We start from the raw sequence: 144,179 nt of genomic DNA, 5'->3' as shown, positions 1-144,179 counted from the left end.
TGACCTGGGATGAAACCCTGGCCTATGGGCTATGAAAGCACTGAGTCCTAACCACTGGGCTGCCAGGGAATTCTCAGTTTATGTAAATGTAGTTCTTAGCCATTCTTATAAAGAGGAAACGAGATTTAGGAAAAGAAAACTGGAGATTTATGTCAGTTTTGGATGCAACCTTAAACATGAGAAATAAAACAGAGGCAAAGAACTCTACTCCTGTTTCTGTTAAAGGGATGGCACTGAGATGAAGAGAAAAAACTTGGACCAGAAGGACTCCTGTATTAAATTATAATAGGAGGTCTATGTTAGAGAAGAGCTTGAGAAATATTTAGTTTTGTTTATCTAATAGATTAAAGTTTGCACAGTGTTTTTAATATCAAGTATATATTTTCCATATCTGGGACTGGGAATGAAGGGGTTCAAGAGATGGGATTAACTGAGAATCCTAAAACTTGGAAAATATGAAACTTTTGGAATGAGGGTAGGTTTCTTTTTTATTAATTGCCTTCTTTATATGTCTATTATCTAACAAAGTAAAAATAAATTTGCAAGCATCTTATGGAAACTGAGAATAAGAGATCCTGAAAAGTTTCTAGAAAGCAAGGAATGGTAAACCATATTTATTACTAATTAAAAATATAAATATCACTTTTTATTTAGTACAACCATCATTTTAGTTAGCATTAAAACTGACTTCTGGGTGCAGCCCCCACCCCAACCTAGATCCCCCACCCACCTCATCCCAATCTCTCCCACTCCAGGCCTGTCAAAGTGTGCCCCACTCCTGGGCAGCCCCACACCCCCTGCTCAGGAGCACCACGCTCTCCTCTGTGCAGACCTCCTCCCCACCCTCCATAGGATTGGGTGCTACCTCCAGGCCATACCCCCTCACCTCCTGTGCCCCCTTGTCCCTCTGGTTGAGTTTCCCCGACTCCCAGGAACATGCGCGTTGACCAACCCACCTCTGGTGACCCCATTTCCCTGGCCTGTCTTCTCAAGTCCTTGGGCTCTTTGTGCCCTTTGGTACATGGGGTCCCCTCTTCTCACCCAACCCATCCTACATATTCACAGCCCCTCCTAGGGCAGCCCCCAGACCCTTGCTTGCCAGTGGCTGAGCCTGGCTCTGGCCAGGCAGATTCACCAGCCAGAAGGAAGGGCAGGTGCTGGGCCTCATCAGAGGGCCTGGCTGCTGGGGCTGGGGTGCCAATCCACCTTCCCCATGTCACAGATCCTAGAAAAACATTAATCTAAGAACCCCTTGAGTATGATGACAATTGGGTTGGAAACCCATATGCCCAGGTTCTGAGAGTCTTTATTTCTGTGTGATATCCTCAGCAGAGGGCGGCAGGTGTGTGTGTGCGTGTGTGTTCATTTTTGTCTGTCTCTTCAGAAACTTTGGGTGGGGTCGTTTCTGTTTCCTTCAGCAAGTTCCTGTTTTGTGGTGTTTATGGGGAGAAAAGTCTGGAACTATCCAGAGGTTCCTGTTTGAGAGGTTGTTAAAAACACAAGGTCAGTTACAAACCGTAGGGTGGCCAGCAGGTGCCCAGGTGTGACCCACACAGCCAGGGTCAGTCTCTGCCTTTGCATCTGTATTGAAAGTGTGTATGTGTGTACACGCACATTTCCTGTTTTTGTGTGTGTGTGTTTCCTCTTTGTGTGTGTGGCTGTGTGATTCCTCTTTACCTTATTTAGATTTTCTGATTTTTCTATAATGAACTTGCTTTGCATTTGGTGAGGGTGGGGCAGAACTAGGGGTAAGGAAGCATAAACTACAATAGAAAGGAACACCAGTATTTTCAAGTTTGGATTTTAAAGTCTCAAATCCAAGAAAAGAAAAATGAAAAAGAAAAATCTGACATCTTAGGGTTCTGCCTAAAGCTTTTTTTTGTTTTCTTTTTCATAACAACTTAAAATTTCTCAGCTAATTGTTTTCCTACCAAATGCTTTCAGAAATGTAACCCTCTCAACTGGGGAAATTGTATTTCACTCTAGCTTTTACAAATTACACTCCCTCACTTATTAAAGCAAACATGAACATTGGCATAGCCCACTTCAGAGTAGTAATTATACAATAGGACTAGTTAAACATTTTATGTCTTCTTTTCCCCAAAAATATTTGACTCATAATTCTTGAAGGAAATTTTTCAGAAGGTAGAAGTGGAACCCTTAACTGATAATGGGTCCTTGGTGGTGGTGGTGGTGGTTTAGTCACTAAGTTATGTCTGACTCTTTGTGACCCCATGGACTGTACCCCACCAGCCTTCTGTTGTCCAAGGGATTTCCCAGGCAAAAATACTGGAGTGGGTTGCCATTTCCTTCTCCAGGGGATCTTCCCCCACCCAGGGATTGAACTCCAGTCTCCTGAATTGCAGGTGGTTTCTTTACACACTGTGCCACCAGAGAAGCCCAGAGGGCCTTGAGTGCTGTGCTTAGTTGCTCAGTCATGTCTGACTCTTTGTGACCCCATGGACTGTAGACTGCCAGGGTCCTCTGTCCATGGGGATTCTCTAGGCAAGAATACTGGACTGGGTTGCCATGCCCTCCTTCAGGGGATCTTCCCAACCCAGGAATTGAATCCAGGTCTCCCACATTGCAGGCAGATTCTTTACTGTCTGGGCCACCAGGGAAGCCCAAGAATACTGGAATGAGTAACCTATCATCCCTTTTCTAGGGGAACTTCCCAACCCAGGAATTAAACTAGGGTCTCCTGCATTGCAGGCAGATTCTTTACCAGCTGAGCTACCAGACCTTAGTATTATTTAAAAATTAGTTGCTTGTTGGCAGAGTTCCCTCACCTGTCTGCTTGCATCTCTTACAAGCATCCTATATTAATTAATCTATTTCTTGCCTACTACTTTGCCTCTTGCTAAATTCCTTCTGTGCTGAGACACAAAGAACTTGAGGGTTAGTAAGTCCAGACAGCAGACCTGAAGATCATTCCACAGGCAGAACAACTCATTGACCTGTTTGATTTGGCCCTAGGCATGCTTGGTACAGAGATTTCCTCTTCTGAAGAATTCTGACATAACTCATTGGGGGAAAATATGCATTTTAATTGGCAAACACTAGAATCACTGAAATCTGTTACTACTAAATTACAATTCATTAAAATCTGGAAGGATTTCAGAAAAAATTTAGTTATGGCTTATATAAGTTTATTCTCATTATCCTTGAAGAAGGTAAGTGGGGTTTATTTTAGGAATGCAAGACTGATTTAGTATTTGTAATTTCTCCAATATGGCATTGTTCTCACCTCCTTTGTGTTGTTCTTGGCAAATATTCTACAAATATACCACATTTTTATATGTTATGGTTGATACATTACATACTCGTTTTATACAATTGCTTCCTAAATCAGTTAAAGAAAGGAGAAGAAAAATGATCTGCATTGTCTTTTATAATTACATAATTATAATTACATATTACCTCATCCAGGGCTCTTTGTTTGTTCATGTGGATTTGAATTACTCTCTGAGGCCACTTGCTTTCAGCCTTAAGATCTTCTGTTAGTGTTTCTTATAATGTGGGTCCACTGTCAACAAATTCTCTCAGTTTTGATTTACCTGGGAATGTCTTTATTTTGCCTTCATTTTTGAAAGGCAAATCCTGAATACAGGATTCTTGGTTGACAGATTTTTTTTCTTTGAGCAATTTTGATATCTTATCCCACTGCCTCTGGTCTCCCTTATTTCCAGTTATAAGTAAACTGATTTTATTGGGGTTCCTTCATAAATGGTGACAACAAGTAGTTAGTCTCTTGCATTCAAGATTTTCTCCTTGTCATTGACCATCAGCATTTTTACTATGATGTCTATAGATCTCCATGCTTATCCTATGTGGAGTTTGTTGACTTTCATGGCTATATAGACTAATATTTTTCAATAACTTTGAGAAGTTTCCAGTCATTATTAAAAAAATTTTTTTTCTTCTTTTTTCTCTCTCTCTCCTCCTTTTGGTACTCCAGTATTGCATGAAAGTGAAAGTGAAGTTACTCAGTTGTGTCAGACTCTTTATGACCCCATGGACTATAGCCTACCAGGTTCCTCTGTCCATGGGATTTTCCAGGCAAGAATACTGGAGTGAGTTGCCATTTCCTTCTCCAGGAGATCTTTCCAACCCAGGGATTGAACTCGGGTCTCCCACATTGTAGGCAGATGCTTTACCGTCTGAGCCACCAGCAAAGTCCACCATGAATTTAATGGTGTTCCACATTTCCTGAGGCTCTGCTCATTTTCCTTCATTCTTTTTTCTGTCTATTCTTTCTTCATTCTCTCTATTCTATTAATTATATCTTTATCAATCTATCGTCAAGTTTGCTAATTTTTTTCCTCCTGCCAGTTCAAATCTACTGTTGAGCCCCTCTAGTGAATTATTTCAGTTATTGTCATTTTAGCTCTAGAGTTCCCATTTGTTTGTTTTTCATAAGTTTTCTGTATTGACATTCTCTATTTGATGAGACATGATCATCGTATCTTCTATAATTAATCATAGTTTTCTTTTGTTCTTTGAAACTATTTATAATGGCTGCTTTGAAATTTTTGTCTGTTAAACCCAACATCTGGTTGCTTCACATGCAGTTCTTATGCCTTCTTACTTTCTGATGGAGGGGTCATACATTGTTTGTACGTTTTGTTATTTATTTTTCGAAATTAAGCATTTTCAGGCAACTCTAGGTACTGGTCCCCACTTTCTTTTTGGACTTGTTATTTATATGTTTGCAGGCTTCCCACGTGGCTCGATGGTAAAGAATCTACCTGCAATGCAGAAGGTGCGGTTTGGTCCCAGGTTGAGAAGATCCTTTGGAGAAGGAAATGGCAACCCCCTCCAGTATTCTTGCCTGGAAAATACCATGGACATGGACAGAGGCGCCTGGTGGGCTACAGTCCATGGGGTTGCAAAAGAATCATACGTGGCTTAGCAACTAAACAACAATATTTACATGTTTAGAGACTGGCTGAATAGTGAAGTTTATTTTCCCTTGTGATGGAAAGCCTCTGTTATTGCTCTTCAGAGGATGCAGACTTGAGTATGCTCAGTCACCCCGGGTTGACAGTGGTTTTAGTACGGCTTTCTTTGTCTCCCTGACCACACCCTGCGGTTACATTGCTGACTGACACAACACCCTTGGGCCATAAAGTGCTCCACAAACTGATCCAATCAAATTCCTTTGAAAGAACAGTACTGAAATCTTGTTTGAAATTTGTTCTGATCCCAGGAGTCTTCCTCTCACTTGTCTCTTTTCTCTCTCAGGCAAACTAATGATGGCAGGTAGGAACAATATTGCCAGTCTTTCTGAGTGACACCCCAGCTTTCGGAGATGAGTGCTTCTGAGGTGGGGACAATTTGAGAGTGACACCAGATCTCAGCTCGTCTCTCCCAGCGTGGAAACTCTGCCAATCAGTGTAATGGCACTGAAGGCTCCAGGCTTCTCAGCTGTGCCACTCCCAAGGTAGAGCCTTCATCCTAATTCGAGAGTAGAAGAAGCAATCCCTCAACTCTCCCTTGTGTGTGTATGTTAAGTCACTTCAGTCGTGTCTAACTCTTTGCGACCCCTATGGACTGTAGCCCTCCAGGCTCCTCTGTCCTTGGAGATTCTCCAGGCAAGAATACTGGAGTGGCTTGCCATGCCCTCCTCCAGGGGATCTTCCCAACCAGGGATTGAACCCATGTCTCCTGCATTTTCTGCATTGCAGGCAGATTCTTTACCACTGAGCGACCAGGGAAGCCCCCAACTCTCCCTTGCACGCACTCAGAACTTAGCCTCAGCAACAGATAACAGGACAATATGAGAAATACTTGCATCCTGACTTCCTAGAAGATAATCTTCTGACTGGCTTATAATTTCTCCCATTGGAGAAACAGGGTTCTCTTGGCTGTGGTGGTCTGGAGTGGAATTTCCATCTCACTGAGTTGGAAGAGGGAGGGGTAGTGTGGTTCTTGGTTCAAATACCAGATTCTCACTATTCTTATAAAATTGTAGTGGCTTTCCTTGAATAAATGTTTCTTTCTTTATGTGCTATAGGCCATTAGAACAATTTCCAGAGACTTTAAATAGTTGTTTTTAAAAATAATTTTCACCAGTCTCATTGGGGAGTGGATCTGTGGAGCAGATCATTACTGTCTCATACCAGAACCACATAAGTTTTAAATCCTAATAGATTTAAAAAAGCTTCTTATAAGGGTGATTGGTAGTTGCTTATAATATATTTTAGTTGTTTGTATTAGTGCAATTTTTAAGATGCCTAAGCTAGTAATGATATATTTTAACAAGTGTCTTTGGAGAAAGACTATGAATGTGCCTTTATTCTTTTTTTTAATGAGTAATTTTTTGTTTACTTCTGAAGTATAGGCTGAAATAAACTGCATAATAATATAGCACTAGAGGGTGGTCTATTTAAAATATGATCTACTAATGAAGGAAAACAAAACATTGGTGGGAAGAATACTATTAGGCATCAGGTTTTACTAATAACCAACATTTGTGACCTTGGGCAGGTGGTTTAACTTCTCTGCTTTAGGTGTCCTCATTGATAAAATAAAAGGTTTAAAAAAAAAAAAAAGGTTTAGTAAAACAATCTCTAATATTGTATTTCTAAGAAGGAAAATTATGGAGTGATGACTTCAAATTTTTCTTTTCAAATTATTTTTTGCAGCAGGTCAAATTTTTAAAATTAGGGTATGATGCTATCTATAGTGTATCTATAGAAAAAGACTGGAACGACTTCCGTAGTGGTCCAGCAGTTAACATTCCATGCTCCCAATGCAGGGGGCCCAAGTTCAATCCCTGATCAGGGAACTAGATCCCACATGCTGCAACGAAAGACCCCATGTGCTGCAACAAAGACTGAAGATCCTGCATGCCACAACTAAGACCCGGCATAGCCAAATAGATAAATATAAATTTAGAAAAGGAAGAAAAAAGACTGCAGAAAAAGAAATCAGAATGTATAACAGTGAAGACTTTGAGATGGTGAGATTAAGGATAACTGTTGCCTTCATTTTAATTTTTCAATTTAAAACATTTTCTTCAAGGAGCACGTGCTACATTTATAGTCAGAGAGTTGTTTTATAATGACCTGTGTTTAAAATCACATGGCATTAAGTAAAGAGAGGACAAATGTCTTTAGAGGTTGATTTGCTTGTCCAGAGTCACACAGCCAGTATTCATTCAACAACATTTTGACTGGTACCTGCTCAGATGTCAGGAGCTGAGGGAAGGAGCAGTGGACACAGACAGCTAGACTACAATGCCAGCCTCCCTTACAACTAGGTGTGGTTACCGAAGTCTCCTCCAGGAAATGTGAGCAGTGTGCTATCTTTTAGTGCACACAGAATCTAGCTTGTTTTTCTTCCCAAGTCAAGAATTAGAACACTGGAGACTTCCCTGGTGGTCCAGTGGTTAAGACTCTGTGCTTCCACTGTAGCAGGTGTGGGTTCAATCTCTGCTCAGGGAACTAAGATCCCATATACCAGCAAGGCAAAAAAATTATTAGAACATTTCTAGGACCCCAAAGCACCCTGTGTACCCTTTCCAGCACTAACCTCTTCTCTCCCTTACAGGTGACCAGTGACCTGATTTTACAGTAATCTTTTTCTGGCTTTTGGTATACTTTCTTCTGTATTCCTAATAATATATTTGGTTTGTATGTTTTTCAGTGTTCCGTGGTGAGATTCATATTTCCTTTTATGTTTTGCTGTTGCTTAACATGTCTTTGCGGAGAAGGTGATGGCACCTCACTCCAGTACTGTTGCCTGGAAAATCCCATGGATAGAGGAGCCTGGTGGGCTGCCGTCTATGGGGTCGCAGACTGAAGTGACTTAGCAGCAGTAGCAGCAGCAACATGTCTTTGAGATTTATCTGTTTCGTTTCCTGGAACTGGAGTTCATTTTTATTGCAGGATACTATTCCACTGTATAAGCACACACCACGTACCAAAGATGGATATTTGGGTTGTCTTTGGGTCTTGCTTACCATGTACAACACTGCTGAGAAAATTCTTGTCCGTTGATTGCCCTCAGCACACACGTGCAGAAATTTCTTTAGGGTAAATACCCTGAAGAGAAAAGACATATCTTAGGATGTGTCCAAGTTCACATGATAATTTCTGTTCTCCAAAGTAGTTAAAATCATATTGTCAGAGCTCTTATAAACTGGATGTAAAAACAGCATCTCATCCTGTTCTTCTTTTGCATTTCCTTGACTACCGATGAGTGAGCAGCTTCTCACCTGCTTACTGCTCAGTGGTGTTCTCTCTTTGGTGAAATGAAATGACTGTCCCTGACTTTTTCATTTTTTATTGGGTTATTTCTGTTTTCTTATTGTAGTTCTGTATATTCTGTATATTAATTGAAAAGTGAAAGTGAAGTTGCTCAGTCGTGTCCGACTCTTTGCGACCCCATGGACTGTAGCCTACCAGGCTCCTCCATCCGTGGGATTCTCCAGACAAGAGTACTGGAGTGGGTTGCCATTTCCTTCTCCAGGAGATCTTCCCAACCCAGGGATCGAACCCAGGTCTCCTACATTGCGGGCAGACGCTTTACCATCTGAGCCACCAGGGAAGCTCATTGATTAAATGTGTTTGCAAATATGTCTTTCAAGGTTGTGGTTTGTCTTCTGGGTTTTCTTCATGGCATTATTTGGTGAATAGAAACTATTAATTTTTAATGTAATCTGGTTTCTCAATCACTTCTTGTATAATCTGGACTTTCTGTGTCTTCAGAAATCTTTACCTATCTTGAAGTCCAAAAAATCTTATTAATATATTTTTAAAAAATGTTTTCAATGTTTTAAAAATATTAATCTACCTAGAAGTACTTTTTCTGTATGGTATGAGGCAGGCCTCCAGTTTCATTATTTCCACCTGAATATTCCTTGCTGGCTCATACAGTAAAGAATTTGCCTGCAAAGACGGATCTCCAGGAAGATCCCCTGGAGAAGGGAATGGCTACCCTCTCCAGTATTCTTGCCTAGAGAATCCCAGGGACAGAGGAGCCTGGACTAACACGTTTACTTTTCACTTTCAATCAGTGGTCACAGTATCATTTATTCAACAGACCATCCTTACCTTGGTTGATCAGCAGTGCCGCCTTGGGTATTTCATCTTCTGGAAAACCAGGAATCTAGGAGCAAACACTGTGGTGGTTCCATCAGATTTCAGCTCTGGGTTCAGGCATCAGGGAACTTGAGCTGGAGGAAGGGAGAGAAGGAAGGAGGAGGCGGGCAGGGAGAGCAGCCGGAAGGAGGCTGCAGGACGGGGGCATCCAGTGAGTACTGTGTCTGAGCCCCAGCTCACTCTGAGCTGGAGCACATGCTTACCTTTTTTGAAAAAAATTCAAACTCATGATTTATAAGGAGTTTATTTTTCACATATTGTTGTTTCCAAATTCTCTAAATTTTATTTTTATTTATTTATTTTTAAAAATTTTTATTAGAACATATTGTTTTCATTTAAAAATTTTCAAAGTATCAAAATAAAATTCATTTATCATTTTATTTAAAAAAGCCATTTAGTTATTAGACAAGTCTTTACTGAGTATGTGGTATGTACATCACTGTTGAAGAAGTGAACGATACAGTCCCATCACTAAAGACCTTATGTTCTAATCATGGAAGCCAAAAATAAAAACGTTTAAAAATAATATATTTTTTGGATGATGATAAGCATTAAGGAAAAAAAAAAGTTGGATAGAAACTGACTGGTAAAGAAAGAACAGTGCAGCCAAAGAATGCCTCTTTGTGAAGAGTGACATTTGTACTCAGACCTCAGTGACGCAAAGGGGGCAGCTGTCCAAGACCTGGTAGGAGAGCATTTAAGGAAAAAGGAATAGCAATTATAAAAGTCCTGAAAAACAGGAACCTTTACTGAAAAGAAGAAAAATACATTTAAGATTTACAATCTAATTTTCAAACAGTGCTGATATAATGTTTCCTAATTCATACCCAAGAGGCAGAAGATAATATTAAAAAAAGAAAATGGAACTAGAAAATGTCAAGGTGTTGACCTCTGATCCTGGCTTTCAGGCTATAGAGACTCAATCAAATTTCTTTTCAGGCTTGTTTTGCCTATTTGTAAATGGAGAATATTTATTTCTTCCTAATAGAATAAGATAATATATAAAGAATACTAGCTATGGACAGTTCAGTTCAGTTCAGTCACTCAGTCGTTTCCAACTCTTTGCGACCCCATGAATCGCAGCACGCCAGGCCTCCCTGTCCATCACCAACTCCTGGAGTTCACTGAGACTCATGTCCATCGAGTCAGTGATGCCATCCAGCCATCTCATCCTCTGTTGTCCCCTTCTCCTCCTGCCCCCAATCCCTCCCAGCATCAGAGTCTTTTCCAATGAACTATGGACAGGATGATATTAAAAGAAAAGTTTACCAATACATTTTAAATTACAGTAAGTTAAAAATTTACATTTGGCTGAAGTTTTTCAAATGAAGAATTTAAAGGACATATGGTTCTATAGCTCTTAGGCTGCTGATTCATATATAAGAGATAATATTCCTGCACATTTTTGGAATTTTAAATTCTTACCTTTTGAAAATAAAAATAAAAGTACAGAAAACATTTACAATCAAAAGTTTTAAAAAACATAATATTTTATGGTAGAAGCAATTTATTTTGTAGTCTTGGTTTCAACCTTTCTATACCAACTGACCTTACATTATTTCTCCCCATTAAGTCTTTTCAAAGAATTTTTTCTGCTGAAGAGACTATATTTATTAATAAAGATAATTTAATATATCAAACAATGTACCTGCATATCAGCTACTGATAAACAGAGCGTAAACAACTAGAAAAAAAGACCTTGATGTTTAAAAATTATTCTCAGTTATCTGTTTGAGGATGTGTGAGTCCTCAATCAAGGTCCATGAATCAAGGCAAATTGGAAGTGGTCAAAGAGGAGATGGCAAGAGTGAACATCAACATTTTAGGAATCAGTGAACTAAAATGGACTGGAATGGGTGAATTTAATTCAGATGACCATTATATCTACTACTGTGGGCAAGAATCCCTTAGAAGAAATGGAGTAGTCATCATAGTCACACAAAAGAGTCTGAAATGAAGTACTTGGATACAATCTCAAAAACAACAGAATAATCTCTGTTGGTTTCCAAGGCAAAGCATTCAATATCACAGTAATCCAAGTTTATGCCCGAACCAATAATGCTGAAGAAGCTGAAGTTGAATGGTTCTGTGAAGACCTACAAGACCTTCTAGAACTAACACCCCTAAAAGATGTCCTTTTCATTATAGGGGACTGGAATGCAAAAGTAGGAAGTCAAGAGATACCTGGAGTAACAGGCAAATTTGGCCTTGGAGTACAAAATGAAGCAGGTCAAAGACTAACAGAGTTTTGCCAAGAGAATGCACTAGTCATAGCAAGCCCTCTTCCAACATCACAAGAGAAGACTCTACACAAGGACATCATCAGATGGTCAATACCAAAATCAGATTGATTATATTCTTTGCAGCCAAAGATGGAGAGGCTCTATACAGTCAGCAAAAACAAGAGCAGGAGCTGACTGTGGCTCAGATCATGAACTCCTTATTGCTAAATTCAGACTTAAATTGAAGAAAGTAGGGAAAACCACTAGACCATTCAGGTATGACCTAAACCAAATCCGTTATGATTATACAGTGGAAGTGACAAATAGATTCAAGGGATTAGATCTGATGGGCAGAATGCCTGGAGAACTATGGATGGAGGTTCATGACAGTGATCATGAGAAGAGGTTCATGACAATAGGCAGTGATCAAGACCATCCCCAAGAAAAAGAAATGCAAAAAGGCAAAATGGTTGTCTGAGGAGGCCTTACAAATAGCTGAGTAAAGAAGAGAAGCAAAAGGCAAAGGAAGAAAGGAAAGATATACCCATTTGAATGCAGAGTTCCAAAGAATAGCAAGGAAAGGTAAGAAAGCCTTCCTCAGGGATCAATGCAAGGAAATAGAGGAAAACAATAGACTGGAAAGACTAGAGATCTCTTCAAGAAAATTAGAGCTACCAAGGGAACATTTCATGCAAATATGTGCACAATAAAGGCGAGCCATGATACGGACCTAACAGAAGCAGAAGATATTAAGAAGAAGTGGCAAGAATACACAGAAGAACTACACAAAAAAGATCTTCATGACCCAGATAACCATGATGGGGTGATCACTCACCTACAGCCAGACATCCTGGAATGTGAAGTCAAGTGGGCCTTAGGAAGCATCACTACAAACAAAGCTAGTGGAAGTGATGGAATTCCAGTTGTGCTATTTTAAATCCTAAAAGATGATGCTGTGAAAGTGCTGCACTCAATATGCCAGCAAATTTGGAAAACGCAGCAGTGGCCACAGGACTGGAAAAGGTCAGTTTTCATTCCAATTCCAAAGAAAGGCAATGTCAAAGAATGCTCAAACTACCACGCAATTGCATTCATCTCACATGCTAGCAAAGTAATGCTCAAAATTCTCCAAGCCAGGCTTCAACAGTACATGAACTGTGAACTTCCAGATGTTCAAATTGGATTTAGAAAAGGCAGAGGAACCAGAGGTCAAATTGCCAACATCCATTGGATCATCAAAAAAGCAAGAGTGTTCCAGAAAAACGTCTACTTCTTCTTTATTGACTACACCGAAGCCTTTGACTGTGTGGATCACAACAAACTGTGGAAAATTCTTAAAGAGATGGGAATACAAGACCACATGACCTGCCGCCTGAGAAATATGTATGCAAGTCAAGAAGCAACAGTTAGAACTGGACATGGAACAACAGACTGGTTCCAAACCGGGAAAGGAGTATGTCAAGGCTGTATATTTTCATCCTGTATATTTTAACTTATATGCAGAGTACATCATATGAAATGCTGGGCTGGATGAAGCACAAGCTGGAATCAAGATTGCCAGGAGAAATATCAATTACCCCAGATATGCAGATGACACCACTCTTATGGCAGAAATTGAAGAGGAACTAAAGAGCCTCTTGATGAAAGTGAAACAGCAGAGTGAAAAAGCTGGCTTAAAACTCAATATTCAAAAAATAAGATCATGGCATCTGGTCCAATCACTTCATGGCAAATAGATGGGGAAACAGTGGCAGACTTTGTTTTCTTGGGCTCCAAAATCAGTGCAGATGGTGATTGCGGTCATGAAATTAAAAGACACTTGCTCCTGGGAAGAAAAGCTATGACCAACCTAGACAGCACATTAAAAAGCAGAGACATTACTTTGCCAACAATGGTCCGTCTAGTCAAGCCTATGTTTTTTCTAGTAGTCATGTATGGATGTGAGAGTTGGAGCATACAGAAAACTGAGTGCTGAAGAAATGATGCTTTTGAACTGTAGTGTTGAAGACTCTTGAGAGTCTCTTGGACTGCAAGGAGATCCAACCAGTCCATCCTAAAGGAAATCATTGAATATTCTGAATCATTGAATATTCATTGAAATCACTGAATATTCATTGGAAGGATTGATGCTGAATCTGAAGCTCCGGTACTTTGGCCACCTGATGGGAAGAACTGACTCATTGGAAAAGACCCTGATGCTGGGAAAGATCGCAAGCAGGAGGAGAAGGGGACTACAGAGGATGAGATTATTAGATGGACATCACCGACTCGATGGACATTGGTTTGAGTAACCTCCGGGAGTTGTTGATGGACAGGGAAGCCTGGTTTGCTGCAGTCCATGGGGTCACAAAGAGTTGGACATGGCAGCAACTGAACTGAACTGAAGACTATCCAGGAGAATGTGGCCTAAGTAGATACCAGGGCATTTTTCTCTCCGTGCAAAGTGGACAATCAAATGAGCAGCCTAAATTTCTGCACACTGAGGGGATTTCCCTTCAAGAAGTGTTTCAGGGCCACCCAAAGTGGAATGTCATGCAATAGCTTTCCATTTCTGGCTGATGCCAGCAATACTGTGCAGATTCAGGCTTGTGTTTTTCCTAACTAGTCTTTACTTGGCCCCAGTATCACCATATCGTTTCTGTTTAATAAAATGTGTGTGTGCATGCTCAGTCTTGAAGTCATGTCTGACTGTTTGTAACCCATGGACTGTAGCACACCAAGTTCCTCTGTCCATGGGATTCTTCAGGCAAGAATATTGGAGTAAACTGCCATTTCCTTCTCCAGGGGATATTCCCAATCCAGGGATCAAACCCACATCTCCTGCCTGGCAGGTGGATTCTTTACTACTGAGCCACTAGGGAAGCCAAAAATTGAACTATATTACCTTAAATGATGGAAATTATATTATACTGATTATTAGTTTTCAGATAAAATTATAGTTTTAAAGCTTTCTGGGTAAGTTCAGTATTCTAATTTTAATTATCAAGCATGGCAAAATATTTCTGGATAACATTTACTACTATAATTTTTCCAGTAAGACCAAGGAACAGTATGAAAAATATTTGGGCATGTTTGAGAACTCATTATTTGCATGTATTTCAAATTAAAAATGGAACAGTTGGGGACAATTATCTCGTCACCACTAATGACTATCAGGTGCTTACAATCTGTTACCTTTTCCCCCAGCAAATGGATAGTAGATCAACCTCAGATTTCATATTTTTGACATATAACTGCTCCAGAATTTTTACTCTTACATGAGATAATTTTTCCTAAGAAAAAATACTTTTTTTGCCTTTGCTATGTCTTGACATGCTCACATTCAAAGGTTACTTAGTTATTATTTTCATTAAAAATATTTGTTACTCTAAACAGTCTTTGCTCTAAATACTATTTTGGGTTCCGTATAAAGGAAATTATTTGGCCAACTCTGAAGAGTCATCAAGGGCTTACATGCCAACTAATTACTATTTTCAGTTTTGAATATAGTTCTTGAATGATTAAAATATGTGACTTCTGAGACTTTCTAAATCCTACACAGCTTTTTAATATTTATATTAGTATAGAAGGACTTATGTTAATTTAGTTTACTGTTCACATTATTTTTGTTTCTTTACTCTTTTATTTACCGTAACCTTGGAGATGCAGAGTAAGTTGGATTCCAAACCAGAGGATTTTCTCTAAGTGTCCATGGATGAGATGATGCATGTAATATAGTGGACACTATGCCAGGCACGCAGTGGGTGCTCAGTGAAAATCTACTTATTATTAACTTTATTCATCCCACTATATTATTTTGTCTTCTTTTCTTCTTCCCACTTTCCAGTTCTCAATTTCCAATTATTCCTACAAGGATTTAATCTGGATTTCAGCTAAATAAGGGTTATTTCTGTGCCTACTTGTCATCTTCAGTTGTTCATTGTTGCCATGCAACTATAAAACACACTATCTTTAGTTCCAGGGAAAACTGCATATGGTTTAACAAATCCTGTGTTTATTTTCTCCCAAGTACTTGCTTATTGGATACATATATAACTGGGGTCGGGGAAGGGAAGGGTGCTGAGGAGGTTGGGTAGTGTGTGTTTTGGTGGGCAGTGTGTATTTCTTCACAATTCCTAATGTTACATGTAATTAGAGGTTATGTTTCCTGGGAAAAACAAAAACAAGTTAGTAAATCTGTCTTATGATTCATCTGATGACTACACCTTTTCTTTCAAACAAGGTAATATTATTGCTTTTGGTGGACGTGTAAGTTTATATTAATTTAATCCTAGAATTTTTTTTTGTGACTCACTCATACTTAGGCTAGAAACATGAAATGCTACTGAGTGGAAATACAGATTAATAACCTAAGTTGAAGTGTAAGCCTAGATATAAAGCAAAGACAATGTTTTTGATTAGTTGTAGTTAATCATTTATCTTAGGTAGGAAGAAACAAAGATCAGTTTATTATAGCCAGTCATATTTACTGATATATATTACATATACACGGAGAAGGCGATGGCACCCCACTCCAGTACTCTTGCCTGGAAAATCCCATGGATGGAGGAACCTGGTGGGCTGCAGTCCATGGGGTCGCTAAGAGTTGGACTCGACTGAGTGACTTCACTTTCACTTTTCACTTTCCTGCACTGGAGAAGGAAATGGCAACCCACTCCAGTGTTCTTGCCTGGAGAATCCCAGGGACGGGGAGCCTGGTAGGCTGCCATCTATGGGGTCGCACAGAGTCGGACACGATTGAAGCGACTTAGCAGCAGCAGCAGCAGCATTACATATACAACTCTACATGAAAATCTGGAGAGGATACCAAAACGGAATGTGAAACGTGTTTTCTACCCTCAAGAAACTATGTGGTTAGGTAGACAATTTCCCATACAAGAAAAAAGTGAGCATATATGCAAGTTCAAAACTGAAGAGTCATCAAGGGCTTATATGCCAACTAATTAATATTTTCAGTTTTGAATACAGTTCTTGAGTGATTAAAATATGTGACTTTGGATAGAACTATTTCTGGTACAATAGATGGGGTTAAGTGGGCTGGTATTCCAGCCTCTCTAGACCCAACTTTCATTTTTTCCAATTTTTCCTGGAGACATCTGCAGTGTCGACAATATTAGCAAAGACTTTCTTTCTCCTCTGGCATCTGGTTTGGTTCATGGTAGAGTTTGGTCCCGGAGAAGGCAATGGCAGCCCACTCCAGTACTTTTGCCTGGAAAATCCCATGGGCGGAGGAGCCTGGTAGGCTGCAGTCCACGGGGTCGCTAAGAGTCGGACCTGACTGAGTGACTTCACCTTCACTTTTCACTTTCATGCATTGGAGAAGGAAATGGCAACCCACTCCAGTGTTCTTGCCTGGAGAATCCCAGGGACGGGGGAGCCTGGTGGGCTGCCGTCTATGGGGTTGCACGGTCAAACACAACTGAAGTGACTTAGCAGCAGCAGCAGAGTTTGGTCCAGTGACCTGGGGAGGAAAATGAGGTCAGGGCAGGCATATATGTGGGACATGGACACCCAGATACCATATCCTAACTACTGAAAAATAATTGCTTAAAACAAACTGTCAAATAATGTATGTTCTAGCTTCCTATGTGACCAATACATTTTAATAATGATCTAAAAGGTCAGGTTCAATATTTGAGGTTCCCAGTTACATAGAGGAGTGTAGCGGGACATGGGGAGAAACAGGTCTATGCCTGAAGACTACCCCATTCTATTCCTCTGAAGCTCTGCTCTGTGCTCCTCCCCTTTCCCCACCTCATACTGTGCAAAGAGTGGCTCCTGGGCCACCGCCCCCCACCCCCCACCCCACCCAGGCATACTTTTGTGCACATCAGGTGTGGGCCTGCCTTGACCCTGGGAAAAAACTATGCAGTTTTTGGAACCAGACTTGGGCCCACCTGGGCCGGGAAATCCAGGATCCTGGGTATCCAGAGCATGTTCTAGAAGGGAGGGCATGAGTTCCGGGTGACCATATCCCTTGAACCTATGGAGTCCATATCTTTTCCTCAGGTCTAAGGGTAATATTGGGCTTTTCCAGGTGGTGCTAGTGGTAAAGAACCCTCCTGCCAATGGAGGAGACATAAGAGATGTGGGTTTGATCCCTGGGTTGGGAAGATGCCCTGGAGGAGGGCATGGCAACCTACTCCAGTATTCTTGCCTGGAGAGTCCCATGGACAGGGGAGCCTGTGGGCTACAGTCCATGGGGTTGCAAAGGGTTGGACATGACTGAATATGTATGCACACATGAACCTCAATCTGAAAAACAGAAAATTTCAGGCCTGAATTGATCCAAGAGGTTAGGGAAAAGGAAAAAGCTTGGTATGATGACTCAAATATGTCTGGTTTGGGCCACAGAGTATGTGATCATGATTAGTGAAATCAGGAGAAACAAAGATATTTTCAGGAGAAAGGATGAGTTTGTATAATCTCAATTTTAGTCTCCTACAGTGCATTCTCTTTCTGGTAGATTGAACTGCAGATACAAATTTGGAGGTCAACAACATCTGCTGAAACTGGAAGACTAGAAGTGGTCAATCAGGTAGAGTATGTAGGGTAGGAAGACAAGATGGCCAAGAAAAAATGCCTCACAGAACACAGTTCCTCGAGAGTAGCACTTAGCAAAGACAGGAGAGGTACCCCAACTAGTGAAGGTTGATCACCATTCGGCTCTACAAGAATTGAGTTATTAGTCACTGCAGCTGCTAACTTTTAACACATCCTGACAGGAGGTCAGGGTGAGGTACTCTGTGCTTTGGCACATATTGGCAGAACAAGCTTTCAGACAGTTAAATATTTTCAGGAGAATTTTCTATGAACCTGGATTCTTGCATCTTCCCACAATTGAACAAGCACCAAAACCATTAATGAAGATATCTGATCCTCATGACTAGCAGCAACCTTCTACTGAGATGTGTGCCTGCTTGTATGTACTCCCTTTGCCAAAATCACATATACACTGACCTCCCCCCTTACCTCTTTTGAGCAGTTCCTCAGAGCCCTCCGAGAGGCTGTCTCCTGGTTTATAGTCCTATGTCTCTCAATAAAACGGAAACTCAGAGCTCTCACATTCAGTGTTTTTATTTCAGTTGATAGTTTTGGTGACCACTAAGGGAACCAGGGGCTTCCCAGGTGGAGCTAGTGGTAAAGAACCTGCCTGCCAATGCAGGAGATGTAAGAGACGCAGGTTTGAACCCTGGGTGGGTGCAGAGAGGGTAAGATCCCCTGGAGGAAGGCATGGCAACCCACTGTAGTATTCTTGCCTGAAAAATTCCACAGACAGACGAGCCTGGCGGGCTACAGTCCATAGGGTCACAAAGAGTCAGACACGACTGAAGCGACTTGGCACGAACACTAGGGACCTAGAGTAGACTTCTCTCCTTTACCTGAATTCTATGTGGAGCTGGAGCCTTGGTACCAGCAGGGCCCCTAGTGAGTGTCTACCTCCTTGGTGTGTCCAGACAAACTGGAGTAAGCTCTTCTGGTTCTTAGATCTTCCAATTATTGGTTGATGAACCAAAGTTTTGTTTAGTGGTATAGAACAGGCTCTCCATTTGAAAGATACTGGAGTTTTCTCAGAAAGACACTGAGTGGTCTGGTTGACTAGGTGGGAGGCTGGCCTAACATTTTTCCTAAATGAGGGTTGTCAGAAAGCCAGCCTCCCACCAACACTCAAGTCAGGTTATACAAAACTTATATTTACAAGTACCAACTTAATTGAGAATTAAAGGAAATTTTGTCCCCTCAACTGGTCAAAATGGGCTCTTTTATTGCTTATGCAGTTAAGTTAAAAAAAGCCAGCTTGATGAAATGTCTTTTCACAATCCTGATCCTAAGAGAACAAGTCCTTCTAGGAGAAACTTGCATTTCTCTTTTTGTGTCTTGAGATGTGTATATTCTACCAGGGCTCTTAGGAACTCATCTCTTATCCTAGACCATCTCCAACTCCTGAGACTGAGGAAAAAAAGAAGGGACAGGCCTTTTTAAATTCAGGTGAGTAAACTTAATGTATTCCAATTGTTGTTTATAAACTAGTGAGTTTTATATTGTAATACTTGATTCATGGCTAAGTTTTAAAATCAAATTGTGAGATCTCTGTGTCTACATGGATATATATGTCTGTGTGTATGTTAGAGATACGATATGTCTCTACCTCCAGATGGTTTAACCAAAATTAATTTGGAAATGAGTTCTATTTAGTTGATTTAACAAAAATTAAGTGCTTACATAAATTCTGAGAAATATAAAAGAAACCAACCCAAATGAATTTCAGGTTCATATGAACTGGGAAATATTCAGTATTAAATTAATATTTATTATTAAAGTTAGTTTAAGTTTGTTGGTTTAATACAGACATATCTTTAGAGCTATCAACATTAAGTATAATAGTATGATTGTACCTAGGTTCACTAGAAGTCAAATAAGACCTTATTATATCCGGCGCAAAATTTATAAGGAAGAAAAATCACTTGGTATGATAACATTGTTTATAAGTAAATTAAATGTAAATAAGATAAGAATATTTAGGTAAACTCTTTAGGAATAATTATGTTTTAGGCATATCTACTTAAAAATAGCTTCTCAGATTTTAGAAACTTAAAATTTTAGAGTTTTACTAAATTAAGTTAATGATGAAAGTTTATTGACTAGGTCATTCTCAAATAAAATAAGATACTGAAACATTAATTACTGAACATTGGGTTTCTTTTACAGAGAAACTAAAGATATTTAGGACTATTAATAAGTATGTTTGCTGCAACACTGGGACATTTTCTATAAGAAAGCACATGTTTTTAAACATTATGAATAATATTTAAAATTTTGCCCATGTATAGGATGATAATGTAAAAGTTCTTAAGTGCTTACTTCTTATTTTTCACTAGAAATTGATTTTCAAGAGTTGAGAATTCTAATTAAAATATGTATTAAAGCTACTAGAAATAATAATGGAAACATTTCAGTATGCAAGAGAAGTATAAGTTGTATTTTCAATAAAAGATATGAGGAGTGAAAATGTGTTTTGTTAAGGGAAAAGAAGTGGCTTCCCAGTTGGCTCAGTGGTAAAGAATCTGCCTGCCAATGCAGGAGACATGGGTTTGATCCCTGGGTGGGGAAGATCCCCTGGAGAAGGAATGACAACCCACTCCAGTATTCTTGCCTGGAAAATCCCATGGACAGAGGAGTCTGGCAGGCTACAGACCATGAGGTCACAAAGAATCAGATAGGACTTAAGGACTACAACAAAAAACAATCCTTGTAAGCAGAATTGAAACATTTGTCTTTTCTCTCTACCTGATTCCTCCAGAAATTGGAAACTTTTAGGTTCCCAGCAGCCTATCATGTGAATAATGAAGGACACCTCCTGACAAGTGCAGGGATTTCAAGATATCTTAGCGATTTCAAGAAGAGAGGAGTTCATACCAATTTGTAGATATCACAACTGGAATTGAGTTATTAGCCACTGCAGCTGCTGACCTTTAACACACCCTGAAAGGACATCAGGACACAGATTAAGAGCAAGGCTTTGGGAACACTGGTAGAACAGGCTTCAGATAGTCAAATATTTTGAGAGGAAATTTTTTTATAAACCTGGGTTCTTGCATCTTCCCACACTTAGAAAAGCACTAAAACCATTAATGAAGGTTCCACACGTCTAGCAGCAACCTTCTACTGAGATGTGTGCTTGCTTGCATGTACCTACCCCCTTTGCCAAAATCACATACACACTGATCTCCCCCCTCATCTGAGCAGTTTTTCAGGCTATCTAAGGGGCTGTCTCTTGGGCTATGTTGTTGTTCAGTCACCAACTCATGTCTGACTCTTTGTGACCCCATGGATTGCAGCACACCAGGCTCCTCTATCTTCCATTATCTCCCAGAGTTTGCTCAAATTCATATCCATTGAGTCAGTGATGCTATCTAACTACCTCATTCTCTGCTGCCCTCTTCTCCTTTTGCCTTTAACTTTTCCTAGCACCAGGGTCTTTTCCAATGAGTCAACTCTTGCATCAAGTTACCAAAGTACTGGAGCTTCAGCTTCAGCATAAGCTCTTCCAAGGAGTATTCAGGGTTGATTTCCCTTAGGATTCACTGGTTTGACCTCCTTGCAGTCCAAGGGATTCTCAAGAGTCTTCTCCACTGTTGGAAGGCATCAGTTCTTCTGCACTCAGTCTTGTTTATGGTTCAACTTTCACATTGCACGCACTGGGCTATTGTTGTTGCTCGGTCACTAAGTCGTGTCTGACATTTCATCACCACATGAACTGCAGCATGACAGGCTTCCCTGTCCTTCACTATCCTCCGGAGTTTACTCAAACTCCTGTCCATTAAGTCGATGATGCCATCCAACCAGCTCATCCTCTGTCACCTGTTTCTCTTCTTGCCCTCAAACTTCCCTGGATCAGGGTCTTTTACAATGAGTCAGCCACATCAAAGTATTGAAAAGTATTGAAGTGGTCAAAGTATTGAAGTTTCAGTTTCAGCATCAGTCCTTGCAATGAATATTCAGGGTTTATTTCCTTTAGGATTAACTGGTTAGATCTCCTTGCTGTCCAACTGAGCTCTTGAGAATTTTCTCCAGGACCACAGTTTGAAAGCATCAATTCTTCGGCGCTCTTCAGTCCTTAGTAAATCTCCAAATAAAACAGAAACTCAGAACTCCCATATTGTACATTTTTATTTCAGTAGACAGAATCCAAAACAGAGGCATGATTTAAGAATAAAGGTGGTCAATGCAGTCAGATACTCCAAAAGTTGAAGTAAGATAAAGACCAAAAAGTGTTTATCGTATCTGATGACTAAATGCTTTCCATAGTAAGAGCAATTTCAGTGACACTTGGGGGTAAAGTCTGATCACAGTGAGTCTAAGAGCAAAGAGGAATTGAGGAAATGCAGCTAATAATTTAAGGCTGTTTTGCTTGGTTGTGAAAATGTAGAGGTGACTGCAGGGGTGGAGGTGTGGAGGACTTGAAAACAATGTAAAATATTTGGACTTTTGACCATCAGTGCGTGGCACTGAGTGGGGAGGAGAAACAAGAGTCAGCTGGTAGCTTAAGCATAGAGACCCTTGAGGAATGAAGAGATCAGAACAAGGGTCAAGTAAAAAGAAGAGATTTCTTCAGAGTTTGGAGAAAGGAGGTGAGTGGAGTTACAGACAAGGGGTTGGGAATTGAGGAAGTTCAGGAGTCACACTGAATGGCCTCAGTTTCCTCTGTAGAATGAAACAGGGTTTTCTGCAGAGACCAAGGAGGGCAGAGGTGGAGAAATCACTTAGGTAGAGTGCTGAACATTTGGGAGAGAAAGTGAAAGTGAAGTCACTCAGTCATGTCCAACTCTTTGCAACCCCATGGACTGTAGCCTACCAGGCTCCTCCATCCATGGAATTTTCCAGGCAACAGTACTCAAATGGGTTGCCATTTCCTTCTCCAGGGGATCTTCCTGACCCAGGGATCAAAGCCGGGTCTCGCACATTGCAGGCAGACGCTTCACCATCTGAGCCACCAGGGAAACTGGTGAGAGAAAGGTACCCAGGAAAAAGTAACAAGGATTACTGAGAGTTGTTGAGGGGTCAGCTGAGGGTATGTGACTATAAATCTAATGTGGTACTAATCTCAAAACTTTTCCTTCCAATTCTGCCTTGCAGGGTATATGCTGCTGCTGCTGCTGCTAAGTTGCGTCAGTGCGACCCCATAGACGGCAGCCCACCAGTCTCCTCTGTCCCTGGGATTCTCCAGGCAAGAACGCTGGGGTGGGTTGCCATTTCCTTCTCCAATGCACGAAAGTGAAAAGTGAAAGTGAAGTCGCTCAAGTGTCTGACTCTTTGCGACCCCATGGACTGTAGCCTAGCAGGTTCCTCCGTCCATGGGATTTTCCAGGCAAGAGTACTAGAGTGAGTTGCCGTTGCCTTCTCCAATGGTACAGAGAAAAAAGATGGAGATTGTCTTCCACTTAAATTCTTATCCTCTGTGTACAGACATGAAAGCATGTGGCCTGGCCACAAACATGTGAGCCCCTACCACACGTTTATGACTGTCACCAGAAGGGCCATCATGTTGTATCCTAAGATGTGGTGCTCTGTAGAATCAGCATCCTAAGGCTTTTATAGAAATTGAGCCAACTTTTTTTATTTTTTAAAGAGGGAAAAGAAGCTAGGAAATGCGATGAGGGAGTGGGTTATCAACTGAAGAACATGCACAACCTGAAAGTTTCGAGTTAAGTTTCACTTGAGGACCTTACTCTAGCTGAGTAGACAGCCTCTCAGATAGCTCTGAGAAACTGCTTAGAAGAGGTAAGGGAGGAGCCACGATATATGAGTGTTTCTGTTGGATAAAAACATGTACTGGAATATCAAAAGATTACTGCTAATCACAAAGAACAGACATTTCAAATTAATGACTGTAGAATTTTCCTATGTAAGAGAAGATGAAAGAGTCTGGGTTCACTGAAATTATTCCTTAAGATATGCATCTTAACTATCTAGGGACACTCTCCAAAGCACAGAATGCTTCCTTGTTTCCGCATCCTGAATTCCCCTCAGGGCGCGGGGTAGGGGTAGGGTCAGCAGCAGAGGCTGATGGTTTGATCTTTGTAGAACGGGAAAGGCAGGCAACATTCCCTATCCTGAGGTCCAACTTTTCTTCTCGCAGATCCCAGAGGGCTGGTGGCCCCTCCGCCTGCAGGTGCAGCTCCTCCCAGTGGAGGAGGGGGCCCTGACCAGACGGGGCCCGGCCGAAGGCCCTCTGCTATTGGCCCAGCCCAGGCTGCACCTGCCTCGAGCGGGCGGGCCGCTGGGCACAAAGTCCAGGGGGCCGGCCAAGGAGGCAGCAGCCCGCTGGCAGCGCAGGTGGGCCGCCGCCCTCGGCCAGGCAAGATGCCCCTGGGGCTGCGGAGAAAAAAGAAATTCAACACCAAGGAGACCTCCCGACTGGTGGAGGGCGAGCATACGGATGCGGCTGTCCGCAGCCTGCCCAGCCCTCCGGCGCCCGCCCGCAGGCTGGTTTTCCACACGCAGCTGGCCCACGGAAGCGCCACGGGCAGAGTGGAGAATTTCTCCAGTATCCAGGAGCTCTACGCCAAGATCGCGGGCGTGTTTGAGATCCCTCCGTCGGAGGTAAGGGCCAGGCGCTGGGGCTCAGCATCTCCCACCCCCGCTGCGCAGGCTTAAATTGGCTCCGGCTGCGCTTCCCCGATTCCGAGGTCGAAAGAGGGACGGGGTCCCTCGTGAGCGCCCCAGGGGCAGCCAGATTGTTTTACTGTGAAGGGAAAACGGCAGTCCCAGGACCGGAGAGAGTCACGTTCTCCAGGCTCAATCTGGCTTCTGGGAAACGCGGGACGACCTTTCTTCCTCATGCAAATGAATAGACTCTAGTAGCCCCAGATTCAGCAGCTTCAGCGGCTTTCCAGCGTCGAGATCTGGTTGGTAAATTAACACCCTTCACTTTATCTGGACCTTGCCCTCCTGTTTCCTCTGCCGGGGTGAGATGGCCACGCTGAGAATCTCCAGGATTGAGGGGCTAGGTGATGCCAAACTGAGCCCCACTTTGTCCCTCATATGTCATGTCCAGCACCAACACTTTGGTGTTTCCAAGAAGATTATTATTCCAAGGGTGGATAACTAAGTAAGTTATACTGAACTGCAGGGGACTAGTTGACAGAAATTTCAGAGGGGCTAGCTCTACATTTGACACCGTATCCTTGAAAGGGGACTGAAATTTGCCTTAATTAGATTGATGGCATGTGTGCCAGCAACTGGAGTTTGTTATAGCTAGTTTCAGGAGACATTTATGTGACTTTTTATACTTAACAAGCTAACTGCAAATGCAGGTGTGAGGAGTTAGTCCAAGAAAGTATTTTGTCCACATTTCAAGGAGAAGCACAAGGTCTTGAGGCCTTGAAGACCTCCCTGGTAGCTTAGGGGGTAAAAAATCTACCTGCAATGCAGGAGATCTGGGTTCATCCCTGGGTGGCAAAGATCCCCAGGAGAAGGGAATGGCTACTCACTCCAGTATTCTTGCCTGGAGAATTCCATGGACAGAGGAGCCTGACGGGCTACGGTCCATGGGGTCGCAAAGAGTCAGACACAAACTGACCGACTAACACTTTGTTGCCCTGAACTCTTGGGAGTACATAGAACTGTCTTTGGCTGTCTGTCCTTTAATGTTGTTTATCAGATCGGCTCAAGTGAAATTGAGGTAAAGACAAAATTCCAAGATGAGATGAAAGAGATTGAAGCTAGCCTTTCAGGTTTCCCAGGCACTGAGGGGTAGGCAAATCACAAGCCCATTCTGTGATGTTTCAGTTCACAAAGTACTCTTGCAGGAGTAATGTTCTTTGATTTTCCCTAGGAGAGTTAGGTCATTTGGGTAGTTAAGTACAGGATTTGGAGACTGATAAACCAGGCTGTGGATCCAGGTTCTACCAGTTACTAGCTGGGTGGCTTTGAACAAATTTAATTTCTCTCAATTTCAGCCATTTGTAAAATAGAGGTAAGAGCCTCTAGCTTGAAGGGTTATTGTGAAGACTGGAGCACATAGATAAACATCAGATTGCGTTGGCATATGGTCAGTGCTTTATATATAGTAACTATTAATAATGTCATTAATACTTAACAATTAAATGAGGGGGCTGAGGTAAAATGTGACTGGCCTTTGGCCATGGTCACATAACTAGTAACAAAAAGGCTGGGCCATTATTTAAACTTGGATCTTCCGGGTTCTAAGCTAAGTGAGCCTGTTAGCATTCTTAATTGAGAACTTTAAACTTCTCTGCTGTAACTAGGGACTCCAGATTTATTTACTTTGCATTAAGTCTTTGTCATCATAATGTGTTATTATTTTGAGCTCAAGATGCATGACTTTACTCAATCCACTTAATACCTGAGAAGTATTATTATTAGCTCTGCTTCATAGATAGAAAATTAATGCTTTGAGGTTTAGAAAATTTTCAAAATTTGTGTTTCATTTGTGTTTCAAATTACATGTGTTTGTGAGGTTGTTTTTTTGGCTGCCCTTCAAGGCATGTAGGATCTTAGTTTCCTGATCAGGGATTGAACCCATGCCTCCTGCAGCAGAAGCGTGAAATCAACCACTGGACCTCCAGGGAAGTCTCTAAAATCAGGGTTTTTCCTGGCTCCAAATTCCATGAGGTTATATTGCTATATTGCTTCCCACGTTTTCCAGGGTGTCTCAGTAATAGCTTGACAACCATGTTCAGCATTTTTGGTTTCCAATGCGCTGACTTGCATTAGAATTTCAAGACAAACAGTGGGTATTATGATGTGTTTTATCAAAGTTCATAAATTTTTGTAACCCTAGGCATATATCTTAGTATGTTGTTGTTGTCTTGTCATTAAGTCGTGTCCGACTCTTTGTGACCCCATGGGCTATAGCTTGCTAGGCTCCTCTGTCCATGGAATGTCCCAGGCAAGAATACTGGAGTGGGTTGCCATTTCCTTCTCCAGAGGACCTTCCTGACCCAGGGATTGAAACCAGGTCTCCTGCCTTGCATCTGAGCTACCAGGGAAGCCCCATGTGTTAGTATTTATGTATATAAACAACGTTTATATGCAGGTTTTCCATTTGGATTAAAAAGAGTTAAGTATATTCAGGATAAAGTATATATGCATCATCATAGTATATGTCAAAGTATTTCGATAGTTACTTTTTAAAATAGTTAATTTTTGGCTGTGCTGGGTCTTCATCGCTGCATATGACTTTATCTAGTTGTGGTGAGCGGGGGCTACTCTCTAGCTGTGGTGCATGGGCTTCTCATCGTGGCGGCTTCTCTTGTTGCAGGGCATGGGCTCAAGCTGTGGGCTTCAGTAGTTGCAGTGCATGGGCTCAATAATTGCAGCACATGAGTTTAGTTGCCCCATGGCATGTGGGATCTTTCTGGAACAGTGATGGAATTCATGTCTCCTGCATTGGCAGGTGAATTCTTAACCACTGGACCATCAGGAAAGTCCTCAATAGTTACTTTTGAAACAAGTAATTTATTAAAATAAAATGCACACCAGTGAGATCCATTTGTCATCCCATCCTCCCAGCAAGAGGAATAGTGGTATAAACTTGAGATGTCAGTGGGGAGGAAACCCCCCAAACAAAAAATTTCTCCCTTTTATATGATTATCTCAGAAGTCCTGCCTTTTCTCTAGAGAGGTGGCTCTAAGGATACAAATGGCACTGTCTGAAGAGCTGTACTTTCTCTGCTAAGGAAGAAAGGGAAGGCTTTGGCCTGACCTGATGGCAGGTGTAGCAGATCCAGGTGGATTTACTGGCAGTCTATAATGTGCCCCTGGCTGTGCCAGGCATGTAAGTCTACATGGTGGTCATCCCATCCTTGCCATTGCACTGAGGCAAGATTCTTTTCATTTTGCCATTGAGCTAAGTGAGGCTCTGAGAAGCCAAGCAGCTTGCCTAGAGTCACGGGACTGGCGTGGGGTGGAGCTGGGATTCGAAGTGTTTCCTGGTTCCAAGTTCACTACGTAGCAGCCATGGGATTCTCAGTAACTTCATTTGAATTCCAAATACAAACCAGCAAAACTTCTTTTTTAAACAAATGATCTTTTCAAGAAAAGCCTCAGACTCAACCACAAAAATACTTACTGCCTCAGAAAGAGGCTGTTGTGAATCTGATAATTATGGATTTCACCTATTTCCTGGTTCCTGAAGGAGGAAGCTAACGAAAGCTATGGGTTGCTTGCAGGGTGCAGTCTGTAATCATTACCTTGAAACAGATGGCCAATTATGCAAAAAAAACTCTTACAGCTGATATCATTTTTCTAAACAGCTAAACGAGCAATTCAGTAAAGGGAAAAAAAATCTCATCTAAAAGAACAGTTAACTCATAAATATGGGGACACTCTTACAAAAAGTTTAACACCATCTTTTAAAATATTGAGGATTCATTTGAGTTGGTCACTACACTCTTGAGCTGTGGTCATAAAACTTGTTGAAGGGCATTTTGATTATCTGAACCACTGTAATTGTTTGACAAGCAGTTTGTGTCTTGATGTGTTTTCTTAATTCTCTATTATGTGGAAAGATTGCAGGAAAAGAGTGAATTTGAAAGCTATTAAGAAATAAATTTTGTTAGATACTTTACATATCCAGAAACTGAAACCTCTAAAGATTTCTGAAATGATTAACTTTGATTTAGTTATATTAGTTTGTATGTGATGTAACTACTAAATAATTTGTTGATTGAATGGGTCAAGCAAATACGGCCCCTTGTCTCTCAATACTTAAAGCAGTCAAATACAAGGTACTTGGGAAGCAGAAAAGGCAAAAAGTGTGATTTTTAATTTCAAGCTGTATATTCAACATGCAATCATGCTATTTGTCTTAAAAAAATGAAACAAACTTTTTCTTGTCACCTGCTCCCATCCCTCCACACTATTACCCCATTTCTCCTTTATAACAAACTCAAAAGTTGCCATCTCCAGTGAGATAACATTTCATATCTCATTTCTCTGTTCAAGACTGATAGCTCCTCATCTTACTTAGAGCAAAAGTCAACATCCATTGATGGTTACAGGCCCTGGGGCCACTCAGTCATCTCTGTTCTTTATGCTCCACCCAGTATGGCCTCCTGGCTAGTCCTTGAACTCTAGAGCCTTAGGGCTTTTGCATCTTTCCCAGAAGCTATCCCTCTTTAGCAGAATGCTCTTCTTTTTTTGTTTTTGTTTTTTTTTTTGGCCAGATACAACCCAGTTTGAGGGATCCTAGTTCCTTGACCAAGGATCAAACCTGCACCCTCAGCAGTGAAGCTCAGAGTCCTAACCAGTGGACCACCAGAGAATTCTCAGAATGCTCTTCCTTAAGTCGGCTCTAACATCGCCTTCTCACTGAGACTGGTACCGATCACTCCATTTAAAATTACAGTACCCCTAAAAAAAGAGGGAACAAAACTCCTAAGTTATAGCACCTCCTGTTCCCTTCAGCACTTAATTTCCTCCATTGATACTAGCATCCTGTATATATTTAACTTGTCTTTTTCCTCTCCCATATACTAGGGTATAAGTTCCACAAAGAATTTTGTCTATTTTGTTTTCTGATGCAGCCCACAAGGGCCTAGAATTGTACCTGAAACATAGTTGGAGTTCAAAATATGTTGAGTAAAAGATTCTTCATGAAAATATGGTATTTAAAAGCCTGAATCTTTAGCATAAAGCTTTAGTACTGATTACAATACTGGTATCTTATGTATGTGTTAATTTTTTTTTTTTAATACTATAGTGTGAGGAAAGAAACTAGTCTTTGAGGGGGTTAGGCATGAGGAGCATCACTCATATCTTCACTGGGGAGTAGTAAGAGGGTGAAGTATGAAGACTGAGAAGCTAAGTAAAAATGACTTGGATCCAATGTTTACGTGTCCACAAATTCCAGAAATTGCAAAGCTGGAATCTCTGTAAGTAGAATGCTTCCTAAGTAAGTTAAGTGTATGGGGTGCTGTCTCGTGAAACCTTCCAGAAACTAAAACTGCTTGCTTTTCTCAACTTGCTGACGCCAGCCCTGAGCCCCTGTGGAAGTCAGTATTCTGTCATCGTGGCACTTTCTGGAGACTGTGAACAGTGATGCAAACTTGATCATTTCCCAGCAATGGCAGATAACTGGCAAGTTGAACAGTGTCTTTCTGGTTCCCATATGAGAAATATAGGAAGATAGAACAAAATGGGGCTCATTGACTTGTATGCTGCTCTCCTAGGAAAAAGAGTAAAAACACAGGTAAATGAAGGAGTTGGGAGTTTGGTGTGCACTTTATCATTGAGATCCGAGGATTATGAAGCAAGCCCAATAACACTGAGCAAAAAGAGTGTGAGAAAGAGAAAGTCAGTTCCTGACATCTGGGAGCTGACCTGATGCTCACAGGCAGGTCATGATGGTTTCATGTTGGACATGATAATTTCATAGAACATCAGCATCAGAAGGGACCATTCTGTGACTGTGATGGGTCAGACAGAAATAAGACTACTCTGTAATCATGTCTGAACAGACAAAAATGCAAACATTGTCCGTACCACAAAAATAATCAGACATCCCCTTGCCTTGACTAATATAATTGACTGAAGCTCCTTTTACCAACCACAGCTTTACTTTTGACATTTTTTCCCACCTTTTAATAAGTTTACTAGGATATTGAGTCATAGATTTGGCCCCACTTCCTGACAGCAAGTCCAAGCTTCCCTAACATCACCTGCCACAAGCCCAAATCTTGTCTAATACCCTCCTACTCAGACTCTCCCCACAGTTCTCCATGGTGTGCTGTCTCCTTTGTTGCAAGGGACAGTAAACTAGAAATGAGAATTCCTGGTGGCTTTTGACTGGAAGGCATTGACAGTGGTCTATTACAACACAGATTCTAAAGGGGCACCCTGAATATGATTTCCCTGATTCCACCCATCCTTTATTTTTTTTCTTTTAAAAGTTTTTTTGGTCGTGCCACACAGTATGTAGGATCTTAGTTCCCTGACCAGGGACTGAACCTTGCCCTTGCATTGGAAGTGGGGGTCTTAACCATTGGACTGCCAGGAACTGTCCCATACCCATCCTCTATTTTAATATTGATGCTCTGATTATACCAGTCTCAAAAAACTACAGGGCTCCCAGTTACTGTCTTATTCCTTTCAGGCTGCTATAAAACAGTAACACCAACTGGGTAGCTTATTAAAAAACAAAAACTTATTACTCACAATTCTGCAGGCTGGGAATCAAGGTGCTGGCATGGTTACCCCTGAAGGCTCAGTTTCCTAGTTCATCACCAGCACCTTCTTTCTGTGTCTTCACTTGGTGAAAAGGGCTAAGGATCTCTCTGGAGCCTCTGTGATCAGGCACTAATCACATTTATGAGAGCTCCACCCTCAAAATTTGAGCAACACCCAAAAACCCCACCCATTGACACTAGGATTTCAACATTTGAATTTTAGGGGAGGGAAGATAAGCATTCAGACCATGGCACTTACAAATAACCCCCACCAGCCAAATGTTTTCTAGTCTGGCCTGCCTGTCTAGAGTCCTGCCTCGTGTGTGCTTAAGTCTCATGTCCTAACCACCTTTTAAATCCAGAATGTTTAACTGTTTAAGTCCTCTGTGCCTTTTCTCTTGATGTTCTCACTTTTTTGTTCTGATAGCTCCTACTCACCTCTCGAGTCTCAACTGTCACCTCCTCTAAGAAGCCTTCTTTGTGAATCTGTCAACCTAGCCATGTTTAATACCCACAACTGCATATTTTAACATAGCATTAGCACATTTAGTTACTTCCCTATCTCTTACTGAGGGCTGGGAGGATATTTTTCCTTAAAATCTCATTTTCAGAGTTGCTAGATGGTTTAGATGCTCCATTAAAGTTTAATAAATAAAAGTAGATGATGGAAGATATATGTATATGTCAAACAGATTCATTTTGCTGTACACCTGAAACTAACCCAACATTGTAAATCAACTGCTGCTAAGTCGATTCAGTTGTGTCCGACTCTGTGTGACCCCAGAGACGGCAGCCCACCAGGCTCCCCTGTCCCTAGGATTCTCCAGGCAAGAACACTGGAGTCGGGTTGCCATTTCCTTCTCCAATGCATGAAAGTGAAAAGTGAAAGTGAAGTCGCTCAGTCATGTCTGATTCTTCAAGACCCCATGGACTGCAGCCTACCAAGCTCCTCCATCCATGGGATTTTCCAGGCAAGAGTACTGGAGTGCGGTGCCATTGTAAATCAACTACACCCCAATAAAAATTTTAAAAAATAGATGATGAATCCAGTAGGAGATGAAGCTGAAGATGTAGACAGTAGTGAGATTACAAACGTCCTTAAAGGTGTATAGGTTTTATTCTGTAGGCAATAAGAATAACTCAACTGTTTTTCAGCAGAGGAGTGATCCCTGGCTGGTGTTTTATCAAGTTGAAACACAACTGACTATTCATTTGCTGTGTTTTCTTCATAAAGTTTTGTTTAAGTCAAATAGGATGGTATTTTCTGGAACTGCGCAGTACTATCTGAGAAGTTCTAAATATACTACAATCATTATGTGTGCTCACTATGCCTGTTGAGCATCAGCCTTGGTTTTATATGAAGAATGCAAGCAAAATCAAAGAAACAACTCCCGCCCCCTGCCCCCCGACAGGAGCTGTAACTCGTTTTGAGAAGTGGGAAGTTACTCTCACCAGACTGTCCTATAGACCTCGTTGCTATGAGGAGGATAAGAAATGGATTTAAGATTGTTGCTCTGTGTTCTGGAGATCCTCTGAAGTAGGTGTGTAAACAACAGTAGAATCAAGTCTGAACCCCTCCCCAAGCCTCTGCTACCTCACAGACAGATGGTGGCCCCTTTGCCATCCCTCCCCTGCACCCACCCCTCCAGACATCCTGAATGCATGTGCTAAGAGATGGACACACTCAGGTTACCTTGGACAATGTGTATGTATTTGTTAGGACATACAGGGAGGTGAGGAAGCCCAGAATCACCTCTGTAGCTGGACAGTCCAGTTCTGTAGACTGCTGGAATATCACTCATGCTTGTCTGAGTGAAAGCAGTAACTTTAGACTCTGGGAAACCAAGAGCAAGTCCTTTACCTTCCCTCTCTGCCACTCTCTCCCTACTTCTTACTCTTTTAGTGTTAAATTTTATTTATTGATTGATCTACTTTTTATCTGTCTTGGCTGTGCTGGGTCTTTGTCACTTTGCACAGGCTTTCTCTAGTTGTGGCGTGTGTGGGCTACCCTCTGCTGTGGTGTGAGGACTTCTCATCGCAGGGCTTCTCTTGTTGCTGAGCACAGGATCTAGGTGCATGGGCTTCAGTAGTTGTAGCACTCCAGCTTCATAGTTGAGGTGAGGGGCCTCAGTAGTTGTGGTGCACAAGCTTAGTTGCTCTGTGGCATTTGGAATCTTCCTGGACCAGGGATCGAACACATGTCTCCCACATTGGCAGGCAGATTCTTATCCATTGCGCCAGCAGGGAAGTCCCTCTTACTCTGTTCTTGACTGTCCTCTCCTTTGATTTTGCTCCTTTAAGGCCCTTATTGCCTCCTCTTTGTGTCTTTGAGGTTTGGCCTCTGTATTTGTGTCCCACTCTGTCTCAAACTTGAACTGCTTGAGAATGAGTTTCTGTTGGTGAGTCAGGGTACAGGACAGGTGGGGCAAAGGTGGCCTGTGGATCAGTGCTCGTCTCTGGTCCAGTGTAGGTCCTGTAGTACAAAGGCAGATGAACAGCAGATAAGGAGTCCTGTTGGAGAGGACACTGGGGAGAATATGTAGCCCGAGACTTCTTGATTTAGGGGTGTTGAAGATATCTTCCATGGCTTGTACAGAACGTGAGACTATTCTTAGTTCTCTGATTTTTGTCTATTCTTCCCTTTACCTGGAAAAATACTGTGATTCTTTCCCCATTTACTCTGTTAAAAGATAAACTGAGCCTTATTAAAATTGAGTATATTTGAACAAAAATTGATTTGGGCAGCAGCAAAAACCAGAAGGGGAGTTCTGTGCCAACAGGAGTCAGAGGCAAGGTTTTTATAGAGGAGTGTGTGCATGCATGCTCAGTTGTGTGTGACTCTTTGCAACCCTATGGACTATGGCCTACCAGGCTCCCCTGTTCATGGCATTTTCCAGGCTAGAATACTGGAGTGGGTTGCCATTTCCTACTTCAGGGGATCTTCCTGATTCCTGATCCAGGAATCAAACCTGCATCTCTTGCATCTTCTGCATTGGCAGGTGGATTCTTTACCGCTGTGCCACCTGCAAAGCCCAATTTAGTTATATGTGTATATATATCTTTTCTTTTTCAGATTATTTTCCCATATAGGTTATCACAAAGTATTGAATAGAAGTCCCTATGTTATACATAGGTTCTTATTGATTATTTTATATACAGTAGTGTGTGTATGTTAAACCCAAACTCCTAATTTATCCCTCTCTCTCCTTCTATCTTCCCTCTTTGGTAACCAAGATGAAGTGTTTTAAACTCAGTAAAAATCTTGGGAAATAGAATGCCATGTAACTGATTCAATAAGGTACAGTAATATGAATTGAAATAAAATTTTAGGAGCTAAGACATTTTCTGCTTTTGTGATATCAAATATGTTTCTTAGACATTTGGGATTGTGGTATCACACAAGTTCTTTTGTAGTTACCTCAAAACTTTTTAGATATAAACATGAGAGCTATAATCAATGCTATGCTATGCTATGCTAAGTCACTTCAGTCGTGTCCGACTCTGTGTGACCCCATAGACGGCAGCCACCAGGCTCCCCGTCCCTGGGATTCTCCAGGCAAGAACACTGGAGTGGGTTGCCATTTCCTTCTCCAATGCATGAAAGTGAAAAGTGAAAGCGAAGTTTCTCAGTCATGTCCGACTCTTAGCAATCCCGTGAACTGCAGCCTACCAGGCTCCTCCATCCATGGGATTTTCCAGGCAAGAGTACTGGAGTGGGGTGCCATTACCTTCTCCGGCTATAATCAATACATAAGATATATTCCTAATCCAGCCTGTCTCATCTCTTGACCTCCTCTTCAGTGTTATTAATTATAACCTACCTTCCCTTCCATTTGTTGGCTCTTAGTTAATGAGCCAGAGAAGGCAGTGGCATACCACTCCAGTACTCTTGCCTGGAGAATCCCATGGATGGAGGAGCCTGGTGGGCTGCAGTCCATGGGGTTGCTAAGAGTTGGACACGACTGAGTGACTTTACTTTCACTTTTCACTTTCATGCATTGGAGAAGGAAATGGCAACCCACTCCAGTGTTCTTGCCTGGAGAATCCCAAGGATGGGGGAGCCTGGTGGGCTGCCGTCTATGGGTTGCACAGAGTCGGCCATGACTGAAGCGACTTAGCAGCAGCAGCAGCAGTTAATGAGCATATCTATGTTTGACCAAAGGCCACCAAAGGAAAATGGTTTCTGTGGTTTTGTTTTATTCGTTCACTAAATCTCCAAGCAGAAATAACTCTCTGAAGCAGAAGTCCACAGTGGAGCTACATAGTAAATGTTATTTAAAACCAATTGTTAATTTAATTGAAAAAATAATATATGCACTTAGTGGAAAGGGTATCCACTTTTTTTTTGGTGGGGGTGGGGGGTGGGGTGGGAACCATAGTTCCCTAGTCCTCTTTCCCCAGAAGCATCTGGCTTGGCCACTTTTTTGACCATCTTTATAGAAAAATAAAATTTGTGAATTTATAAGTATGTGTGTGAAAGTAAATACATATCTATGGGGATGTAAACCTCCTTTCTACTTTTAACCAAATTAGGAGCATACAATATATCTGTTCTGTACAGTTGGTAGTAGCAGAAGCAAAAAAGTGGACCTGACACTGAAGCCTGGAGATGACAAGAGTCACTGCAGTCTTTTCAGGGTCACAGAGGGCCATCAGAGTGTCATTCATGTCAGGAGAGCTGATAGTGTGTCTTTAATGGCAATGAGCCAATTTTTAGTAATTTCTAAGAAGCCTGTCTTCTGAAAATATTTCCTGTACTTTTGCTTCCCTGTGTCTCCTTATGATAAACCCCTATCACCTGACATAACCAGAGGTATTCATTTTTTAAAAAAGTGGAACTAGAGTTGAGTCATAGCATTATGTTTCGGGTATACAACACAGTGATTCACAATTTTTAAGATATGTTCCATTTTTAGTTATTATAAAATATTGGCTATATTCCTGCTGTTTTACAATGTATCCTTGTGGATTATTTTTTATATATAGTAGTTTGTACCTCTTAGTCCCCTATCCCTCTCTTTCTCTCCCTCCTTCCCTCTCTCTACAGGTAACTACCAGTTTGTTGTCTATATCTGTAAGCCTGTTCTTTTTTTGTTGTTCTTTATTAACTAGTTTGTTGTACTTTTTTTAGAGTCCACATATAGGTGATATCATATAGCATTTCTTTTTTTCTGTCTGACTTGTTTCACTTAGCATAATACTCTCCAGGTCTATCCATATTGCTGAAGTGGCAAAATTTTTTTCTTTATGGCCGAGTAGTATTCCACTGTATGTATATACCACACCACCTTTGTCTATTCACATTTAGGTTGTTTCCATTTTTTGGCAATTGTAATTAATGCTTCTGTGAATTTTGGTGTACATCTAAAGGTGTTCCTTGAAACTATTTATTCAGTAAAGCAACTAACAAATAGTTTTGGGCTAGATACTTGCCAAGGTAAAGAAAAGAGGAAGCCAACTGAGAATGGATGACTGCCACTGTTTCTCTGTATTGTGATCCAAAAACTGCTTCTTTTTCTCACTGTCTTAGAAACTCTAGCTTTTCTGTTTGGGGTGTACTGAGTACTCTGAAGTTTTGGTGATTAAAATGTGGAGTAGAAAGTTGAAGCTTGGACATGGCTAATACCAGGGAGGTCCTATGGCTTCTACAGATAAGTGAAAGGGTAGAAAGGATCTTAGATCTTGTCAGTGATAGAATATTTGCCTTTTAGGGATGTATTTGGATCCAATTAGTAGTGGCTAAGAGGCTCAAGAACACTAGCACTCCAGAAAGTGCATCTGCTATTGTATAAAAATTTCCATGGAGATAATCAAAGCACACATAGAGGAAAAGTTCCAACCTTAAAAAAAAAGGCTAAAATCTAGGATCTATATCTCAGTCTGTAAAAGTCACAGGTTCTTAAGTTACAGTGTTAACTTTAAGTGGTCTTACAGGGATACACAGTAACAAGATTGAAGAAATAATAATTCTGTATCCATTCTTAGAACAATTTGCATAGCCATATGTTGCATTAAGTAGTAGTGTTTGTGTGATTGGCATTAACAACCTGTTCTTCATGATCTAGGGCCAGAATGTAACTTGATCTAGGGCCAGAATGTAACTTAAACCTTCTCACATCTGATACTAACAATGTGTTCTGGGTATAGTTAAATATTAGGTACTGGTCATGATTTGTTACTCCCTTTCTCCTTTTGTATTCTTTATACTTCCTGCTTCCTATCTTAATTTTCCTGCCTTTTTGTAAAGCTAAGTGGGGGAGGGAAGCACAGCTTGAGCATTGAGAAGGGAGTTATTGTTGAACACCTATCATTACTACTTAACCTGTGCTATTTTGTCTGAAATAGCAGTTCTTAACAGCACTCCCAGAAATGACTGTGATTGATAGATGAGGCAATGGTAGCTCAGAACAAAAATAAACTACTCAAATCATGTAGTCCAAAGAGATATCTTTTATCTTATGTTTGTCAAACTCCCAGCTCATGCTCTTTCCTTTATACAAGTGGTTCTTAATCTTACTGGACCCAAAGTTCCCCTGTAATAACAAATATTTTGCGGCATCACTTTTACTTATCCTGAAATAAATATTTAAACAATAACATCTACCTATGTATATAAAACTTTAAAAATTAATATATTCCTTAACAGTAATACTAGAAACAAATATGGATTTCAATGCAAATACTTGGGAAAACTATCTTAGAAGACATAATGAAGCAGTCAGTTGCTTGTATCTATACTTAATAGCTAATCAGTTTAGTTCAGTTCAGTTGCTCAGTCGTGTCCGATTCTTTGTGACCTCATGAATCGCAGCATGCCAGGCCTCCCTGTCCATCACCAACTCCTGGAGTTCACTCAGACTCACGTCCATTGAGTCAGTGATGCCATCCAGCCATCTCATCCTCTGTCGTCCCCTTCTCCTCCTGCCCCCAATCCTCCCAGCATCAGAATCTTTTCTGATGAGTCAACTCTTTGCATTAGGTGGCCAAAGTACTGGAGTTTCAGCTTTAGCATCATTCCTTCCAAAGAATGAACTAGTTGGATCTCCTTGCAGTCCGAGGGACTCTCAGGAGTCTTCTCCAACACCACAGTTCAAAAGCATCAATTCTTCGGCACTCAGCCTTCTTCACAGTCCAACTCTCACATCCATACATGACCACTGGAAAAACCATAGCCTTGACTAGACGGACCTTTGTGGCCAAAGTAATGTCTCTGCTTTTCAATATGCTGTCTAGGTTGATCATAACTTTCCTTCCAAGGAGTAAGCATCTTTTAATTTCATGGCTGCAGTCACCATCTGCAGTGATTAATTTAAAAAGAATAGAACAATAGAAATAAGACAGGAATATTTTGATTCTATGTTATCTTTTGCTCTCTTAAATATTTGTAGATATTTGTAGAACTATTTAACAATAATAGGAGCAGCTGATATGTTTTATGTTAAATTCAAATAACATGGACACAGTGACTTGACTTTCTGAGATGAACAACTCTTGATAAGGTTCTATGCAAATAAGAAAGGCTTTCTTTGGTTTACGTGGTAATTGCAGTCCAGGAAAACTCATAACAAAGCCTACTTTATCTGTAACACAGAGGATCTAGGTTTTAATCATTATGTATATATTCTCTTCCCGACATGAATCTCTAGTAGGACATTTGAAAATCATGCAGGGGACTTCCCTGGTGGTCCAGTAGCTAAGACTCTGTACTCCCAATGCAGGGGGCCCAGGTTCAATCCCTGGTCAGGGAACTAGATCCTGCATGCAACTAAGACTCAGCACAGCCAAAAAGAAAAAAAAAGAGAGAGAGAGAAAATCATGCAGAATGCCAAACAGCTCTTCACTGAGCTGAACCTCTCTGAGATTAGACTTCATGCAGTATCCTTACCTCATCCTCTACCTCTCCCAGTGCCAGTGGTGTCACATCATCATTGTAACAACCAAAAAAGCTCCCACAACATTTCAAATAGTTTTCCAGTATCACCTCACCCACCCACTGGCAACATTGCTTTATGCCAGTTTGCTGGAGGTTAAGCACTTGCTCTGTGCTGTGCAGCTAGGCAGTAAAGGAGGGGGCAGTGGGCAAAATGGGAAAGCAACAGGAAGGGAGAAACAGTAGAAAGGCCTCCTGTTTTACATTTTTAGTTTTAGGATCAGTCTTATCGGACTGTAATTATACGGAGTGAAACATGGATAGTTAAATTTGTGAGATTCCAAGCTTTTGCAATAGCTCAAAGCTACGTATCTGCTGTGGCTATTTCACAGGCTTGTAGGATCCTGTGATAGATAGTCAGGGTGGCATGACAGCAATGCTTTAGGTCAGTCTAATGAGGAGGTGGTTTCTGGGTAGGATGGTATACCCTGAGTTTGGTGCCTAGAGATGCCACCGAGGAGCTTCAATTTGCTCACCTGGAAAATTGAGTAATGCAATCGAACCTGGAAAATATACAAATAATGCCTGCCTTATAGGAGTGTTGTTAGAACTGAATGAAATAGCATATTAGGTATCTAGAACAATGATTCAATAAATGTTAGTTCTTATTCCTTCTTTTCCTCAAAAAAGATGCTTTTTAGGCAATTTTTTGACTAATCTTTTGTAATTTTTTCCTTTTAATTTTTCTATTCTAGACCTGTACAGTTTCATTCTCCTACTTTTTGCCTAATCCCAGAAAGTGTGGAAAGCAAATTTAAAAGTTTGTCTCTATACATGATCCTCAAACTAAGCTATCTCAGTATGGAATTCTATGTTACAGCAACTAACGTGGACTCTTGTGAGAAGGGCTTCTTCAATAAAGCTTAGTGTAAACCTAATAAACTATTTCAGTCAACAAAAATCTCAGTTAAACTTGAAATATTAAATATATTAATTTATTCAGAATTATTTTGCATTGCATTATCGATGCTTGTTTCTCTTGAGCCAAAAAATAACTCTGTAGGAATACCCATATTTCTTTTTGTCATATCTCTAGATATACCTGTGACAGAATTTTCCTCAGCATGGAATTCTAAATTATTCTACTCTCTTTTGCCACAGAACACTTAGAGCTCATTTTCAACTCTCCCCATGTTTGTTAAGACTCATAGAATCTTAATTGTGCTTCAATCATGGACACTGACTTCCAAGAAGCTTCTGGGTAAGATTACTTAGGTGCTAAAGGATAGAGGAAGAACTCTACCATTACTTTACTTCAACATGCAAATCACATGTTTTTCCTTTTATCTCATGTTGTCTGGTCTTATCATCCTGAAAAGGAAGCGTGCTTATTTGATCAGCTTAATAGAAGAAGTATTATAAATAGATGGCTAGGGAACTTATATTTCCTACCCAGACACTTCACAGAGTGAAAAGGAAGGTATTAATAATTACTCTGGGACAACAGGGGTAAACTAGGACTCAGAGTCCCTCTAATTATAGAAAAGGAAAAAAAAAAAGGTGACGTGAGAAAGTTTATTGTACATTTGCTAATTAAGCACCCACAAGTCAAGCCAGTTTCCCAGGCAGTAAGGAAGGTTTTGAATGGTAGGGATTTAGGGACGGTGTGGGGAGAGGAGGGTGTAGGGATAAAAATAGAAGCAGGTAGTGAAGGTACAGTGTCAGCACTAAGCTTGAAGCCAGGAGACTCTGGTACTGCCTGTCCTGGCTCTGGCCTGCTGACACATTCTTGGGAGTTGAGGACGGAACCCTGCAGCAGCCTGCCAGCTTCTTCGGGAAGTTTCCTGGCCCTGTGGGGTCCTCCTCCCCTCTTCTCTAACTCCTCCCTCTACCCCAGTCCCAGGAGTCCCACGGGCAGGAAGGGCAGGAATGTTGGCCAGCAGAGGGTGGGAAGAAGCTGCTTCGTGATGGGGCGGGGTGGGAGCGGGTCATAAACAACTCTGGAGCAAAGGTGAGAGGCTCTAGCTGGGGTTGTGACTAAGTGTCTCCAATGCTATGACAGGATTCTATTCCTGGCAGCTCCTCTCCATGTCTTCCCAGTCTCTCTTCTTGGCGCTGTCTACCCGTGGGGTGGGAGGTGGCTCAAAATTGAGCAACCCAAGCCTAGAAGAATTTTTACACACTCTCCCTTGCATCTCACCGGCCCTACCCATGGGTGAGGTTTTCTGTGCATCTCAAGCCTTCTAATGAATAAGGGTCTAAGGTGGTCAATAAGTTGCCTCCACTCCCTCACCCAGCCCCTAGTCACCTCTCATCGAGGGAACCCCATAGTACATTTTCCTTTGTCTCCTCTTGCCCTGTCACTCTGCAGTATATTTTTCTAATGTCTTTCAGGTGTCCTAGTTTAGAATAAAAATCAATTGCAATTTTTCTGTCTTCTCAAGATGTTTACAGTTTCTTGCATGGCCCATTTTCTTCATAAAGCGCTTGTCTCTTTCCGTCAGGATCATATCCTCTCATCACTCTGTTTTGACCCCTGGTGGCTCCCCATGCTTGCTTCCCAGTTTTCCATGATTTATTTGGATGGGTTTTTTGTTTTGTTTTTGTTTGGCCATGCTGCAGGGCTTGTGGTCTTTTAGTCCCCTGACCAGCAATTGAACCCGGGCCCTCAGCAGTGAACATACAAAGTCCTAACCACTGGACTGCCAGGGAATTAATTCCCTTGGGTGGTTTTGAAATATCACATACCTCACAGATATTTCATTGTAAGTGTTACAAGTCTGCTTCCTGGTTGATATGAATGTGGTAATACATGAGCATTTTGCCAAACAAATTTCAAAATTTTGTTTAAGGACCTGTTGGGGATCAAATAGCTATTTTTTTTTTTAATTCATGTTTGTATATTTAGTAAACTGGAAAGTTTAGTCATAGGTCTCTTTACTAATAATTATAATTTAATATCTCACAAACTGCTACATTCTTGGATGTAAAACATCTCGTTATAGTTTCTCCTTCCCATTTGAGGTTCTCTTGCATCTTAAGTGTCAAACAAGAGGAAGCTTTTAAGAGGATAAGTGGTTTAGAACCTGGAAAATTTGAGACAGCACCTGACATAGGGAATATTGGTGATTTATGATGTCTTTCAAATTGGCACGTAACCTTGCAGCATTATTATACTAGGCTAAAGCTCAGATATCTCCTCTGACCTGAAGCATATTGTGGAAGAGGATAGATATATATAGCTATCCATGTTTGATTTATCTTACTCGTTGCTTTAGTGTCTATGTAATATCCACAAAGGCAAGACTAAAACTTATTGCTATTCTTTTAACCTTTTCATATGTTTCAAGAATTGGTTTGAGATTATCAAGGACTTTCTTTGATAACATAGTTGCTTTGATTAGATTTCATTAACAAAGTAAAATGTTTGTTTGGTTACTCTGGGAAGTCATTTCATAGATTAAAACATGTGACTTGATTTTCCTTTTTTGCGGGGTAGGGAATAAAATTATTTTTGTCACATTATTTTGTCCATTAAAAAAAAATGGGGAAAAACAGTGGTTGTACCAGGGAAAGAACAGTACAAAGGATGAATCACCTTTTATTTAAGAAGCCACTGCTGACCCAGGACAGCTAATTTAGAAGTGAATCATTTATAGAAAGTTCTACATAGTTCTAGGCAGGGCTTTGTACAATATCCTTATGAAGGTCTAAAATAGAGCATACAGTATCAGGTTTCTAAATATCTGTCTTGTTGCCAATTTTATATCTTTGAGAAACTGAAACTTTTTTCTAGATGACTGTAGCCATTGTCAAGGTGAAGGCAAAGATATCATATTTATAAAATGATATATATTAAAAAAAACAAATCTTTAGAAATTTATTACATGTGTTATACTGAGAAAATAACAGATCTTAAATATCCATTTAATTCCATTCATTTCTTTAGGTTACGGTCAGTTTTAAAATAAACTGGAAGAAATAATTTAAAATGACATATTAAGTCAAACAATGTATTAATAGTAAAAAAAATTATTTGTCTGTGTTGGGTCTTAGTTGTAGCATGCAGAATCTTTGGTTGCGGCCTGCAGAACCTATCAGTTTCCTGATCAACAATTGAACCTGGGCCCTCTGCACTGGAAGAGTGGAGTCTTAGCCACTGGACCACCAGGGAATTCCCTGTATTAGTATTTTGATATTAATCAAATATATTAGGTGGTTAATAACAATATTTTGATTGATATTTTATTTTTTAATACATTTGATTCTTAAAATCCAATTACAAAAGCTCCTTTTTGTAAGCTACCTTAACTCATTTTTTTAAAAAATTAAAAAACATATTTATTTATTTGGCTGCATGAAGTCTTAGTTGCAGCATGTAGGATCTAGTTCCATGACCAGGGATCTAACCCCAAGCCCCCTGCATTGGGAGCATGGAGTTTTAGCCACTGGACCATCAGGTTAGTTCCTTAACTCTTTTAAAGAAGTGGGTGGTTTATTAAATAAACAGTATATTTGGCTCCATGTAGAGCAAAAACTTTGTAGTCTCTGCCTTTTAGGAGTTTTAGGTTTAAAGCTGAATTTATATTTACATCACAGCTATGGTATCATGGCTTAGAAAAAGCACAAAAGTCTGAATTCCAGTTTTGACTCTGTCATTCACTAGCTATGTGACTTTAGACAAATCATATAAGGGGTGTTGAGCTTTTTTTTTTTTCCTTCTGCATAGGGTGTAGTGATGCCTGCACTTATGACCTGATGCTCTGAGCTAATGGATTAGCTGAGCTAATGCTTTAGGAAGTGATCAGTAACTTGGATCTCTCTGTGCAGATATTAGGTATGAGAGAGGCAATATTGTAGGGGAAAGAGCTTAGGGTTGGATAACCAGGGCTGAAGTTACATGTGCACCAAATACTACTTAATCACAAACTGTTTTTATCTCTCTAAATATTTATGTTCTCATCTGTAAAATATTTATGTTCTCATCTGTTCTCATCTCTTTAAATATTTACATTCTCACATCCTATGTTCTCATGAGATAAAAATCTCATCTCATTCTATGCCTCTCACATAGAATTGTCATAGGATGAAATGAGGTAGTATGTGGAAATGCCTGGTACACATAAGTGATCAATTAGTGTTTCTGAGATGTTAATTTTTATTTACTTTGTTCTTCCAGACCTCTATCTTCCCAGTTCTTTCACTTTTACAGTGGTCTACTAGAGCTGGGAGCCAGTCTCCAAACTGTGTAGAGCTGAGAGGGATGGGCAGGTGTCCCAGTCATGAATGTCATTGAAGAATTGTTTGAGTTCTAGAAGTTCCTTGGTACAACACATCTACCAAATATTTTGGGGAATCACGTAGAATAAGACACTCAGTTTTTGGAAATAGTTTTGAGTAATATAATTCTGTCACTGACGTGGCTATAGTTTCTTTTGTTCAAGCACTCAGGATAAGTGGGTTATCTTTTTTATTCAATAATTATGCTTAGTTTCAGGTTGTTTTTAATTCTTGCTATTTTAAAGGCAATTGACTAGATGGAAATACAGTCTTTTTTCTCTTTTTGGGAAAAAGTCTGTGAGGTTTAGATAATAGCCTAAATAGTTCTGTCTGAGAACAGCCCAGAAGAACCTTAGTCATTAACAAAGAAAACATAATCCAAGTGGTTTTCTTGTGTACAAAGATGGTGGTATTAACTCTGGATGAAAGTATGGTTAATTACTAGGTTTAGTATTATTATGTACTTTCTCGTCTTTATTTTCTGTAATGACATTGGCTGATATTTCTATAATGCTTATTTTAGAAAAATATAGAGTTATCAAGGTTCTTGGTAGATTGAGGTGTAGGAAAGTAGTTGTATTAAAGTATTTGGTAACACTGTTATTTTAGATAATCACAGGAGGTAACTGTTTTAGTTGCTTATGTTTAAAATCACATTCCCAAATACTGAAACACGAGCCATATAAGCCCATAATTTCTTCCAGAGATTTTGGAACATGTGGAATCTTGGGCCAACTCAGTTCCTGTTTAAGGAAGGCATTAAACAAAAAGTTGGAAATGGACTTCCTGGAGTTTTAAAAATGAATCTGATGTGTTTCTGGAGAGATTTGTGATCTGTGGGCCAGAATATCTTTTGAAACACTAATGGCAAATGATTTATTTAAATGTATTCACAAGGCATACTTATGGAATATATAATGGCACCACCAGAGAAAAAGTAATATTATTTTATATTAATGGCTCTATACAGTAGTTCAGACTCTTATCATCCTAGCCATATTGAGTTTCTAGGGTGAATAATCATAACCATGTGATAAGAACTGAAAAATAGGAATTGAAATATAAAAGCATGGTAAAAAAAATGGTCATAAGTTACACTCAACAAAAAAAGTTGAAGGATACTGTAATTTATGGGAGAAAATGAAGTCCATCCTGGTTATGACATTAAAAAGGAGCAAATCTAATTTTTAGGAAAAATAATGCAATTTAAGAAGCTGTCAAATGTAGGTGTAAATATTATTCAAGGAGCACCTGTATTTCAGGGATAATACTAATAATAACCTTTAGAAGCACTTTTATGTATACTCTCTTACTGAGTTTTAGTAATAGCTGTGTGATATAGACCAAGCTTTCCTAATGCCAGGATGTCCATGAAGACCAAGAAGGTCAAATGACTGAACTCGTGAGAGAACAGAATTGGGACTAGATGTGGGTCTTTTACCCCTTAACCCACTGTTTCCTTCTTTTGTTTACTGCTATTTTTTTCTTTCTTTTTCATAACCATTCCAAGTATAACATAGCTCCTTTCTAGATATCTGTTTTGCTGATATTGGAGTAAGGGAAGGCTTTACTTTGTGCCTGAAATTTTTGAGAGGATATGAAATTATAGGATAAGAATGCATAACACTTCAATGCCTAGCATTTCATTGCATAACACTTCAATTCATAACAATTACATAACACTTCTATGTATTAAAGGAAACACAATTCACCATAGACCTCAGAGTTGCCTTTTTTTTTTTTTTCAGGCTAAAATGAGATAGGTAGAAAGAACTTTTAAACTGTGAATTATAAGGAGATCCTGTAGGCTAGTGGTTAGGATTCTGTGCTTTCAGTGCCTTGGCCCAGGTTCAGTCCCTGGTTGGGAAACTGAGGTCCTACAAGTGGTGTGGTGAGGCCAAAAACAAAACAAAAAAGCCCCCTGTGAGTTATGAAGACACAAAAAATACCCCCAATTAAAATAAATAAATTTATATTAAAAAAATAATTCTATCAGTTAGAAATCTGTTAGCCCGGAATTGGTTGGTGAAATTATTGGCTTCTGGGATAGGACTGTATATCAGACAGGATTTTTTCAGCTACAAGTAGCACAGAGCTAGTTAAACTGCCTAAGACAACTTGTTTTACTTACGAGAGATATTGTGGTTGCCAGAGCTGGTTATCAGAGCAACTCACCAATGTCAAGGACCTAGGTTCATTCCAAATCTTTGCCTTTCTTGGTGTTGATCTCTTCCTCAGTTAGTAGTAAGGTGGTGGTGGAAGATCACATACAGGTAAGGGTACCTACAGGGGCAGAGGGGATGGTTGTCTTACTGTGTTTGCTTCTTAGGAATGAAAAGATACTTCTCTGAAGCTTCCTGGACTTCCTCCCATGTCCTGTTGGCCAGGATTGGGCCACATGCTTACTCCTGTCACTGCTTTACTAGTTTGAGCCTTATGTCTGTAACGGAGGAGGTGAATTTTCCTCCAAAGCACATAGAAGGTGTAAAAGTGAAGTCACTCAGTCGTGTCCAACTCTGTAACCCATGGACTGCAACTCACCAGGCTCCTCTGTCCATGGGATTTTCCAGGCAAGGATACTGGAGTGCTTTGCCATTTCCTTCTCCATTTCCTTCCCCTTGACCCAGGGGTCAAACCTGGGTCTCCTGCACTGCAGGCGGATTCTTTACTGACTGAGCTACCAGGGAGGCACTTCATACCTGTTATCTGAATATTACGTTAGGAGGGGAAGCGGGTAACAGCTTCCAGTGCCCATTACTGAATGTCTTCAGGTGAGACGGGATCTAGAGGCTGTACCCTTCTGCATGTGTCGGCTTTATCCCCAGGGTCAGTCTTCTAATGTTGAAGTGACAGCTGCAGTTAGTCACATCAGAGCGGGAGAGATACCTTTCTAGGAGCTTCTGTGGAGAAGAAGATTCCTTCCCCAGAAATCTTAACAAATCCTTTCTTGTATCTTTTAAAAATAATTTTATTTGTTTGGCTGCCCTGAGTCTTAGTTTCGACATATGGGATCTTCTATCTTTAGTTGCAGCATGTGAGATCTAGTTCTGTGACCAGGGATCAAACCCGGGCAGCCTGCCTTGGGAGTATAGAGTCTTAGCTACTGGGCCACCAGGAAAGTCCCTCTTCTTTGTATCTTACTGGCCTAAGTTGGATTATGAATTAGTCATTAACTGATTTAAACCTAATCATGATTCATTTCTGATGGAACTGAGGGTGGGGTCACTCATCCCCAAGTTACCATATGGCTTAAAATAGGGAGTGAAAGGGCATTTAATTGAAGGGGCAGGGGAACGGGTACTGTAGATGTTGATGTCCAGCACAATAACAATTTAAGGCTCTCCGTCTGGCCCCAAACGGCCGTGGCTTTCTCCTTGCCTTAAGCTGTCTCTCCTATAAATCAGTGACAGGCATGCAGTAAGACAAATATGACAATAAGATGAATTCCTACCTGCCAGAAGTTTACAAAGCAGCACATGGTAAGTTCCACAAGAAATGTATAAAATTTGATAGGTGTATAGAAGATGAAGTAATAGCATTAGCCGAGGGTGTTGTTAGAAAATGTTGTTTAGCTAGACTTTATTGGATGGGGAAGATTTTGATAAATATAGACTAGATTTAGAAGTCGAGTTTCAGCCATGGCATTTTTGGCCAAAGGAACGACATGTATAGATATATGGAGATGGGAAAAATACAAAGTATAAAATTATTAAAGACAAAAAAAATTGTTAAAGACATGGGATTCTGCTGGGGTCCAGCCCCGGCTGATCCAGGGTATTCGAAGCGGGGACGGCATCGGCGAGGATCAGGATACAATAGCTTCAGTTAGATATTAATTAGAGATGTAAAGAGTAATAGAATGAGGATAGCTCAGTAGGAAAATTCAGTGGAGAAAAGAGGCTGAGTAGCTTGGTTTACATGGGAGACCAATAAAACTTCAAGACAAGAAGCTTGCATCACTTACGTAGGCCGCAGGCATCCTTCCGTTCTCCCGAAGGAGAGGAGACACTGAGGCCTCCCCCGTCGGATCTTAGAAGCCCAGGCATAATTAGTAAGCATGGCGGGTTCCGCACTCCAGATGGAGACTCAGCCAGAGTGAGAGAGAGAGAGAGCGACATGGGGAGACCAGTCTTTTGAGGAACTGATCCCAATTCTTTATTTTCCATGGTCTACTTTTATACACTGAGATGTTATGCAAAAATCACGCGGGGTCAGCAGTCCTGACTTTTATCAAAGTCAGGTGCTTCATACAAATGTATACAGAGGTCTTAGGGGTGTTACATCATCTTCTGGCCAGGGGGCCTGCTGACAATTTATGACCCTGTCCTTGTGACAGCGGTCAGTCAACCAGGACACTTATTTCTCCAGGGGTGATTATTCTTAAAACAGACGCCACCCAAATAAAGTTACACTCCTATAGGGTGAGGGTAGAGTGGGTTTTAGTTAAGGAAAGAATTTACTTAGCCTAAGGTCTAATGTGATTTATATTAAAGGTTAATACTTATTTCTTCTATATATTCATTAATGTGTGTAAGGGCAGGGGATATGGAGACTTCGCAACAAACATTGGCTCAACAAATGAAAAACCCTTCACCAATACAATTTCTAATCAGCCCATTATACTTATACTAATAGTTTTCTAACTTTTCTAAGGAACCTGTTTTTAGAAGGTTTAAAGCATCTCATGCCTCTCATGGTTGGGAGGCTGTGAACAATCACATGTGGCCGGACAAGCCTGTCAGGCAGGCTAGAGAACCTTCAGAGGAGTTTGTAGGTTGAAACACTCTTGTCACGCCCAGGAGTTTTTATTAACTGGAGCTCTAAGTTAACTCCTTCTCCGAAAGAGGTGGTGGGGGACAGCCCCCCGTAAAGTCAGAGGTGTAGGTGAGAGCACAGAGTAGTAAAGTAGGCAGGCTCTGGTTATGTGGGTAGATGCTCGAGGATTTCCAGGGGGACTCCTGAGGCTTGATCCCACCTTTGCGTATGTTGAGCCTCCTTCCTCATGACCTTTGCCATGGGCCGAGTGCCTCACTCTGGCCCCCAACAGGATTCTAGAACAAAGCTGCTCAATGGTAGCTGCAGTGTTCTTGCCTGGAGAATCCCAGGGACGGTGGAGCCTGGTGGGCTTCCGTCTATGGGGTCGCACAGAGTTGGACACGACTGAAGCAACTTAGCAGCAGCTAAGTTGATCCTTGGGTCAGGGAGATCCCCTGGAGAAGGCAATTGCAACCCATTCCAGTATTCTTGCCTGGAGAATTCTATGGACAGAGGAGCCTGCTGAGCCCCAGTCTGTGGGGTCACAAAGAGTCAGATGCAAAAGGGTAAACATATGTTAGATCTTAAAAACTTATTAAAAATGTAACTCTCAATTTCATTTTTAAAATAAATGATTAGATGTTGAAATGATATTTTGGATATATGGGGTTAGTTTCACCTATATCTTTTGTTGATGTGATTTTTTTAGAAAATTTAAAATTATGGTGCTTGTGTTACATTTCTATTGGGTAGTACTGCTTTAGGGAGAAGGCAATGGCAACCCACTCCAGTAGTCTTGCCTGGAAAATCCCATGGACGGAGGAGCCTGGTAGGCTGCAGTCTATGGGGTTGCTAAGAGCTGAACACGACTGAGTGACTTCACTTTCACTTTTCACTTTCCTGCATTGGAGAAGGAAATGGCAACCCACTCCAGTGTTCTTGCCTGGAGAATCCCAGGGACGGGGCAGCCTGGTGGGCTGCCGTCTATGGGGTCGAACAGAGTCGGACACGACTAAAGCGACTTAGCAGCAGCAGCATCAGCAGCAGTACTGCTTTAGAAAGTGAAATAGTCATAAGTACTCCATCAAGCTTATGAAAATTGGCAATGGTGTTGATAAAACACCAAATATAGATACCCCAGAAGATGTTAAGGATTTCATTTTACAATAAAAATCATCAGAAAGGTACTTCTAATGGTTGGATAATTTTCCTCATATAGTACCTTACTCTGAGTTTACTTTCCTTTGATTTAATTTGTTTCACCAGAGAGTATAAAAAATGATGTTAACTACCATGTTGTCCTGACTTTTACCTAGTATATCTCTGGAAGCGAGTATTTCTTAGAAGAGCATTGAATCTATAACTGCTTCAGTGTTTCTTTTCTTTTATTTTTTTCCCCTTTCTTTTGACATCAAACATTATAGTGCTAATTGGATAAAGTCATAATTTTCTCATCCACAAAATGAGGTTAATAAAACTTAGTACATAGGTTGGTTTTATTAAATGAAGTAAGTGAATATGCAGAAAATGCCATTAGGATATCAACTGAGCAGGGCACTGTATTAAGCTTCATAGGAGAGAGAAAGATGACTAAGATCTCATCTCTGAGTCAGGGTGACAAATACATGTTACACCAATTGGACTTGAAGGGAAGGTGACTCAGACACTCAAATGAGGTGCTAGATTTAAATGATGTGAGAGAAGTAGAAAGAGTGATTCCACCCAGGCAGTCACATCCCTGCAGAGTCTGAATAAACAAGAGCATGGGGATAAGGTGGGTGCATGGGTGGCAGGCTTTTTAGATTTTGGATTGCAGGAAATGTCTGAATGGAGATAGGAAAGTTCACAATATGTATGAGATTCCTTTTTTTATTGTTTTAAATCTCTAAGACTCTTAATATATTGTAACTGGATTATGTTGCCCCACTGTATGTCAGTGGATCATTGCCTAGCCTGGGAGTCTCTTGTGTACGAGGGCTGGTCCTAGTCATCTTTGTACATCTAGTATGCACCACAGAACTTGGCAAAAAGCACCTGTCCAATAGAGGATTGTGAGTAGATGAATGAGCATGAACTTTCCAGCATTTAGAGAGTCATATATCACTTTTTTACTTTTCAGTTCAAAATACAGTATCTATGAGGAGTCTTTGAATCTCTAGACCTTTATGACATATAGATGTATTCACTGATAAGTTGTGCATTGAGATGGTGTGAGTGATAGGATTTTTTCTTTCCTTGAGGGACTAATATAAAGCCACAAAGTTTCAGTTACCTGCTGCTACAGAGGGCTCTTCCTCCACCTCCCAGGGACCATGACATTTCTGCTGATTTTCAACACAACCTTCTGTGGAACTCCATTCCATGGCTTTACGCCTTCCAGGAAAGAAACCCTGATGCCTTGTCTGCCAACTGCTGGCTGCCCGGAGCGGAACATAATTCTGTCTTGGAGGAAGCATAATGGGGAAGGGTTATACCTAACAGGAAATCTAGTATTTACTTTGCAGTGAAGTACATGAAAAGATTGAAAGAAAGGATGCAGCTTAGCAACTAGATGTTCACTTTGTGTGGGATTTCCTTTGGGGGCCTTTTTCCCCTACCCTATTTTATCATCGTTATGTTTTAATGTTTTATTTCCTGTCTACTCAGTAAGTTGCTTTATTAGTGGTGGTTGGATCTACTATGAACACCATTTAACGATTCACTGGAAAAAGAATAAGGAGAAAACTTCTACTCACTTTCCATCATTTTTAGAAAGGAAGTGAGAAAAGCTGTTTTCTATGCATACTACTTCTCCCTTTTATCCATTAATAATCAATTTTGTTAGTGGACTAATTAATACTACTGACTTCACAATTGGAGTAAGAAATTGGGGCCATTATTGGCCTAAATGACTTCTTGTCACTCCCCACCTTGAATAATAAAAATTTAACACCAGCAAATATTTGCAAAGAGTAACTATAAAGCCAAATGTATTATGTCCTCACTGGGACACAAAGGGTTACGTTAAAGGTCCAGCAGTTATTAGCACAGCTCACCAAAGACCTGGGTGAGAAAAGGAAAGGGCAGGGGCAGCAATTCTTGCTTGCAGACACTGATCCTTCGTACCCTTCGGCCTCTTCCTTGTCCTCATCACTAGCTCCTTTCATGTACCTCTGGGATTTGATCAGGCCTTTGATGAACATGCTGGACCTCTAACTGTAGAGCAGAGAGAGCTGTTCCAATTCAGACATATGTTAGTAGGGCTTAAAAGCCATTTAACAGGTAGTAATAGTGCAGTTTTTGAACTCCCAGAGGTTTATGGGTGTTTATGGTTTAAAGCTCAAGCAGGGAAATCAGAAATGGTGTGAAACTCAGAGAGGTAGAGAGAGGGTTGGAAGTTGAGAGCTGAGGCCAAGGCTCAGGAATGGCAATATCTATGGCAAATGTTACTTGATAACAAAAGGTACAATTTTTCACTTAGTCATTTTGGTATAAAAAAGCTGCATTAAAACATCTTTGGTATACAGAAGGTACTCAGTAAATATTTATTGAACTTAATCTTTAAACCAATGGCATGTTTTTTAAATTTTTAAAAAATATGTCTATTTATTGGCTGCACCAAGTCTTAGTTGCATCACACGGGATCTTTGACCTTTGTTACAGCGTGAAGGATCTTTAGTTGTGGTGTTCAAACTCTCAGTTGTAGCATGTGGGTAGTTCCCTGATCAGGAATCGACCGTGACCCCTGCATTGGGATCAAAGTCTTAGCCACTGGACCACTAGGCAAGTCCCCAGAGGCATATTCTTAACCCTCCTTCTCCTCTTCCATTTTGTAGTTGGGCCCCACAAATTACTGAAATTATGGTTGGCAAGCTTGAGTAGCATTGCAGATTTTAGCAAAATAAATTGTATTTTTTAAGGAAAATGAGGTCAAACAAAGACTTGGTAAATGTAAGAAGTCCCTTTACAACCTCCACACAACTTCTACCATCCTGTGTATCTAAGTTGCATTAGCCTCTCCAGCCCTCACTCAGTTCCTCCATTTTTAGACCCAAGGGATTGGACTAGTCCTCAAGGTCCATTTTAGACATGTTTTAAACAATTTTTTAAAAAATGACTTCATTCACCGTTTACTTTTTTCAAGCACAAAAATACAAGATCAATAAAATTTTCCTTATTTAAAAAAACTTATGAGTTTTCCAAAATAGTGTTGCCTCTATTTTCACTGTGTTGTACATATCATGACCTTTGGGAACACGGCCTTTGATGTCAGCATTGTAAATAACAGGTAACAAAGCAATGTAAACCTCTTTGAAGTTGGTGAGAACTCATCTTGAATCCTGGCTCTGACAAGTACTATCTTTGTGACCTTAGGCAAATAACTTACTCTCACCAAGGCTCAATTTCCTTATTGGTAATACGAAGATGATAATGTATTTAAAAAGCTGTTGTGAGGATTAAATATAATAATGGATATAAATTGCTCAACACAGAGCCTGGCCTGCAGGAAACACGCAATTCATATTACCTAATGTTAATGACCAGAGAAGGCAATGGCACCCCACTCCAATACTCTAATACTCCCACTCCAGTACTCTTGCCTGGAAAATCCCATGGACGGAGGAGCCTGGTAGGCTGCAGTCCATGGGGTCACACAGAGTTGGACACGACTGAGCAACTTCACTTTCAGTTTTCACTTTCATGTATTGGAGAAGGAAATGGCAACCTACTCCAGTGTTCTTGCCTGGAGAATCCCAGGGATGGGGGAGCCTGGTGGGCTGCCGTCTATGGAGTCGCACAGTCGGACACGACTGAAGCGACTTAGCAGCAGCAGCAGCAATGTTAATGATATAACTGCTGGCATTGTAAATTGTAGACTATTTCACTGACATTGTAAATTGAAGTATTGATTGAGTAAACTAATGATCAGAATGTTTTCCTGATGGAAACTGACTTAAAATATTTCTTTTTCTTTGCAGATCTTATATTGCACTTTAAACACACCTAAAGTTGACATGGGAAAACTCTTGGGAGCACAAATAGGTCTTGAAGATTTCATATTTGCCCACATAAAAGGGATCAAAAAAGAAGTGAATGTGTACAAATCTGAGGATTCACTTGGTCTCACTATTACAGATAATGGTGCTGGCTATGCTTTTATAAAGGTAAGTATTTAAACAAAACAAAACAAAAACAACTGTGTGACTTAACTGAGGGTAAAACTTAAGAAAATTTACCAGGTCAAAGAAAGTTTGAAATGATCTTTAGAGTGAGAACTAATTCAGTAGGAATGGATGGAGTGGTAATGTTTCCTTTAAAAACTGTTTCAAAGACACCATTCTTTTGTTTACCCTTTCCTTGAATTTTTTCCCCTTCAGTTTAAACTTCCTCTAGGATTTTGCATTTACAGACGAGGAAAGCCTGGCCCTGGTGCCTACTCATCCATATGGGCTCTTGTACATCTGTAAGCTCATCATCTGGTGACTTCCATGTTGATTTCCATTGATTTAGTGTTATTTCCAAGTGCATATTTATTTGGCCACCTATTTTAAACAGGCTCTTTAAAAATTTCTAAACTATGTACAGTTGATTCTTGAACAACATGTTTGAACTGTTGGGTTCATCTATATGCAGATTTTGTTCAGTAGGAAATGTTATACTATAACAGTTTATGCTATGCTAAGTCACTTCAGTAGTGTCCAACTCTATGCGACCCCATAGATGGCAGCCCACCAGGCTCCCCCGTCCCTGGGATTCTCCAGGCAAGAACACTGGAGTGGGTTGCCATTTCCTTCTCCAATGCAGGAAAGTGAAAAGTGAAAATAAAGTCGCTCAGTTGTGTCTGACTCTTAGAGACCCCATGGACTGTAGCCCACCTCTATAACAGTCTAAGGTTGGTTAAATCTGTGGATGTGGAACTGTGAATATGGGGAACTGCTGACATGCTGGGATTTTGTACAGGGACTTTTCATTGAACAAAGGGTCAGCACCCCTAGCCCCTGCATTGTTCAAGGGTCAGTTGTAATTACTTTATCTAAATACAAAGAGCAATATAGAACTGCAAAGGCAAGAAAAGGAAGTTTGAAATGGTATGAAAAACTTTTAAGAACTGGAGTGGTAAAAAGATTCATCTCTTAAATAACAATTCTATTATTATAATAAGTAGTTTTTTTTTTTTGCTGGGGTGGAAGGGACATAGGGCTTGTGAGATCTTAATTCCTCCAAATTGTGAGTCCCTGTAGTGAAAGCTCTGAGTCCTAACCACTGGACTGCCAGGGGATTCCCTGTAATGAGTAATTGTAGCACTGACTGTTACTGAATGCGTCTCAGGCATGTTGCATACATTTTCTCATTTAATGCTTACAATTCTATTTGATACCATGTTTCCTTTTTAATTACTTAAAAAATATTTGGCTGCTCTGGTTATTAGTCACAGCATGTGGGATCTAGTTCCTTGATGAGATCAAACCTGGGGCCCCTGCATTGGGAGCATGCAGTCAGCCCCTGGACCACCAGGGAAGTCTCTTGATTACTTTTTTGTTGAGGTGTAACAGATATAAACCTTTAATGAATGTTCACAGATCTGTGTAAATACCGCCCAGAGCAAGGGAAATTTCATTTCTACCACCTAGAAGGCTCCCTTGTTCTCCTTCTCTGTCAATACCCTTCCCCAACAAAGGTAGCCATTAGTTTGACCTCTATCACCATAGTTTTGCTTATTCCTGAACTTCATATAAGTGAAATCACATATTACTTACTCTACTGTTTCTGGATTTTGCTCAACATGTCTATGAGGTTCATCTCTGGGTAGGCGCTATTATCAACTTATTATTTTATAGACATAGAAACAGGTTTGGGATGGTTAAGCAGCTTGCCCAAAGTTATGCAGCTAGACAAATTCAGGATTTGAATCCAAGCTATCTGATTCCAGAGCTGGCGGTCCTAACCACTGAGCAAAGAATTACTAATGAAGTTTCTTCATACTTTTTTTTTGTCCAAACAAAATAAAAAATTTTGCTGATGCGTCGTCATCGTTGAAAAAAACTAGCCTTAGGGAAATTATCCTCTTAACTGTGAATAGTGCTTTATTTAACTTCCCACTTGATAGAACGGCTATTTTTAGCTCTGCAAAAGATATGACTCTGCTGAAGGTTGAGTGGGTGACCAAATGGAAAATCTGTGAGTTGGGAAAGTCATGTGGGATTATCTGGGGGAAGCTCAGGACATGAGGCACATGGAGCAATGCCTTTCTAATGTCAGCAGGGAAGGGCTTGGAAGTTTTGCAAACACGCATGGAGTTTTTAGATCTTAGCCTCTGATGTCCAGAGCTGTGTTTCTATTTTTTTATGCCTCTTCAAACATGTGCCTGCCTCAGAGTACTAGTCACTAGCTCCATGGAGACAGAGAACATGGTGTCAAAGAGAAAGTGGAGTCTAAGCCAAACCTCTGGCTTATAGTTCAACTTAGAAGAGAGATGAATATCATACTGCATAAAAGATTGATGTGTTTTTTTAAAAGTTAAGAGGGGATGATTTCAAACTTCTTGAAAGTTGTAATAATACAAAGAACTCATACGATACCCTTTACTCAAAAAAAATTTTGCCATTTGTCATATTTGCTTAATTCTCTTTCATGTATATATATATGAACACACTCAAATCTATATGTAAATTTTCCTGAGCCATAGGAATAAGCAGAATGCACATATAATATCTCTTTATTCCTTAATAATTTAAAAATGTAGTTTTTAAGAACAAAGATATTCTCTTCAATATACCTACAGTATAGCTATAAAATTAAAAAAATCTAATAGTGATACAAAACTCCCAAACTAATCTAATGTTCATATTGCAGTTTTTATCAGTTGTCCTAATAATGTATTTTTCCTGGTATAATTCCGATCCAGGATCATGTATTTTATTTAGTTATCATGTCTTTTTAGTGGTCTTTAATCTAGAACATGGAGAAGGCAATGGCACCACACTCCAGTACTCTTGCCTGGAAAATCCCATGGACGGAGGAGCCTGGTAGGCTGCAGTCCATGGGGTCGCTAAGAGTCGGACACGACTGAGCGACTTCACTTTCACTTTTCACTTTCATGCATTGGAGAAGGAAATGGCAACCCACTCCAGTGTTCTTGCCTGGAGAATCCCAGGGATGGTGGAGCCTGGTGGGCTGCCGTCTATGGGGTTGCACAGAGTTGGACACGACTGAAGCGACTTAGCAGCAGCAATCTAGAACAATTCCTCAGCCTTTTATAGGATGTCCCTTAACGTGGACTTTTCTGATGTCTCTTCATGTTGTGAAAGAGGTTATTGTGCATTTTTGGCATGAAAAGTAAATAAGTGATGTTGTGTCCTCAGTGTATTACGTCAGAAGGTGCATTTTATTGGTTTGTCTCAATATTCATGATGTTAATTTTTGTCCCTTGTGTACTCAGTGTCTGCCAGTCTTATTCACTGCAAAGTGATGTTTTCCTTTGTAATATCTGTGGGGAGATACCTTGAGATTATGTATATATCTTGTTCTCTTACTTGCACCCCACAGATTTAGCATCTATTGATAAGTCTTGCCTGACTCATTTGCAAAATGGTGATTTTTATAATTTCATCATTTCCTATATTTCTTTAAAACATTCTAAGAAAGCATGCTACTTATTTATTATCTATTAGCAATATGGTACATGCTTAATTTCTCAGTCATGTCTGACTCTTTTGTGACCCTTGGAGCTCCTCTGTCCATGGGATTTTTCAGGCAAGAATATTGAAGTGGGTTGTTAATTTAAAAAAGTCACCTACTAGCAATGGACACATGATTTTTTAAAATTAATCTTTATTGCTATGCAGTTGATTTACAATGTTGTTCTAGTTTCTGCTATACAGCAAAATGAATCAGCAAAATGTATACATACACATTTATCCACTCTTTCTTACATTCTTTTTCCGTGTACGTTATTACAGAGTATTGAGTAGAGTTCCCTGTGGATACAGTAGGTCCTTAGCAGTTATGTATTTTTTGTATAGTAGTGTGTATAGGACACATGATTTCTCATTCAGTGGGTTCATTACAATCATTTTTTTTATTTTTATTTTTTAAATTTTATTTTATTTTTAAACTTTACAATATTGTATTGGTTTTGCCAAACATCATTTATTTTGATGCTCAAATTTCCTGAGGTTTGGTCTGCAGGAGTCCCATCCAGACAGCTCTTGTATCCTTTTGACCTGCCTCCCATAATTTTATTGAGCAGTTCCTTCTTTTCTGGTACAACAAGATGTTCTAAACTCATCTTTTATCTTCTTTTCTCCAGACTGAAAATCAGCCATGTGTTCAAGGAACTCTTTTGTTTGTTTGTTTTCAGTGAGAACTGGTATTTCAAAATCAAGATCTGAATGCTGGTTGCATGCATTCATTGCTACCAGTGTGTCACTGTTTTAGATCCTTTCAGGTGCCATATAAGAGGTTCAAAACATGTATTTTAGAAATTATGAATTCATAATTATGCCTTCAGTTCTAATCCTGCCTCACAGTGTTCTTCCTTGGCTTCCCAACTGAAATATTTACTTTCAAAATTATTGAAATATTTACTCATTTCCTTAGTTCTGTAATATGCACAAAACAGTTTCAGAATTGCTATATATTTGTACTCTGAAAAATGAACCTATTAAGAGTTCAAGATTTGTAGGGACTTCCCTGGTGGTCCAGTGGTTAAGACTCTGCACGAATTCAGTCCTTGGTTGGAGAACTAAGATCCCACATGCCATATGGTGTGGCCAAAAGATTAAAAAGATTTCAAGGTTTGTATGTCCTTTTTGTATTTAAATGCATGTATACAATCAAAGTATTCTCTTCAGGAGTTATGTGGAATAGGTTCTTACTTTCTCCTCCTCCCTTCACCCCATAATTTTTATTCATTTGAAATACTGTTGAATCCGTTTGCTTCTCTTTGAATTGAGGTTTTCCTCTCATGTTGATTTAATTTTCTGAATACATAAAATGATTTCAAAAGTCAAAACTATAATAAAAGTTGCATTTATAAATGTCATTCCTTCCCTGACTCCCATTACTCATTTCCCCCACTCCTTAAAGTAATCAATTTCATTAATTTCTGGCTCACTCTTCCAGTGTGATTTGCCAAGATAAGCAGAAAAAGTGGAATGTTCCAAGAGTTTGCATGTCATCCTTGTTCAGGGGCTATTCTAATCTCTGTGTGGTTCCAATTTTAGTGTATGTGCTGCTGAAATGAGTACTTATATGCTTTTAGCAGTGGTTGGAAGTCAGAGTAGGTTGATGTAAGGGGATTCAGACAAGGGTAAGGAGGCAGGAGTCCCTGATTAAGAAGGCAGAGCAGTGTGGCCCACAGGACCATGGGCTTTAGAATCAAGCCTGTTTTCACTCTTGTTTCCATTTGTTTACATGCTGGGTGACACCTTAGACAAATCATTGTATGCCTTCTTTCCAATAGCAATATTAGCACCTACTTTATATGATTATTTGGGTATAAACTAATGATATATCTGCAATGTTTGAGAGTACCTATAATTGATAGCTAATATCTTAATAACAGCAAATCATCATATAATTAGGAGATGAGACTGATGGCAGAGAGATGTATTTAATAGTACTGCATGGTGCTCACACTAGAGGGGTTGGATAAGAGGGGTGGGAGCGAGGTCTAAGAGGGAGGGGTATATGTATACTGATGGCTAATTCATGTTCTTGTATGGCAGAAATCGATACAACATTGTAAAGCAATTGTCCTCCAATTAAAAACAAATTGAAAAAAAATAGTACTGCATGCTGCTGCTGCTGCTAAGTCGCTTCAGTTGTGTCCGACTCTGTGCGACTCCATAGGCAGCAGCCCACCAGGCTCCCGCATCCCTGGGATTCTCCAGGCAAGAACACTGGAGTGGGTTGCCATTTCCTCTCCAATGCATGAAAGTGAAAAGTGAAAGTGAAGTCGCTCAGTCATGTCCGACTCTAAGCAACCCCATGGACTTCAGCCTACCAGGCTCCTCCGTCCATGGGATTTTCCAGGCATGGTTCTCCTAAATGAGCCTCTTCAGGTGGAGAGACAGCAGACTTACATATCTGTAACTTTTGTACCCAAATGTTAACATTTCCCAGGAAAAAGTGTATAAATAACTTAATCAGAAAAATCATAGTATATTTACAACTAACTTTGCAAATTCCTAACATAGTGTAATACTAGAGTTGGGGTACATTTTCTATAACGGGTCAGATAGTGAATATTTTAGGCTTTTTTAAAATTTAGGGTCATACAGTTTTTGTTGCAACTACTCAACTTGACATTGTAGCACAAAAGTTATATACAATACTTAATAAATATAGATGTCTTCCAGTGAAACCTCATTTATGGACACTCTAATTCAAATTTTGTATAATTTTTGCATGTCATAGATATTATTTTATTTTTTCCTGACCACCAAAAAAGGTAAAACCATTTGTAACTCATCAGTTGTATAAAAGCAAGTTGTAGACCATACTCAACCTGTGAACCATTGTTTGCTGATTCCTAGTTTAAGTGAAGAGAATACTTTTAGATTCAAAATAAAGATAAGGCCTTTACCATGCAATTAAGACATGAAAATCTAATTGACTTTGAATTAAAGTAACTTATAAATAACCACAGAATGGTCATTTTCAGAATGTCTTCATATAGAAATCTTCATGATTTGAGGTACTTTTACTTTATTAGAACTAAATCACATTTTAGCAAGATCCTCTAAGAAATACGGTATTCATTTATTTCTAACATTTTGATTGTTTAACCATCCAGAACTAATAATTAGTAAGGTTGGACATGTACAAGGTCAAGAGGTGTGGGGGGTTCTGGGATGGGAGCTAGGATCTCTGAGAAGAGGTATGTACAGTGAGAGTATAAGTGGTGAGAAGTGGTGATCTGAGAAAAGAGGTAACATTGAGATCTGGAGGCCTTGCTTGATACAGATGAAGAACAGCTTAGTAGAGGTAAGAAAAAGTAAAGTAGGAGGGTGGGAGTTGTTAAAGAATCAGAGTTCAAAGATGATAGTTCATTTTTTTCTAGCTTTATTGAGGTATAGTGGAAAGTGGAGTCGCTCAGTCGTGTCCGACTCTTTGCCACCCCATGGACTGTAGCCTACCACGCTACTCCATCCATGGTATTTTCCAGGCAATAGTACTGGAGTGGGCTGCCATTTGCTTCTCCAGGGATCTTCCCGACCCAGGGATTGAACCCGGGTCTTCCTCATTGTAGGCAGACGCTTTACCATCTGAGCCACCAGGGAAGAACACCATGTAGATTTAAGGTGTACAGTGTGCTGATTTGATACACTTATGTGTATTAAAATGACTATCAAGGTGATAGGATACATAAGCTGGGATAACTACAAACTCAAACTTTAATCCTGAGGTCAGAAGACTTTGGATTCTTCATCTGACTTTTCTTTCTTTCTTAACCAGCCATGTGGTCTTGAGTTAGTTAGATCTGGGTTGATTGGGAGTGTTTTGAGGAAAGAGCATGATGTCTTATAATTATACTACCTCTGTTTGAAACCCAGTTTGCTTGCTTATGAGCTATGCTTCTTTGATTAAGCAGTGTCATTGTTGTGCTTTGAGGTCCTCATTCACTAATGGAATATTAAACATTCCCTCCCAGGCTTATTAGGACTAAATGAAATAACTATGTACAATTTTTATTTGAATGTTTATTATTATGAACAAGGTTTGAGGTCAGTATTTGGAGGGTCAGTAGCAGAGACTCAAAGTTGCTGACCATGAGGGCAAGATCAGCTCAGACAACCTTGAATGAACGCTTGCGACTTTGAGGATGGTAGAGTGCCATCCTAGAGTTCTGATATGTGATGAGAAGATAGAGTTTTGTAATTATATGGGATGAATTTATAGAAGTTAATATAATAATGATCTGAAATATTTGGGAACTTCTAAGTTTAATAATATTGTAAATCTTATCTTCTAAAAAATATTTAAAGTTGTCTTTACATTTTGTAGCATCAAACTCTAAAGCCTGATGACAGAAAGTTCCAAGTGTTATAGAGAATGATATTAAGTGACTCAGCAAATATAAATATAGAATTAATACCTCTTTTTTTCTCCGAAGTCCTTTGTGCCTGAGCAGCACTTTTAGCAATATTTTTAACCCACATCAAGTTATGGTATGATTATTAAAGTATAATAGATTACAGAAGCTTGTCTCAGTTGCTACCTCATTCTTTATTCTATACTTAGGAAGTTGGGGTTCAGGTAACCCAAATAATATAGCATCAGTGTCTCCCACTTTGCTTCTACATATGATTCACCTTATGATACCCTTCTCCAAGTTTCTTATGTTGGTTTTCCTCTCTCTTTATCCCAGATTCTTATCTGCTGGCTCTGATGATTACCTATGCTTTGATTTTTCTCTTGCTCACCTGGATTCTCACCTTGCTGCCTGCTGACTTCTGGTAATTGTCTTTCCACTCTCTGGACACTGATCTGGCTACCTGTGGCTACTCATAGGCTCTGGTTACCCTATATTCTGTTACTCTGCCCTTCATTTACTGGTTTGATTCATAGTTGTCTTTAAAATCTTTCAGTTTTATATAATGCTTATTTTATAAATAAAATGACAACAATAAGTCTTAAAAATGAAAAATATGTGGAGCTGAAATTTGTATAATGTAGGTCATCAAAGGAAAAATAGGTTCAAGATGTATCAAGAAATAAATTAGAATAAAAATTAAGAATGAGTTATAGATTTTCACATTCTCCAATGACTTAAAAATGGTGAGATGACAAAATATTAATTTTTTTCTTTGTTTCTTAAGCTCTAGTCTTTTGTTTAATTTCACTTATGTTTCTATGACAGTTTAGAAACTCCAATTGTACTGAGTGGTATCATGTGTTGTGGTTACCCTTGTTTGTTTCTGTAGCTTGTAAGTTGAATATGGATTTACTAAAGAAAATATTGTCAGATTATGAAATTTCAAGGCTTTTTGCTTTATAATTAATTACTTGTAATGATAATAATTTCCACTTGAATTGGCATTATTGTATCATTTGCATAAAGCATTTTAACAGTTATTACAGTGAACATAGCCATGTTCTTGAAATTGGGTGATAAAAAAGAAACCTACTATAGGATTTGGTATATTGTAATAAAGTTTAAAAATTAAAAATGACTAGCCTTCCTAGGTTAGTCTTCTACAACTTGTTTTTTCTTGTGACAATATTATGGAGATGCTAGGGTACATGGGATCAGTTTTTCTCTTAACTCTTGGACACAAGGATCAATCCTCTACTGACTCAGAAGATGTTGTTATTCTACCTGATAAAAATGCAGGATACACACAGATCTATTACACAATAACAGCTGCTGCTGCTAAGTCGATTCAGTCGTGTCCGACTCGGTGCGACCCCAGAGACGGAAGCCCACCAGGCTCCCCCATCCCTGGGATTCTCCAGGCAAGAGTACTGGAGTGGGGTGCCATTGCCTTCTCCAACACAATAACAGCAGCCCCTAATAATTCTATCGGGTCATTCTCAAAAAGGATTTGTGATGCCCAGGGCAGATTGTGGCCTGCATTTTGCCGTGTTCTTCAATGCTGTTGAAGAGTTTATATATCTTCTGCTGGGTTGTTACCTGTGTAGAGTTTTGTGGAAGTTCTTGTCCCTAAAATTCTTTCAGAAATTATTAGTATTATTTTAGGGAGTCTTACGGAGAACGCAGTGGCACCCCACTCCAGTACTCTTGCCTGGAAAACCCCATGGACGGAGGAGCCTGGTAGGCTGCAGTCCATGGGGTCGCTGGGAGTTGGACACGACTGAGCGACTTCACTTTCACTTTTCACTCTCATGCATTGGAGAAGGAAATGACAACCCACTCCAGTGTTCTTGCCTGGAGAATCCCAGGGACAGGGGAGCCTGGTGGGCTGCCGTCTATGGGGTCGCACAGAGTTGGACACGACTGAAGCGACTTAGCAGCAGCAGCAGCAGGGAGTCTTACATCTCATTTTGAAAGTCTGGACTATTGATGTGTTGTTTTCATACCTGTGATAGGAGGGAATGGTAACCTGCTTCAGTATTCTTGCCTGCCTGGTGGGCTACAGTCCACAGGGTCACAAAGAGTCAACAGGACTGAGGTGACTTAGCACACACGCACATACCTATGATAGAGTTGCTGCTGCTGCTTCTGAGTCACTTCAGTCGTGTCTGACTCTGTGTGACCCCATAGACAGCAGCCCACCAGGCTCCCCTGTCCCTGGGATTCTCCAGGCAAGAACACTGGAGTGGGTTGCCATTTCCTTCTCCAATGCATGAAAGTGAAAAGTGAAAGTGAAGTCGCTCAGTCGTGCCCGACTCTTATCAACCTCATGGACTGCAGCCCACCAGGCTCCTCCATCCATGGGATTTTCCAAGCAAGAGTACTGGAGTGGGGTGCCATTGCCTTCTCCCATTATAGAGTTAGGAAATACCAATTTGACATTTCTACTTGGGTCCTAAGTTCTCCTCACCTGAAATATATAAATAAAAAGTGATATGTAAATGAAAATCCTTCTCATTGGCTCCCCGGTGGTGACTACACCTATCTACTACATATCAATTTTCTTGGTTAAGGTTGTACTAATTCTTGTCTTGGCTTTGTAACTAGGGTTTAAAGAATGTAGTCAATAGAAAAAGCTCAAGCTTTATTCTGATGTAATGTACCTTAGTGATTGAGCAACAACAATAACAATGGGTCTCATGTTGAAATGATTCAACAACAATTTTAGGTAGGTATTGTGCTAGGCACAGGGCGTGCGATGGTGAATAAGAGCATCTCTATCCCCAAGGATATTACAGTTCAGTAGTGGAGTTTGTTGTTGTTTAGTTGCTAAGCCATGTCCAACTCTTTTACCAGCCTGTGGACTGTAACCCTTCAAGCTCCTTTGTCCATGGAAAAGTGGAGGCTGACAAGAAAATGGAAAGTTGCACTGTGGTCTGTTGAACTTGGCAAGTTGCTTGATCTTCCTGATCTAAGACATGAGACTCTCATAAAGGTTGTTAAATGAGATCGTGACTGTAAAGTGCTTAGCTTCGAGCTCAGCACATGTAGCAGAAAGTACTACAGAGGCATGAGATTAGGCACCTTGCCTAATCTTGGAGGAATGGGCTGGCAGTTGTCAGGAAAAGCTGCTCAGAGGAGATGGTGACCTGATGGAGCTGAATTCTGAATGACAAAAAAGAATGTTTGGGAGCAGGATGCTTATCTTTGTTGTTTGGTCTTCTCTGTCTTTAACTGAACATTAAGCTGCATGGATGGGTTTTTGTCAATATATTATACATAATGTCTTAAGAGCTTGAAAAGTAGTGTTGCATGTTGCTATTTTTTTATTATTACCCTTAATTTTCTTTCAGAGAATTAAAGATGACAGCATAATTGATTCAGTTAAAACAATCTGTGTGGGGGATCACATTGAAGCCATCAATGGAGAAAATATCGTTGGGTGGCGTCACTTTGATGTTGCTAAGAAGTTAAAGGAACTAAAAAAAGAGGAACTCTTTACCTTGACATTAATAGAACCTAAGAAGGCCTTCGGTAAGTCATTTTAGCTTATCTTTCTCAGGGAACTGAGTACTGTGATATGGTGTCATGTGCTTTTGAATATCAGTTAAGAACATAGGAAATGATAGACAACTCTACTTATAAGGAAAACAAACATAAAAGGAGAAAAAAAATGCTTAGAAGAACATTTTCTTAAAAGGGCATTTGGAGTTATGAAGTCTAATGTCTAGTGACTATGAATTTGTTCCAAGCTCGAAGAACAGCACACTGCATTGATTCATCTTGCTGAGCAGGGAGATGTTTGACTGAGCTCTCTAAACAGTAGTAACTGTCATTCAAGGACCTCAGTAGCAGAAACTGTAGTTACACATAGAATTGGTATTTAAAGTAGCTATCTAGTCTATTTTAAATACTTCCTTCAATACTTTTCCTCCACTGGCATTTTGAACTTGGCAGCATGGAATGGTAGGGAACTGCTTCTGCTTTGGTGTGGCATCTGTACTCGCTTGGTTTTAGCCATGGCAGCTGTGTTCCAACTGTTGTTCAAACCCCCAGGGCCATCTCATCTACAGGAAAATGTGCCAGCCTCTCTCTCTCACTACCCTTAATCACAGCACTATTTTAATGAGCCAAATGATGGCCTAGTGTTCATCAGTGTTAAAATATCTTCAGCAGAATCATCCTAGGCCTGCCCTTACTCATCCGTGACTCCACCTACCTTATGTTCTTTCGTCTATCGCACAACATAAAGATTCCTTATAGTTTGTTTCCAGTGTCTGTTTTCTCAGGGCAGTTAATGACAGTGATGGGAGAATGTGGCAGGTCTGGGCAATTTTATTTCCCCACCCTTAACAAGTAAGGGGCAGATCCTAGCCATATGAAATTGAAAAAATTTCTCTGGCTTCCAAGTGGTTCTGTGCCATGTAATAGAAATGTGGTGTAGGTGGCATTGCTTGTGGGAGACAGAGTTCCAAGAAGATGTCAAAAAAGGATGTCTTCTGCCCTTGCTGCTCCGGGAGAGGCCATTCTAGGAACTACTGCTGCAGATACCATGATTCTAGATGGTGTATTATAGCATCTGAGCTCACTTACCACAGAGGAAGGTGGGCCAGCACTCAGATTTCCATCTAGCAGCTCCTTCTTTTTTCTTTTTTTCACTTAAAAAAACCTTTTATTTTGTATTGGAGTATAGCCAATTAACAATGTTGTGATAGTTTCAGGTGGACAGCAACGGGACTCAGCCACACATATACATGTATGCATTCTCCCCCAAACTCCTCTCCCACCTGGGCTGCCACATAACATTGAGCAGAGTTCTCTGTGCTGTACAGTAGGCCCTTGATGGCTATCCAGTTTAAATATAGCACTGTGTACATGTCGATCCCAAACTCCCTATTTTTCCCCCCAATCCTTTCCCCTGACAATGATAACTTTGTTCTGTAAGTCTGTTTTTGTTTTGCAAATAACTTTATTTGTATAATTTCTTTTTAGATTCCACATATAAGGGATGTCATATGATATTTCTCTGTCTTGGACTTACTCCTCTCAGTGTGACAATTTCTAGGTCCATCCATGTTGTTGAAAATGACATTATTTCGTTCTTTTTAATGGTTGGGTAATATTTCATTGTATATATGTACCACATCTTCTTTATTCATTCCTCTGTCGATGGACATTTAGGTTGCTTTCATGTCTTGGCTATTGTAAACAACGTTAGCAGCTCCTTTTGAAATGGCTTTGTTTAGTAACCAGCTTCCCAGACATCATAGTATATAGAATGATAGGACGTAGGCAGTTTGAGATAAATAGTATTTGATTTAGGTTCTTTGTAAATCTAAGTTTTTCTCTTAGAACAATTCAAGTAATATAGTTTCTTTCTACATTTATCTCTACCACAATCTATTTTCCAGAGTTAATCTCTTCCTATTTTTCCTTGTCTGCATATAAATTTTGTGGTCTCTGTGTTTTTTTAGTAGAGAGTTGCTGATACACCTTAAGTTGGATGTTAGGTTGATAATAGTCTTGGATGTTACACAGAGGTCATTGTATTTAGCTATTCCTGCTCTATGATTCGGAGAAGGCAATGGCACCACACTCCAGTACTCTTGCCTGGAAAATCCCATGGACGGAGGAGCCTGGTAGGCTGCAGTCCATGGGGTCGCTAAGAGTCGGACACGACTGAGCGACTTCACTTTCACTTTTCACTTTCATGCATTGGAGAAGGAAATGGCAACCCACTCCAGTGTTCTTGCCTGGAGAATCCCAGGGATGGTGGAGCCTGGTGGGCTGCCGTCTATGGGGTCGCACAGAGTTGGACACGACTGAAGCGACTTAGCAGCAGCAGCAGCAGCTCCATGATTAGAGTTTTCCTTCAATATTTGAGACACATGTGTAGATAGTTGGTGTACTTCACTGCCTTACATGCCTGCAATGGCTGAACCTGGTCTTTGCTTCATGTGAATTCCATGGACAAATTTGAAAAGGACAATGAATAGGTTTTTCCTAATGAGGTTATGTTATTTTGGCAGCTCACATTCTGGTGATAAAGGTTAAGGTACCTAGAGATTGATTTGGGAGCAGTAACAAGTTTTTGTTTTCCAAGGTTTCAAAGGCAGCTTCACTCAATTTAACCCAAATTATACCTGCTGGTCTATATGCATTTTCTACTCTGTTGATTGATCTTTGCCTCTGGGCTCTAGCCTGGGGTCTTTTAGAATAGGACTGGTTTCTCTGCCTAGCTTTGAGCCCTTAATTTTGGTGCCTTTCTTTTTTGCCTCTTGGATAAAGGCAATTCATTTGTTTCTCATCCTGTGACCTTTTTCCAGCACTTAGCTTTTTGCTGGGAAGGCAGTATACATCAGGAGGTTCATGGGGGACCAGTCTTGGCCCCATTTTCTCCATCCCAATCTTATCTTTCACTATGTTTCCTTCCCGCCTGTGTTTTTCTAGCATTTTCATTGATGAATTGATTCAAATGTAAAGTTCTTCATGATTATCTGACTCTCTGTCATCTTGGATTCCTACCAGGAGAAAGGGCCAGTCTAGGTAAGGCAGAATTTTATAGCTTCAGCCAAGATGACCTAAGTCATTTCTGGGACTTTACCAAAAGCTGTCAGAAATAGCCACACACTCCAGTGTCTTGACGTTTTCCTACCAACTTCCCAACAATTTAGCTGGGGAAGGCATGTGGACTGTGTCCCAAAATACAGGAGGGAATAATGTAGTTGGCAGCGATGTGCTTACACAGCAGATACGATGAGCTGCTGATGAGGAACTCCTTGCTGCCCACTCTATTTCTGTATTTTACGTTCACCACTACCAACACCCAACGTCTGGGGTCCATATATGTGTCCAGATTCTTTGAGAGCTACACAATAAGCACTTTCTAATGTTAGGAAATGTCAGTTTTTGGAGAGACTATCAGTTTGGTCTCAGAAACAAAGACAGTTCAATCAAGTCTTGGAAAGGTAGGAACCAAGCCTGTTTCAGGGATGTATGAACCAGGAACCCTTCATGCTGCTGCTGCTGCTAAGTCACTTCCAATGTATGTATCTTTAGGTTACTCCAATTAGGATTCAAATTCCTTGGAGGGGGAGTTTATTAGGTCATATGTCCATCTTGATAGCAGAGAAGGCAGGCTACTTAACTGACAGGTGAACAGTGAAGGGGAGGAACTTTCTTTTTGGGTAGGAAAAGGCAGATTTCCATGCCTTTAAACCATTTCTTTGGAGAAGGCAGTGGCAACCCACTCCAGTACTCTTGCCTGGAAAATCCCATGGACGGAGGAGCCTGGTAGGCTGCAGTCCATGGGGTCGAGAAGAGTTGGGCATGACTGAGCGACCTCACTTTCACTTTTCACTTTCTTGCATTGGAGAAGGAAATGGCAACCCACTCCAGTATTCTTGCCTGGAGAATCCCAGGGACAGGGGAGCCTGGTGGGCTGCCGTCTATGGGGTCACACAGAGTCGGGCACGACTGAAGTGACTTAGCAGCAAACCATTTCTTTAAGCTGTTACACGTCTTTTAGGTAAAGAAGTGTTTGTTTTCTTTTGACTTTGATTCTAGCCATGCATGATGCTATCAGTCTGAGCATATCAGAATGAGTCTGGAGAGAAAGAGAATATTGTCAACTGGCTTTAGGTGTCCAATCTTAAGGATTTTATTATTCCACTAAGTGTTGGGTTCTGTATAAATGGCTCTTTAGTACAGGGCCATCTGGAGACCATGACAATATCAAGCTCTCTTTCAGGGAAGGGCTAAAACTCTTCTTGATGCTGGCCACCAAACTTGGAAGGGGCTTCACTCCGTAGATTTGGACTGCACTCCTGGAAGACCCTTCATTTATATATTCCACAAATAATTTGAAAATCGGCTGTGTTCCAGGTACTCTGCTAGGCATGGCAGATATTAAGAAAGAAGACTTAATGTATAGCTCCTGCCTTTTGAGGCACTCACAGTCTAGGAGGCTGTCATGGACTGAATCATGTCCCCCTAATATTTGTATGTTGAAGTCCTAGTCTCCAGTACCTCAGAATGTGATTATATTTGGAGATAGGATCTCTAGTGAGGTGACTAAGTTAAAATGAGGTCATCAGAGTGGCTCCTGGTGCAATATGACTGGTGTATTTATAAGAAGAGGAAATTTGGACATGGAGGCACATAGAGGGAGAATACCATGTGAACATAAAGACAGCCAAATGCAAACCAAGGAGATAGACCTCAGAAGAAAGTGACCCTGGCAACAGACTTCTAGCTTCCATAACTGTAAGAAAACAAGCTTTTGTTGTTTAAGCTATGTGGTTCTTCATTGTGATAGTGCTGGGAAATTGAGGCAGAGGCCAATAAGCAAAAAAAAAAAAAAAAAAAAGAAAGAAAGAAAGAAAATATAGTGCAATTTCTTTTACTATGGCAGTAGATCTTGGACTTCCTGACAATATAGAAGGTATAGGTAAGGTATCTTAGCAGTTCTTTGGCCCTGGGCAGATGGTAAGAATATACTGATATGTTTTCATTTAACAAATAATTGAGTAATTAGCATACAATGGTCTTAGGGTACAAGTTTGCTGGGGTAATAGTCATTGTTTATTGAGAGCCTCCTGTGTGTTCCATTACCACACTACATAATTGGTATATCCATAAATAAGACCAGTTCTTGCCTTCAAGAAACTCATATTTAGTGGGAAGAGACAGATACAAAAAATTTCAATAAAGGATGTTGGAAGTGATAGAAGGTACTGGAGGTCTTAAAGATGGGATATATCAAACCAACCAAGGAGTTTAGAAAAAGCTTCCTGGAGAAGGAATTTGAGCTGAATCTTAAGAGGCTGACTCAGAGAACAAATTAGACAAGGTTGTCCTAGGAAGTAGGACTAGAATAAGCAATGTGCAGAATCACAGAGCAGTGTTGTGTATCTCAGAATATGATGTCTTGGGGGTGTGATTAGAATAGAGGTTCTGGTGGTGGTGTGGCAAGAGAAGAAGCTCAAGAGTCACTGTGACCAAATTATCAAGGGCCTTATGTATGCAGCTAAAGGGTGGACAGTGGAGAACCACTGGGGGGTTAGGCAGTGGAGAACCTTAATGAGACTTGGATTTTAGATAGGTATTTTGGAGACGTGTCAGAAGGTAGGGCATGATTTAGAGGTCAGGAAATCAATAAAGACTGTTGTGTTGAGAAGAAGAAAGATGAAATCCTGAATGAAGGCAGTACCAGTAGGTATGGAGATAAGAAATGGTTCCTTGGAACAGACAGTAGTGTGCTGGAGCCATTCATACCCATCTGTTTCAATTCCGTGTTCAGTGGCATCAAGTTGGTTGCTTGAAATTGGCCCTGGGTGGGTGTTTACATCATGGAAATAGGCAAGTGCTGCAAGTCAGGGCTGCTGCTGCTTTTTTTTTTTTTTTTTAATTTGGAAGGTTGATTGTCAAACATTTACCTGCATACCACTGAATGTTTGTTTGCCCCAGGTCATAGTTGAAGAATGCAGGATCTTCCATCTTCACTGTGGCAGTGGGATCCTTAGTTGTAGCCTGTGGGGTCTAGTTCCCTGACCAGGGATCGAACCCAGGGCCCCTGCATGGGATCACCAACCACCACTGAATATTAAGAACATAGACTTGGTAACCCATTGGATGTAAAGATAAAGGAAAAGAAATCGCAAATTGTGACTCACAGATTTGTGGATTGTGTGTTGCTATTCTTTGAGAGGAGGAAAACTGGAAAAGAAAGATTTAGGTGAGGAGACAGGGAAAAGAGATTGTAATTACAGTGCAATTTTGAGTCTTAAGAGTTTGAAATCTGTGGGGCAATTCAGCTGGCTATCTGTAAGAGGTAGGTGAGCATTTAGAATTGGGACCTACAGAATGGGATTTCTGAGTACTTTGAATCCATGGAAATAAAATCCAGTTACTCAGAGTAATAAGAGAAAAATGACAAGACCAGAGCTGTGGGGGAACCCTGCATTTAAGGACTAGAAAGAATAGTCAGCACAGTGAGGAATGGCTGGACATGGAGAAGCCAGTGTCTGGCTGGCCTTTACCCAAGCACTCAGGAGCAAGTCACTTGTCCCAAGAACAGATGCGCCATTGCAGTTTTCCTAACTTGGCTGTGGGGCTCTGAGGGAGGAATAATGGCTATTATTATAAAACATACCCTCAGAATCTCCTCTGCTGGTTTAAATCACTGTTTTCAGCTAGTAGGTCTCAACCAGTGTGTTGAGAACACAAAATAGAATAGAATTGGAAATTTCATAGTGCTTTGTGCCTAGTAAGGGTAAGTGTTTGGTTTCAATGTTTTCATATATGCATATATGTGTATTTCGGTTAGGTCTGTATTTATGGGTCATGATATAATGTATATGGGCTTCCCTGGTGGCTCAACTGGTAAAGAATTTGCCTGCAATGCAGGAGTCCCCAGTTCGATCCCTGGGTTGGGAAGATTTTTCAGGGAGGGGATAGGCTACCCACTCCAGTATTCTTGGGCTTCCCTGGTGACTTAGACCGTAAAGAATCTGCCTGCAATGCAGGAGACCTGGGTTCATTCCCTGGGTTGAGAAGATCCCCTGGAGGAGGGCATAGCAACCCACACCAGTATTCTTTCCTGGAGAATTCCCATGGACGGAGGAGCCTGGGGGACTACAGTCCATGAGGTTGCAAAGAGTCAGACACGACTGAGTGACTAAGCGCACGCGCACACACACACACACATTATATATATATATATATTTCTCACTTTGTATCACAGTAGCAACTGGCTTAAATGACTCCCTTGTTAAAACCTTGCAATTTAATGGGAAATCTTATTCATACCTAACATGGTTTCTCCTGGTCAGCTGCTTTCAGATCCAAATTTTCCTCCTTCTAGCTAGGAGTTGATGGCAGCCTTCCCAGTCCTTATCAAGTAGCGGCTGGAATGCCTCTAGTGGTAATTTTTTTTTTTTTTTTTAGGGCATGGCTCACTTCCTTTCCTCTTTTGCCAGTGAAAAGGAACATGTCTCTACAATGAGCTCAACCCTCCAGAGTCTGCCCTATAAACCTAAGTTTCCCAAGGCTATGAAAATTCATTCTTCCATTTAACTGGCTTTAGGATCAGACTTGCTCAACTAGTTTATTTTCCTATGAGGTCTTTAGTAAATATTATGAGACTTTGATTCAGTTTTATTTAGATGAGTCTCCACTTCACTTATCCTGGAGAATTTCTTTACTTTGTTATTGTTGCCCTTTATGGAAAGAGGTTTGTGGAAGGAGGTCTAAAATATTTCTGTGAAGTGTTTTGAAAACCAAAAAGGGAGTTGAAAGAATGTGTGCCTCCTAAAGCATTGATAGTCTTTGTTTTGAGGTTAGATTTTGTTACAGATCTCTGGGCTCTGTCTTCTTTTAGAGACCTCATTTCTGTGCTGTGTGCCCATCAGAATAGGATGTTCAGTATGTGAAGTACGTCCGAGTCCTTTGAGTCATTCACAGCTGGAAAACTCGGACCTCATCTTTGTGATTCAGCCTAACGGATGTGTTCATTTTCAAGGACTAAGTCTATTTGCTATTAAGGGAAACTCTATGACTTTTTAGATAGACACTTCAAACACTTAAAAAATAATTTCTATTATTCATGGTATTTTGAGTGAACATTATTCAAGCAACAGTGCTTTTGGTACTTTTATATGTACTAAGGAATATGTTGCTAAAGGGACACCAAAGTGTAAGTAGTTAAATCCGTAGACTCTGCCACATCTGGGCTGTGTGTTAATATGATATTGGATGAATTAATCTTTCTGTGTTTTGGTTTCCTTCCACAAAAATAAAGCTCATAGCATCAACAACATTGGGCTGTTGTGAGGATTAAATGACTAAACACGTGAAAATAATCGTAGAATAATCCCTGCTGCATAGAAGTGTTTGGTAAAAGTTAGCTGCTAGTATTACTGTTATCTTGAAGGTATAGCCCTTTCTTTAAGGAGTAATTTTATTTTATTTTGAAAACTATTTATTTATTTGGCCACTCCAGCTCCTAGTTGCAGCATGTGGGATCTTTGATCTTTGTTGCAATATGTGGGATATTTAGTTGCAGCCTGGGGGATCTAGTTCCCTGACCAGAGATTGAATCTGTGCCCCCTGCATTGGGAGTATGGAGTCTTAACAGCTGGACTGCCAGGGAAGTAAAGAGTAATTTTAGCAACAAAATGAGCCCACATGAAGCAAGGAAAGCAAAGTGGGTGAGTTGGTGATTAGCAAGTGTTTGTTGAGAGCTCTGGCCCTCTTCTGTATCCTGGAAGGACAGATGGTAAATCACATCTCATATCAAATAATGAAATATATCAGTATGTCATTGTCATAGCTGCCATTCACTTTCCTAAGTACTTTCTAAATTGGAAATAATTTAATCCTTACAACCATTCTAAAAGGTTAGGCAATCTGTCCAAGGTTTTAGAGCTGGCTAGTGAGGGAGGAAGGTAGGCTTCTAACCCTGCAATGAGCCTCCAGAGCCAGCTTCCTAACACTTATTATGGATGAGTCAGCATGTTTTTATTCTCCTCAAGGAGCTTGCAACTTACATAAAGAGGCAAGTACATTAACACTCAAGTAGTTCTACCAATAGCAGTCATAGTTACCATTTGCAGCAATATGGTATAAAGAATAAGAGAATATTAGAAGCAATATGGTATAATGAATAAGAGCATAGATTCTGAGCCAGACTGCTTGGGTTGAATTCCTGTCTCTGCTGCTTACTTCTTATGTGATCTTGGACTACTTACTTATTCCCTTCTATGTCTGTTTGAAGTGAAGTGAAAGTGTTAGTCACTCAGTATTGTCCAACTCTTTGTGACCTGCCAGGCTCCTCTGTCCGTAGAACTTTCCAGGCAAGAATACTAAGTGGGTTGCCATTTCCTTCACCAGGGGATTTTCCCGACTCAGTGATTGAATACGAGTCTTCTGCATTGCCTATGGGTTCTTTTCCCCTGAGCCACTGCGGAAGCCCCATGTCTGTTTACTTATCCATAAAGTGTCGTGGGGGTTGAATGAGTTAATATATGTAAATCACACACAATAATGCTTGACACATAGTGCTACATAAATGTAAGTCATTGCTACTAGGATTTCTACTATTCTGGCTTGACTTAATCCTTGTGTTGTTCCTATGAGGATTTTCCTGATAAGTAAACTGAGGTTTTGGGCAGTTTTATACCTCCTGGAGGTCATTTAGTGCACGTATAGTACTCCATTCTTGTTTACTCCTGAGGCTTCTGTTCTTAACATTCTGTGTTACTGTCTGTTTGACAGTGGTGGTAATGGTGGTGGTTTAGTTGCTAAGTTGTGTTCAACACTTGCCACTCCAGGGACTGTAGCCCACTAGGCTTCTCTATCCATGGGATTTCCCAGGCAAGAATATTGGAATGGGTTGCCATTTCATTCTCCAGGGAATCTTCTCAACCCAGGGACTGAACCTGAGTCTCCTGCATTGCAGTTGGATTCTTGACTGACTGAGCCACCAGAATAGCCCCTTTCTTAGAATATAATGCAAACCATATGATCTATATGCTGTAATACAGACTTAAACAAAGCATAGTTCAGCTGAGAGCTGATATTCCATGGTTGGGAATGGTCTTGAGGCTGAGAGTGAGGGAGGCTAGAAGATGTGGTAAGATTGGGAAGGCATTTCCCTAACAAATAAGCCATGGGACAGATAGCTTTAGCATGTCCCAACAGTATCGAAGACCAGTGTCCCAGTTGAGTTCAGTAGCTTAGGTGTGTCTGATTCTTTGTGACTCCATGGACTGCAGCGCACCAGGCTTGCCTGTCCATCACCAACTCCTGTAGCTTACTCAAACTCATGTCCATTGAGTCGGTGATGCCATCCAACCATCTCATCCGCTGTCATCCCCTTTTCCTCCCCACCTTCAATCTTTCCCAGCACCAGGGTCTTTTCCAGTGAGTCAGTTCTTCACATCAGATGGCCAAAGTATTGGAGTTTCAGCTTCAGCATCAGTCCTTCCAATGAATATTTAGGACTAATTTCCTTTAGGATGAACTGGTTGGATCTCCTTGCAGTCCAAGGAACTCTGAAGAGTCTTCTCCAACACCACAGTTCAAAAGCATCAATTCTTTGTCACTCAGCTTTCTTTATAGTCCAATTCTCACATCCATACATGACCACTGGAAAAACCTTTGACTAGACGGACCTTTGTTGGTAAAGTAATGTCTCTGCTTTTTAATATACTATCTAGGTTGGTCATAATTTTTCTTCCAAGGAGCAAACATCTTTTAATTTTGTGGCTGAAGTCACCATCTGCAGTGATTTTGGAGCCCCCAAAAATAAAGTCTGTCACTGTTTCCATTGTTTCCCTATCTATTTGCGATGAAGTGATGGGACCGGATGCCGTGATCTTAGTTTTCTGAATGTTGAGTTTTAAGCCAAATTTTCACTCTCCTCTTTTACTTTCATCAAGAGGCTCTTTAGTTCTCCTTTATTTTCTGCCATAAGGGTGGTGTCATTTGCAATCTTGATTCCAGCTTGTGCTTCCTCCAGCCCAGCGTTTCTCATGATGTACTCTGCATATAAGTTAAATAAGCAAGGTGACAATATACAGCCTTGATGTACTCCTTTCTCAATTTGGAAACAGTCTGTTGTTCCATGTCCAGTTCTAACTGTTGCTTCTTGACCTGTATACAGATTTCTCCGGAGGCAGGTAAGGTGGTCTGGTATTCCCATCTGTTTAAGAATTTCCCACAGTTTGTTGTGATCCACACAGTCAAAGGCTTTGGCCTAGTCAATAAAGCAGAAGTAGACGCTTTTCTGGAACTCTCTTGCTTTTTCCATGATCCAGCAGATGTTGGCAATTTGATCTCTGGTTCCTTTGCCTTTTCTAAATCCAGCTTGAACATCTGGAAGTTCATAGTTCACATACTGTTGAAGCCTGTCTTGGAGAATTTTGAGCATTACTTTGCTATCGTGTGAAACTCCAAGATGGCAGAGTAGAAGGACATGTGCTCATCTTCTCCTGCAAGTAATCCAAAATTACCAGCATCTCATTCCCATGGAACTCCCCATGAGAGGTGATAGGACCCCTGATAGAGTTGCAAAGGGAACTCAGAGCTGTAAGAGCTGTCTCCTTGCAATCTGAGGTTAAAGCGTCTCTGTGCCCTGGGCATGGGTGTATTGACTTGGACATTGAGATTCAGGGTAGCATCTGTGTTGCACTGAGCACCGCATCAGTCTTTTGGATCCTGAGAGGGGGAGACTCCAAAGCAAAACCAAGACTCAATTTCTCACCAAGGTTGTAAAGTGAGGGGCTTCTAGTCAGATTCCATCTGATATTCTTTTCTCCAGAATTGTGGATCAAAAATTTAAATCCACTGCAGAGATTTAAGTTGGTCTGTATACTCAAAGCTATGGTTTTTCCAGTAGCCATGTACGGATGTGAGTCGGACCACAAAGAAGACTGACACTGAAGAATGGATGCTTTCAAACTGTGGTGCTGGAGAAGACTCTTGAGTCCCTTGGACTGCAAGGAGATCAAATCAGTCAATCCTAAAGAAAATCAACCCTGAATATTCATTGGAATGACTGGTGCTGAAGCTCCAATATTTTGGCCACCTGATGCAAAAAACCCACTTATTAGAAAAGACCCTTATGCTGGTAAAGACTGAAGGCAAAAGCAAAGAGGGCAACAGAAGATAAGATGGTTGGATGGTACCATCAACTCAATGGGCATGAGTTTGAGCAAACTCCGAGAAATAGTGAAACACGGGGAAGCCTAGAGTGCTGCAGTCCATGGGATCACAAAGAGTTGGACGTGACTAAGCAACTGAACCGAACTACATAAACTAAGAGCTCTCAGAGCAAAGAGCTGGACATGCCTTAGCAACTGAATGATGAAGAAAGGGTAAAGATATTAGTAGGTGAGGAAGATTGTTGAAAAAGATTACAGTTGAACTTGGCCTTATAAGATGGCAGGGAAAGTACAGACAAGGAAGGAGGGCTTCCTGTGGAAAACAGCCTAGTCTTGGAGGGACTACAGCAAATCAGGCTGCAAAAGCAGCTCTAAGCCATGTTAAGAAGATCTCTGGAAACTAGGTGGGGAACCTGAGCTTGTTGGAGAGGATAACAGGGAATCATTGAGATATTAGAACCAAAGAATGAAGTAATGAAATCCTTTGGGGAATTAAGCCTGGAAGAGGAATGTTGGCTGTATTTGATTAGAGGAGATGCCATGTCAGAGGCTGCTGCAGCAGTCCAGGAGGAAATAATAGGGCCTGGGATTGGAGGCAGCAGTGGGAATTTGGCTGAATAATATTACAGAGGCACAAATGGGGGTTGGAGGTAGGATTATGCTCTTTAGCTAAAAGAGGGAGGAGACAAGGGTTTGGAAGAAACAAATGTGACCCCAGGTTTCTATTATCAGAGCCTGTGATAAAAGTGGTATTTGGAAATGGGGCAGTTGGATGTAGTAATGGTTTGGGAGAAAGGGAGAGAAGTTTAATTTTAGATACATTGCATTTTATGTGACAGTGATGCTCTCATGTATTTTTTTTGGCAAAGATTTAAGGTCAAATTTGGGGGCTGGAACATGCCACTTAATCATCTCTTTATGTCCCAGAGTTTATTCTGCCCTTCTTATATCTAGATAGACCTGGGTTTGGCATTTACCACAAAGATACTCCGGGAGAAGATAAATGAGGAGCCAAGTTCTCTTTCGTGGGGTGTGGCGGATGTGTTAGATGAATGCTGGGTGTAACTGATAAATGTGTTTTCCATGTAAAGACTCAGCTGGATAAAGTGAAAGTCACTCAGTTGTGTCCAACTCTTTGTGACCCTATGGACTATACAGTCCATGGAATTCTCCAGGCAAGAATACTGGAGTGGGTAGCTTTTCCCTTCTCCAGGGGATCTTCCCAAATTCTCCAGGCAAGAATACTGGAGTGGGAGCTTTTCCCTTCTCCAGGGGATCTTCCCAACCCAGGGATTGAACCCAGGTCTCCCGCATTGCAGGTCGATTCTTTACCAGCTGAGCCACAAGGGAAGCCCCGCCTTGGATAAAGACCCAGGCTAAATATTCAGTCTTTTCTATTCTAGCTATAAACTCTCATTAAGGAAAACTTATTAAGTATTCGTGTTTTTAACCCATGAAAAGTAAAATTATTATATTCTATTATAGGAAAAACTCTGTCATCTGTATTAACCAGTTCACTTACCCTAAACAGTGATTGATTTCTTAGAACTACAACATTTAAGGAGCCTTTGGAATTAATGACAACCACAAATAGAAGGTAGATAATAGTTCTTGGCTGTTTGTAGGCTTAGTAATTAAAATAGCAATAGACAAAGGGGTCAAAACTGATGCTAATATGTGATATGTCTTCCTTAATATGGTGTAACAGTGTAAAGGTAATGTCACATTGGTAAAATTGCTCTTTTTCTAATAATGCACATTCTATTAATAACAGTATTTGTATAATGGGAGTTGTCATATAATTGTAAGAAATGGATCTGACAAATTACACTCAAAATTGTCAGAGTGTGTCTTCAGAAAAAGTTAAGCAGATAAACAGTTGTCTTAATGTATAGTAAAATGTTTGATAGATTAAATGAAAAGGCAATTACAAAACAATGTACAGTAATATCCTTTTTTAAACTATATTTAAATATAGAAGAAAAATGACTTGCAGTATGTGTGTGTGTGTGTGTATATATATATATATATATATATATATATATATATATGTTAACAGTTATCTCTGGAGGTGGGTTTTAAATGACTTGTTTGTATATGCTCAGTTGCGTGTGACTCTTTGCGGCCCCATGGACTGTAGCCTCCTAGTCTCCTCTGTCCATGGGATTCTCCAGGGAAGGATACTGCAGTAGGTTGCCACTTCCTACTCCAGGGAATCATCCCAATCCAGGATCAAACCCATATCTCGATCTCCTGCATTGGCAGGCAGATTCTTTACCAAACTGCAGGTGGTGATTGCGGCCATGAAATTAAAAGACGCTTACTCCTTGGAAGGAAAGTTATGACCAACCTAGATAGCATATTGAAAAGCAGAGACATTACTTTGCCAACAAAGGTCCATCTAGTCAAGGCTATGGTTTTTCCAGTGGTCATGTATGGATGTGAGAGTTGGACTGTGAAGAAAGCTGAGCGCCGAAGAATTGATGCTTTTGAACTGTGGTGTTGGAGAAGACTCTTGAGAGTCCCTTGGACTGCAAGGAGATCCAGCCAGTCCATTCTAAAGGAGATCAGTCCTGGGTGTTCTTTGGAAGGAATGATGCTAAAGCTGAAACTCCAGTACTTTGGCCACCTCATGCGGAGAGTTGACTCATTGGAAAAGACTCTGATTCTGGGAGGGATTGGGGGCAGGAGGAGAAGGGGACGACAGAGGATGAGATGGCTGGATGGCATCACCGACTCGATGGACGTGAGTCTGAGTGAACTCCGGGAGTTGGTGATGGACAGGGAGGCCTGGCGTTCTGCGATTCATGGGGTCGCAAAGAGTCAGACACGACTGAGTGACTGAACTGACTGAACTGACTGAGTGCCATCTGGAAAGCCTGACTTTTTTCTTTAGGTTTCTTGTATATTTCACATTTTAAATATAAACTATTAACTTTTATAACCAGAAAACAGTTATTTAAAAAAAAAAAAGACAAGGATTCCTAGTCTAGAGAGTAGAGAAATAGAATCATTTTGCTTTTAGAGGCTTTATAGTTTTTAATTATATACTCTTTTTAGAAAGTTTACTTTAGTATTATCTTAAGTGGTTCTATGTTAGAAATGTGGTAGATTACACTGTATCGACTTTTTAAATTGGTGGGATTGTTTTTGCAACTACTAAACTTTTTAAAAGCTGGAGGAAAAATATGTGTAATAAACCACTAATAAAAGTGAACAGTTTTTGAATTCCCATAAAATCATCCTATGGATAAAATAAGTATAGAAGGATGAAAATACTTTAGCCATCCTTTAAAATTCTTTGTATTAATATTAGAGTCTAGAGGTTTATAATATTTTTTTTGTAACATAGTCTCCTCTGGATTAAAATTATCCCAGAGTTGCATTCTGTAATTTCAGGGAGTTGTGAAAAATAGGGTTGAGTTTTTCTTAGATGACACCTTATCTAAAAGAACAAGATGATTTTTGGCATAGTATTTCCCTTCTGACACTTGTCATACACTGTTAAGTCTCATCAAAGGAGCAGTTAAGTCACTTTCTTTAGCCTTTTTTTGTGGGAGGGTGGGGTGGGGAGGGCTGGGTCACGTGTTGCCAGCCCTTTGATCCAATAGCTGCCTTGTGTATGTGGCATCCACTTATCTCCTTTTCCTTCTTATCTTCGCCAGCACCCTACGAGCTGAATCAAAACAAAAACAACCCCATTGCTAAAGACATATGAGGAATGTTGAGGAGAGGAAGGACACATAGAAAAAGGGAATGGACAGTTAAAATTTTTAAATTCTGGGGCAAAGCTAGATATTATGTCAACTATTCAGAGAGAGAGAGAGAGAGAGTGCGTGTGTGGTGGGGGTGAAGGTAGAGAGGGGAGCACAGGAGCTGTTTATGGACAGTGCTGTTTGTATAAGTTCAGGCATTGGAAGTTCTTTTTATTTTTTAAAAAATTTTATTTATCTTGCTGTGCTGGGTTTTACTTGTTGCATACAGGATCCAGTTCCTTAACCAGGGATTGAACCTAGGCCGCCTGCATTGGGAGTGCAGATTCTTAGCCACTGGACCACCAGGGAAGTCCTGGAAGGTCTTTTTAGAAGCTTCATTGCTCAGACACAATTCTGTATCTGTGAGGTATCTTTCAGTTGGAGACAGTAGAAAACCTTACCAAACTGGCTAATGCAGAAAAGGGAATCTTTTAAATCAACCATCCATGAGTGATCCATCAACAAAGCTCTATGTAAGGGCACATACAATGTGATCAGGACCCCATTTATTGTCCTTCCTTTCTGTTCTGCTGCCTGAAGCATCAGCTTCATCATCTATAGGTCATCTTAAGGTGGCCCAAGATGATGGTCAGCAACGGCTGGGACCATGTGCTTCCTTATTCACACAGAACAGAAAAGGAGAGTGTCCTTATCTCAGAATTTCTAGCAAAAGTCCTTAGATTTTTTTCTCACTGACCTTTGTTCATGTGTCCACCTCTGAAACCATCACTGTGATAGAGAGGATCAATTAGATTCCATTTGTGTGGCCCATCCCTGATGCTGGGAGCAACCAGCTGGGAGAATTTCTAGTACCTGGGACATATTAAATGATCAGTTTTTTAAAAAAATCACCTTTATTTTATTTTTTAAAGATTTTTTTTTTGATGTGGACTCTTTTTTAAAGTCTTTATTGAATCTGTTACAATATTGCTTATTTTTTTAAAAAAATAAATTGTACTTTAAAATTGTGTTTATTTATTTTGGTTGCATCAGGTCTTCGCTGTGGCTCGGGGTGGCTACCCTCTAGCTGTGGTGTTTGCTCTTCTCGCTGTGGTGGCTTCTCTGTGGTGAAGCACTGGCTCCAGGCACTCGGGTCTCAGTAGTTGTGGCTCACTGGCTTAGTTGCTCTGCAGCAGTGGAGTCTTCCCAGACCAGGGCTTGAACCTGTATCCCTTGCACTGGCAGGCAGATTCTTAACCGTTGGACCACCAGGGAAGTCCTCCTTCTGTTTTTTGTTTTTTTTTGGCTGCAAGGCATGTGGGCTCTTACCAATGGTGGAGATTGATTCCATATCCTCTTCATTGGAAGGTGAAGTCTTAACCACTAGACTGCCTGAGAAGTCCCAACATTACCTTTAAATTGTCCTCCCCAGATGATCCACGTTATTGTCCCTAGATGAATTATAGTGTATATATATATATATGTGTGTGTGTGTGTGTATATATTTATTTCTTTGAAATAAAAGTGTGCTCTAAGACAGGCACTAGTATAAGAAATGGCAAGTAATGCTTCATAATCATATGTAGTGAGAAACTCTATATCTTGATGAAATTTAAAATTGAAATTGAAAGTTGCTCAGTTGTGTCCAACTCTTTGCGATCCCATGGACTATAGAGCCCATGGAATTCCCCAGGCCAGAATACTGGAGTGGGTACCCTTTCCCTTCTCCAGGGGATCTTGCCAACCCACGGGTTGAACCTAGGTCTCCCGCATTGCAGGTGGTTTCTTTACCAGCTGAGCCACCAGGGAAGCCCAAGTGTCTGAAAAGGAGGGCAGAGAGCTGCAGACTCCAAAGTAAAGTTGTCAACTCTAATTATTATTGTTTTGTAGGCATGTGTCAGCCTCCAAGAGAAACTTAACATTTGATTTTTGATGAGAAATCACCCAACTTTTAAAAGTTGGCAATTAATTTAAAAAGTCTGAAAACACTGCCCACTCCGCAAACATGCCTGTGGACCGTGTGCCACTGAGCTACCTGTTGACAGCCTTGGCCCATAAGAATTATCCTTTGTGCTCATGTCCTTTTCCCCAGTGTCAGCCATGCTCACTAAGCTTCTTAGGTACCCAGTGGTAAAAAAATTTCAAGTGATTTATTCCCAAGAAGGGTAGAGGCCTGATAAACTGAGAGCCGTGCAGTTGGGAGGGACTCTAAAACATCCTGTCCATCGTTTGCTTTTGGAGTCTTGGAACCCAGGGTCTGGGGCACACTGCCTTCTCTTTCTTCCCTTAGCCTTGCTGTCTTGGACCTTCATGGCTGGGTCTTTGCTTATACATTTTGCCCAGGAAGTTTCTGGCTCATGAGAGGGAAGTACGGGAGCCCACTTGGACCCTATGATTAATACAGTGATGTGATGACATCTGTTCTTGTGAATCTGGTTAATGTGAATCAGTCCCTAAGACTCAGGTCAGCTCTGGGAACACTGGAAAAAAGCCTTTCTGGGCCTGCAATGCTGAAGGTCATTGGCATATACAACTTGCAAAGTCCTGCAAGTCCTGAGTTGCCATCTGGCTGCCGTTTTGTTGCTGTGTAACTCCAGAGCTGGAAATTATAGAAATGAATTAGTGAATCTGGTGAAGTAGCTTAGTTCACCTACACAGGTGGTTAGAGGAGGAGGCTGTATATTTCCTCTTCCAGGATGGGGTGTTGATGTGTCTGCTCACTTGATCACATGGTGTCATGTAACTCTAACAAGAGACGTTTTGAGTGGGGATTGGGGGCTCCAGTGAGATGGACACTGGAGGGCCCCCACTGCTCAGTGCTCCCCTGAGGGGCTTGGCTTAAATTCAACTGGGCCACTTTGGAGAATCTGAGTATGGTAGTGGGTCATCTTTTGTTTGTACCCTTCTGTAAATGGAAGGGAGAAAAATCACAGTTCTACAGGAGATAGAATGAAAAGGAGACCTTTGTATTTGAAGTGATAGCTTTCTGAACATTCAAAGAGAGACTTTAGCACGTTTCTCATCCCGAGAAAAGCAATGCAAGTGGTTTTGTGGGAGAGGGTGTGGGAAGAGCAGATGGCTCTCTTTCCAGGGTGGATGTGTCAGCAGAAGCAAGTGCCTCAGCAGCCGCCCCTGTGTGTGAGTCGGACCACTGGGCATGGCACCTTTCACCCGGCAGCCGTCTGAACGCGTTAGACAGCATTCTATCTAGCTGGTGTTCTCAGTGCACACGCAGATGAGGTGTGGTGGTTTAGTTGCTAAGTCGTGTCTGACTCTACTGAACCCATAGACTATAGCCTGCCAGGCTCCTCTGTCCATGAGATTTCCCAGGCAAGAAAACTAGAGTGGGTAGCCATTCCCTTTTTTGGGGATCTTTCTGACCCAGAAATTGAACCCAGGTCTCCTGCATAGCAGGCAGATTCCTTACTGACTGAGCTACGAGGGAATCCCTGCAGATGAGGACTTATTCCTAACTTCACAGAATTTGTAAATGAGTAGCTGTGTTTTAACTCAGAGTCTCTGATTATTAAGTCCATCTCTTGTTGGATACAACTGTGTCTGTACGTACCCTCCTCTTATTGGACATCAGGGCTCTGAGCCTACTCTGAATTGTACTCCAGGCCAATTCAGGCCCTCAAGGGAACAGAACAAGAGGTTGTTCTGTGCAAAAGCAGGAGAATGCCCCACCTCCCCACACCCTGTGTGGGTGGGGGAGCTAACCCACACAACTTGGTTTACTTGTTCTCCGCCTGAAGACAGGGCCTTGGCTGATGTCAGCCCTCCTCTTGTCCTGGGGTTCAGGGTGGGACCAGAGACAGACATCTCCCCACCTCCTCTGTTCCCCCATCTCTCCCTGAATGTCAGGATGTAGCAGGGGCCGGGCTGTTTACTGACAATGCCAGTTAAAATGGTATCATAAAAAATGACAAGTAGATATAAGCATTTTATTTAAAACATAAATCTTCATTCTTTCCCTACTCTTCAGATGTAAAAAACTCTGAGAGGACACAAATTGGAGTTCCATTAAGTCTTTCTTTAGTAATCAGAATGGTAATGCACATCTATGGGTTCTGTTTCATATCTAAAACCCAGATATGTGAAATGCTGGATGTTTAAAGATATTTTCCTAATCTCCTAGTGTCATCTTGCCCACACTTTTTTTTTTTCTTCCCCCCAACTCGCCTTTATGGAATCTTTCCAAAGCAGTTAACCTGGTTTTCCTAGTAATAATAACTCTTCTGTTTCACACTTCTTTCATCAGTTCATATAGTTTTAAATTAAATAATTAGAGTAATAGATATAATTGCCACAAAAGGGTTTGGGAGACGACTGCTTCCTGGTGACATCATCTCAGCTGTGGGAGCCTGCTGTGCACCCTTGAGCTGTGAGTGTCCTGTGCTCTGGGTGACATGGGGTGGGACAGGGGGGAGCCCGGAATCTAGTGGATCCTTGGAGCTGCAGACTGATTACCAGTGTCTCCTGTGTCAACTGCATTCCTCCCATCCTCATCCCCAAGAGAGGCCGTATGCACATCCATTCATGAGGAGTGAAATGGTGGATTTAGGGCTCAGCCTGGTTGGTTTGAGAAGCTTAGATGGGCCAGCACCCTACAAGTAAGCCAGATTAACAATATTTACAAACATTAAAAAAAACCAAAACTTTTCTTTCCCCTGCAGGCTAACAGGACCATCCTGCCTGGTTTTATGTATAAACCGGTTGATTTACTTCCCTGAATCAGGATGGTAGAGGAACATGGCTTCTGTTTCTTCAGCCATAAAAACTGCCTTTTGGGAGGCTAAGCCAGACCTAAAATTTCAGCTTTTGTTTTGGTGCCACCAAGTGGTTGGCTTTGAGATAACACTTTGGAGCCGAAGATGACTTGACAAACATAGTGATTAAAAAAAAAAAAAAAAATGGGGTGAACAGGCAGTGCACAGAGAATTTTTAGGGCAATGAAACTACTTTGCACGATACTGTCATGATAAAGACATGTCATTATTCATTCTTCCAAACCCACGGGATGTGCAGCACCAAGAGTGAACCATGATGTAAACTGAACTTGAGGTGATGTGGTGTGCCTGTGTAGTTTCATTGATTGTAACGAATGTACCACTGTGGTGGGGAGTGTTGATCATGGGGGAGGTGATGCATATGTTGGGGCAAGATGTGTATGGGAGAGCTCTGTCTTCTCAATTTATTGTGCACTTAAAGCTGCTTTAAAAAGTTGTTGTTGTTCAGTCACCAAGCCATGTCTGACTCTTTGCGACCCCATGGACTGCAGCACGCCAGGCCTTCCTGTCCCTCACCATCTCCTGGTGTTTGCACAAGTTCACATCCACCGAGTTAGCGATGCCATTCAACTATCTTATCCTCTGTCACCCTCTTCTCCTTCTGCCCTCAATCTTTCCCAGCATCAGGGTCTTTTCCAATGAGTTGACTCTTCGCATCTGGTGGCCAAAGTATTAGAGGTTCAGCTTCAGCATCAGTCCTTCCAATGAGTATTCAGGGTTGATTTCCCTTAGGATTGACTGGTTTGATCTCCTCGCAGTCCAAGGGACTCTCAAGAGTCTTCTCCAGCACCACTGTTTGAAGGCATCAATTCTGTGGCACTCTACGTTTTTTATAGTCCAACTCTCATATCCATAATAACTACTGGAAAGACCATGACTTTAAAAAATAAAACCTATTAGAAAACAATCTTCCACTCTACATCACATTTTCTCTTTTAGCTACTGGTGTTTCAGGTGAGAGCCAGGTACATAGAGACATAGGGAGGCTGGCTGACTTCTCAAGCCTGGATGACAGTCCCTCCAGCATTCCAGGGCCTGGGTCCTTAGCTTCATACATCCCAGAAATCTTTAATTTCTCCAGTGTATTAAGACTTGGGCAATTCTCTAGGGTTATGCATGCTTACCAAATTTACAAAAGACTTGTTGATAAGTCAGAACGCCTGTGTATTACTTTGCAATCAGAAATGTGTATGTAGTGGTAGACCAAACACAGGCGTTAAGTGAGCATTTCCCACCCTTCAGCACACTTCCATGGGAAGACACATTATATGGAGTAGGTTGCCTGGTGAAATCTTGGTGGATGTGTGTAAGGTCGTTTATCTTGGAGGTTAGTATCATTCAGGTTGAGACTGTCTTGACAGCCATACACCTCTGTACATGACTCCAGCCTGGTCAATGCGAAATCCTGGTCAGTGCTGGTGACTGACCTCACCTTCTTCTTTGGGTATTCTGTTGGAAACTCTGTGCTGAGTGAGCATTTTCCTCCTGTTAATTTTCTTCCCTCCGATGGGACACAGTGTGACTGCCAAGGCAGATGCTGTAAACTTGCCGATACAGCTCTAGTCTCACGAGCATCTGTCAGGCCATCATGATCAGCATGAGCTCTGTCAGCTATCATTTAGAGGTTTGGGGTTAGGGGAACTGTCCTGGGTGTCACAGGATCATTAAAAAAAATTTTTTTTTTTTAAATATGGACCATTTTTGAAGTCTTTATTGAATTTGCTACAATATTGCTTCTGTTTATGCATTGGCTTTTTGGCCACAAGGCATGTGGGATCTTAACTCCCCAACCAGGGATGGAACCCACACCCCTGCATTGTAAGGTGAAGTCTTAACCACTGAACCACTAAGGAAGTCCCTCAATTAGTATTTTTAATAATTTCACTCTCAGAGGAAAACTTATGTGTTTTGGTGACTCTGTCCTCAAATACATGCTAAAATTAACATGTAAAATCCTACCCACCTTGGAGTAGATCCCCAATAGTGAAACAGGGCTTGCTAAAGATGAAAATTACCCTTGATTATAAGGAAGGATGCATTCATGCAGACCACCTGATGTCCTTCAGTGCTCTGTACAGATCTCACTACCCGCTCACACACCACAGGCTGCCCTGCAACTCTGCATTGGAGCTCAGTTATCTCCCGGGCTGGTTGCTGTGTCTTCCCACCCCCACCTCCATCCTTGCCTCAAACTGCTGCTCCAGAGTCCTCAGTCAAGAAGACTGGGGGGATACCTGCAGGAGTTCAAAACTGGTGGCCTGTGATTGGAACCTGATCCACAAATCTTTTATTTTTGTCATTGTGTTGTTTTAAAGTTTGATTTAATTGCTAAAAGTTAAAACTCTGGCACAAAACAGTATTCATTTTCTTTGCAAACAAACAGGAGATCTGTCTACGCAGTGTTTACTTTCTGACAGGGCAGGCAGTCGCTGGAGTGGCCTAGATAGGGTCCTCTTGGGAGTCATCCTCCATTTCCATTCTACCCTTTCACTCATTTATGTTACTGTCTGATATTGAGGGATGACTCTTGGTATGTTGGAAAAACACAACCAAAATAAAACACACACATAGAAAGGAGCAGCACCATCGTGAACTCTTGCTCCATCATGCTCCCTGTTCTCTCCTGCCTTCTGAAAGGACTTCCTTCCTGGGAACCTGCTCCTAGCCTCCTGAGGAGCCTGCCTATCTCATCCATCCACCTCTGAATGTATTCCTTGTGCTTCCAAGAGGTGTGGTGGTGAAGTGTTGTGGAGGAAAGCATACAGACTTTGGGGTCACAAGACCTGGATTTGAATCCCAGCTCCAATTGTTTCCCTAGTGGCTCAGATGGTAAAGAATCTGCCTGCAATGTGAGACCCAGGTTTGATCCCTGGGTGGGAAGATCCCCAGGAGAAGGAAGTGGCAGCCCACTCCAGTATTCTTGCCTAGAGAATTCCATGGACAGAAGAGCCTGGCGGGCTGCAGTCCAGGGTGTTAAAAAGAGTCAGACATAACTGAATGACTAAAACTTCACTTCCAATCTCTACTGAGTTCAATTTCCTTTTCTGTAAAGTGATGGCTCTAACTTGCCTCTTAGGTTAGTGTGAGAATTAAATGGGATTTTGTATTTAAAGTGTCAATCAGAAGGTAGGTCCTCAAATAATGGTGCCTCCATCCCTGTCTTCTATTAAGACATGACTCTTTCCCTTCTTCATAACCTTGATGAAGTCCAGCTGCACACCAACCTCTGCCTTCATGCCACATAGACTTCTTTACTCTTAGAATAAAACCAACTGTTTTAATTTTTGTTCCTTGTAACTTCCAGTCTTTCCCATCAGCACATTTCACATATTCCCTTTTCTTTTTTGTAGTCAGACCTCCCATACCTCTCTATCATTTGAGAGACTCTTGCATGAGAAAAATGGATGACAGGTGAATTTATTTTGGGAAATTCTATCAGATTTTATAAAATTTTACAATAACTGTACAAAAATTTATGGTGGAAACTCCATTAGCTTTTATAGCCATCATTTGAAATTCTTAATATGTGTACCTTTCCCTATCCATTGTATTTTTATAGATATGGAGCCCAGGTCAAAAGCTGGAAAGTCATCAACAGGAAAGATTGGTACGGGAAGGGAGACACTTCGTCTGAGATCGAAAGGTCCTGCCACCGTGGAGGAAGTGGTATGTTAGGTTCACTTAATCCTTATTCGGCTTGGAAATGCATGAACATTCATGTTTGTCAGAGCTGAAAATAAAGGTAAAATCACAAGATTAAGTAAAAGGCTTTGTATTCTAATTAAGGCATGGTCTTTAATTCATTGTCTACTTAGACAATATGAGTGTTATTGAAGGCATTTGAGAAGGAAATACAGAAACTAAGTGCGTGAGGAGAGATTGTGATACAGCAGTCCTCAGCTACCTGCAGTCAGTTTTTTCTAGAGTATACAGACATCTGGACTGCCTAAAAACTTAAATCAGCCAAAGCTCTCTGAGATCTAAGAAAAAGTCACTGAGCCACCTGTAGGAGTAAACAGATTTGAGATTTTGATAGTGAAAGATGATGTTCATGAAAACCAGTCTCCTCAGGCAAAGCATTTGATAATCATCTGGTCTCCTCTTTCATGTCCCACACCCCTTCCATCAGCAAATCCTGGTGGCTCCACCTCCACAGCAGACCAGAGCGACCAACTTCTCCCCACCTCTGGCCCCCCACTCTGACCCAAGGCAGCAACAGCTCATCTCAACTATTATGGTCACTAGTTCATGCTTCCTGCTTTCTCTCTCCCTTGCCTTCTTACCCTCTTTACCCACACAGCAACTAGGGTTATCCTTTGAAAATACAAATGAGATTGTTACTTTTCTGTAACAATCTGTTGGAAATCCTCTAGGGGGTTCCCTCAGAGTAACAAGCTAACATCCTCAGAAGGACCAGCATGATTTGACTGTGTGTTTCTACTCTGATCTCATCTCTCTCTCCTCTTGCCTCCTCCTGCTTCAGCCACTTGAGTCTCTTTACTGTCCACAAACACTCTAAATGCATCCCTATCTCAGGACCTCTGTATGAGGTGGTATGTCTGGCTGATGCACTCCTTGCTTATGGGCATGGCTTACTCCCTTGCTGCCTTCAATTTCTGTCTTTGTCCCACCCTGTCTAACCTCTGAGCATAATATAATAGCAGTTCCTGCCACCTGCCCTCTGCCCAGTCTTCCTTACCCTTTATTTTCTCTAAGGCGCTGAACCTGTTGGGCCTCATTGGATCTTTGTTTCCTTTTTGTTCCTTGTCTTGTTCTCATCTGTCCTGATCACTGCCATATCTCCAGCACCTAGAACAATGCCTGACACTTCAGAGGAGCTCAGATCTTTGAATTTAATGAATTAGTGAGTGATTCATTTATGCTTGATGGGAGGAAGGGTTTTGCTGATTGGCTGTCTATGAAAAGGTCAGTATTTAAGTGAAAAACACCAGGAGAAGAGATGAATGGAGGGAAGGAAAGCAGAAGAAGAGGGCAGCAGTGGTGAGGATTCAAAGTGGCAAATGGCAGGCCTGCTCACCACAGGAAGACAGCAGTGATGAAGCCCTCCTGTGGGGGAGGCAGGACAGCAGGCTTCTGAGCTCCAGACTGCCTGCCTGAGGTGGGAGGGACGTGTCTGTGTATATGTACTGTCCTAGGGCGTCTAGCTGCTTGAAGAACAAAAGAGTGAGACAGATGAATGGTAAGGAGGCTGTTATTGTAGGATCCAGAGCTTGTGGGGGACGATGTCAGGGTCAGTCATGGGTGTGGTTTGTTGGAGCAGATACTTAAGGAACCATGAGGCCAAGGTTGTCATCTTGAACGTTGGAGTCACCTAGGATGTTGTCAGTTTTGGGGACTCCAGAGGAAGATTCCGAGTTGGGTGTCTTGTTCCTGGGTGAATGAGTAGATTGAAATGGAGGCTGGTGACAGCGGAGAGGGCCGGGAGGGCCAGAAGCATTTTGAAAGTGAGAGATGATGAGGTTTGTGAAAAAACCCAGGGCAGTAACTCCTGGTCATTTCAGAGTCTTTACTTTTTCAGTGCTCAGCCTGCTGCCTGGCATACTGCTGAAGGCCAGTAAGTGTTCATTGAACAAGTGAACACACCTAGGTGGAAGAAAGGAATCTGTAAGAGGGGGGAAGGAGCTGGGGGTCCCAGCTGTGCTCTGCAGTGGAGGCTGGGAGGGGAAAAGCACAGACCTTCAAACTGCTTGCATAGAAACTGGAGTCGGCAGGAAAAAGTCCATGTCACTTCAGGAGGGAGGCTATCTTCTAACAGTTAACGTGGATCACATATATCTGTTTATTTATGAGCAGCAGTTGTGTATCAGGTGCTGGAATGAGAAAGAATAACTGAAGATCTGCCTGAGGAGGTGGAAAGATTCATTCCAAGATAAACTCTAAATCTCTCTTCCTATTTGCATAGCCTGTTTCTTGAAATAGGGCAATTAAAATAGCTCATAATAAAGGGGGGGAAAAACTAGTTTGGCACTAATATTAAATTTGATACAAATTTAATACCTATGATTTAATTTCAAACAGTAAAGATTTGAAACCATGCAGCTCATCACCTAGCACAGATTCTGAAAACTGAACAATACTCCACTTGCATGAGTTACTTGGTGTGTGTTTGTTGAGACAGGCACAGTCCAGGGGCTGGTAACACAAAGGTGATTAAAGACCTTGTTTTTCCTTTAAAGGGAAGAGGCATGAAAATAAACTGTTAAAAACCAGATTGTTTTGTAATGTCACAAGGAAGGGGCTAGCTGATGAGCTATAGTTAGGAATCAGTAAAGGGGGAAATTGGGAGAGTTGCCTCCATAAGAAATAGTTGAGTTAGTCACAGATGGAGAGAAGAGTGTTCTGGGCATGAAATGATAACGGATATGGGAACCTTGTAAATGTCTATGAGGCTGGAGTGTGGCTGCTGAAAGTATCTGGTGGGAGGTGTTGAGACTGGAGATAGAGGCCTGGGTCAGGGCGTGAAGGGTCTGTAAATAATGCTAAGGGTCGGGGCGGGTGGCTATTTAAAGATTGCAAGGGGAGCAGCAAGTCGGTTTTGTGTTTTAGAAAAATCCTTTGGTTCTAGGGATGGAATGCTGAACAGGGTAGATTTGCGAGGGTGAAGATTACAGGTGCGGAGACCCATTAGGAAATCTCTGCACATAAGAAAAGACGAGGGAGTATTATTCAGTCAAAAGAAGGAAATCCAGCCATTTGTAGGATGTGGATGGACTTGAACAATAGTGTAATATGTCAGAGAAAGACAAATATTGGATGACCTCAGTTTTATTATCTCCCCCTCTCCCATTCCAAACAAAACAAACCACACCTTGTGTAGAAACAGAGCAGATTGGTTGTTGCCAGAGGCAGGGAGTTGGGCAGGCGGGCTGGGTGACATGGATGAAAGGGGTCAAAATGTACAAACCTTCAGTTATAAGTAAGTCCTGAGAGTGGACTCACAGCTTGGTGATTATTGTTGATAATACTATATTATATATTTGAAAGTTGCTAAGAGACTAGATCTTAAAAGTTCTCATCACAAGGAAGAGAAAACTATGTGTAGTGATGGGTAACTAGACTTACTGTGGTGATTTTTTTTTTTACAGTATATACACATATAAAATCATTATGTTGTATACCTGAAACTAATAGTATATGTCAATTATATTTCAATTAAAAACAATTAGGACTGAACCCAGGCAATCAGAATGTGAATGGAAGAGGGTTGATGAAATCAAGAGCTGTTTAGAATAGTAAGATCTTGGTGGCCATTTTTGTGTGAGGAGTACTGATACTTGTTGCAATAACCTGCAATGTATCTGTATAAATGCAAAGATAAATACCTAAGTTACTTTGCATAGCCTGTCACTTTACGCAGACTATTCAAAATACATTGTAAATAAGTCAAGAGTGATATATCATGTCTCTTGTCTCATTGTTTTAAAGGCCTAGTTAATATAAATAAAAGTACATGAAAGTTGTAATAATATCCTCAAGGAAATAAAAATAAAATTTTAGTGTCAGATCAGATCAGTCGCTCAGTCGTGTCCGACTCTTTGCGACCCCATGAATCGCAGCACGCCAGGCCTCCCTGTCCATCGTAAAATGTATTTTAAAATAAGTTTTGAGAATACAAAACAACCTATATTTATGGCAGTATTCAAAGTATTATGAATTTTTTGCAACTTAATCTTGAATTCAATATTTGTACCTATGGTCACGCATTTAATATCTTTGGGCAGTTTTTTTTCCCAGCTCTGAAGTGATTTAAAACCAAATATTAAAATAAACATAGAACCAGACTTTACCAAATATTAAACCAAGATTTTTAAAGAACAATAAAATATATGTGATCATGTTTTTTCATAGAAACTTTTACTAAATAGTTAGGAAGAACAAAAATATTTTGGTACCCTTAATACACATATTATATATGTAATTGATAAAGAATGCATGCAGTAGTCTCCTCTTATCCACAGCAGACATTCCAAACCCCTCAATGGATGCCTGAAATTGTAGATAGTACTGAGTTCTGTGTATACTGTTTTTCCTGTACATATATACCTATGATAAAGCTTAATTTATAAATTGGGCACAGTAAAAGTTGATGACAACTAATAGTTAAATAGAGCAAGTATAAAATGTACTATAATAAAAGCTATGTGAACGTGGTCTCTCTCTTTAAAGATTTTATTTTACTGGACTCACTCTTCTTGTGCGAATGTGAGATGATAAAATGCCAGTGTGATGAGATGGAGTGAGGCGCATGATGCCGGCATTGTGACGTAGCATTAGCCTTCTTACTCTAGGTCAGAAGGAGGATCATCTAGCTGTGATGATGGGGAAGGTTGGATCTCAGGAGCAGATGATGTTGATGGTTGGGGGTTCTGGGATGGAGCAGATGGTGTGAGGTTTTATCATATTACTCAATGGCACATAATTCAAAACTTAGGAACTGTTTATTTCTGGAGTTTTCCATTTAATATTTTTGGACCTCAGTTGACTGAGGTAACTGAGGAGGAAAGCAAAACCACAGATAAGGATGGGTGACTATGGTACAAATAATTAGACGTATGTGTTTAGGATGTTTTACTCTTGGGGTGAGCTCTGCCCTTTTCAAGGCACACAGGACCCCTTGAGATCTAGTCATGTCACATGGGATATCTTGCAGTCCCTTTAACTTGCTGTACTTTTCTATCAGACTCTGTGACCCCACATAGACTTCATGTCTCTGTTGCCTTCTATCTGTCCTGGTTTATCTGACACCAGTTAATTTTGAAAACACAGTTCTTAAGTCACCTTTCTGAAGTCTTCCTGGACTCTTAGAGATTTAAATTTACTTCCACTGGGACTTCCCTGGTGGTCCAGTGGTTAAGAATCTTCCTGCTTATGCAGGGGACCTGGGTTCTATCCCAGCTCTGGGGAGATCCCACATTCCGTGGGGCAACTAAGCCTGAGTGTTGCAACTACTGAGCCCATAATTCTAAGGTCTATGAGCTGCAACTACTGAGCCCTTGAACCTCACCTAATGAAGCCCACACACAGCAAAGAAGACCCAGCACAGCCAAAAATAAATTAATAAATAAAAAAAATTTATTGCCCCTATGATGCCTCTGTACCTTTGACATCCTTTAGAAATTGTCCTTATTGTGGTTAAATAGCTATTTTTTTCACATCTCTCTCCCTTCTAGATTGCTAGCTACTTGGAGACAGCATTCCTAGTTTTTCTTCTTTGAATCTATAATACTTATCACAAACACTAAAAATAAGTATTTACTGTATTGATTTGTATTGAATTACAGGGCACATTCTAGATATATTTCCATTAAAATTAGCTGAAGTACACAACCAGGAACTGGCTCTATTTCAGATTTCCCCCATGTGTGCCTCAGCATTCAAGAGATTGCATGTAAAAATGTCTTATTTCTCTTTTCTTCGATAAAGCCTTCTGAAGCCAAGGAAAAGGCGATTGGAAAGGTTGATGATCTTCTTGAATTGTACATGGGAATTCGAGATACTGATTTAGGTAAGATCATACTATTTAAAAAAGTCATATGTCTTAATTTTATGGAACTTAATGCTTATTTATGTCTTGCTTGCATTTATAGTCAATTATACTTTTCAAGGTAAAAAGTGTTTGTGGAGTGATCAAAAGCATAATGAAAATGAAGATAATATATAAAAGTAAAAAGAACACTTGACCCTTATCCCTTACTAGTTTTTAGGCCTGAAAGCCAAGTCAACTTTTCTAAACCTCCAGGTTTTTTTTTTTTTTTACAGGAAAATGTTTAACTATTTTTGAAAAGTTGAAGTAGGGCTGATCTTAAAATATTGTGTTTTAGATGTATAGCAGAGTGATTCAGTTATATATTGATATATATTTTAGATTCTTTTCCATTATAGGTTATTACAAGATATTGAATATAGTTCTCTGTGCTATACAGTAAATCCCTGTTGTTTATCTGTTTTATGTATAGTAGTGTATATCTGATAATCCCAAACATCTAATTTGTCCCTCCCTCCCTTTCCCCTTTGCTAACAGTAAGTTTGTTGTCTATGTCCTTGAGTCTGTTTCTGTTTTGTATATTAGTTCATTTATATTATTTTTTAGATTCCACTTATAAGTGATATCATATGATATTTGTCTTTGACTTACTTCACTCAGTATGCCAGTCTCTAGATATTAGCATATTTTTCTTTATCTGTCTTACTTCCACTCATGTTGCTACAAATGGCAATATACCATTCTTTCCTATGACTGAGTAGTATTACATTGTGTGTGTGTGTGTATATGTATATATACATATCACATCTTTTGTATCCATTCATCTGTCAGTGGACACTTAGATTGCTTCGATGTCTTGGCTATTGTAAATAGTGCTGATATGAACACTGGGACGCATGTATCTTTTTGAATTAAAGAGTTTTGTTTTCATCTTTTCTGGATATATGCCCAGAATGGGATTGATTGCTGGGTTATTATTATTTTTAAATTAATTAATTTTAATTGGAGGCTAATTAATTTACAATATTGTAGTGGTTTTTGCCATACATTGGCATGAATCAGCCATGGGTGTAAATGTGTTCCCCATCCTGAACCCCCCTCTCACGTCCCTCCCCATCTCATCACTCAGGGTCATCTCAGTGCACCGGCCCTGAGCACCCTGTCTCATGCATTGAACCTGGACTGGTGATCTGTTTCACATATGATAATATACATGTTTCAATGCTATTCTCTCAAATCATCCCACACTCGCCTTCTCCCACAGAGTCCAAAAGACTGTTCTTTACATCTGTGTCTCTTTTGCTGTCTTGCATATAGGGTCATCATTACCATCTTTCTAAATTCCATATATATGCATTAGTATACTGTATTGGTGTTTTTCTTTCTGGCTTACTTCACTCTGTATAATAGGCTCCAGTTTCATCCACCTCATTAGAACTGATTCAAATGTATTCTTTTTAATGGCTGAGTAATACTCCATTGTGTATATGTACCACAGCTTTCTTATCCATTCATCTGCCGATGGACATCTAGGTTGCTTCCATGTCCTGGCTATTGTAAACAGTGCTGCGATGAACATTGGGGTACACGTGTCTCTTTCAATTCTGGTTTCCTTGGTGTGTATGCCCAGCAGTGGAATTGCTGGGTCATATGGCAGTTCTATTTCCAGTTTTTTAAGGAATCTCCACACTGTTCTCCATAGTGGCTGTACTAGTTTGCATTCCCACCAACAGTGTAAGAGGGTTCCCTTTTCTCCACACCCTCTCCAGCATTTATTATTTGTAGACTTTTTGATAGCAGCCATTCTGACCAGCGTGAGATGGTACCTTATTGTGGTTTTGATTTACATTTCTCTGATAATGAGTGATGTTGAGCATTTTTCATGTGTTTGTTAGCCATCTGTCTTCTTTAGAGAAATGTCTGTTTAGTTCTTTGGCCCATTTTTTGATTGAGTCATTTATTTTTCTGGAATTGAGCTGCAGGAGCTGCTTATATATTTTTGAGATTAATTCTTTATCAGTTGCTTCATTTGCTATTATTTTCTCCCATTCTGAAGGCTGTCTTTTCACCTTGCTTATGGTTTCCTTCGTTGTGCAAAAGCTTTTAAGTTTAATTAGGTCCCATTTGTTTATTTTTGCTTTTATTTCCATTACTCCGGGAGGTGGGTCATAGAGGATCCTGCTGTGATTTATGTCAGAGAGTGTTTTGCCTATGTTTTCCTATAGGGGTTTTATAATTTCTGGTCTTACATTTAGATCTTTAATGCATTTTGAGTTTATTTTTGTGTATGGTGTTAGAAAGTGTTCTAGTTTCATTTTTTACAAGTGGTTGACCAGTTTTCCCAGCACCACTTGTTAAAGAGATTATCTTTTCTCCGTTGTATATTCTTTCCTTCTTTGTCAAAGATAAGATGTCTATCAGTTCAGTTCAGTCACTCAGTCATGTCCGACTCTTTGCGACCCCATGAATCGCAGCATGCCAGGCCCCCCGTCCATCACCAACTCCCGGAGTTCACTCAGACTCACATCCATCGAGTCAGTGGTGCCATTCAGCCATCTCATCCTCTGTCATCCCCTTCTCCTCCTGCCCCCAAACCCTCGGGCGTGTGGATTTATCTCTGGGCTTTCTATTTTGTTCCATTGATTTATATTTCTGTCTTTGTGCCAGTACCATACTGTCTTGATGACTGTAGCTTTGTAGTATAGTCTGAAGTCAGGCAGGTTGATTTCTCCAGTTCCGTTCTTCTTTCTCAAGATTGCTTTGGCTATTCAAGACTTTTTGTATTTCCATACAAATTGTGAGATTATTTGTTCTAATTCTCTGAAAAATACCATTGGTAGCTTGATAGAGATTGCATTGAATCTATAGATTGCTTTGGGTAGTATACTCATTTTCACTATATTGATTCTTCCGATCCATGAACGTGGTGTATTTCTCCATCTATTTGTGTCATATTTGATTTCTTTCATCAGTGTTTTATAGTTTTCTATATATAAATCTTTTGTTTCTTTAGATAGGTTTATTCCTAAGTATTTTATTCTTTTCATTGCAATGGTGAATAGAATTGTTCCTTTATTTCTCTGTTTTCTCATTTTTAGTGATAGGAATGCAAGGGATTTCTGTGTGTTAATTTAATATCCTGCAACTTTACTATATTCATTGATTAGCTCCAGTAATTTTCTGTGAAATCTTTAGGGTTCTCTATGTAGAGGATCATGTTATCTGCAAACAGAGTTTTACTTCTTCTTTCCAGTCTGGATTCCTTTTATTTCTTTTTCTTCTCTGAGTGTGGTGGCTAAAACTTCCAAAATTATGTTGAATAGTAGTGGTGAGAGTGGGCACCCTTGCCTTGATCCTGATTTTAGGGGGAATGTTTTCAGTTTTTCACCATTGAGGATAATGTTTGATGTGGGTTTATCATATATGGCTTTTATTATGTTGAGGTATGTTCCTTCTATGCCTGCTTTCTGGAGAGTTTTTTTTTTTTCTCATAAATGGATGTTGAATTTTGCCAAAGGCTTTCTCTGCATCTATTGAGATAATCATATGGTTTTTATCTTTCTATTTGTTAATGTGGTATATCACATTGATTGATTTGTAGATATTAAAGAATCCTTGCGTCCCTGGGATAAAGCCCACTTGGTCATGATGTATGTTGTTGGATTCCGTTTGCTAGAATTTCGTCAAGGATTTTTGCATCTATGTTCATCAGTGATATTGGCCTGTAGTTTTCTTTTTTCAAGGCATCTTTGGTTTTGGTATTAGGGTGATTGTGGCCTCATAGAATGAGTTTGGAAGTTTACCTTCCTTTGCAATTTTCTGGAAGAGTTTGAGTAGGATAGGTGTTAGCTCTTCTCTAAATTTTTGGTAGAATTCAGCTGTGAAGCCTGGGCTTTTGTTTGCTGGAAGATTTCTGATTACAGTTTCGATTTTGGTGCTTGTGATGAGTCTGTTAAGATTTTCTATTTTTTCCTGGTTCAGTTTTGGAAAGTTATACTTTTCTAAGAATTTGTCCATTTCTTCCAAGTAGTCCTTTTTATTGGCATTTAGTTGCTGATAGTAGTCTCTTATGATCCTTTGTATTTCTTCATTTTTTCTTGATGAAAGTGAAAGAGGAGAGTGAAAAAGTTAGCTTAAAGATCAACATTCAGAAAACTAAGATCATGGCATCTGGTCCCAACACTTCATGGCAAATAGATGGGGAAACAGTGGAAACAGTGTTTATTTTTCTGGACTCCAAGATCACTGCAGATGGTGATTGCAGTCATGAAATTAAAAGACATTTACTCCTTGGGAGGAAAGTTATGACCAACCTAGACAGCATATTAAAAAGCAGAGACATTACTTTGCCAACAAAGGTCCGTCTAGTCAAGGCTATGGTTTTTCCAGTGGTTATGTGTAGATATGAGAGTTGGACTATAAAGAAAGCTGAGCACAGAAGAATTGATGCTTTTGAACTGTGGTGTTGGAGAAGACTCTTGAGAGTCCCTTGAACTGCAAGGAGATCCAACCTGTCCATCCTAAAGGAGATCAGTCTTGGGTGTTCATTGAAAGGACTGATGTTGAAGCTGAAACTCCAATACTTTGGCCACCTGATGCGAAGAGCTGACTCATTGGAAAAGACCCTGATGCTGGGAAAGATTGAGGGCAGGAGGAGAAGGGGATGACAGAGGCTGAAATGGTTGGATGGCATCACCGACTTGATCATGGGTTTGGGTGGACTCCGCGGGTGGTGATGAACAGGGAGGCCTGGCGTGCTGCAGTTCATAGGGTCACAAAGAGTCAGACATGACTGAGCAACTGAACTGAACTGAAATGAACTGTTGTGGTTTCTCAATTTTCATTTCTAATTTTATTGATTTGATTCTTCTCCCTTATTTTCTTGATGAGTTTGGCTAATGGTTTGTCTATTTTATTTATCTTCTCAAAGAACCAGCTTTTAGCTTTATTGAGTTTTGCTATGGTCTTCTTTCTTTTGCATTTATTTCTGCCCTAAATTTTATGATTTCTTTCCTTCTACTAACCCTGCAGTTCTTCATTTCTTCCTTTTCTAGTTACTTTAGGTGTAGAATTAGGTTATTTATTTGATTTTTCTCTTGTTTCTTAAGGTAAGCTTATATTGCTATGAACCTTCCCCTTAACTCTGCTTTTACTGAGTCCCATAGGTTTTGGGTTGTTGTGTTTTCATTTTCATTCATTTCTATACATATTTTGATTTCTTTTTGATTTCTTCTGTGATTTGTTGGTTATTCAGAAGCATGTTGTTTAGCCTCCATATGTTGGTATTTAAAAAAAATTTTTTTTACTTTACAATATTGTTTTGGTTTTGCCATACATCAACATGAATCCCATATGTTGGTATTTTTAATATATATATATTTTTTTTTTTTCCCTGTAGTTGACATTTAATCTTACTCCATTGTGATCAGAAAAGATGCTTGGTATGATTTCAATTTTTTTGAATTTACCAAGGCTATATTTATGGCCCAGGATGTGGTCTATCCTGGAGAAGGTTCCATGTGCACTTGAGAAAAAGGTGAAATTCATTGTTTTGGCGTGAAATGTCCTATAGATATCGATTAGGTCTAACTGGCCCATTGTATCATTTAAATTTTGTGTTTCCTTGCTAATTTTCTGTTTAGTTGATCTATCCATAAGTTTGAGTGGGGTATTAAAGTCTCCAACTATTATTGTGTTACTATTAATTTCCCCTTTCATACTTGTTAGCATTTGCCTTACATATTGCGGTGCTCCTATATTGTGTGCATATATATTTATAATTGTTATCTCTTCTCCTTGGATTGATCATTTGATCATTATGTAGTGTCCTTCTTTGTCTCTTTTCACGGCCTTTATTTCAAAGTCTATTTTATCTGATATGAGTATTGCTATTCCTGCTTTCTTTTGGTCTCCATTTGTGTAATATATTTTTCCAGCCCTTCACTTTCAGTCTGTATGTGTCCCTTGGTTTGAGATGGGTCTCTTGTAGACAGCATATATAGGGGTCTTGTTTTTGTATCCATTCAGCCAGTCTTTGTCTTTTGGTTGGGGCATTCAACCCATTTACGTTTAAGGTAATTATTGATAAGTATGATCCAATTGCCATTTACTTTGTTGTTTTGGGTTCGAGTTTATACACCTTTTCTGTGTTTCCTGTCTTGAGAAGGTCCTTTAGCATTTGTTGAAGGGCTGGTTTGGTGGTGCTGAATTCTCTCAACTTTTGCTTGTCTTTAAAGCTTTTGATTTCTCCTTTATATTTGAATGAGATCCTTGCTGGGTACAGTAATCTGTCTTCTTTTTCTGGGACTTCTATGATTCAAATGTTGGGTGTTTCACATTGTCCCAGAGGTCTCTGAGGTTGTCCTCATTTCTTTTAATTCTTTTTTCTTTTTTCCTCTCTGCATCATTTATTTCCACCATTCTATCTTCCACCTCACTTATCCTATCTTCTGCCTCAGTTATTCTACTGTTGGTTCCCTCCAGAGTGTTTTTGATCTCAGTTATTGCATTATTCATTATTGATTGACTCTTTTTTTATTTCTTCTAGGTCCTTGTTAAACATTTCTTGTATCTTCTCAATCCTTGTCTCCAGACTATTTGTAACTCCATTTTGTTTTCAAGATTTTGGATCATTTTTACTATCATTATTCTGAATTCTTTTTCAGGGAGACTCCCTATCTCCTCCTCTTTGGTTTGGTTTGGTGGGCATTTATCATGTTCCTTTACTTGCTGAGTATTTCTCTGCCTTTTCATCTTGTTTAGATTGCTGTGTTTGGTGTGGCCTTTCTGTATGCTGGAAGTTTGTGGGTCCTCTTTATTGTGGAGGTTCCTCCCTGTGGGTGGGGTTGGACGAGTGGCTTGTCAAGGTTTCCTGGTTCGGGAAGCTTGTGTCTGTTTTCTGGTGAGTGCAATGAAGTGTCCAGTAGTGAGTTTTGAGGTGTCTATGGGTTTGGTTTGACTTTGGGCAGCCTGTATATTTAAGCTCAGGGCTATGTTCCTGCATTGCTGGAGAATTAGCGTGGTATGTCTTGCTCTGGAACTTGTTGGCTTTTGGGTGGAGCTTGGTTTCAGTGTAGGTATGGAGGGCTTTTGGATGAGCTCTTATTGATTAATGTTCCCTGGAATCAGGAGTTTTCTGGTGTTCTCAGGTTTTGGATTTAAGCCTCCTGCCTCTGGTTTTCAGTCTTATTCTTATAGTAGCCTCAAGACTTCTCTATCCATATAGCACAGATCATTAAACATCTAGGTTAATGGAGAAAAGATTTTCCACAGTGAGGGACACCCAGAGATGTTTGCAGAGTTACATGGAGAAGAGAAGAGGGAGGAAGGAGATAGAGGTGACCAGGTGGAGTAGAGGGGGAATCAAAAGGGAGGAGAGCAAACTAGACAGTAATCAAATCCCTATGTGCTCTCCACAGCTGGGAACACCCAGAGAGGTTCTTGGAGTTACATTGAGAAGAGAAGAGGGAGGAAGGAGATAGAGTTGATCAAGAAGAGAAGAGGGGAAGTCAAAAGGAGAGAGACAGATCTAGCCAGTAATCAGTTCCCTAAGTGTTCTCCACAGCCCAGAATACCCAAAGAGATTCACAGAGTTAAGTAGAGAAGAGAAGGGGAGGGAGGAGATAGAGGTAACCTGGGGGAGAAAAAGAAGAGTCAAAAGAGGGAGAGGGCAATCAAGCCAGTAATCACACTCCTAAGTAAAAATGGGTACTGAAGATTGGATTCTTAAAGGTACAAAATTGATAACAAATACCAAAAAGCAAAGATTAAAAATCTAGAGTAGAGGTTAGATTCTCAAAAATACAATATTAAAAAAAAAACAAAATCACAAAAATTATTAAAAATATATATGAAATTTGCTTTAAAAACAGGGTCTTTTTTCTGCAAGGTAATAATAGGTTATAAAAATAAAAATTAAAGGAGTAATAAGGAATTTAAAAGTAAAAAAATTTAAAAAATAAAAAAAAATGATAATAGTAAAATATACCTAGGAATTTCTCTGGAGCTGTTGTGGGCAGCATGGAGTCAGTTCAGTTTCAAATAGTTCCTTGTTCCAACTTATACTTCTCAAGGTCTATAGGCCCCTTCCAATAGAGTCAATGCTAACTACAGGGTTTTAATCTGTTGCACCTGTCACTTCCAAAGTGGTTCTATCTGTTTATTTTGGCTTCTTCTGGGTGCAAGTCTCTTCAGTGTCTAATTTCCACCCTGGCACAAGGGGGTGAAGGCGGTCACTTATTTAGGCTCACTTTATCAGTTGTGCTGTGGGGAGGGAGGAACACTGCAAACAAATATCACTGGCGTGTGTGGGGAGTGCTCACAGTGTCTGGGCCACATTGGGTTTGCCCCCGCTCACGGCATGTGTGCTTTCCCAGTCTACACTGCTCAGGCTCCAGGTTGCTCTGCAGGGGGACTGTCTAAGGCAGGACCTGGGTTGCGTGCACTTCCCAGGTCTAAGCCGCTCAGGTTCAGGTTCTTGGGTACTCCACAAAGGCGTTTTGTGCCCTTCCCAGGTCAGAGCAGCTCAGGTGACCAGGTGCTTGGCGAGTGCACTCTCCCCAGCTGGGCGGTGCGTCTTATCACCTCCCTGGTCCCAGCCACTAGATTTCATGGGTGCACAGCAGGAGCGCTGTGTGTCTTCTCTGGGGAGCTGATCTCTGGCTGCGGCCCTCCTGGCGGATGTCAACCATCCTGGATTCCAGGAAGACTTGGTTAGCAACTGGGAGCCTGCTCATAGTTTGGTAGAGAAGGCTGTCTCTGGGGCCAAGATTGCCCCTTTCCCGCTCAGGCTGTCGCCAGCCTGCTTCTCTGCCTCCGGGGATGGGCTGGTCTAGCTCTCCTCTGGTATTTCCTCAGTCCTTTGTTCTGTGAGCTGCCTGGCAGTGCCTTAGGCTAGAGCTTTTCACGGGAAGGTTCTATCTCTCTCTCTCTCTTTTTTTCTCTCTGTCTCTGGCTATCCCGCAATTTGGGGTGCTATCTCACGTTAGCTCCCTCAGATTGTCCTCAGGGCATTCAGGCCTGGTCCTTACCCTAAGCAATGCAGCCCGCACCTCCCTGTTCAGCCCCCACTTACTGGTGGTGGATGCGAGCATCTGGGCTACTTCTCCATTGGGAGTTGTGGTTAGGCACATAATCTGTGGGTTTTATTTATTTTTTCCTTCCAGTTATGTTGCCCTTTGAGAATCCAAAACTCCCCACAGACCCGCCGGTGAGAGGGTTTCCTGGGGTTTGGAAACGTCTCCTCTTTTACAACTCCTTCCCCGGGATGGGTCTCTGTCCCTAACTCTTTTGTCTCTCTTTTTATCTTTAATATTTTGTCCTACCTCCTTTTGAAGACAATGGGCTGCCTTTCTGGGTGCCTGGTGTCCTCTGCCAGCATTCAGAAGTTGTTTTGTGGAATTTGCTCAGCGTTCAAATGATCTTTAGATGAATTTGTTGCGGAGAAAGTGGCCTCCCCGTCCTAGTGCTCCGCCACCTTAGGACTGCCCCTCCGGATTGCTGGGTTATATGGTAGCTCTACTGTTAGTTTTTTAAGGAACCTCCATACTATTTTCCACAGTGGCTGCACCAATTTACATTCTCACCAACAGTATAGAAGGGTTCCATTTCTTTCACACCCTTCCCGGCATTTGTTATCTGTAAACTTTTTGATGATGGCCATTCTGATTGGAGTGAGGTTACCACATTATAGATTTGATTTGCATTTCTCTGATAGTTAGTGATGTCAAGCATCTTTTCATGTTCCTGTTGGGCATCTGTTTGTCTTCTTTAGAGAAATGCCTATTTAGGTCTTCTGTACATTTTTTGATTGGGTTGTTTGTTGTATAGCTCTCTTAAACTTCAGATTTTAATCTACAAATAATATTTTCTGCATAAGCTGTTTTTTGTTTTATGGACTTAAATAATATATATGATAATAGATGTTAACTTGATTTACTGTGGTGATCATTTAACAATATGTTGAGTTCAGTTCAGTTGCTCAGTCGTATACAACTCTTTGTGACCCCATGGACTGCAGCATGCCAGTCTTCCCTGTTCGTCACCAACTCCTGGAGTTTACTCAAACTCATATCCATTGAGTCAGTGATGCCATCCAACCATCTTATCCTCTGTCATCCTCTTCTCCTCCTGCCTTCAATCTTTCCCAGCATCAGGTTCTTTTCCAATGAGTCAGTTCATTGCATCAGGTGGCCAAAGTATTGGAGTTTCAGCTTCAGCATCAGTCCTTCCAATGACTATTCAGGACTGATTTCCTTTAGGGTTGACTGATTGGCTGTCCTTGCAGTTCAAGGGACTCTAAGAATCTTCTGCAACACCACAGTTCAAAAACATAAATTGTTTGGTGCTCAGCTTTCTTCATAGTCCAAATCTCACATCCATACATGACTATTGGAAAAACCATAGCTTTGACTAGACAGACCTTTGTCGGCAAAGTAATGTCTCTGCTTTTTAATATGCTGTCTAGTTTGGTCATAGCTTTTCTTCCAAAGAGCAAGTATCTTTAAATTTTATGGCCCAAATCTGCAGTGATTTTGGAGCCCCCCAAAAATAAAGTCTCTCACTGTTTCCATTGTTTCCCCATCTATTTTCCATGAAGTGATGGGACTGGATCTCATGATCTTAGTTTTCTAAGAATGAATGCTGAGCTTTAAGCCAACTTTTTTACTCTCCTCTTTCACTTTCATCAAGAGGCTCTTTAGTTCTACTTTGGTTTCTGCCATAAGGGTGGTGGTCATCTGCATATCTGAGGTTATTGATATTTCTCCTGGCAATCTTGCTTCTAGCTTTTGCTTCATCCAGCCCAGCATTTCTAATGATGTACTCTGCATATACGTTAAAAAAACAGGCTGACAATATATGTTCTCCTTGACATACTCCTTTCCTGATTTGGAACCAGTCTGTTGTTCCATGTCCATTTCTAACTGTTGCTTCTTGACCTGCATACAGATTTGTCAGGAGGCAGCTAAGGTGGTCTGCTATTCCCATCTCTTGAAGAATTTCCCACAGTTTGTTGTGATTCACACAGTCAAAGGCTTTGACATAGTCAATAAAGCAGAAGTAGATGTTTTCCTGGAACTCTCTTACTTTTTCGATGATCCAGCAGATGTTTGATCTCTGCTTCCTCTGCCTTTTCTAAATCCAGCTTGAACATCTGGAAGTTCATGGTTCACATACTGTTGAAACCTGGCTTGGAGAATTTTGAGCATTACTTTGCTAGCGTGTGAGATGAGTGCAATTGTTCAGTAGTTTGAATATCCTTTGGCATTGCCCTTCTTTGAGACTGGAATGAAAACCGACCTTTTCCAGTCCTGTGGCCACTGCTGAGTTTTCCAAATATGCTGGCATATTGAGTGCAGCACTTCACAGCCTCCTCTTTTAGGATTTGAAATAGCTCAGCTGAAATTTTATCACCTCTACTAGCTTTGTTCATAGTGAATGAATGCTTCCTAAGGCCCACTTGACTTCACATTCCAGGATGTCTGGCTCTAGTCCAGTGATCATACCATTGTGGTTATCTGGATCATGAAGATATTTTTTGTATAGTTCTTCTGTGTATTCTTGCCGCCTCTTCTTAATAGCTTCTGCTTCTGTTAGGTCCATACCATTTCTGTCCTTTATTGTGCCCATCTTTGCATGAAATATTCCCTTCAGTTCAGTTCAGTTCAGTCACTCAGTTCAGTTCAGTCACTCATTCGTGTCCGACTCTTTGCGACCCCATGAACTGCAGTACACCAGGCCTCCCCATCCATTACCAACTCCAGGAGTCCACCCAAACCCATGTCCATTGAGTTGGTGATGCCATCCAACCGTCTCATCCTCTGTCATCCCCTTCTCCTCCTGCCCTCAATCTTTCCCAGCATCAGGGTCTTTTCCAATGAGTCAGCTCTTTGTATCAGGTGGCCAAAGTATTGGAGTTTCAGCTTCAACATCAGTCCTTCCAATGAACACCCAGGACTGATCTCCTTTAGGATGGACTGGTTGGATCTCCTTGCAGTCCAAGGGACTCTCAAGAGTCTTCTCCAACACCACAGTTCAAAAGCATCAATTCTTCTGTGCTCAGCTTTCTCTATAGTTCAACTATCACATCCATGCATGACTACTGGAAAAACCATAGTTTTGACTAGACGGACCTTTGTTGGCAAAGTAATGTCTCTGCTTTTTAATATGCTGTCTAGGTTTTCATAATAATATTCCTTTAGTATCTCTAATTTTCTTGAAGAGATCTCCAGTCTTTTCCATTCTATTGTTTTCTTCTATTTCTTTGCATTGATTACTGAGGAGGGCTTTCTTCTTTCTCTGTGCTTTTCTTTGGAACTGTACATCCAAATAGGTATATCTTTCCTTTTCTCCTTTGCTTCTTCATCTTTGCTTCTCTTTTCTCAGCTATTTGTAAGGCCTCCTCAGACAACCATTTGCATATTTGCATTTCTTTCCTTGGAGATGTTCTTGATCACTGCCTCCTGTACAATGTCATGAACTTCCATCCATAGTTCTTCAGGCACTTTGTCTATCAGATCTAATCCCTTGAATCTGTTTGTCACTTCCTCTTTATGATCGTAAGGAATTTGATTTAGGTCATTCCTGAATGATCTTGTGGTTTTCTTCAATTTAAGTCTGAGTTTTTCAGTAAGAACATATTTAACAATATGTACATATTTAAAAGATATGTATGAAAAAATTTTGTAAATGATGTATGAAAAGAATTTAATACATCAGATTTAATGGATAAATTATATATTTATTACAATATTAAAGTTGTACCCATCTAATAAGATTACTAAACCTTGTGAACAACGAATCACATAAAGAAAGTAGACACACTTGGTGTGTGACTAACAAGGCCATTTGAGCATTCTGTGCATTTCTTATTTCATCATTAGAATGTCAGTGTTGACTTATCTATTAAGACTCTATCAGTTGCAAATAACAAATGAAACAATGAACTCAAGAAATCTCCAACTGGTTTAAGGGGAAAAAGGAGGGAAAATGTCTTGGTTCTTACACCTGAAAAGTTCAGAGGTAAATCCTGCTTCAAAAATGGTTAGATCTGGAGTTCTCATGCTGTCATCAGGATGTGGTTTGTTTTCTCTCAATTCTGGCTTCATTTCAAGTCTCCATGGTATCCCCTAACAGCTTCAGACCTTCCCTCATGGAGCCACAATGACAGTCATGGCTCCACCCTCTACAGCCTCCTGGTGGCAAGCACAACAGGAGAGGGGGAGGGCCTTTATCAAGCCATTCAAACAAAATGCTCAGAATTGTCTCATTGTCTCAAGTGAACCAGTCACAGAGACCAAGAAAGTGGTTAGGTCTGGGTCACAGGCTCTGTCTGTGGAACAGAGAGAGACTCTGAAGTACAAGGGCTGAGATTGTGAAGGTCCTGGCCTCTCCCATGTTGAAGCAAGATGATAAATTAAGAGTTCCCTTTAAGAAGGGCAAGTGGGTGCTGGGTGGGGAAATAGTGAATGGGCATGATAGTGGTGGGGTTTGTTACCTGTCTGCATCTGTGTGTGTTGGCATGAGTGTGTTTGTATCAGATATTTAATAAATTTTTTAAAGTCAAAGACTTGGAATATTTGATTTACTTGTTACCAGGTAAAGTATTTTACTCTGCGTCAGCTAGGAATGTTTAAAACTCATTCTTCCTTTTCTACTTCTACTCATCTTCATTTTTTCTTATAGAGTTTATCCTAATTTCTTCCCTGCCTGTCTGAACTTTAAAACCAAAATTTATGTTGGCTATACAGATGATGTAATTAAAAAAAAGGGGGTACTCTTTTCTAGTTCCTTAAAGAGAAATATAAAATTTGCATATAATTCCTCACTGCTATACACGGATCCAAAGTTAGAGCTGAGATGATCCTATAGAAAAGAAGTGCTTTAAAACATTTCTCCCAATCTGTTTGTATTTGGAAAAATATAGAGATTTGCATAAATGATGTGGGCCTGTAACAGTTATAAAATGAACTTGCCAATGAGAGTAAAGGGGATTTAGAGATGTCAATGTTCTTAAACTTAGGTGAAGTGAAAGTTGCTCAGTCATGTCCAACTCTTTGCTTTACTACCCCAGAGACTATACAGTCCATGGAATTCTCCAGGCAAGAGTACTGGAGTGGGTAGCCTTTCCCTTCTCCAGGGGATCTTCCCAACCCAGGGATTGAAACCAGGTCTCCTGCATTGCAGGCAGATTCTTTACCAGCTGAGCCACAAGGGAAGCCCAAGAATACTGGAGTGGGTATCCTATCCCTTCTCCAGCAGATCTTCTTGACCCAGGAATTGAATAGGGGTCTCCTGAATTGCAGGCCAATTCTTTTCCAACTGACGTATCAGGGAAGCCCGCTTAAACTCAGGTAGTATATGTTAGAAAAATAATATATCTCTATTCAATTAAGAGGTTTTCATATTTTATAAATATTGTAAGATTCAGGCATTAGGATATCAGTTGCTGGGTCTTGATAAGCTTTAGGAAAACCACACTTTAAAAAAATGAGAACTTAAAGCAGTGCTCAGCTTTAGAACTTGATTTTGGGTATAGGTCCTATTGCTACTTAAGTATAAATTAGGCATAGCTAAATAAATTATATTTAACAATAAAACTTTTGTTATTAAAATATACAAGTGTACAGGGAAGAGTGTTGGGCAATGGTACAATAATTATAGATGAATTAAGAAAGAATCTTAATTAAAGTAAGATCCTTACTTTAAGGATCAATTTTCTTTCACTTTGACAAATTCAGGGCACTAAACATTTCTCACAAATTCCTTGTAAATTAACTAGTAATCACTTTATAAAGTTAATTAATCATCTGTAGCAAATTCTCCAATGACACAAAAAGTCATTATCATTATACATGATTAGCAATGTGATCAGTCACCTAGGGAGGTAAAGTTTAAGGAAAGTAATTATTTGGAGAATGTCAGCCATTGTTAAATTAGGAGTTTCTCTCATTATTCATATCTGATTAGCATGAACTATGAATCACAAATGTGACACTGATTCAACAGACAAATGAATATACTTGTTTGTATTCCAAGTATTTCTTAGCTTTCAGAAATGTTAAGTCTTAATGCAAATTACATTGATATCATGTTATTTTGGAGTTGTTAATATGCTTTTGTTAAAAATTTTAAGAAGTAATATGGCAATAAAAGGACTAAAACCTGAAACACTATCCTCAGAAAAGCACTAGTATGTGTTTACCATTCAGTTAAGTTCAGTTCAGTCGCTCAGTCGTGTCCGACTCTTTGCGACCCCATGAATCACAGCACGCCAGGCCTCCCTGTCCATCACCAACTCCTGGAGTTCACTCAAACTCACGTCCATCAAGTGAGTGATGCCCTCCAGCCATCTCATCCTCTGTTGTCCCCTTTTCCTCCTGCCCCCAATCCCTCCCAGCATTAGAGTCTTTTCCAGTGAGTCAACTCTTCGCATGAGGTGGCATTAGGAAATGGCAAACAATTTGAATGAGTTTATGAAGGGCTCCCCCGGTGGCTCAGTTGGTAAAGAATGCAGTCAGTAAAGAATACTTGCAATGCAGAAGACCCTGGTTCGATCCCTGGGGTGGGGAAGGTCCCCTGGAGAAGGGAATGGCTGCTCACTCCAGTATTCTTGCCTGGAGAATTCCACGGACAGAGGAGCCTGGCAGTCTTTTTGCGGGGTCGTAAAGAGTTGGACACGACTGAGCAACTAGCACTGTGTTCTTCTACTGCTATGAAGGGAATAGTACGTCATTTGGCTGTAAAGTTGTGACCTACTTCACAACCAACCCAATGTCAGTCGGTGTGGCTTGCCTTGGAATGTTATCCATGGGAGAAAATGGTTTCTGGAAGATTTTGAGTCCTGTAAGACCTTATATGGGATTGACCTAACTTAAAGGAAAGTTGTCAAGCAAGTTTCTTCATGAATATTTAAGGCAGTAGTGTAAATTGTATATGGAACTACAGTAGGTTCTGATGACACCAGTTTAATTTATAAAGAGATCTAGAAATGTGTCAGAAGGAAATTTGAATGATAGTTTCTCAGTAATTTTTTTCCTGTAAAATCTTATTTGCTACGTCACTTCAGTCATGTCTGCCTCTTTGTGACCCTATGGACTGTAACCCGCCAGGCTCCTTTGTCCATGGGATTCTCCAAGCAAGAATACTGGAGTGGGTTGCCATGTTGGAGATCTTCCCCACCCAGGTATTGAACCCATGTCTCTTATGTCTCCTGCATTGACAGGCAGGTTCTTTACCACTAGCACCACCTGGGAAACCCTGTAAAATCTTTAAAGATCTTTTAAAAGTGTATGATAATATTATTTAGAGATAATGACATTTCTTCCTAGAATTCTTTTCTTTTCTTTTTTTTTTTCAGTGAATTCAAAGCAATGAACACTATAGAAAGTCATCCTTCTCAGATAAAGCCAAAGAAATTTTGGAAATAGATTTTCCTTAAACATTCCATGCTGGCTCTGTTTTTTGATGTTTGACACATATGTAACTTGCTTGAAATGGGTTGATATTTATGGAAACTCTTAGGGAAACTAAGTGTTGGAGACCTTATGTAGAGGCACAGTTATAGATTTAATGGTTAAAATTAACAATAGTGGTCACTTCAGTTCAGTTCAGTTCAGTTGCTCAGTCGTGTCCGACTCTTTGCAACCCCATGAATCGCAGCACGCCAGGCCTCCCTGTCCATCACCAACTCCCGGAGTTCACCCAGACTCACGTCCATCGAGTCAGTGATGCCATCCAGCCATCTCATCCTCTGTCCTCCCTTTCTCCTCCTGCCCCCAATCCCTCCCAGCATCAGAGTCTTTTCCAATGAATCAACTCTTCACATGAGGTGCCCAAAGTACTGGAGTTTCAGCTTTAGCATCATTCCTTCCAAAGAAATCCCAGGGCTGATCTCCTTCAGAATGGACTGGTTGGATCTCCTTGCAGTCCAAGGGACTCTCAAGAGTCTTCTCCAACACCACAGTTCAAAAGCATCAATTCTTCGGTGCTCAGCCTTCTTCACAGTCCAACTCTCACATCCACACATGACCACTGGAAAAACCATAGCCTTGACTAGACGGACCTTTGTTGGCAAAGTAATGTCTCTGCTTTTGAATATGCTATCTAAGTTGGTCATAACTTTCCTTCCAAAGAGTAAGCATCTTTTAATTTCATGGCTGCAGTCAGTGTCACTTACCTTTATCTAAATCCTGCTATGTGCCATTTTCTAGATTTGAGGACAGATTCAGAGACATTTGGTAACTTGTCCAAAATCAGCTAACAAATTAAGGACTGAGATTTAGTTTTGGGACTTTGATTCCAAGATTTTTCACCTGCAGTGGTATCTTATGTCTAAAAGTTATGTTTAAGTATTAAAAATGGAAAATATAAATTGACCTATATCACCAAAATAGGTTTGTAATTAATAATGATGTAAAGGTTATTGAGGGTGCCCCTCATAACTCAGGTGGTAAAGAAACTGCCTGCCAGTGCAGGAGACTCAGGTTTGATTTCCAGGTGGCTCAGCTGGTAAAGTATCTGCCTGCAAATTGGGAGACCTGGGTTTGATCCCTGGGCTGGGCCCTGGAGAAGGGAAGGGCAACCCACTCCAGTATTCTTGCCTGGAGAATGCCATGGACAGAGGAGCCTGGTAGGCTACACTCCATGGGGTTGCAAGAGTCGCACATGACTTAATGACTAAACCACCACCAGAACATGTTAGCTAGCATCCTTCATGGGGCCTTGGAACTTCCTCCTGGACCACTTTTCTCCCAGAGATCTCCAGATATTTACATGGCTCATAGTTACATGCATCTTCTGATATTTCCATAGCTCACTGCATCACTTTCCTCAAGACGTTCCAACTTCCCAGGTGATAGCAGTAAAGAACCTGCCTACCAATGTAGGAGATGTAAGAGACGTGAGTTCGATCCCTGGGTTGGGAAGATCCTCTGAAGGAGGGCATGGCAACCCACTACAGTATACTTGTCTGGAGAATCCCATGAACAGAAGAGCCTGGCGGGTTGCAGTCCATAGGGTCTGAAAGAGTTGAATACGACTGAAGTGACTTAGCATGCAAAGATTATTCAGTAGTGGTATTAATATAAAGATATTCTCAGTATGGCCACTAGAGGTCAGCACTTAGCTGCTTTATGTGGTATAACAAATTCTGCATTTTAGTGGTATTTTTTTTTTTTTTTGGCCAGGTTAAATTCAGGTGCTAAATATTGTTGTGGCATATTGCAGATATAATATAGTTAATAGATTAAAAGCATTTTAGTAGCTGTCACTATGTTAATGTAATAAAACTTTCTAAAAAGTACTTCCTTTTTTGAAAGTTTCTTTTGCTTTTCTCTTAAGTCAGAGAGTCAATCTTTTATAATACCAGCTAATTTCTCTTGTAAAACATATTTAAAATCTATGTTTATAATTTATAGGCATAGCAAATTTATGAACATTAGCAAACAATTCATAATTTGTTCAGAGCATGCTCTGTTCTTAATTTCTTTTAAAATATAATAGCAAATTACAGGTTTTGCAAAGATCTGTGGCACATTATATTACATACAATATTTCCAACATAACCATGAAGCTGCCTAATTGATACTTTTCTTGCTTCTACAAGACCAGGGGTTCATGGAAGGCAGATAACTTGCTCAGTTTTTAATCCCAGCTCCTACCCCAGTACTTCTCCCAGAGTAAATACTTGGTAAATGTTTACTGACTGAATGTCTGTTAAGAGGCACAAAAATAGTGAATCCACTGGGAGTAAGAGTCCTGATATCATTTTTGAAGCTTTAGCCATTGGGCAAATTATTAAACTTTGAACCATAATTTATTTGTCTTTGTAAAAGGGTATTTGTCTTTGTAAAAGGATATAATATTATTGGGTTGCCAAGGCATTACATTAAATATGTATAAAGTTTCTGTTGCATCATGAATAATAGGTATAGCTATTATCATTCTTAGCAATGATTACTAACAATTATTACTAGTAATACTGGTAGTGGTAGTAAAGGCAGAAACATGCAGTGGGTCTGGCCAACTCTGAGGCTGTATTTAGGATGGGAGTTTTTCTTTCTGCTGTGCCAACATAGTGAGATTGTACAGTTTGGACTTTAAGGTTGTTGTTTGGGCATTTTAAACCATCTTCTTTTTTCTTTTTTTTCATTTTGTGACTAAGGAACACAAACCAGAGATTGCAAGTCAGGGTAGGTCAGGTCCAGGTTCCTGAGCTCAGTGTACTAGACCGGGCTGCTGAACTTCTTGAGGCACCAGAACCATGGAGCAAGTTGTTTCTTTTAGCTTGTGTGTGTGTGTGTGTGTGTGTGTGTGTGAGAGAGAGAGAGAGAGAGGGAGGGAGGGAGGGAGAGGCTGATTGATTCAGTGTCCGTCAGCGAACATCTGATCCTGGTCATTGTTTCCTCCAGCATTTAAGAGCATCAATCATATGCACCATTTTTTTCTGCTTCTGAATGGTCTGTAGATTTCCTTATATCTTTTATTTTTTGCTTTATTGAAATGTATTTATTTTTAATTGGAGGATAATTGTTTTACAATATTGTGTTTGTTTCTGCCAAATATCAGCATGAATCAACCATAGGTAAATGAATGTCCCCTTCCCCTTATATCTTTTATTTGTGCACATCTTATTTTTTCCTTAAAGAGATTGTATGATTGTCAGTATGATCTTCAGGTAACTGTCTCAATAAAGGCTGTCTATGAGAAAGGCCCTATGAGAAATATTTAGCATTGCAGCATAAACAAAATTCTGAACTTGAACCCTACTTTTGCAATATTTTAAGTTTTGGCTGCTCTTTCACATCCTGGCTACAGGATCAGAGTTCTGGGCCTCACTTTCTTGAGTGCATGCTAACTGCGCAGGTGCAAAAATTCTTTAAGTGTAATTACAAGGATTCTTTCTGTACCTACCCATCTACCAGCACATACTGTATATAAGATTCCAAACTAGTTCCCCTGGGCATAAAAGACTGACTAAACTTTCAAGATCTATTGGGAGTTTATTTTTTTAATAGGGGTGATATGTAGATGAAAATAATGACAATGTAGAGCAATGTTAAATATGCTCTATAAGACCTTATTCCTCAAAGTGTGGTCTAGGGACTGGCATTGCCTGAGGGTCATTGGAAATGCAGAATCTCAGACCTTATTGCAGAACTACTGAAGCAGTATGTGCATTTTGCCAAGATCTCAGACAATATGTTTACATATTCAAGTATGATAGCACTTTGAAGGCAGAAGGCTTTAGGGAATGCAGATATCACTTCCACCGGTTGGGGACCCAGAATTTCATGGAGGAAGGAGCCTTGAGGGAGACAAAGGAGTTTAGTGGTAGAGCTGGGATTAGGAGGAGGCTGTCCTGGGCAAAGGTAGGAAGGAGAGGAAAGATGGTTTTTTTGAGTTGTCAGATTTCTAAGGTACAGCATTAGTGCAAAGGAGTAAGCCATTTGGGAGGTGGGGGTACTTCAGAGTGCAAGACTAGGGTGTAGAGTTTTTAAGATTGTACCTGTGACCAAAGGAATATTTTCATATATGTGAATGACACAGTCCAGAGGTGGAGAGGAGCTTCCTGGTCCTTTCGTCTTATTACCTATAAGGATCAGAGCTGTCCTTTAGGAAGAGAAATCTAATGTGCCTCTGAGAGGTGGTTTGTGACTAGACCCAGAGATTAAAGAAATAGCATGGTATAACCTCAACAAAAGGTAGGGTAGAGAGATGCTCATCAGTCCCCAGCTGTTCCAGTCATTCCAGCTGAGATGCAGACATGTCAGTGAAGAAGCCGGATGAGGCTTCATATGACTCCAACTCCTGGTGTTGACTGCAACAACGTGAGAGACCCCAAGGGAGGACCGCCCAGCTGAGCACAGTCAACCTGCAGAACTGTGAGCCACAAAGGTTGGGGGTGGTTTACTGAGCAGCAACAGAAAACTGCGATGGGAAGCGATGGTGACATCTACCTTTTAGGATTGTCACAAGGGTAAAAGAAGATTTTTATTTGCTGAATCCTTAGCCCACAGCCTGGAACAAAACAAGCCTTCATTGTGTGTGTGTGTGTATTATATATATACACGTATATAATATATGCTATATATGTATATATAGCGTAAAAGGAAATAGTATGGTGGCAGTGAGGATGGAGTGAAGATTAGAGAGGTTGCTGAAATAGAATCAAGGGGAGGCAGTGTTTGGTACACAGGCAAGAAGAGAAAGGTAATAGGGAGAATGATTGCAGTGTTAATGACACTGGTAGCAACAGGAGGAGTAGCAGTTCATTCCGAGAGAAGTCATTTGGTTCCTTGACATGCTGGCTGAGATGCTAACAGAACACAACTAGAAGACTTGTGTACCCCTTATTCAGAAAGGAATATTGTAAACTTGTGAGGGAAGTCGGAGATGGAGCAAAGCTTCGGGACTTCTCTGCAGCAGCCATGGTGAAGCTAGTGTTGTGGTTAAGACCCAAGGCAAGACTACCTGAGGAGTGAAGGGACCCAGGCAGGTGCACAGGGAATGTCGAGTCTGTTTCCTGAGCACCTGGCTCTCACTGTGCGGAAATGCACCTTTCTCCTTCCTTGACTGTGATACTGTCGAGAGCAGCATTCCTTGTAGACATTAGAGTGTTTCTCAGTGGCATAGGAAATGATTTCTAAAATACAGCTGGTACCCACGAGCTCATATAGTTTTACTGCATCGAATAGGCCATAGCTAAAAAAAAAAAAACACTCAAAAACTTTCTCTCCAATTTGGATTTATCTACTGTATTTTAAATTTTCTTCCATTGTGTGTGTAGAGGTCTCTCTCCCTAATATTTTATAATGGTGATTTTCAAACATACAGTATGGTTAGAAGACTTTTAAAATAGTATTTCATAGCAATTGCCTAGATTCTAACAATATTTTTATTTTATTTATTTTTTTCTCTTCCCTTTATTTTATTTTTTTAATTAAAATTTTTTTATTATTATTTTTTTACTTTACAATATTGTATTGGTTTTGCCATACACCAACATGCATCTGCCACAGGTGTACACGTGTTCCCCATCCTGAACCCCCTCCCACCTCCCTCCCCATACCATCCCTCTGGGTCATCCCAGTGCACCAGCCCCCAAGCTTCCTGTATCCTGCATCAAACCTGGACTGGTGATTCGTTTCTTATATGATATTATACATGTTTTTTTTTTAATTAATCTATTTTTTTACTGAAATTGAAGTACATGCCAGGCACAATGCTAGGCTCTTTTCAATATATGACAGGAGAAGTCTGAAGAATCCACTTGAAGTTCAAGACTTATAACAGATTTACTTTACATGGGATAGTTATTTTGTTGATGGAAACAATGCACTGGTATTATTAATTCATAAGGTCATAAAAATGATAACTTGAGTTTATGATAAATATCAAAAGTTAAGATGAAAAACTATTCTAGAGATAGAAGATGGAAAATAACAAACCCAAGACCTACATTTTGAAAATGTCAAGCAGAATTTTGAGCTATCAACTAAAAATTAAACAAAAATGCAGATAATTAAGATTGTTGTTGTTCAGTCTCCAAGTCTTATCCTACTCTTCACCACCCCATGGACTGCAGCACACCAGGCCTCCCTGTCCCTCACCTTCTCCCAGAGTTTGCCCAAGTACATGTCCATTGAATCGATGATGCCATCCAACCATCTCATCCTCTGTCGCTCTCTTCTCCTTCTGCCTTCACTCTTCCAGCATCAGGGTTTTTTCCAATGAGTTGGCTTGTTTGCATCAGGTGGCCAAAGTATTGGAGCTTCAGCTTCAGCATCAGTCCTTCCAATGAGTATTCAGGGTTGATTTCATTTAAGATTGACTGGTTTCATCTTCTTTTTGTCAAAGGGTCTTTCTTTCTTTTTTTTTTCTTCTTTTATTATTTTATTTTATTTCATTTTATTTTTTAGCTTTACAATATTGTATTGGTTTTGCCATACACCAACATGCATCTGCCACAGGTGTACACGTGTTCCCCATCCTGAATCCCCCTCCTACCTCCCTCCCCATACCATCCCTCTGGGTCATCCCAGTGCACCAGCCCCAAGCTTCCTGTATCCTGCATCAAACCTGGACTGGTGATTCATTTCTTATACGATATTATACATGTTTTAATGCCATTCTCCCAAATCATCCCCCCCTCCCTCTCCCACAGAGTCCAAAAGACTGTTCTATACATCTGTGTCTCTTTTGCTGTCTTGCATACAGGCTTGCTTTAACGTACACTTCTCTTTTTACCCATGCTATGTAGAAATTTTTGTAAAAATGTAGTGTGATTGTAATATAAAATTTTTGTACTTCTTTTTCAGTAAATATTAAAACAAAAATATTTCCTCACGTTATTGCAAAGTTATAAACATTGTTTAAAATTACTTCAAAATAGTTCATGTAATTTATTTCATCATGCTAAAGGTGACTTCATGATCCTGTGTCTTATTAAATAAAAAAATGATTCTGTATCTTAGGTTTTTTAAAAACAAAATATGAATGCTAAATTCTTTTCTATTTTTAAGACTTTTTAAAAAAAGTATAGATTCTCTTATGTGAAGAAAATGAAGATACTGTGTTGAAGAGATATCTGTACCCTGTGTTTGTAGCAGCATTATTCACATCAGTCTAAGAAAATAGACTAAGGAAATAACCTAAGTACCTATGGGCAGGTGAATAAAGAAGTTGAGGTATATATACAATGGAATATTATTCAGCCATAGGAAGGAAATCCTGCCATTTGTGACAACATGGATGAGACTTGAAGACATGCTAAGTGAAATAAGTCAGAGAAAGAAAAACACTGTATGATCTCACTTCTATGTGGAATCTGAAGACAAAACCAAACACCAAAAACTAAGCTCGTGGAAAAAGATCAGATTTGTGGCCACCAGAGGTGGAGGGTAAGAGGAGGGAGAATTGGCTTAGGGTAGTTAAAAGATACAAGCTTTGAGCTGTAAGATAAATAAATACTAGGAATGCACACATGCTGACTATAGTTAACACTGCCCTAGGATATTTATGAAAATTAAGAGGGTAAAGCCTAAGAGTTCTCATTACAAAGGAAAAAACACTCTTTGGTATCTATGTGAGATGATGGATGTTCACTAAACTCATTGTGGTAATCATTTCATGATGTATATAAGTGAAATCTTTATGCTGGGTACCTTAAACCTGTACAAGAATGTATGTCAATTTTATCTTAATAAAACTGGAAGAAAACATACAGATTCTCAGAAGTGGAAATAGTAATAATAGATCAAAGGATGTGAACATTTAAAAGATAGATACTTGTCAAATTGTTTTTCAAAAGCCAAATTTATTAATACCAAGGTCCACACCAGTATATTTGAGTGTTTGCTTCACTATATCCTGGCCAGCCTTGGCGTACATTAAAAATACACAAAAGTTTTAAGAAACCTGGCAAGGCCTTTGGATTGGAACAGATCTGCCTGCAGCTGGACCTCCTTCCCTTTTGAAGTATGTATTTCTAGGTTAATGGTAAATGGAGAAGCTTTGGGGTCGTGGTTGAAGCCTGGGGCAAGATGAGAGACAGGGGGATTATAAAGGGAAGAGATTCAATTTTCCCTCACTTTTTATTGCTTAAAATATTTTTTGAGGCAATCTCAAAACTTATAGAAATGTTATACAGTACAAATTTTTTTCTCTTGAACCATTTGAGAATAAATGAACAATATACTATTGCCCCCAAACACTTTAGTGTGTATTTCTTATAAACAAAGCTATTCTCCTGTCTAACCCTAACATAACTATCCAAATCATGAAATTAACATTGATACATTACTAACATCTAATCATATCCTGTTTTTATTTCACCAAGTACCTTAATATTCATTACAGCAAAAGAGCATGTTCAAAATCCTGTGTTATTTTTCCTTGTGTCAATTTGGAACAGTTTCCCAGCCTTGATTTTTATGACCTTCACACTTTTGGGGGGTACAAGTCAGTTATTTGTAGAATGTGCCTCAGTTTTGGATTATTTTTCCATAATAGCATTCAGGTTGCACCTCTGGCAGAAATATCATAAATGTAGTGCTGTGTTCTTTTCATTATATCTTACCTGGAGGCATAGGACTTTGATTTGTTCTGTTTATGATGTTATGTTGATGACTTCTTTAGGTGGTATCTGCTAAGCTTCTCCACTGTAAAGTTATCCTCTTCATAATAAGTATTTGGTGAGGATATATTTTGAGGCTATGTAAATATCCTGTTCCTTGTGAATCAACCAACCAAACTTTCATCCATCTATTTGTCAATCAACCAATCATTTCATTATGGATTCTTGGTTTCCTGTTTTGTTCAATAGGATTATAATCTATGACCATCACTAATTCTGATGCTCAGATTGTCCCTCATTGGGTCAATGGGAATTCTTCCATTCTGATTTCTGTGTCTTTTCACATGTTCCTACCATTTTTGGGGAGACATTAGTTTCTGGAGGAGACATTCTTGGTTCATATTGTACTTTGCCTACTCTAGCCCTGGAATCAGCCATTTCTCTGAGGAACTCTGATTCTTTTTAGGGGAGAATGATGTTTAACAACCAAGATCTGGGTGTTTTGTCTGCTCATTGCTATTGGGATGTCACTTCTCCCAGGCCCTCCCAGTGGATTGGGGAATGTGTGTGTTCATGTCTTTACCTCTATAGTTTTTCATCTCTCTCCAAAAATACGTATTTCACTGATCTCTACAATTCTAATTTAGCAGAGTTCATTCTAGTTTTCTCCTTTTTCCTGTTAATCTTTCCCTAACAGTGACAAAACTTGGTTCCCATTATTCAGTGTTTATATGGTTATGTGATCCGTGCCCATGTATATAACCAATGTCTCATCATTGTGGCTGCTGTCTTCCTCTCCCCTCCCCCATTTCCCCCTTCCCATACCTGGACTCCACCCTATATCAGGCTGTCCAGCCAAGAGGAAGCCCTTCTTTCTTAATTAGGACTTTGACCCCTGCCCCAGGTCACCCCATCCACATCCACTTCTGCTCTGATTATGGTGCTCCTCTATGGGCCACATCTCTTCCCTTCCCCCAGCCTACCCGTGTTAGTACTGAAATGTTTGAGATGAGAAACAGTTCTTAAATGTCCTTAAGAGATCTAGTGGATTTTCATTGGAAGGACCAACCTCTTGGCTCATTCATAGAAATCATACAACCTTTGGTTTGTTTAACCTTAACCTGAGGACTGCCCTGGTGGTACAGCGGATAAAGAATCTGCCTGCCAGTGCTGGGGACATGAGTGTGATCTCCGGTCTGGAAAGATTCCACATGCCACAGAGCAACTAAGCCCATGAGCCGTAGCTACTGAGCCTGCATGCTGCACTACTGAAACCCGTGTGCCTAGAGCCTGTGCTCTATACCAAGAGAAGCCACTGCAGTGAGAAGCCTGCTCACCACAGTGAAGAGTAGCCCCTGCTTACACAACTACAGAAAGTCTGTGTGCAGCAATACAGATCCGGCACAACTATATATATATATATATATATATATATACACACATATATAATGGAGAAGGAAATGGCAACCCACTCCAGTATTCTTGCCTGGAGAATCCCAGGGACAGAGAAGCCTAGTGGGCTGCCGTCTATGGGGTCGCGCAGAGTCAGACACGACTGAAGCGACTTAGCAGCATACATATATAAACATTAACCTGGGGGAGACAAAGAGGCTGGGCTTTGGTATTTCCCTTTACCCAGCAGATTTTCACCCAAGTCCCAAATCGCATCCACACTGTCTCTTCTGGTAGCTAGTGCTTTAGAGGAATTACAAAAAGCCAGCTGTCTTATGGGGTCCCCGCCAGGTGGTGCAGGTCTCATGGGAATGTTTACTGCTGAAGATGCTGGTTTTCCAGACTTAAAATATGTCCAGGCAACTCATTAGAAAAACAGAACCAGGGCACCATCTTCACTTTATAACCCAAACTGGAAATGGACTCAAAAAGAGCTACTTCAATTCCATGAGTAGACAGATTTCCCCCCCTTCTCTCCAGCTTGATTGCTCCATTACAAACTGTTATTCTTTGTCCTTTTTTATAGTTGTGGGTGGGGGACTGGCAGAGGGGACAGAACGAGCTAGTGACTATGCGGAAGTGGGGAATGGTGTACTCTGGGTTTCCTGTCTGGATTAGCCACAGGGTTTTCTTTTAGGAACTCTTGCTCCACCCACAGGAACACCAGAAGTTCCTACCTGATGGACTTCAAGACAGAGGAGAGGTCAGGGTAGCAGCTGCAAACCTGGGTGCAGAGGATAGATGGTTTAAAACATCTTTGCTAACTTGATATGTGATGATAGCATCTTATTTTGTGCTAGAAGTATGTATTATGTATCTGTGTAACTTTTAGAAAATGCTTTTCTTGTTGCCCTTTTTCTCAGTCCTCTGATGTTGTTTCATGTATCATTAATTTTTTAAAATTATTTTTGATAGCTACTACAATGTTTGAAGCTGGAAAGGACAAAGGTAATCCAGATGAATTTGCTGTGGCACTTGATGAAACTCTTGGAGACTTTGCGTTCCCAGATGAATTTGTCTTTGATGTTTGGGGAGTCATTGGTGATGCCAAACAAGAATGATTATGATGCGAATGATCGACTCTGGAAGAATGAACCATTGTTCCTTAAGAAAAAAGTAAGATCTGCCTTCAGACACTGTTATGGACTCTGACTTGGTTTTATGTGTATGAATACATTCTTTTGAAATATAGTCTTGATTTTTGGGCACTTTTTAAATGCAGTTGTATATGGAGTATGCTTAAGATAAATTACCTCAAATGTAACCAATTTTAATATTCATTCAAAAGCTTTTTAAAAGTTAGTTTTAGAGAATATTTCTAGATAGATAATTTTGTTTCCCATTGACAGCCGTGTTTTGTTTTTCACATAAAAGTTGATTGCAATAGCTTTGTAATTCTTTTTGCAAGATCTTAACACAGTAAAAACTGGGATTGCAGTATAGTTTGCCTCATACAGTCTTCATTTTGTTATACTAGTTTTAACAGGATGGGTTCAGAACATGAAATGTGAATCATGCCTACTAGATGTCTAGTAACATATATGTATTTTTAAACCTGCTGAGTAAGGGGAGGAAGATTCCTACAGCCTGTTAAAGTCTATGGCCTACTTTTTGTCTTTATTAAAACAAGGATTGATTAACTTTTATTTTTTGCTTCTTTGTAATTGCTTTCTTGATTCTTAAACTTATTGAAATCTATTGTGTTGTATATGTGTTTGCATGTGTAGAAGAAGGTGAAAAAGAGGAAGATAGGTTAGAAAACACTAATATTTAATTTTTTTAAGCAGTTCTTACAACATTATTTCTTTTCCACTCATACCTACTCTTATGTTACCCTTTATAAGCATTCCAGAGAAAGTTTTTTATAGTCTTTGTAGAACTTTTCTTTTGACAGATGTTTACTCAGAAAATAGCTGTGATTGAGGACATTTTTGGGGGTGGTTAAAGAGCAAAACTTTTAAGCCTCCTGAACTTTTAAGGAGATGCTATCAGAATAGATTTCCCCCAAGTGAAAATGCAGGAGGAAGGGAAAGTTGAGAAAAATATGTTCTATTACTTTGGAGTTCTAATGCACTCTCTCTAAAACCTTACATTATTGAGAAAATTGAGGGTAAATGACTGTCTTATCACTGTTACTTGACATTTTACAGATGTAAGGGAAATGGAAATGAATGGTTTCAACATAGATCATTTAATAAGGCAGAGCATGGTGTGACCAAGCATTTTTCTAAAGTGTTAGATGGAAAATGCTGCATGCTGCCATAGTAATCGGAAATAATAACCTGTGTGAGGTATATTCTAGGAAATCAGAAGTAGTTCCCTTTTCATGCTGGGTTAATGCTTAGATAACTTGTTTTCTGGTGCAACTTCAGTTTTACTGCCTTCCACCCTCTTTTTCACATACATTTAATTCTTTGAAGCTTGATATTCTTTGTCTCATTGATCTGAAACCTTCACAGAAACTGTTTGTCATTAACATGTAACAAAAATAATTTATAGGAAGTGGATTGTCTTACTGCCCTTGCCCATCATTTGGAAATAGGATCCAGCTCAGGCTGTAGTAATTTGTTGCTACTTGTTTAGTGAATTTCTTTTGGAGGTTCCCACGTACCTGTTAATTCTTAATACCATTTCTTGTAGAAGAACATACTATAAAAGAGCTGATATTTTTTGGGATAGGGAAGTTATTGGATGACTTAGGAGGTTCACAGAAATATTTCAGTTTAAACAAAACAAATTTTTTGGCACTAGATGTTAGATCTGAAATGATGAGGCATTGTTTATTATTGATGCTGTCTGGTTCTCTTTCCCTTTTGGATATGGATGAATGCTGACACTTGGTGCAAATTCCCTGTGATTTACGGAATCCCGTATTTACAGAGTGGTTTTCCTTACCATGATTTCTCTAGAATTTTGATGTGTAAGGTACTGACAATCATGTACAATTGCAACGGTAACTTGCTTGTTAACATTACATGAGCATTTATCATTAAGGGTCTTAGCTGGGCACAGGTGCTTTCTTAGTAATAGGTTTTTGCCTTGAAATGTTCTCTCTCACCTCTACTGCTAAACTGATAACAAGGTCAGTTTCTTTATGTCATTTTGTTCTCTTACCTGAAAATATATCTCTTTTTTGTGCCTTTGGTAAAATTCCCAGTGCATTAAAAAAACAGGTTTTCAGGTCTTACAGTCTACAAGATGGGGATACCCTTCTACTGTTACAATGACATGGACTTTTTTTAACTGTACCATGTTTCTGGGAACCACTAAACATTTTCAGAATTCTGTTGTTTTTTCTCAAAGAACTTTTTTTTCATAGTGGAGGATGATTGTTTTATTCTTTTTAAAATTTTGATTCTTGTTTTATTTATTTTATTCTTGTTTTCCTTTCACACAAAACAGCACCTTTCAGTGGCCACTAAGAGCTCACTCCATTTTTTTCCCCCCCGTGGAGAAAAATCAAAGGATGTTTGAACTTTGGGTTCTTGAGCATAGCTTGGGTCTGACCAGGTTTACACATTCTGATGATTACAAATGAGTACATTTTGGGTTTCTGTGATGTTTCAGAAACACCGTTATATAATTATACCATGTGAAACTCTTTAAGAATTCAATTATAAAAGATTTAATCAGTTAACCTCTTTTTGAAGCTGCTATAGCCAATAGTCTAATGTGACAGATATTTAGCTAAATAGAGATAATTTTTCCAAATAATGTTTAATTTGCAGTATTCCCCCACACCTTTAACAAGTAGACATTTTCCAAGTGAGGCACATTTATTTAGCTCGTTGTTGTTGCTAGACCTCCATCAAGTCCAGAGAGGGCCTTCCTGTTTCCTTCAGTTATTGCCTCCCTAGCATAGTAGCAAAATGAATTTCATCTGCAAATGGTGTTTTCAAAATAATGGTTCTTCTAATAGAGCACAATTATCCACCAAAGATGTAAAAGAATGATCATATGATTACCCTTTCACTCAGTGATACAGCTGAAAAATATGGATACTAATAGTATGCTGTGATTCTGGAGGAAGTAATAGATTAAAAGGGCAGGTGAGTATTTTACTCAAGCTGTGGGTGAGTAAGGAGATAGAAGCTGCTATTCAATTCACAGTCCCAAGTATTAGTGCTCTGTGTAAAATGCACTTTTATTATCTTCTTGACACAGGTTGAAAGCGCTATCAGAGTAATTTATCATGATTATAAAATGTTTCTAAGATTGTGAAGTGTACCAGTGGCACAGCCTGTCCCTACCTGTTACCTGAAAACCTAGTTCCAAGAAATGACTCACGGTTATTATATGCTAGAAGGGCAAGCAAAAGTTGAATATGACATCTTTATTTCATTGGAGGCATTACATCTCCATGACACTTATGTACAGTCATAAATATTTTCAAGCTATAGAAAAAAATAAAAAAATTCTGAAGGATAGTTTTAAGTAAACATTTTATATTTTGAACTGTGCCATGCATACAGCATTGACTATATACAGGTAAAATATTCTATTTTTTTGAAAAGAAATTTTTTTTCTCTTTTATAAAAATCATATCTTACACTTTAAGATGTATTTCTGAGATTGAACTTGGAAATCTATTAATATGTGAAATTAAAATTATGTTTGATATTGTTTAAAAACAATATTTGCTGTATTTCTACTTACAATGTATGAAATTTCATGTATTGATCAAATATAAATTATTTGCAAAGCTAACATAACTTTATATTTCTTATATTTCAAATAGAACTCAAATAAAAAGCTTTTAATGAAAAAAAGTGATGAGTGTTTTTATGACGAAAACAACAAAAATTTGGGGTTTTAAATGTCAGACTCCTTAGTTTTGTCCAAATGACGGGAATAACACACGTGATTGTCTAGGCCTTTGTGTTTTTAGCATGTGTGGTGCTGTGCTTAGTTGTGCAGTCGTGTCCGACTCTTTGTGACCCCATGGACTGTAGCCCGCCAGGCTCCTATGTCCATGGGGATTCTCCAGGGGAGAATACTGGAGTGGGTTGCCATGCCTTCCTCCAGGGGATCTTGCCAACCCAGGGATTGAACCCAGGTCTCCTGCATGGCAGGTGGATTCTTTACCATCTGAGCCACCAGGGAAGCCCAAGAATACTGGAGTAGGTAGCCTGTCTCTTTGCCAGGAGATCTTCCCAACCCAAGGATTAAACTGGAGTCTCCTGCATTGAAGGTGGATTCTTTACCAGCTGAGCTACCAGGGAACCTGACCTCCACCCACGGTGTTCCTCAGGCCTTGGGCCTATCCCCTACTTTACCTCTTCTTAGGTGACTCATCTGTTCTTGTGCCTTTAAACATCATTATATTTTCAACCCCCAAATCAGAAGGATGGGCCTCTTTTGGAGCTCTACCCTCAGATATTCAACTGTTTCCTTGACATCTCCACCAAGTGTGTCAAATCCTTAGCATGTCTGGCATGAAACATTAGACTTTTCTTAAAAGTCTTACTTTCCTTAATTTTCTGTAATAGGAAATGGCATCATAATTCACCTCATTGCTCTTTTACTTTGTCAAATTCAGCAGCAAGTCGTTTCAATTCCAAAAAATACTTACTGAATATGTCTACTTCTTTCCAGTGTCACTGCCGGCTGTTTTATCCACATTTTATCATTTCCCTGTGGTTGCTCCAGCAGGCTCTTTGCTAACTGGTAATGAATGTGCTCTAAAGAGGTTTACTGCAGGACATGAGTGTTCAGATTCCTTTAAAATGAAAGTGTCAGTGCCTCATTTTTTTTCTTCTCTGAAAAGGTTTGACATGAAGCTCTTTTCTTTCTTTGAAGGAAGGGGCACGACTTTTTGGATGACTCAGCTTCTACTAAAAGTTTCACAGAGTCTACTGTGAAAGAACTAGGGGGACAGAGGCAAGACAAAGAACTTTCACAGGTGCAGACTAAAGCGGGGAGGGGAATGAGGAAATTTCACAGGGGTAGACTAAAGGCTATGGGCTAAAGTGTGTGTGTGCACGTGTGTGTGAAGGGCAGAGAGAGGGCAGGTCTTAGGGGCCCAAACGGAGGAGGATGGGACCTTGTTTTCCTGCAGCCACATTATAGTTAGATGGAGTGTTTACACCAACAGGAACAAAATTCTTTGAAAGATTTCCGATTTTTCATCATGGCACACAGGGAGACAGACCCATAGTGAGGAGTGGTGTTTGAGCACCCAAGACCTGTGAGGAAGCTTGAATCATTGACCAGAGAGCACCAGCCTTCATAGAGCCAGTTCTTCCCACCCCGTATTTGTTTCTATCATCAGTGTTTAGCGAAGGTTTTGTCTGTCAGCAGTATTGCTGGTTGTCCTGCAGGAGTGTTACCTCATCAGTTGGAACATCTGGCTTATTACTCTGACGGCTCAATTTCCAGGCTCTTTTTTCCAGTTTTCATACATTTAATGTATATGTATATAACCATAAACAACATGTAGCATTGCTCTTTGTGTTCTTACAATTAACTCCAGTTGTATCACACTGACTGTGCCCTTTTGCAACTGATGTTTTTCATTTAATGTTATGTTTTTGAGACTTAACCATCTTTTTTTTACCCTAGAATAGTTTTATTTTTAAATGTCGTGTAGGACATGCAGGAAGTGTATGAATGGTTGAGAAAAGGGAACACCTGTAACTACTACCCAGTTACAGCCCATCACTGTCACCCCGGAAACCCTGTTGTTATTGTCTGAATGCTTGTGTAGCCCCTGTATGCATGTGTTGAACCAGACTCTTTTTTAAAAATTACACATAAGCTTTAGAAAAGTGAAATGGTCTCTTGAACACCTGGTGACATGTGGGGGGTTACTTCTATACTTGGGAGGCTGACCTGAGCTAGCACATGACCCCCTGCTGAGACACTGGCAAATGAAATGTTAATAGGATGGCAGAACTCCTTTTCAAGCTCCTTACTGTGCCCTCTAAAGCGCTGCCTGCTCCACTGACTCCCTCAGCTCTGTGCTCTGCTTATGTTGAACTTTCTTTTGACCTCTGTGCTCTTACCTTTCTCAGATCTTTTTCATTTGCTATTTTCTCTGCCTTGAACATCCTTTCTCCTATTTGCACAGCTTGGTCCTTGTCATCTTTCTGTTGTTAAAGGCCAGTTCTTTGGAAAAGTCTTTTTTGGTTTTCTCCATTTCCTTTATTCTCTGTATTCTTGATCTCAGCCTTTGTTTCCATCACAACACATTGTTATTTGTGATTATTTTCTTAATTTGCTTTTATTCTGTATTTCCTATTTGAATATCAGCTTCTTCGGGGTGGGAATGTTTATGTCGTTCTCATAGTTTACCCCCAGCAGTCATCATGGAGCCTGATATATATCAAGCACTAAAAAAGTAATTGGACTTTCCTGGTGGTTCAGTGGTAAAGAATCTGCCTGCCAATGCAGGAGATGTGGGTTTGATCTCTGGGTTGGGAAGATCCCCTGGAGAAGGAAACAGCAACCCACTCCAGTATTCTTGCCTGGAGAATTCCATGGACAGAGAAGCCTGGTGGGCTACAGTTCATGGAGTCACAAAAGTTAGACACAACTTAGTAACTAAACAACAACAAAAAAGTAATTATTGATGAGAAATTTCAACAAATATATGTTGAGTGCCTACTGTGTGTCCAACCGCAGGAAATGCTATCACCTCACCTAATCCTCAGCCTCCTCCAAGGTAGGTCAAGATTATCCCCATTTTAAAGATAAAGAGACAGGTACAAAAAAATTAACTTGCTCTAGGGCACATATTTTGGTTAGTGGCAAAGACAGTATTTGAAACTAGTTTTGAATTTGTCCTGAACTCTCTGCAAAATTGATCCTGTTAATACTTTACCAGAGCAATGTTCTGAATCACTCAACTGATGAAAGATGTGGAGGGGATCAAAACTAGGAACACAAGGTTTATAGACCTAGTTAACTGCTCTGAGTAAGGGAGCAGATACACAGAGGTCAGGCCAAGAAGTATAAAGTAACAGATTTTAGGTTAGAAACCATATGCTAAAGGATTTTAATAGTTTTAGGTTAAAAAATATTAGTATTAATAATAAGTCCAGATTTTTTATAGTCACTGGCATAATAATTTCTTGCTAGTTTGACTGGAAAAAAAAAAAAACAAGATTAAGGAAAGAAAGTCCTGACCATTTTTTGGAGAAAAAGGACTGGCCTTAGAAATCCTTCAATGCTTCTTTGGGTTGAAGTGATTTCATGGTTTAGTTGTTTTGACTTGGGCTTTGGGTATATTGCTTCTGGAGTCATTATTTGTTTATGTTTCAGTAAACTATTAAGGAGTGACTGCTGTGTTCTTCAGACTTGTTTTTAATAGGATGCAACAAATTAAAAAAAGCAACAGCTTGTTATCAGATACACTGCATGCCATTTACTGTTTGAAAATGTCATTAGCAATTGAAGTTTCATGGAGCATGGAATCTTATCATTAACCATTTTAAGACTAAGATACTTGAGTTCTGAGAAATGAATTGGTAGTTATATTGTTTCAGAAGGCTTATTTGTGGACTCATATTCTTAATTTATATGCCAAAGGGGTGAGTTTATAGAGATGATTATAAATTCCCTGAACATATTCCCTACTCAGTTCTTTTGTACACATGAGTAGTCAATTTCAACATATTAACTTTTGAGTTGATGAGTAGGAAATATTTGTGAGGCTTCCCTCAATATTAAACTGAAAGTAAGACTATTTGTACCTGTGGTGATTTAAAAATTAAATCAATCATGTTCCTTCCAGGGGGTTACATATTCATTTGTAATTTGGACATGTTTATTTAATTCCTATTGAAATGAGGTGGAAAGAAATTCGGAGTGGGAAGTTACCCTGACTGAGATAGAGGTAGAATTTTCAAGTGTGATCATTCTAAAAGTCCAAGGAGTAAGTCTGTGGTTCTTCTTTTTGATTTTCTTGATAAACATTGTTAATAACCTTGGCTTAATCTTTAGAAATTAATTAGCTTCCAGAAAGATTCCTCCAGGTGATCTAATGCTTATTTCATTAACTAGAAACTCTCCACTACCTTCTTGTCCAATATGGCAGAATTCACTAGGCAATTTAATACATTTACCTTGGCTGTCCAGAATGTGGCATTACCTGCCTTGACTTCTCCCTCGAGTCTATCTTCCCCCATGTGAACCTGAATAGCAGATCAGGTATTTGTTATACTTTCGTTGTATCCATTCTGACTTGTCTACAGATTTTGAGCTCATCAGAGATCCCACTAAGCATAGCCCCTTGACAACTAAAGTGCCTTTGATACCCAGATAGCTTCTCCTCTGACTCTTGGGGATTAGATCATGCAGTTTCAGGTAGTATTCAGAGGGATGACTAATTCTACAGAACCAACCAAGATTCCTCTAGACCCGAGAGGCAGAGAAATGACTGAGTGCTGATATGCTGCAGAAGTAATTATGGTTAATATCCTGTGAAAATTACAGCCGGTTTCATACCAAGCATAAAATTAAATAGGAACATTTAAAACGTTAAAACCTCATCCATGACTTCAAAACTTTTAAATAAGATTCAAGCAAACAGTTAATTGTGAATTTACTTGTTCTTTGCCTGAATAAATAAAACAAGTTGAGCTTCTTTGGACTTCATACTGAATATCAAGGGGATGATTCACATCACTAAAAAGCTTGTTTCCATTGAGATAGAATTCTGGCCAGACATTGATTCATATGTTACTCTTTCAATAGTTATTACTTGAACTAGCTTTTGTTCTCTCTGATATTTTTCTCATTTGAATAATTTACCAACAAATTTGAGGTACACAAGGACTTTTACACTCATCATAGGATATTTCCTTCTTGTTGTATATTAGCTCTATTAACACCTGATGTTACTTGAGAGACTCATCAACTATCGTTAAAGGGCATTTGTTAGAAACAAGAGTGTTTAGAGTTGGAATTATAATAATTTCCTTTCATTATAATAATATAGAATGGCTTTCTTACAGATCATACCTGTTAATTCAGGTCCAGGGTATGTATGAATGATTTCCTGCTGCTGTATGAGGTAGAGTTGCCCATAAAAGAAGCAGTTGAATCACAAATTAACACCATCAATTCAAAATGTTTTCTTTGGGTTTTATGACTGGTCATGGTACAACAGAGGCTCACAGAGAATGCTGCTGCTACTGCTAAGTCGCTTCAGTCATGTCTGACTCCATGCAACCCCATAGACTGCAGCCCACCAGGCTCCACTGTCCCTGGGATTCTCCAGGCAAGAACACTGGAGTGGGTTGCCATTTCCTTCTCTAATGCATGAAAGTGAAAAGTGAAAGTGAAGTTGCTCAGTCATGGAGATATTAAAGCAAATGGAAGTTGGCAGGAATCAGTGGTTTCTAGAAAATTTCCCTTCACTAGACCTACTGAAAAGCCCTGCTGTAAGCATTGATTTTATTTTGAATATCCAAAGTCTTTATGTTGTTTTGATTATAAGGATTTCATAATCCCTAGAGTTTAGTAATTGGTTACAGAAATAGCATGGATGCTTAGGTGGTTAATGATAGTTCAGTTGCTCAATCATGTCTGGCTCTTTGCGACCCCATGAACCGCAGCATGCCAGGCCTCCCTGTCCATCACCAACTTCTGGAGTCCACCCAAACCCATGTTCATTGTGTCGGTGATGGCATCCAACCATCTCATCCTCTTTTGTCCCCTTCTCCTGCCCTCAATCTTTCCCAAGCATCAGGGTCTTTTCAGATGAGTCAACTCTCCACATCAGGTGGCCAAGGTATTGGAGTTTCAGCTTCAACATCAGTCCTTCCAATGAACATCTAGGACTAATCTCCTTTAGGATGGACTGGTTGGATCTCCTTGCAGTCCAAGGGACTCTCAAGAGTCTTCTCCAACAGCACAGTTCAAAAGCATCAATTCTTCTGCGCTCAGCTTTCTTTATAGTCCAACTCTCACATCCATACATGACCACTGGAAAAACTATAGTCTTGACTAGATGGACATTTGCTGGCAAAGTAATGTCTCTGCTTTTTAATATGCTGTCTAGTTTGGTCATAGCTTTTCTTCCAGGGAGTAAGCGTCTTTTAATTTCATGGCTGCAGTCACCATCTGCAGTGATTTTGGAGCCCAAGAAAATAAAATCTGTCACTGTTTCCATTGTTTCTCCATCTATTTGCCGTGAAGTGATGGGACTGGATGCCATGATCTTAGTTTTCTGAATGTTGAGTTTTAAGCCAACTTTTTCACTCTCCTCTTTCACTTTCATCAAGAGGCTCTTTAGTTCTTCTTCCCTTTCTGCCATAAGGATGCTGTCTTCTGCATATCTGAGATTATTGATATTTCTCCTGGCAATCTTGATTCCAGCTTGTGCTTCATCCAGCCAGGCATTTCACATGATGTACTCTGCATATAAGTTAAATAAGCAGGATGACAATATACAGCCTTGATGTACTCTTTCCCCAGTTTTGAACCAGTCTGTTGTTCCATGTCCAGTTCTAACTGTTACTTCTTGACCTGCATACAGATTTGTCAGGAGGCAGGTAAGGTGGTATGGTATTCCCATCTCTTGAAGAATTCTCCACAGTTTGCTGTGATCCACACAGTCAAAGGCTTTGGTGTAATCAATAAAGCAGACGTAGATGTTTTTCTGGATAGCCAGAATGTATTTATATAAATTGGTAAACTATCTGTGCCACCACACTTCTACTTTTAAATAAAACCAGTTTTTTAGTGAATTAGAAATAGCTAGCATCTTTTGCAGATATTTATGTGAAAGTTGGTGAAACATTGGACATAGAATAAAATAGTACCACCCAAGCAGACCCTGTTGTCTTAAGAAAACATTGTGTACGTTATAGGATTTTCTTTTTGAAGATATGAAGCAAAAGTGAGCTTCATAGATTACTTGTTGAGGTGTGTGGTGGGAGGCAACTTGTTGGTATACGCCCTTTTCTGTATTTCTCATTGGTCATATGGGACATCAGGGCTGTTTTTAGTCTGGGACTCAGGGAGTGGGCTACTGTCCACTGCGTTTTTGTTTCGTTTGTATTTTACTTGTTTGGTGATTCAAATGGTTCAATTTTCTTACTTTTCCTTAAAAAGATCCTTTGTTCCTATACAAAAGTGGACTTTTCTTAGGCTTACTTCATTATTATAGGGGATTCATTGCAATGGGCACTGACAAATCATATTAGGGAACTAGTATGCTCCTAATTGATCTAAATGAGCAAATGGCTTTCTTGCATCCCTGTTGTTCATGCCAAAGCATCTTCTCAATGAATTACATTTTTACTTTCCAAATTGGATTTTGTTAATGCAAGTGATGCTAAATGGTAGTGATACTTTCCTTTATTTGTGCTAAGAATTGATCTAACTGAATGCTTATTCTCTAATTATTTTAGTCACTGACTTGTGGCTACTATAATTCCACCCCTGACTATTTGATTGTTGTGATACTAGTTTGGCCATTCTCATAATAGGTGTTTTGACTTTTGCTTTAAAAATTGTAGATAATTAATATTTTAAATGACCCACACACTGAGAAATTCATGCTTCTGCAAATCTCTTGGCTATAAGATGTCAAGTTGAGTGATAATATCATTGCTATATCATTTAATGTACCATAGAACAAGCTTTGCTTAGAATTCCATTGTGGCAAGACAATGCTGTAGAAATGTATAACATTTTCAATTTTGGGGAAAGTCTGAAATTTTGTACACCTATCCCTCGTACATGATGATAAAGCCTTTTATATGTAATAGTGTCAAATTCTTTTTCCTTCTTTTTCAGTTAGATTCTTTCATCTGCAATAAGTGAGAGAAATAATTAATATATATAAACATATCAAAAGGAACAGTAGGGAAAAATGGCTCATAATGGGAGACGTATTGCAAAATGGTTAAAGAAATGACTTGGAGTCATTCAGACTTGAGTGCTAGACCAGGGCCACAACCTACAGATTGGATAAATTACTTCTCCAACATTCCATTTCCTCATCTCTTAAATGGGAATAATAATACCTACTTGCTGTGGGGTTGTACTAAGGATTAGATTAGAGTATATACCTAAAGCACTTAGCATTTATCTGGAGCAGAGTAAATATTTAACAAATGTATTGTTGTTGTTGTTACACTTTCAGGTAGATGTTGAGTTTTTTTAAAAAATTATTTTACTGAAGTATAGTTGATTTACAATGTTGTATTGTAAATCAAATTGTAATGTTGTATTGTATTGTATTGTAATGTGTTGTATTGTAAATGTTGTATTGTAAATCAAATTGTAATGTTGTTAGTCATCAGAGTGATTCAGTTGTACTTATATGACAGGATGAGATGGCTGGATGGCATCACTGACTCAATGGATATGAATTTGAACAAACTCCAGGACGGGAGATGGTGAAGGACAGCATCGCTTGACGTGCTGCAGTCCATAGGGTTGAAAAGAGTTGGACATGATTTAGCAACTGAACAACAGCATTTATATTTTCATCTTCTTCTCCATTATTATTTATTACAGGATACTGAATATAGTTCTCTGTGTTATAAAACAGGACCTTGCTGTTTATCCATTCTATACACCAATGGATAGTTTATATATAGAAAGCTTCCAGTAATCACAAACTCCTAACCTATCCATCCCCTTTTGCCCCCTCCTCCTTGGCAAAGTCTATTCTCTATGTCTGTGAGTCTGCATCTGTTTCATAGAAAAGTTCATTTTGTGTCCTATTTTAGATTCCACATGTAAGTGGTATCATATGGTATTTTAGACATTGAGTTTTATAAGCTGGTAGAGAGGTTCTTGTATATGATTGCAGTGAGCTATAAGTACCTAATTTGCCTTCTCATACCTTACCATTTAAATAATCTTGAAGAATATGGAAAACTATGATATTCATCAACAATCTTCCCTGGTTGAGAAGGACTTTCCACCACCAATAAAATATGTAATTTTCTGGAAAAAATTACCTAAATTGATTTAATGTAAGTAGAAAATCTAGTTCATCACCTCCCAAATGACTCTTTATGCACATAGTTAGAAAAAGTGAGTTTTTTCAAGTTTTGGAAAAAGATAAATCCCATTTTATAGAACCTGTTGCAGAGCATAAAAACATAATGCTAAATTTTTATCAATTAATTTAAAATAGTAGCATAATACTGCAGATGGTGACTGCACCCATGAAATTAAAAGACACTTACTCCTTGGAAGGAAAGTTATGACCAACCTAGATAGCATATTCAAAAGCAGAGACGTTACTTTGCCAACAAAGGTCTGTCTAGTCAAGGCTATGGTATTTCCAGTGGTCATGTATGGATGAAAGAGTTGGACTGTGAAGAAGGCTGAGCACCGAAGAATTGATGCTTTTGAACTGTGGTGTTGGAGAAGACTCTTGAGAGTCCCTTGGACTGCAAGGAGATCCAACCAGTCCCTTCTGAAGGAGATCAGCCCTGGGATTTCTTTGGAAGGAATGATGCTAAAGCTGAAACTCCAGTACTTTGGCCACCCCATGCGAAGAGCTGACTCATTGGAAAAGACTCTGATGCTGGGAGGGATTGGGGGCAGGAGGAGAAGGGGACGACAGAGGATGAGATGGCTGGATGGCATCAGTGACTCGATGGACATGAGTCTGAGTGAACTCCGGGAGTTGGTGATGGACAGGGAGGCCTGGCCTGCTGTGATTCACGGGGTCGCAAAGAGTCAGACATGACTAAGCGACTGAACTGAACTGAACTGATATAAAACTTGATAAAATTTTTGAACGCTTGAACAGAGTTTTGGATACAAAGATGATCAACATGATGGAATGTCATTGAAATGCTTTATTTAAAAACATTTACTATCATGAGAAAATGTATAATGTTAAGTGAAATGAAAAGACATATTACATTTAGGATACATTTTGTTAGCAAAGTATATAAAAGGAAAGTAATTAATATAAATATTAACAGTAGTAAAATCTGGGTATTACAATTTGGGTGACTTTTGTTTTCTCCCTTGCACCTTTGTCTGTTTTCCAAATTCTCTACAATGAGAGAATTATATATTATTTCTATACTTGGAAAAGTAATATTACTATAAAAGAAGACTGACTACATCAAAATATTATCATGAAAGATATAAAAAAATTGATAATATTTATGAAAGAAGATTTGCTAGACACTTTCACATGACTAAATTTGCCTTTGGAAAGATTGGGAGGTTTCTATTTTTAAATTTTTATTTAAATTAATTTATTTTTTAATTGGAGGATAATTGCTTTGCAATATTGTGTCAGTTACTGCTATGTATCAGTTCAGTTCAGTTCAGTCACTCAGTCATGTCTGACTCTTTGCGACCCCATGGACTGCAGCAAGCCAGACTTCCCTGTCCATCACCAACTCCCAGAGCTTACTCAAACTCATGTCCATTGAGTTGGTGATGCCATCCAACCATCTCATCCTCTGTCATCCACTTCTCCTCCTGCCTTCATCTTTCCCAGCATCAGGGTCTTTTCCACTGAGTCAGATCTTCACATCAGGTGGCCAAAGTATTGGAGTCAGCTTTAGCATCAGTCCTTCCAATGAATATTCAGGACTGATTTCCTTTAGGATGGACTGGTTTGAGCTCCTTGCAGTCCAAGGGACTCTCAAGAGTCTTCTCCAACACCACAGTTCAAAAGCATCAATTCTTCAGTGCTCAGATTTCTTTATAGTCCAACTCTCATATCCATACACGACTACTGGAAAAACCATAGCTTTGACTATACAGAACTTTGTTGGCAAAGTAATGTCTCTGTTTTTTAATATGCTGTTTAGGTTGGTCATAGCTTTTCTTCAAGGAAACAAGTGTCTTTTAATTTCATGACTGCAGTCACCATCCACAGTAATTTTGGAGCCCAAGAAAATAAAGTCTGCCACTGTTTCCATTGTTTCCCCATCTATTTGCCATGAAGTGATGGGATTGGATGCCATGATCTTAGTTTTCTGAATGTTGAGTTTAAAGCCAGCATTTTCACTCTTCTCTTTCACTTTCATCAAGAGGCTCTTTATCAGTTGGATCATCCACAGATTCTGGTAGATAAAATTCATCTGCTTAAATTTTTTTTTAATTTTAAAGGATAAAATAGAAAATGAAGAAACATTAAAAGAGAAATCTGGGAAACCTGGGTTTAATTTTTCTTCATTTTCTATTTTGTTCTTTAAAAATTTTTTTTTTAGTCAGATGAATTTTATCTACCAGAAGCTATGAATGATCCTAATTTGGAATATAGTGGTGTTCTCTAGGGGATATTTAATGGTTGGGGGGCTTTCTCTTTTAATTTTTTTCCTGCTTCCCATAATGTAACAAAAATAGGAGAAGGCTGATTTACCAAAAACACAAAAACAAATAACTTTTATCAAAAATGTAACACAATATGGTAAAGCAATTATCCTTCAATTAAATATAAATAAATTTATTAAAAACTTGTTTTACACATAAATTCAATGAACAAATTAGAAAATACTGTTAGACACATTAAAATAATTTAATATAGCGAACAAAAAAATTTATATACTAACTTGGATCTTATGTTTACAAACTAACAAATTGAATTTAAAGCTGTAGAAGTATCTCCCTGCACAATAATAGCTGCTCAAATAGTACATGAAAAAAATTAATTTCTTCAAAAACTGTTATACTCAATGCTCTTCTCCAAAGAGATTTTATCTGGAAGAATCCTAGAGTATTGATTTTCCCTCTTGTTCTTTGCCTTAACATAATATTCTGTTTACTGTGTAAGATCGCTGTAACTTTATGAATTTTTAAAACCTTTTAAAATCCATTTACATTACTTGAATTTCAAACTGCTTGGCACTATAAGGATTATTTAAAGCTTCCATTAGGAATTTTGGGATAACATTGATCACATGTATACATTAAATATTAGTAATAGACATTAATCTTAGATATTCCATTGCTGAGAGGAAATAAAACATTATTTATAAATAATAATAAACATTTAATAAATATAATAATAATGTATTAATAAAATATTCAGTTCTGAAAGTTGTGAAGGGGAAAAAACACTTGAGATTTTAATACCCAAAGATAAATTCTTAATATTTTGATGCATATACTTCCAGTATTATTTCTATGTGTTACTTATATATTTTAACAAAGTGATTATATTATTTGTATAGCACTTTCTATATTGCTTTAGATCTTGATTTAAAAAAATTTAACAATATAATTATTTCCAATGTTCTAAATGTTCTTCTACTAGATGATTTTAATACTTTAATATTATTATTAATTAATGATGACTACTCTACACTGCAGATGGTGACTGCAGCTATGAAATTAAAAGACGCTTACTCCTTGGAAGGAAAGTTATGACCAACCTAGATAGCATATTCAAAAGCAGAGACATTACTTTGACAACAAAGGTTCATCTAGTCAAGGCTATGGTTTTTCCAGTGGTCATGTATGGATGTGAGAGTTGGACTGTGAAGAAGGCTGAGCGCTGAAGAATTGATGCTTTTGAACTGTGGTGTTGGAGAAGACTCTTGAGAGTCCCTTGGACTGCAAGGAGATCCAACCAGTCCATTCTGAAGGAGATGAGCCCTGGGATTTCTTTGGAGGGAATGATGCTAAAGCTGAAACTCCAGTACTTTGGCCACCTCATGCGAAGAGCTGACTCATTGGAAAAGACTCTGATGCTGGGAGGGATTGGGGGCAGGAGGAGAAGGGGACAACAGAGGATGAGATAGCTGGATGGCGTCAGTGACTCGATGGACGTGAGTCTGAGTGGAACTCCGGGAGTTGGTGATGGACAGGGAGGCCTGGCCTGCTGTGATTCATGGGGTTTCAAAGAGTCGGACACGACTGAGCGACTGATCTGATCTGATCTGATATCATAATTTACATGCGCTTCCTTGGTGGCTCAGACAGTAAAGAATCTGCCTGCAGTGAAGGATTCTCTGGTTCAATCCCCAAATCCGGAAAATCCCCTGGAGCAGGGAATGGCTACCCACTCTAGTATTCTTGCCTGGAGAATTCCAGGGACAGAGGAGCCTGGTCGGTTACAGTTTATGGGGTTGCAAAGAGTTGGACATAACTGAGTGACTAACATTTTTACTCTTCAGATCATAATTTATATACAGTGAAAATTTATATTTTATTTATATTTTAAAAATAGCTTTCAGGTATTATAAATAATGTGGTGATAGAGTTTTTTTTTATTTCACATTAGGGGAACACAAAATCCCCTAAAGACATACACATTCCAAAAAAATCCATCAATTTATCATCAGAAAAATATGATTTTATCTTATCTAAAAACTTAAGTGTAAAATAAAAAAACTTGACTTTTGTTATTTACTTTTATATACTTACAGACTGTGAAGGAAGGGAGTTGAGGGAAATAAAAGAGACTTCTAAGGTAAAGCAGAGAAATTGCAAAAAGACCAATTTGATAGGATGATGTGGTAGGCACATTCCTAAGATGGCTCCCAGGGATCCCACCTATTGGTATTCATGTCCTGGTGCAATTTTCTCCTTGAGAGTTGACTGGGCTTCATGAGTTAGTTCTAGACAATAGACTATGGCCGGACTTCTGAGATTGAGTTAAAAAATACTGCGACTTCCCTGTTGCTAACAGATCCTCTCTGTTGTCTTCTCTCATGCTTTGGTGAACAGCTGCTGAGTGGGCGAGGCACATGTGGCCAGGAGATGAGAGAAACTTCTGGCTCACAGGCAGCAAGGAATTGAGGTCTTTAGTCCAACTGCATGTGAGAAGCTGAATGCTCCAGCAACCATGGAGTGAGCTTGGGAAGTCAGTCCTTCCCGATTTGAACCTGTAGATCCTGGGCCAACCGCTTGACTGAGAGACCATGAAGCAGAGAGTCCAGATAAGCTGTGCCCAGACTCATGACCTATGGAGACTGTGAGCTGAAAATCTGCACTGTTTCCACCTGCTAAGTTTTGGAATAAATTGTCTTACATTTGACTAGAAAGAAAGGGCAAGAATGAGTTCAAAGATCATGGAAAAGAGGCTTGTACTTGATTTAATAGGAAACAGTAACTTGCTTTTTAGGTATCTTTTGCTGAATGGATGATACTGACTGTATTTAAACACTTTAAATCTATTTAAGCACCATAGAAAAGTTAGGAATATGGAAAAGTTCAAGGAAAAAATAAAAATCATGCATAATTTTACCACAAATACATAATTAAAATTATGTTGATACACATTTTTCAGTTCTTTCTCTCAAAGTTAAATTATTCTCTAATAGTATTTTATAATCTTGCTCCTAACCTAAACATGTACTATATTTTCCATTTCATATTCTTCTATCCATCTTTTAAATGACTGTACAGTTGCCCGTTGTTTAATATATTGCAATTTATTTAACCAAACCTCTATTAGTTGACATTAATACTATATTTTAATGCATGAAATTTGAACAGACCATAAGGAAGTCTGAGCCCCGAAGTGTTGATGCTTTTGAACTGTGGTATTGGAGAAGACTCTTGAGAGTCCCTTGGACTGTAAAGAGATCCAACAAATCAATCCTAAAGGAAATCAATCCTGAATATTCATTGGAAGAGTTGATGCTGAGCTTGAAGCTGAAATACTTTGGCCACCTGATGGGAACAGCTGATTCATTGGAAAAGACTCTGATGCTGGGAAAGATTGAAGGTATGAGGAGAAGGGGATAACAGAGGATGAGATGGTTGGGTGGCATAATCAACTCAATGGACATGAGTTTGAGTAAGCTCCAGGAGTTGGTGAAGGACAGGGAAGCCTGGAGAGCTGAAGTCCATGGGGTCACAAAGAGTGGGACACAACTGAGTGACTGCACAACAACAACAAATTCTTGTAGATGAGATGTTGGAGTTTGAAGAATCTCAAGGCAGTTTCCTCAGATGTAATAGTCTGGACTCTAGACGAGGAATTCTGCTCTTGCTCTGAAAGCTGTGAAATGATAGCTTTATTTAATTGGTGCTTTACATATATTGATGATAAAACTTTGGGTTTCTTCCCCCAAAATGTACTCTATGAAGTGAAAAGCTTTTTGGTTTGCTGTATATGTATTTGTATATATGCTATGAATAAATCTCAGTTGTTCAGTCACGTCCAACTTTTTGCGGCCCCGTGGCCTGTAGCTGACTAGATTCCACCGTCCATGGGATTTCCCAGGTAAGAATATTGGAGTGGATTGCTATTTCCTTCTCCAGGGGATCTTCCTGACCCAGGGATCAAGCCTGCATCTCTCTTTATATCTATATATCTGCAGGAGAATTCTTGGAGCTTTGAAGGAGTGTCTGACTTGTGATTGCATCAGAATTTCCATAATGCTACACGTAAAGTGAAACTGACCTTGCATTTCTAACAGCGCACAGGGATTAGATACGAGTGCTTCAAAAAGGACTTTTCAAGATGAAAAGCAAAGTGCAAATATTTGAAGGTGGTAGAAAGAAATATTAGAAAAGAATTACAAATGAACACTCTTCTTAATTAACCTAGAAAAATAACTAGCTTTTTAGAAAAAAAGAAAAAACCAGGTGGGTGGATGAATAAAAGAAAGCAGTAAAGTTCTTACACAGCTCATTTTTGATATGTCCTATTGCTCCAGTACTGTTGCTTGGAGAATCCCATGGACTGAGGAGCACGGCGGGCTGCAGTCCATAGGGTCACAGTTGGACACAACGGAAACAACTGAGCATGAGCACATTGCTCTAGGGAACAAAGTGTTTTCTTGACTTGAGCAAGCCCAGCAGGCCTTGGGAACTTCAGTTCAGTTCAGTCACTCAGTCGTGTCTGACTTTTTGAAACCCCATGAATCGCAGCATGCCAGGCCTCCCTGTCCATCACCAACTCCCGGAGTTCACTCAGACTCACATCCATCAAGTCAGTGATGCCATCCAGCCATCTCATCCTCTGTCGTCCCCTTCTCCTCCTGCCCCCAATCCCTCCCAGCATCAGAGTCCTTTCCAATGAGTCAACTCTTCGAATGAGGTGGCCAAAGTACTGGAGTTTCAGCTTTAGCATCATTCCCTCCAAAGAAATCCCAGGGCTGATCTCCTTCAGAATGGACTGGTTGGATCTCCTTGCAGTCTAGGGGACTTTTAGGAGTCTTCTCCAACACCACAGTTCAAAAGCATCAATTCTTTGGCACTCAGCTTTCTTCACAGTCCAACTCTCACATCCATACATGACCACAGGAAAAACCATAGCCTTGACTAGACGGACCTTTGTTGGCAAAGTAATGTCTCTGCTTTTGAATATGCTATCTAGGTTGTTCATAACTTTTCTTCCACTTGCTCTCATGTAAATCCTTCAATTTTGATGATCTAAAGAGGTCTTGGTGTCTCAGCCTGTGTACTTAGTGGGGCTGTAACCAAACCACATCATATCCCTTTTATTTATTTATTTTTGCCCACATGGCATATAGGATATTAGTTCCCTGACCAGGGATCAAACCTGTGCCACCTGCATTGGGAGTGTGGAGTCTTAACCACTGGACTGTCAGGGAAGTCCCTATGTGCCTTTCTGATTTTTTCTGTTCCCTCTGTTAGTTTATTTTTCTTCAAATATCCATTTATTAACTTAAAAAATTATTGAACAATTATTGAATTGTTATTGTAAGGCCTGTATTTTACCACATACAGGGTACATAAAGATGTGATTCCTGCCCTCAGGGAGCCTAAAAACTGAGACCTAGTCCTAACCCTTGCACTAATCCTTTGCTCTGAGCAGGAGAGTAGGGACTCATTGTTCTAGATTTTGTTCTCATAGTTCTAAGGTTTGCTTTCTTTTTCACCAGACGTTCTATTAACTGCTATTTTTAATTCTGTTATTAGTAATATTTCTTGCCACCTGATTTAAGTTTTCTTTTATGCCTCCTCCCTGGTGGCTCAGAAGGTAAAGCGTCTGCCTGCAATGCGGGAGACCTGGGTTTGATCCCTGGGTCGGGAAGATCTCTTGGAGAAGGAAATGACAACCTACTCCAGTACTGTTGCTTGGAAAATTCCGTGGACCGGAGGAGCCTGGTAGGCTACAGTCCATGGGGTCGCAAAGAGTCAGACACGACTGAGCAAGTTCATGTTCACTTTCACATTGTGCCTCCTC

General features: G+C 40.0%; 1 protein-coding gene and 2 non-coding genes across 3 annotated transcripts; 2 read left to right on the top strand and 1 right to left on the bottom strand.

Moving 5' to 3' along the window:
* The first annotated feature begins 24,174 nt into the window (after positions 1–24,174).
* Positions 24,175–123,777, top strand: GIPC2 (GIPC PDZ domain containing family member 2). Its single transcript, NM_001080279.1, is given in 6 exon segments — positions 24,175–24,433; positions 53,887–54,072; positions 65,303–65,483; positions 89,659–89,765; positions 95,544–95,625; positions 123,047–123,777. Coding segments are annotated over 6 exon segments (942 nt in total). The 5' UTR covers positions 24,175–24,193; the 3' UTR covers positions 123,193–123,777.
* TRNAG-CCC (transfer RNA glycine (anticodon CCC)) lies at positions 38,699–38,771 on the top strand. The gene has a single exon. It is a non-coding gene; the product is annotated as a tRNA-Gly (tRNA).
* On the bottom strand, positions 59,054–59,157 carry LOC112446078 (U6 spliceosomal RNA). The gene has a single exon (XR_003034156.1). It is a non-coding gene; the product is annotated as a U6 spliceosomal RNA (small nuclear RNA).
* Positions 123,778–144,179: the final 20,402 nt, after the last annotated feature.

This window comes from Bos taurus, chromosome 3 (assembly GCF_002263795.3).
Source record: "Bos taurus isolate L1 Dominette 01449 registration number 42190680 breed Hereford chromosome 3, ARS-UCD2.0, whole genome shotgun sequence".
In the NCBI taxonomy this organism is placed as follows: domain Eukaryota; kingdom Metazoa; phylum Chordata; class Mammalia; order Artiodactyla; family Bovidae; genus Bos; species Bos taurus.
Note: the sequence above shows the minus strand (reverse complement) of the source record. Positions and strands in the feature narration are given on the sequence as shown.